A 144,179-nucleotide genomic window follows, 5' to 3' on the forward strand; every position below is an offset into this window, starting at 1 on the left:
ATACGTAGTTTAACAATTACATAGGAATATATATTCTGAACTTAAAATCCAAAGCAATTTAGGACTATTTTCTATATGTATATTGCAAATCATGCACCATTATGTGGAGCCCTTAGTATGCTCAGGGAGGGAAGCAGAGAATACAAATATGGGAATGAAATGCGGGGAAGCACAACTGTGTAAATGAAATCTTGACTGTTTCTGGGAACATAATTTCATGAATAAAGATGATCTAGCATCTCTGCACTATGTATTTTAAGATTAATATTTTTCAATAGTACTTGTCAAAGTGAGTGGCAGTAGAATTCATAATAAGTACTTTATTGAATTACATTCAGTTTAAATATAAATGTAAAAAGGCACCATGAATTCTCATGTCAGATTATGCCACCCTAAAGTTAATTAGTTTTGCTATGATTCAAAAAAATTCTTTTTAATTTGGCAAAATACAGATTTGTGTTTCTAACAATTCGACCATTACTTAATACAATTTCCTTTTTAGAGCAGTTTAAAGTTCATAGAAAAATTAAGCAGAAGGTACAGAGAGTTCCCATATAGTCCCTATCCCCACACATGTGCAGCCTCTCCTACTATCAACATCCCTCACCACCGTGGTGCATTTGGGGGAAAACATTGACATGTTATTATCAACCGAAATCCATCGTTTACACTATGGTTCACTCTTGATGTACATTCAATGGATTTTGACAAATAAAAATCTATTTATGTATATGTATATACGTATATATAGCTCCATTATTGTAGTATCATACAGAGTAGTTTCACTGCCCTAAAAATCCTCTGTGCACTGTCTGTTCATCTCTCTCTCCCTTGCAACCACTGGCAACCATTGTTATTTTTATTATCTCTGTTTTTCTGTCTTTTTCAGAATGTCATAAAGTTGGAATTATACCATATATAGTCTTTTCAGACTGGCTTTTTTCACTTAATAATATGTATTTAAGTTTCCTTCATATTGTTTCATGACTTGATAGCTCATTTCTTTTTATCAGCGAATAAGAGTCCATCATCTGGATGTACCACAGTTTTATATCCGTTCACATGCGGAAAGGCATCCTGGTTCCATCCAAGTTTTGGCGATTATGAATAAAGCTTCTATAAACATCTTTGTGCAGGTTTTTGTGTGAACACAAGTTCTTAGTTCATTTGAGTAAAAACCAAGCTCATTGCATACTAGGCCGGAAACTGAAAGGCCTCCAAGGCACTATTTTTAAAGTTCTAGTGAACTTAAGTACAGTGGTCAACAGCCCAGTTGGTTATATTGTTCAGCCTCTTCATCTCAAATTGAAACCAGAACAGACAAGCTCATCTTCGGGGGACATATTTTTCTTTCCTTTTCTGAGTTTCTTTTTAGCATTTACTGAATATTATTTTAGGCAAGGCAAGAATGTATACTTTTGCCTCTGATTCTGGAATCAAGAATCTACTTAGCTATTTTAAAAGATCATTTTTCAAGGAAAAAAACTAAAAGGAATCAGCAGGTTGTGTTTGTACATTTCCATTTCTCCTTTCCTTTTATGTCTATTTCAAATCCAAGTCCATCAACTCAGAATATAAAATAACCCAAAGATTTTTTCAAAATTATTTTTTGTCCCTATTCTCTATGGGAAAAATAAACTCCCCCTTCTTAGAAAATATAACCTGTTAAGAATCAAATGATAGGTTTTGTATTAGTGGGTGATAGAGGTGGTATCAATGGACAATAAGTACGTTGATGATTTCAGTCAACATACTTATCACCTTCGTTGCAATTGTTTGTTTATTGGCTGTCTTTTCTGTGAGACTTTTAGCTCCCCAAGGTCAGGGACAAGGCCTGTCTGATTACCCACTGACACATAGTCAGTATTTTAATATATATTTGTTTAATGTCATTGTAGCAAGCTGTCAGGTCTGTATCCCCTCAGCCTTCCCCTCCTCCCACTCTGGTCGGTTCCCCTAGGGACTATGTGGTCTAGTCTCTTTCCACATGAAGGCATTCTTTAGCCTGGGAGCAGCTCAGCAGTTGAAGGCAGATGGGAAGTGTTAGAGAATTAACATCTTTAGTAAAACTTGCATCCAATGAGGGTGGCAGTCTTTTACCCTTCAGTGGGATACTTTTCGTCATGTGCCACTCAGACTCTCAGGGGGTCTCCAGTAGGGGGCCTGAGCTGCAGTTGCTCACCAGAATAAACTGCTCATTAAAACAGTATCATTAGCTTTTCTTTTTCTTAGTCTCACCCCCTACTCCCTTAAAGTGCTTCCTGGGATCCCTTCCCGAGTAACTTCTTATACTCAACTCTCTTACTCTGGGTCTCATTTTAGAAGAAGGATGGACTAGAGTACGATAAGAGAGAGATGAAGAGGAATGCCCAAGGGGAGGGGATTAATTCCAGCTGGCAATATCTTGCACTGTTTGAATGGGGTCTGGGTGGATGCAGTGAGTGCACCTAGGAAGGAAGGGTTGCTTCATGCAGAGAAAACAAAGGCAGAGGTGCTGAAGAACACAGACTGCTCAAGGAATTTGTAGACAGTCCAGTCGGCAGGGAATGTGATTAGAAGAACATTCTCAGGCGGTCCTGGAAAGTACCCCAGAGCTGTCGCAGTGAAACCAGAAAAGTCAGTGTTTGTGCTGCCTGTCACTACATGAACCAATAAGTAGACACAAGCATGGAGTCTTTATAAGAGCTTTATTCAGAGAGCCAATGATCTGAGGAGATGGCAGTTACATACCTCGGAAACTGTCCTATATCTCTTCTCAAGCCAAACTTCTTATAAGCAGAAGAAAAATGTAGGTAACAAGTTTGGAATTTAAGAAGTAGGAAAGGGTTTTGGACTTCGGGGAAAAAGATTAATGAAATAAAAGCTGTAGTCTTGTCATTTTCCTAACATCCCTTCATCTGCTGACCAACAATTCTTTACTTGCCTGCTGGTCGATGGACTTTTCCCTCCCTGGAGCATAATGGGCCAGATACCACGTGGATTGTGCAGCAGTCCTGCTGGGTCACAAAGGCTGAATTGCTTGCAGTTCTCCATGGAGTCTGGGTGGGTCCATCCATGCATTTCAGCTTCTGGGACAACAGCTTTTTACATGCATTAATTACTAAGCCTATAAACCATAACTTTAGGCTAAAAAACATGTTCAACTATTGAGTTCCCCAATACCCAACAAGGAGGCAGGTCTCTCCTGCCCCTTTCATCCTAAACTTCAGCTCCAGCTACTCGCCCTTCTTATACTGGTGCTTTGAAATGTCCAGACATTAGTTTTTTGGTAGGATCATCCAAATATAGAAACATATAATCTGCAAAAGCACCTATACGGTAACCACTGATGAACCCATTGGCGTATGGCTCATTCTTTCTGCCTGTAGATTTTATTTTATATTTTTTAATATTTTATTGATTGTGGTTTACAGTTGTCCCAATTTTTCCCCCTTTGCCCCCCTCCACCCAACATCCCCATTCCCTCAGGCAAACCTCACACTGTTGTTCATGTCTATGGGTCATACGTGTAAGTTCTTTGGCTATTCCATTTTCTATACTGTACCTACCTCTTTTTATTTTTTAATACCCCCACCTCTTCACGTAGTCCCTCACAACCGCTTCCCAACATGGCAACCATCAACATGCTCTCGATATCCACGATTCTGTCTGTTTTCTTGTTTGCTTAGTTTGGTTTTTTTAGATTCAGTTGTTGATGGGTATGTATTTATTGCCATTTTATTGTTCCTAGTTTTGACCTTCTTTTTCTTAAATAAGTCCCTTTAACACTTTATATAATAATGATTTGGTGATGATGGACTCCTTTAGTTTTTTTCTTGTCTAGGAAGCTCTTTGCCCTTTGATTCTAAATGGTAGCTTTGCTGGGTAGAACAGTCTTGGTGGTAGGTCCCTGCGTTTCATGACCTTGAATATTTCTTAGAAGGCCAAGTACCTTCTAGGCTGCAAAGTTTCTTGAGAAATTTGAGAAATCAGCTGACAGTCTTATGGGAACTCCTCTGTAGGTAACTAACTGCTTTCCTCTTTCTGCCTATATACTTTAATGCATGTTTTCTGAGTTCCATGATATAGTGAGCATTAATGTTTTGCATTATGAGAGTTCACCGTCTAAACACTGTGTCTGTGTCTCAATCCAGGCAGAGAACTTTTATGCTTTCTGTTAGAGGCTAATATCAAACTTAAAAATGGGTGGGGGGACTAGTGTGTCATGGAGTCAAAGAAAATGACTCCAGTTAACTCCACTTTGGAATCTACTTTATTAGTTTCCAAGAAAGTACAATGAATATGTATAGTCCTGTTCATTCTTTCTCCCTGTGTCCTAGAAGTGGTTTCCCGCTAATGAAATATTCTTCCAAGTCACTCCATCTCCACTACTGACTCCATTATAGCCTTTTGCCATGATCAACAACTGCTAAATTGGTTATAAACCCAAAATGGGGCTGAAAACCAAAACAATAGAGGTGTGGCAGAGGGATGGAAGCAGAATAATTGGGTCATTTTCCCAGCATAGGAAAGCCAGTTTAAGAAAGATAAAATGAGTACTTCTGGAGCAGCTATACAATATGGAAAATAACAGAAAAATTAAAGTTATTAGAGCTCGTAAGAGAATTTGTTAAGAGAACACTACTCATTTCAGCTCAGCATGAGCTAGTTTGCATTATTATGTTTTGCTCTATACTTAGCTTTGAAGGAAACCACAAATTACAATGACTAAATAGAGCTTCTTAAAATGGAAAAGAGCAATATTGCAAATACAAAACAGTACTGGGGTGCAGCATCCTCCCTACCATCTCCCAACTGGGATGGTTGTGAATAACTCCCTCCCTCTTTCACCCCCAGGAATTTCAGCCATGTCCTTCATGAATCCCCATTACTATGATATTGTTTGTATAATAAATACAGCTTTGTTTTGTTTTTAAACTGGGAGGTTCAACCAAAGGCTGGGATAGAAAGAAAGCTGCTGGGGTACTTAAACCAGGTGAAGTAGTTTGAAAAGAGATTAATTTCAGACATATCTGGATGCAGAAGGGAATAATGATAATCACATTTATTGAGTTCTTTATATGACCAAGGACTGCTCTATAGCCATTATGTGTATTAACAAATTTATTCTCATAAAAACTGTATGGAATCGATAGTGTAACCCATTTTATAGACCGGGAGAATGGGACAGAGAAAGGCTAAATAATTTGCCCAGGGTCACATGGCTGGTAAATGGCAGAATCAAGATTTCATTTGGTCTCAGAGCCTGTATTCCTGAGGACCACACTGTAATGCTTCAGAGACCATGTTATGGACTGAATGTTTGTATCTCCCTCAAATTCATATGTTGAAGCCCTAACTCCCAAAGTGATGAGTTTGAAGGGGGACCTTTGGGAGATAATGAAGTTAAGATGTGTTCATGAGGGTGGAGCCCCCAGGATGGAATTATTACAATTAGAAGTAGAGGGAAAGACTAGAGCTTCCTCTCTCTACCACGAGAGACAAATAAAAAGAATAAAAAGAACTGAGGATGCAGTGAGACGGCAGCTGTCTGCCACCCAAGAAGAGGGCTCTGAATCCTCTGGTACCTGGATCCTAAACCTCCAGTCTCCATAATAGTGAGAAATAAATGTCTGTTTAAGCCAACCAGTCTTTGGTGTTTTGTTATAGCAACCCCAGAAGACTAAGATAAACCACCAAATTGTTTCAAACAAGCTGTTACCCAGGGAGTCAGGGCATCACAGGCAGAAGAGTTTCTGCTCAGACCAGGGATTTATTTCAGTGAGGACCATGCTTCCTGCAGGAGAAGGCTGAGTCACAGAGCCTGCTTGGCTCAAAGGTGATGTAGGGTAGGGCCCAGACCAGGAGTCAGGTTTCTGTAGAAAGCTGGGTAAACTAACTGTTGGTACCTTTCTGATTATCAATGATCACTTCATTCCTAAGTGAAGCAGCAATTAAAGGGTAAAAATGCAGAAATTTCCATGTGGTAAAACCCCTCCCCCTCTCATTCTCTGGGAGATGATACAAATCAAGATTTGTGTTAAATATGAAGAGTGCCCTGGCACTGTGGGTCAGCTGGTTAGGGAGTCATCCTGATATGCAAGGTTGAGGGTTTGATCCCCGGTCAGGGTACATACAAGAGTCAACCAATGAATGCTTAAGTGCATATAGATCTCTCTCTCCTTCTCAAATCAATAAATAAAAAAAATTTAAATATGAGGAGAGCTATTTGAGTTGACCCAGAATATTCCTCACAGCCTTTCAGAGAGTCCCAGTCCAAACTTCCTTGTCTTTCAGTTCTTTTTATTGGCTGCATATTTAATGAAGTAAATGTAGTAAGTCTTTCCCGACATTCACTGAGAATTAAAAGACATTCGTTTTATTAGCAAATTTTTGCCACAAAGAATAATGGTACTACAGTATCCCATGCTGTATCTCATACAGCACATATGCTCTCATGTATGGTTAATTTTTCTTCTACACAATAGATTCTGAGAAGCAAGGTTTTTCAGAGGAAGAGTTGCTTTCGGACTAGGCTCTAACAAATCACTTTTCACTGGTACTATAGGATGTATCTGTCTTCCTTCCTTAAACATCTTCCAGATACTCACTTTCCCAACACACCTTGCAGTTTGAGAACAGACATGTGAGGTAGGCCCTGCCTGTTAGATACCACAAAGACTACGGTAACAAGACAGACACAAACCCTGCACAGAATCCAATCTGGTGACGTGTCAGCAGATACTTTCAGCTTCTAGATATTCCTCATTCTGGAAACTTTGCTGCATTAAGAGAGGGATTTCTTATCAACCCCTCAGTAGCAGGAATTGATTGATCTTCTCTTAAATGCATTCACTTCTGTTTATCCCATTGCCTCTACCCCAATGGAGGCCACCATGACCTCTTCCTGGGACAGCAATGAACTTCTATCTGGCCTCCCAGTCCCTAGAGTGATTAGAAATCATTTTTCCACCTTGCAGCCTGAATGATCTTTCTAAAACTCAAATCTGACCATGTCACCCCATTGCTTTTCAAAACTTTAATTATTTTCCCTCTGCCCCAGGCTAAAGTTTCTATTTCTTAGCCAGGCCCACCAAACCCTCAGGGAGCGGACCTCAGCTTCCATCCCCCATGCACCTCTGTCCTCCTTTCTTTTTCTACAGTCTAGTCACACTGCACAGTTTTCAGTCCCTTGATTGTCCAGCATCACTTCTGGGCTTTGCTAACACTGTTTCCTCTACTATTTTCTCTTCTCCTTTGCCTGCCCAACTTCTTGAACCCCACATGTGAGTTTAGATATTGCTTCTCTGACTGCTCAAGACTGGATTAGGTGTCCTTTCTCTAGGTTACCATAGTATCTCATAATTCTACAGTGGAACCTCAGTTCTTGAATTTAATTCACTCCAGAAAACTGTTCAAAAAGCGATTTGTTCAAAACCTGAATCTCCTTTGTTTGTTACTTGAGAGATGCATGACTGATCATACAGGTATCAGCATGAAAGGGTTTTTGGGTAGATAATCCAGACCTGAAATTTTGTTAGACAATCAAGACATTTTTCTATGAACAACTTGGTCAAGAACTGAATTGTTCTAAAACTAAGACCTTTGAGAACTGAGGTTTGACTGTTTTTATCCTATCTCTGTTTCCCATTAAGTTACTCGAAGGTAGGGCCAATGCCTGCTTTGTTCCCTGTTACATAATCAGTGTCTAACACAATGCCTGGCACATAGTAAGTAATAAATGAAAATTTGATGAATCAATAAATAAATAGATAAGACAGACACTATTATCACCCATTACTCATAGGGTTATTGAAGTTTAGAGTGTTTATTTTCATAATGCTATGAGACTAGTTACCGGTGGACCTGGGACTAGAACAGAGATCTTCTGATTTGATGTATTTTCAAGTATCCCTCACTGTCCCCTTCAAATGCAATTTCTCACTCTTCTAGGCTTAAGAAACACCATTATGATATGCAAACACTCTGTAAGCCATGATTCTCAGCCTCAGCGCTATGGACATTTTGGGTGATATAAGTCCTTGTTGTGGGGTTATACTGTGCATTGGAAGATGTTTATCAGTATCCTTGACTTGTACTCACTAGGTTTTATTAGTATCTGCCTCCTTCCAGCTGCCTGCAGACTTTGTCAAACATCACCTGGGGGGCAAAACTAGAAGGCACTAGCCTTCTAGTGTGAACCAATGCTCTCAGAATACCAGGTACCATTTGTTCCACTTCTACAGCTTTGGGTTGAGAGTATAAGTCTCACCACAGATATCCTTAGGTTGAAAGACGGAAGGCTAGGATAGGTTTGTGTCTAAGTAGAGACCCTGCCCCATTTAAGCCACAGGTCTACACCTCGCTAAGCCTATTCTCTTATCTGCAAAACAGGGATAATAATGCTCAAAACTCGAGGAAAGAATAGAGAGAATGCATGTAAAGTACTCTGTAAGTTATGATTACACACCCAACATTGGATTTGGTGGGAGAAGGGCTGTGAGTTTAATATCTGCAATGGAATCAGGTAAATTGGCAGTTGCTCACTTCTCCTTTACGAAATATATTGCATTTTTATTTAGAATTTGACGTATTTTGTTGGTCTACAAGATTCCTTCAAGTTTGAATAGCAAGTCTAGAAAAAAAATTTTTTTAAGCATCTATCTTTTTCTTGCTGACTTCCTACTTTGACAGAACAATGCTGCTCCAGAAAATGCTCTTTAGGGAATTCCACCCAGTATCATTGCCTGAGGGCTCAAGGACCAAACTAAAGGGACGATGGAATTCCTGCTAGGAAGGTAGAGCTCAGCAGCACTCACTCTAGCTTTCTCTTTCCCTCCTCCCTCCCTCCCTTCTTCTGTGACTCCCTCCACTCTCCCTTCCTGGGACTGCAGGACTGTGTGTTTTCCTTAATCCCTAGGGAGATGCTCCAAGATGCAATTTTTTGCCACAGAGCTGGATCCTCCTTCTAAGGTCTAAGAAAGTCTACCTTCTGAAACCTAAATCTGAAAATGTAAGGAAACAATATCAACAAAAGGCATGCATTAAAACGTCCAGTGTTAATAATAGCTCAAACCTGGAAACGTCCCAGTGTCCCTCACAGTGGAATGGATGGGTTTTTGTGAGTTCAGGTAGTAGAATACTACAGAGCAAGGAGAATGAGCAAACTGCAACTTCATGCAAATATATGGATGAATCTACTGATAAATGAAAGAGGGAAGGCCCAGTACTGGCCAGTGTGCCGGGGCTAGTTGGAGCATTGTCCAGTAACCAAAAGATTGTGGGTTTGAGTCCCAGTCAGGGCACATACCTAGGCTGTGTAGGGTCCCTTGTCTGGTTGTGTCCAGGAGGCCACCAACAGATGTTTCTCTCTCACATCTGTGTTTCTCTTTTTCCCTTCTGCTCCCCTCTCCTCTCTCTCTAAAAGCAATGAAAAAGAAAAGGGGGGAAGGAACAAAAGAGTACCCGAGGAACTTTAATGAAGTTAAAAATCAGTAATATTAACCACTACTGTTAGAAGTTAGCCTAGTGAAAGGAAAGATGGTCGTAACCCCATGTCAAGGGGTAGAGACAGGGAGGGTTTCTGAGTGCTGGATACAGATGTGTGTTCATTTCATGAAAGAAAATTCCTTGATCTCTTCTCTTAGGACTTGTATATTTTTCCATATATGAATTATATTTTAATCAAACACTCACTGAAAAAAATACAAAGAAAAAACAAAACCCTCAAATTTAAAATACTTTAATTTTTTTAAAAACTCTCTTTCTTTTACTTTAGGCCTCTCTCTCACAAAAAGATATAGACTTATAACAAAATTGCTTTAAGCTTTAGTGACACTTTTCAGGAACTAGAAGAGCCAAAAGACTTGAGTTCTAGGTTCTGCTTAATATTCCCACTGATTTCCGTGAACTACACATTAAGCACAGAATGCTATTGCTTTAATTTCTTCCCGCTGTAATTTCATCCTTCCCCACAGTAAGGAAACTGAAGCCTAGAAAAGTGAAGTGACAGGGCAACATCTTCTTTTATAATAGAAGTGGCATTAAAAAGATCTCAAAGTGAAAATGGCAATGGCAGTTTGTGGCCCAAAAGCCCCCGTGATTTCTCCTTCTATTTAATAATGAAGATATCACAGAGAAAAAAGCAAGTGGGTCAATCTTTATATAAATACAGAACTTTAATTAATTTGTTCCATTTAGATAAAATATGATGCTCTTATTTGGTTATTGTGACTCCTAAAACAAATTGCCTTTTAATTGGCACTTGTAATAATTTTTCTCCTTCAGTCTTAGAAAAAAAGATGTAATAAGAGAGTGTAGGTTATGCTCCTCTAACACAGAGCCCCCAAATCTTAGTAGTTTAAAACAGCTAAGGTTTATAATTATGCCATGTGTCTAACCAATGTCAGTAGGAGCTTTGTTCCACTTCTTTATGATTCTCTGTCTGGGAGCCAGGCTGAAGGAAAAGTCACTCTCTGGATTGTGGCTGGTCTAGATGGCAGTGGGAAAAGAGAATGTGGTAAAGCACCCACTGGCTCTTACACCTTGTATCTGGAAGTGATACACAGAGCTCCTCCTTCAGAGCAAGTCTCACGACCACGCCCAACCTCCAGTCAGCAGGGAAGGGCGGTCCTGCCTTGAGTATGGAAGGAGGGAGAGCTGGAAACAGTTTTGTCCTCACTTAAGTAATAGGTTCTGCAACCATAAGCAAAATGATGTATAACAAAAGCAGTTTTACCATAGGCCAATTCAGAAAAATGAAAGTGAAATTCTTACAGCATTTCATCAATGCTATATTGAACGGATGTTATTGGGGAATCTGCTGTATTGGGAACAGCTCTAGTGGCTACCTGAAAAAGAAACTGAAGCTGAATCCCATGGGAGTCCCTGTTTCCTCATGCATTTGACTACCATCACTATGACCTACATTAGTTAAAGATGTGAAGGAGTGAAGATCAACTCTGCAGAAAATAAAACATAGGCATAAAAGGCCACACTGGCAGGTGTAAATAAAACTCTTTCAACTATAATTGAAAGGACTTTTACAAAAGGCATGAAGTGGTTTTATTTGCCTTTCTGCAAATAGTTTAGTGGGCTGAATGATCAATACTCCTCTCAAATGCCCAGGAACCATTTTGACCAAAGGCAAATACATAAATGAATTGCCCTCCAGGGCTATAACATTGAACCCTTTAAAGAAGGAAGCTTCCAAAGATGCAAACAGAACACATCCCTTGTGGGTGTGTAAGCGCTAAAACATCAATAAGGACAGAGTGCTTTTAAGTAGGAAGGGAAAGAAACCGATTTTGTTGGGGCTATACTCTCTAATGTTAAATTTAAAAGAAAAGAAAGAAATAGTTTGACAGGTAACAGTTTGTTTTGCATGACTTTCTCCATTTATTTTCTCTGCACACAAACCTAACCATAAAATCATCAGAGCTGATAAGCTGTCACTTTCTTCACTGTGTTTCAAAGAATATTGTCTTTGTCAAGTAGCAAATAATTATTTTATAAAATAGTGTCTAGTTAAAACATGTATTTAAGTGAACACTGGTCAAAAAGCAAAACTTGAATAAAAGTAACAGTCTATTAAAAACACACATATACAACACAACTTGGCTAGTTAGCAGGTGCCAGTCCATGGGTTTTCTCTGAAATGAAGTATCCTGTTTATGTGCTCACACTTTAAATGATGCCAGGCTCAGAGCTCTGTGACTTGAAATAATGTGGCTATGTATGATACATCCTCCTGATACCTCTGTAGTAGGAATATTGTTGATGCATGACTGCCATATAATTTGTTAGTTTCAATGTCCTAGTGTTTTTGTGTATTATGGTACAAGATCATTTATGGACGACAGTTGCAATAAGGAATACAACTGATCTAGATTAGGAGCTATCTTCGTATTCTTTAAATTTTTAAAGCAAAAATTTCTGATGAAACTATTAATTTCAGGGTAGAATGTAAAAGTGAAAAAGTGACATTCAGATATGATCCTGGAATATTGAATAAAGTTTCAATGTTAATGGCTTATAATAAAGAAATAAATTTTGAGGATACACCAGGCATGTGAGCTCCTGGAGTAAAACCTGGGTTAGGCAGACAGTCAAGGGCAGAGAGTGGTTCAGTGAGACTAGGCAAAGGTGGGGGATGGCATGAGGCATGGTGGGGGCAGGAGGGCAAGGAAAGGAAATAAAACGTGAGACAGACTGGCCTGTTAGAGGCAGTACAGGTACATGAGAGCACTCCATGAGAAAAATTACTCTGACACCCTTTGAAGGACCTTTATCCTTCCAATCATACTTGTGTGTCATGTCCCCCAATAGAAATCTTGCCTTTCTGGAATTTATGTCAGCTTCATTCTAAGAGCTCACTAGTTGCCGAAAAAGGGTGGCCTTCTGGTCTACCTTGGACCTCCACAGGGAATCCCTACATTCACATCTGTTACCTCAGTGCCCTAGCTTGGCACATATAGGTGCTTAATAAATACTTGTTGAATAAATGAATGTTGAATAAAAAATGTGAGCAGGATGGATAGTGGAGCAAATGGTAGTGGCACATTCTTTTCCATCTGATGGCCCATCTTCAACAAATCACTCACTCCTTGTCCAGCACCAGGGTCATTATGGCAACCTCCTTAGCAAAGTGGACACCTGTCAGAACGGCAGAAGGTTCGTTTAACCCTGTGCCTGGGTTTTGTCCATGTTGTGGGCCTTCATTTGCATTTCACTTTTAGTTTTGTAGAAATAATTTTCTAGGCCCAAGATAAAGTTTCTCCTGATAGAGTGCCAAGTCAGCAAACTGAAACTTAGGTAACTTTCATGAACTTCTAATGCCCTGCTTGACCAGAAGCACCATCTGCCAATCTCCAAGCACCAAGCTGACTCTGGCCTTCTCATTCCAAACAAGGTTAACTATATGGCCATAGTTAATCAGATATTTTCTAGTTTTCTTTCTTTTTCTTTATTCTTTATCACATAAACCTTCTTACCTTCTGCCCCATTTTGTAGTTCTATGAAAGGGAATTCGCCACTTCATGAAGTGTTAAGTAAAGTTTGCTTGCACCACGTAAATTGTCTTCCTTATTCATTTTTTTTAAATAGTTCTTACAAAGGAACACAAAACACTTCTGTTAACATTCATTTGTAGTTGGATTAAAAATGTCAGCACTCTCATGACAAAGAAGGAAGATACAAGGTACAAGTATAATTTCATGGGGAGGAAGTGTGGAAGTAGGTTAGCAACCTCCTAAATCACACTGATCTTACTATTGACTAGTGAAGAGTGAGGAACCTAATTTTGTAAATGCCATAAGCAGCAGAAAAGCACACATGTATGACCTTTCAAATAAATTTGACAATGATTACATGTTGATACTGTAATAACTCTGGTCTCTCAGCAACTGTGCTCATCTTTAAATACCTAGCTAAAACCTGGAGTACATGAACATTGCAGTTTGGAGTTGAACACCCTTAGGTTAATAATTTTTTTGTTACCAGGAATATAATTTCAGAACAGACATTGATTTTTTAAAAATAGTTTTCAAATACTCCAGGCCCTAATACATGCCTTTTTTCCCAAAGCACACATTGGAGACATCACAATCTAACATTAACATCTTCTTGCATTTATAAGCATCTTTTCAAGTTTATTGTGAGAACACTACTTGAGAAGCAGTATTTTCAAAATGTGTTTTATTCACCTCAAATAAAGCTCTTGTCCCCTTGCTCTCTGGCCAACAGTGTAATCTTTATATTCTTCTTGACTGGAATAATAGTGGATACAAACATAACACAAGATATTTCTGGGAAGGAGACAGCCTGGCAATGGGGTCAAACCAAACACCTTGCTCTAAAATTTCAATTTCAAAAGGATTCTCCAAAGTTCTCAGCAGCTGTTCTCACTTTGGCTGTACATTAGAATAGTCTGTGAAGTTTTTTAAAAATATGGATACCCAGACCCCACAGAAGACCATTTGTAATTTTAGAGGGGTGGGACCCTAGCATTTGCTTTATCAAAACTCCCATGTGATTCTAATCTAGTGCTATGGTCTAAATGTCTGTGTCCCCTACAAATTCATGCATTGAAATCCTAATGCCCAACATGACGGTATTAGAAGGTGGGCCTCTGGGAGGCGATTCGTTCATGATGGCAGAGATCCTCATGACTTGAGATTAATGCCCTTATAAGAGAGGCCCAAGAGAAGGACCTTGCCCCTGCTAGCAAGTCAGGACACAATGAAAATTCTGCAACATGGAAGAGGACGCTCACCCGACTCTGCTGGCACCCGCTCTTGAACTTCCAGCCTTCAGAATTGTGAGAAATTTCTGTTGTAGCTGATGATGTCTCTTAGATCTAACCTTCTATATTTAGAAGGCCCAAATATCTGTTAGCCACAAATTAATAGCTTAATGTATTTCTCAAACTTCTCATTTTCTCATCACCTACCTATTTTTTCCACATTCATGTATCATATATTCTAGTCCTTAATTTTTTCCTCTAAATTAAATTTTAAACTGAAATATAAGTAATTAAAAACAAAATTTCTAATTACAATATTGAGTAGAAAATCTGTACAATTTACCATTAAGAGAAGGCAATTTAAAAACAAACAAACAAAAAAAATACCTCTCATAGTCTTCAAATCAAGCCAGGCACTGTTATTTGCCTGAAGGCATCCAACGAAAGGCCTTCTGTCTTTTTGTTAACAGGGCAATGAAGAGAGTCTTTCTTGTTTTAACCACCCAATGCACATCCCCATGCCAGGGACCCAGATCTAATGTTTAGGGCTGCTCTTGGCTACTGGGATTTTCAGAAAAGGCCATGTGAGCCAACTTGTGCTGGTAAAAATGAGGGAAATTTCCTGGAGGCTTTTGGGAAAGAAAGATTTTCTCTCTTTTGGGAGCTCCTGGGAGAGAATGCATCTTTTCCTCTGGGTGTTGACTGGGACCAATGCTGGTTACAAATGCAGGGCCTGGAGATGTCCCAGCCATCAGAAGAGCCACTTCCAGCCCATGTTGGAGGCCAGCATGCTAGGGGCCCCAGAGCCAGCGGAACAAACCAGCCAGATCTCCACTCCCCCCACCATCAAGCCGCTTTCCATTAGTCACTGAGAACATTTTGAGTTGGGCTTTATCTTGTTAGCAACAAGTCAAATCCTAATACAGGGAAAGAAGAAAGTGTTCATAGACAAACTAGCACCCAACAAAGACTTCCTCACTGATATAATCAGGGAGTAGTATCTTTATTGATTCAAGGTCATTCAACTCTATGTATATCCATTACATGAAATCACCTTAGTGGCATACAGCCCTCACTTGGGAAATGGTTTTCTTAGGTTGGGAGAGACAATGGATCAACAGAAACAAAGCTTCAGTGGGCTATGATTAGCTTATGTTCACATCTTCATAACTCTTCTCAGTAGAAAAATCCAAAGTGCACCTTCCAGCTGCCCTTGAACTTCTGTAGGAATCTTTGAAAATGTGGGCTAGTAAAGGGGGAGAATAAGTTCTTGAAGTAGTGTCTATGCCCTGGAATTAAGCAGGGTGCTCTCTGAGCATTTCTGAATTCACTGGGACTCAAAGTGTGACCCATTCATGGTGTCCTCTATGAGTTTGTTAAAAGTGTAGTCTCAGGTCCCACCGAGAACTACTGAATCAGAATCTGCATTTTAACCAAATGCGCTTTGATTCATATGCACATTAAGTTTTGAGAAGCACTGTCCTAGATGCACATCACCAGCTTAGAGCTACTTAAACCCTAAACAGCTGATCTGTGTAGAGCCTGGATTCATAGACGCCGGCTTTCGCCTGTGGAATGTCAACACCAACTTCCAGCCCATGACTGTCTGCTTTGTTTTCTTCCTGTTTCCTCCACAACTCATTGCTCATCTCCACAAAAACACCAGTTTCCACCAATTCCCTGGGGTTTCATTTAATACTAACATATCTCAGTCCATCGCTAGAACTCTCACCTTATAGTTGTAGAAGTCATAGGTACTGAGCCAGATGAATGAATACCTTTAAGGTTTTTTCTCTTTGCCATTATATTTCTTATAGCCCATAATTCATTTATTCATTAACTCAAACACAGATTAAACCCCTTCTTTATGTCATTTCTCAACCACATCTCTCAGACTTTTTAAATCAAAGTTATAGTAGTGATTAACAGTTCTCCAAGGTGTTTAATAATTAGTAAATCCTAAGCTATCCTTAAGGAATGTTCAATCAAGATCTCTCCTGCTTCTATGAAATTTAAGAAATTAATTTTTTCTTCATATAACAGTCAATAGTCAGGTAAGTTACATACCAACAGCCACTAAGGGTAAGCGAATGCAGATATTTTTTTTTTTTAAAAAGAAAGAAAAAATATGTCCCTGTACTTCTAGCAGGAACCTCTGTACTTCATTTGCACTTGCTCTTCAGGGATGATATATGTAGTACCTTAGTGACTTGGAAACACATCTGTGCCTCTATGAAATAGGATCAGTGGTCCGGAGGATTCCATGTGAGATGACATAGAAAGGGAAGATGGTGCCAAATCCATTTTCTCACCCAAGAGAAATATAAGAAACCAGTGATGAGAAAGGGACAATTGAAGGGAAGACTGAGGTTAAGAAGCCTATGGTTGCTGGGAAAGAAGAATGGGCTCAGGGCCAAATGTTCTGGGGAGAAGGGGCTTTGTTCCTGGGCTCTTGGGATTAAATTAGAAGTGCATGAGGGGAGGGCGCTGGGGAGAGGGAGCATCTATGGAAAACAAAGAGGGAGGATTGGGCACAGGGACAGGGAAGAAGAAGGGTGGGAACAAAGTCTCTGCCAGCCCAAGGGGATTTGTGGAGCAAAGGTTGCCCCTTAGAGGAGTCCTGTGTGGTGCACAGAAGGCAAGTCCTGAGTATCCCATGGTGCTCAGTTATTGGCTGCTAGGAAGAGTGTGGCCTCAGCTCAAAGGCTGAGAAAAGGTCTGAAGGAGCACAAGGCTGGGCCTGTCAGCTAATTACATTCCTGCATCTGAATGGCAAGTTTCTTTCTCTAAGGGAAATCCAAGCTTCATACTCTATGACTGGACAAGCTGGGATAATAGAAATCTGCCCCCTCCTTCCCACCCACAGCCAGATAAATTTAGAAAGATCCCAGAGCAGCAGATACCATTGCGTGGTTTCCAGGAGTGGTTGTGCCTACAACATGGTATGTGGAGGTTGGCGCGGCAATGGCTGTGAGGTGTTGAGGAAAATGAACCTGTGGTAGCTTTGCAGCATCCTGGCTGGTTTGGAGAAAACAGCTAAAAGTTTCTGAGCTTTAGGGAAGGGGACAACAGTGCAGACAAAGATGGAAGACTGGCAGAGACCTCCTGGTTGGGCTAGGAGGAGGCAAAGTGTGTGGACCGACCGCCTGAGGTCATGGGCAGTGGGTGCAGCAGGAACAGAGTGATGCCCAAGAGCTGGTGGCAGCAAGTTATGTCGAAGTGGAGGGCAGCTAGGTCAGCAGATAACTGTGGACCAAATTTGTACCACCCTGGGAGTTCACCTGGTCTCAGAAGCTATTCACAAGAGCCACAGGGAGGAACAAATATCTTAAACTGATGGAATGGTTACTAAGAACAATATGGAATTTTGAACTAGAGAGACTAACTTACCTTGGAATGGTGTAATCAAGTTTTCTACTTATGAATAGAAAGAGAGAAGTGGAGGCTAGGTAAGGTCAATTATAGAAAGTAATTTATAAATTACATTTCTGAGTTATGTAGTTTATTAAATTTCATCTCTGTTACACATGTAAATTTTCATATCACTTAATATAATCATTTCGCTTTTGGGAATCAAACCTTAAAAGTGGAAAAAATTATGCAAAATTTTAAAATTTTCATATTATTTATAATAATAAAGTGACCTAGATGCCCAGCAGTAGGAGAAAAGTTAGGTAAATTATAGTACAACCACTTGATGGCATATTAAACTACTAATTAACAATGACATTTCCATGAATATGCAATAGCCTATAACCATTTTTTTTATTAAATTGGTCAGCAGAACAAGCAGAAAGAGGTATTCTACAGTATTTTTGAAACTTGTCAATCATAACCCATTGTAAGCCATTCATTTTGCATCTTGATCCAGGACACCCATACATATCTTTATTACTGACACAAAGTTTTCGTGGAGCAGTGCTTGCCTATGCTGGGTGCAATGCCCTTTGACATTGTATATGATCTTCGATTTGGTCTTTTTCAAAGCTAGTTAGACCCGCCACATGGGTTTCATTCCAATGACGGAAAAGAACAAAAAATAAAAACATAGGTCTAGAAAATGTGCTTGGGGACAGTGTGCCAGAATTATCAACAGGACTGGAATCTCAGGAGAATCAGTGTTTCTAATTTGTCTCTCATAAACATTTACTACTTTTTATAACAGAAATAAAATTGCCATACTAAGTTTTAAATTGTTTCCAAGGTTTCTCGAGGGTATTTCAGTTCTTCCTTATCTGGTGAATTCGCTTTTTATCTCTGGACAAACTTGTGAGCCCCAGTCTGAAGTAGTTCTGCAGCTTTAACACCTCCCCGGCCTATTGCTTCACATGGCCACTGCTGAGTTATGCACATTTTAATGAGGAGATGGATGTCACAGTTACCAGTATTCTTGACTTCTTTTACTCCTTCCTTCCTCCCTCTCCACACAATTTTACTGAGAGCCTGTTATGTTCCAATAGTACTGTAAAAGCTATATAAAAATTCTTTTAATATATTCTAATTTTTCTATGAGCATGTATTTCTCTCATAATCAGGAAAAACATACATGTTGTTTTAAAAGAAGACCTTAAGATATAGATCTTGCCTTCAAGATGCCCATATCCTAGGAAAGAAGCAGTCACACAAACAAATATGTCAGTGTCAGACTTCCTTTCAGTCCCTCACGCCGCCTCCTGCCTAGCCCGGAAGTGGATCCTTTAAGGAGTTTTTAATTGTCAGGGATGAGGTATTCGTCTCTCTCCTTTCCTAGGACACCATAAAACTTGTCTGACTGCCATCTCTGCCCCCTCCTCCTTAAATCTCCATTTCCATTTGTTGGTTGAGAAGAAGAGAGAGACAGAGAGACAGAGACAGAGAGAGACGTGGGAGGTGGGGTATAGGAGAGGATAGCGGGAGACTGAATGGCATTTAGTCCAGCAGAGGCCCGGAGGTTCTTGGCATGGAGGTAGATAGGTCCCTTGGCCGTAAATGCTTGACTGTGAACTTGACTGGGGTTAGTGTTGGGGTCCTCTGGTGCTCAGAACACCTTGTTACTCGACACCTTCCTGGGCTTGAGCGCTGTAATAGGACTAGGTGACCCAGCAGTGTTTGTGTCCCTGGCGTCCCAGGTGTGTCCTGAACAGCCCGGTCTGTGACCTCTGGAGGAACAGGACGACAAGATCAGTGCTTGTCTGGCACCAATGGCTGCAGCCAGATCCTGCTGATTATTTTCAGGCTTTCTTAGTTAATGAGTAATGTCTGTTGGTAGCTTCTATTCAGGACATTAACTTCTGATTCTGGGATTTCCCCAAAGAGGTTCAAAAATCAAGTGGCAGGCAGCAAGCTGGATAAATCGCTGGAGAAAACTGCGTAATACTCCTAAATCCGTGCTTCAGTGACCACTGCTGCTGGAGAACCATTGATTTATCACCATCTTGTTGAAGGAGGTCTCTATTTTTTTCCAGTCATGGGTGGCCTGTCAAAATTTCATATAATGCTAGGGGCAACCATCAGTCAGGGTTGTTTTAACTCAGCAGTTCCTTGACCTCTTGGATTCTTGTCTCCTGCTATAATCAGAAAAATTTTCCCTCAGCATATTATTTTAATAATCCCTTGGACAGAGTGTGGCAGATTTTGACACGCCCAACCATCCTAGACGCACCCGCCTGAGTTTCCACTCAGCCTGTGTCAGCTCTCCAGGACCCCTGTTCCCCCGAAATGCACTCTTGGGCTATGCAGGATAACAAGACAAGTCAGAGGCCTGGGAGGCAAGTTCCCGGTGCCGACAAACCTGCTGAAAAACATTCCTCTCTGGTGCCTCTTTTGTTTGCACCTCGTGACAAATGTTCTTTTGGCAGTTTTATAAACAGACTGCTAAAATGTCACCTTTTTAGAAGTGTGAGCGGCATGTTAGAGAGGACTGCAGGGAGTCAGGCAGACCAGGTGCAGTCATGGCCTTAGCCTGAGCTGGCGATTTGACAACAAGCAGGTCATCTGTCTGCAGAGCTGGTCTGGACTGGAAAATTTCAAGGTGCTGTCTTTCATGCAGACAAAAAATAAAAATGACATTGTTAACCCTCTCAAAATCAAACATGGGGTTTCCGTGGGCATTTCAGCCTTTGTGAACGCCTCTCGGGCCTATTTGTGAATAACAGGGAAGATGGCTCAGCACAGGGTGCAAATATAATCTTAGAACTTGGAAACAGGAGGAGCCAGCTGGGCTAGAGTGGGAGTAATCTTCACCCTCCTGCCTCCAGCCATGTCTCTCTTAGGAGCAACAAGCTCTAGCTCGTGTAGTGAAGCAGACTCAGATAAAATTGGATATTTACCAACCAAAGCAACCCCTCTGCAGAGTGAGAATGAAATACATATTTTGCCATGTATAATGTGCACTTTTTTTGCCCGAATTTTTGAGGGAAAAATAAGTATGCACATTATACATGGGTAGTACTAATTCTCTATCTATGTAAATGCTTTTAATTCTTTTATTTATGCTTATACATTAAAAGTGTAACTCTAGAAAGCAATAAGGATATCCATATGCAAAATAACACCCTGGAATATGATAATCGGTTTTGTTTCTAAATATAAATAAATAAATGAATGAATTAAATAATTAAAATGAGAAATTTTTTTTCCTGTTAGTTTGGCCAAAAACGTGGGAATGCAATATAAACCGGGGTGCATTTTACATGGCAAAATACAGTAACTCTTCCTGATCATGCAGTTGGGATCCAAAAAAGCCTAATGTAATATGAAGCAATGGAAGACATTATTTGAATGCATGCTCATTCAATTAATATAGATATTAGTTTTAACTGGGTTTAGGTCCATCCACCTCAGAGAGCAGATGGAGTCCACTCTGCTTTGCTCATCATCACACCACCAATGGAATTCCATCTGAATTCCAGAAATTTCAAGGCTCATACTATATCTTAGTTGCTACGTAGGACATGTTGGAAAGTGGTAAAATTAAAGCCTTAATTTGTTAAATGAGGAAAAACCCTAGATGCCTAGGGAAAGGACAATGCCCAGGACTCATAGCTAATGGGAGCTGGTCTTTCTGGTGGAAAGCCTATTTTCATTCAGTAGCTCCCAAAGCCTATGTAAAGCAGGCCCAGAGTTTTCTCAGCTAAATGAAACAATCCTCGTTGATAAACCTACCTGCTTTGTATTTGAGTGGTTCAGGTAAGCCCATTTTTAACCTGAAGCTTACAGATTACTGTCACAACTCTTTGCTTGCTTTTGGTGGTGAAATATTTGAGAGCTGTGTTGTCTAATACAGTTGCCACTGGCACATCAGGCACTTGAAATGTGGCTACTCTCAGTTGACATGTGCCGGGAGAATACAGTACACACTGTGTTTCAAAGACTTAGAACACCCACAGAAACGTCACGTATCACGTATGTTTTTTTAATATGGATTACATGTTGAAATAATCATATTTTGGATCCAGTGAATTAAATATATTATTTAAATTACTTTCACTTATTTCTTTTTTATCCTTTTTAATGAGACCACAAGAAAATTTAAAGTTACATATGCATATTTACAGACAGCGCTGTGTTAGAGGTTTCATTTCAAGCGTGAAAAGAGTCTCCAGTTTCCTTCCCACACCCCCTCAAACATCTTCTTTTGGTTTAATTCCAATGTCTTAGTGAGACACCAAGTTTTATTTTGTTGCTGTTATGTTGTTGCCACAATTAGGGACAACTTACAAAATCCAATAATTATTTAAATGGTCAATGGCTTCCCAGTAGCTTTGCACCAAAGCAGCCAGGTAAGACACATTGGTCAAAGGGACAGTCTCAAAAAGATACTTTTAGTTCAAACATTACATTTTCTTCCCCAGCTTCTTCCCATTTTTTCCACCTCCCATCAGCCCAACAATGTAGAAAATGGAGGCCTCTCCAATGCGCAGGCCTGACACAAAGAAATCATTGTCTAGGAGTCATGTTACCTAATTTTACCTACCAGTGGGGCTGGATTCCTAGCAAACATAAACTACTGTGGACCAAAGGAACAGAGAATTAGTGAAGACTCCGAACCTGGAGGCAATGGGATGGACATGAAGCTCATCGTGCCAGTGTCCAGCCACTCACAGCCATCTCTCCCTGAGAAGATCTTGTCTGCACCTAAGAAAGGCCAGATTACAAATTTTCTTCCCAGATAAGTTTATTTCAATGCTCTTCACACATTAGACATGATTATGATTGCTATTAGGTTTCTCTGGCACTTGCTCTCTGCCATTTATTTTGTTAATATTCTTCGACATTGGTATCATTCCTTATACTCAGCTACACTGACTGACTTTCGAGCCTATCTTGAGATCAGGATTTTTTCCCCCTCTTCTTTCACAATTGTTTGACTAATGTATGCAACCAAAATGTCATAAAAACATTAAAGTACATCTTAAAAATAATACCACCACCACCACCCTATAACAGCTTTTAGTTTCTTTGTTTCTTTTGCCAAGATTATAACTAGCATGAGTAACTAGGCAGAAGGTAGTGTCCCTTGCTGAGAAAGAGAACAATGGAAAATAACTAAATATATGGGATGGGGAAGCACCAGTTGGCTTAATTTTGAACATACTGCATTTGAGACATGCAGGTGGAGACGGTGAGCAGGCAGGGATATATTAGGTATGTGGGTCTGGAGCTCAGAAGAGAAGACGAGGCTGAAGGTATCGAGTAGGAGGTGGTGTGGGGATTAGACAGTAAATGATGCTGCTGGCATTACCTGGGGAGAAAATGCAATGTGAGAAGAGAATAGGGCCTGGAAACAATTACTGAGGAGTGACAAAACGTCATGGTGAGAGAATGAGAAAGCATCTGGCAAAGGAAATTGGAAAGAGGAGCTTGGAGTAGTGGAAAGAAAAGTTGGAGAGAGTGAGAGTGTGGCCTCATGGAAACCAGAAGCATTCTGACCATGTGCCGTTCCCTAATATGGAGTGGATCCCCCGTTTTATTAAAATTAGTTTCACCTGTTTTTTTATCCTTTTTAAAGCTCTTTTCCATGCTCTACTTTCCTTTATGTGCTATGAGCATTTATATAATTGAGTGATGCATATGTTAACTGAATAAAGATTTAATGAGCACCTACTAAGTGCCGGAACTGTTCTAGGATGCAGATACAGCAGGTACAAGACAGGCAAGGCTTTTGTTTTCATGACATTTATCACCTAGTGGGAATTAACAGGTGGGGATAATAAAGCAAGAGGTGGAGAAAGGATTGATTAAGTGTGAAATGCTTCTGAGAAGTTAATGATAATGAGGCTGGATTTAACCGCCTGCAGCCCACTGGAGACAGTGGTGTGGTGGGGACACACACCACGTCAGAAATGACTAAGGAACAAATGATGCACCAATTGAGAGAGGAAATATAGACAACTCTTGTAGGGAAAATGGGCAAGAAGGGTAGGAATAGAACAATGACTATATATATCTTCATTCATGGAATAATTCAGTTAAGAATGATTGGAACACAGTCATTCTTAAAATGAAACTGAAAAAGTAGAAGAATATAAGGGTTGATACTGAGCAGCATGAGGTTTCTTAGATGAAGGGTGGAGGGAGACACCCGAACACGTTTTGTGAGATTTGCCTTTGAGAGCAAAGGGACTTCCTCCTCATATTATGGTGGCAGGAATTTGAGAAGAACGATGAAATTTAAATAGCAGTGACAGGAAGTTGAGATATGAAATGTGTGTTTTTTTATTCCCTGCCATGGACTGAGGGGCATTCATTTTCCCAGGAGGAGCAACAAAGGAAGAAAATAAGGAGTCAGTAGGTGGGGGGAGGGGGCAGGTGAGACCAAACAGGAGCACTCAAACAAAGACACTAGAAGGAGAGGAGACTCAGCGCCAGATACAGGATGAGTGAATTAGTAAATTTAAAAGATTTGTGAGCAGGAATGGGTGAGGTTGAATATAGGGGAAGGCCATTGGAATGAAGAACATCATGAAATACATGGCCAGGGAACGAGATGGTCCTCCAGCGTGATGCTTGTGTTGCCAGGAAGATAAGAAGATGGAGTAAAGGAGATGGCTTTTTTCCCACAGGGACTGATGGGGGAGAGGTGGATCCCTGAACAAAAGCCTTGGCAGTCAGAAGCAAGCGTAATATGTGCTGGGAGGCAAACTGCAAAGTAGGCCGTGTGTCGTTTACAGTGGTCCCAGCAGATGTTGTGTACGAGACCAGCCTGCCTCATATGACCAGGGACTGCTGTTGTTCCCTTCTACCTTGGAGCCCCACAGTTTCTAGTTCCATAGTACTCTGCAGTTGACCTTAAAGCCAGAAGCCTGGGTGTTGTCAATAGTGACTTCTGTCTTTAGGCAAATCCCATGTCTCAAGCAGTGTTTGGAGCAGGTCGGGCATGTGTTCCTTTAAGCTGCAGGTGGAGGGATACGGTCCTTTTATGTAGAGAAGTGCTTCTCAGTGTGCTGTGGCATATACCCGAATCGCCTGGAGAACTTGTGAAAATACCTTGCTAGGTCTTACCCCCAGGACTTCTGATTCACAGGGGCTGGGGTGGGATTGGAAAGTTTGCATTTCTAAAAAGTTCCCAGGCGATGGTGGTGCTATTGGTCTAGCACCACATTTTGAAAACCACTGTTTAGAGCAGTTTCTTAATTCTAGCCCCACATCATAATGTGGGGGGATCTCAACCCGTAAAGCTCCCTGGAGCTGCAGATGAAATAAATATACCAACACAGGATCTGCATGGGGAGAAGAGGCTGGCCAATCCCTCAGAGAAGGGGCCTGATCTCCTTTTTCCCTAGGCTTTTATTGAGTTCAGCAAGTAAGGGAGCACACAGCATGCATGTATAGCTCCTCGATCAATGTCACATAGTGTTGACCAAATGTGAATAGATATTGTTCAGAAGTAACACTTGTAAGAACATAGGGGTCACTTGAAATCAGGGTCTGTTAGACAGCATGATGCTAGGTGGTTGGAACAACCTTGTGCTTGGAAACTAAACATCCAGTGTATGTTAACTCAATTAAATGAAGACATTATTCTTAGCAGGACAGGCTTCAAAGGAAATAAGGCATTATTTTTCTTCAGGCCTGATTTTCCTGTGGGGCCGCCTGTGCCCGCATTGGTTCATGCCTACTGGCCAGCATTCCTGGTTTTCCAGTTGAGACTTACAGGTCAGCCCTTGCTCACACGGGGCTACAGTCCCCAATACCAGGCAGGGCGGTTCACCATCTTAGAATCTGGGGAATTTAAATATCCCACCTGATATGGTGGTGGAGGGGGAGTGAGGCTTGAACATCAGACGATTGTACAGTGAGGGCTGAGAGCCTCTGATTTACAGTATTAGGCCCCTATTGAGACAAGTAGGAGAAACAATTAATTTTTTTTCATTTTCAAGCAGCAGTGGACATTTACTTAATCCATGTAGACATTCAGTTCCCAAGAGATAGTTAATTTTATCTGTTATACCCATGATATCTATGATACATTCCCTTATTTGACTTTGTACTTATTTTTCCAGGTTATCATAGAGTGTGCTTTTCTAGTCCAGAAGGAATTGTGGCATTTGTTTATCCGAAAAGACCCATTTGGGCAAATTTGCAATTTAAAGGGACATTTTGAAATGTGGTGTATTTCATGTCATTAATGGAATGACATGGGTCATTAAGCCCCACCAGTAAGTTTCCACTTGAAAAGCTTTATTACTTCCTGGTTGGTCTTGCGGGGGTTAGGTGGTGAGGGGTGTCTTTGTGTATCTGAAAAACATTTGACTTTGTAAGAGTTTATATTTTGGAACCCATAGAATTTGCTTGTAGTTGTCTATCTACATTAAGGACCTAATAGCAACCAAGACAGAAGTGCTATGCAGCAATTTTTGCACTCAGGAAACCATAGTTTATCTTTTCTATCTCAGTTGATTTATACTTTGCTAATTACTGCTCTGCTGTTGACCTGTTTTAGCTCCCTCTATGTATTTTTTCTTTTTTTAGTCATTTTACTTGTTTGTTTGTTTGTTTGTTTGTTTATTTTCAGAGGAAGAGAAGAGAGGCTCTCCTCTCTAACATGAGAAACATCCATCTGTTGCCTTCCGTACACCCATTGTGCCCCACACTAGCCAGGGCTATAATTTTGCTCTTAGCTATTCTTATAACCAGATTACATTAAAAATCCTTCAAGGGCCATGCCCATATTTTCCTCGCCACTTTTCCTTTCTTTCTTTTCTCTCTTTCAAAAAACTTTCCAGTGTAGCATAGTAAAACCTGTTTGTAGTGCTATTTAAGAGTATGGATTTTGGAGTCCTAATTCCTAACTAAAGCACTTTACTTTTAGGGCAAATTATATAACTTCCCTGAGTTTTCATTTCCTCATCTGTAAAGATGGCAGTATTAAATCACGGGGTTTAACTACTTCATAAATTGTGTCAAAAGACACAATGTGTGTGAACGCATTCTGTAAACTGTTAAATAAAGTACCAATGTTAATTGCTTGATTGATATCGCAGTGCTTACAGATGTAAAATTCTGGAAAGTGGATTTTTACAGATAATTGAGGTTCATGCAAATGTTTTCATTTTGGTTAGAATGGAAACACAGTTACTTTCCTCCTGTGTTTAACAACCCTGGGACCAGACTTGCTCCAGGAAATACTTCCATCTTGAGGATAAATTAAGAACAAGTTAAAATGACTTGTCAAGAACAAGAGTCACAGCTTGCACCCAAGACTAGCTTTAAGACCCTCTCCTCTGCAAGCCAAATGAGCGACAGCTACTGTATTGTAAACTCTGCCTAATCCAAGCCTTGCCTTCAAGTCATTCATCCCAGGCCCTAAAATCCTTTGAATATACTCCTTCAATTTACCCCTTTTGAGACACAACCTGGATATCAAGGTGATGTCCTCTCCTGCTATAATAAGGCTAAAAAGATTAGTTTTTCTTTACTAACAAGTTTTTCTAGTGGTCTTTTGGGAAATTGACACAATCCTCTTAAAAATCTTTCTAAAATACAGTATTCCAACTTTCTTCCATGACTGGAATGGCTTGGCATAAAGAACTTAAAGGAATCTTATCTATTTCTACATATAATCCAAAGTCTTATGTAATCATTTAGGTCCTTAGAAAAATATTTTATTAATTTTCCATCGAGACACATAGCCCACTAAATAATTACAATTGACTCTTGAACAACGCCAGGGTAATGGGCGCCCACCCTAATGCAGTTGACAGTTCCAGTATAACTTTTGACAGTGGATTCCTAGGAGGGACTGACTCCTGCCTATATCAAAATCCACTGATGATTGAGTCCTTTATATAAAACAACGTAGAAAAACGTACACAGTTAGCCATCCACATCCGAGGGTTCCTAACTGCAGATTGAAAATAGCTACTGTTTTTGATCCGTGGTTGGTTAAATCCTCAGATGTGAAACCATGGATATGGAGTGCTGACTGTATATTTATTGAAAAAATGCACTTATGTGGACCTGAGCAGTTCAAACCTGTGTTGTTCATGGGCCAAATGTATTCCAGACCTCTGGAAAGGTAAGCCTTCGTTAACTGAGAATAGAATGCAGTAGTCTTCAAAGCTACTGCCTCAGAATCTCTCAGGATGAGGGCTTCTGACGTTTAGCCAGGGCTGAGATCTTCTAATTTAGTGTATCATTAATTATGGACAGTTGATGTTCTCAAACTTTAATGTGCATAAAAATCTTCTGAAGAGCTCGTTAAAAATGCATATTCCAGAGCCCCATCCCCAGGAACTCTAGTTCATAGGCATAGGGTGGAGCCCCAGAATCCACATGTTAATGTAGCATCTGTAGTCTTCTACAGACCACATATTGAGAAGTGTTGACTAATAAAGAAGTAAATCCTCATAGCTGAAGGAAACTGGTTATGATTGAAATCTTTAGACTGCATCAAGTAATGAGGTACCATTTCCTGAAATAATACTCTTTTTATTCTGGGCTTTAGTTTCCTCATTTGCAAAATGGAATTACTAACGTTAATTAACCATTAGAGATGTCTCATTGTGCTCTGTGTCAGGACCCTGCCTGGAATGTGCATAATAAAAGACAAATTGGCAATTTTATTAATTCATAACCGGTTTTCAATTCTATTATTAAAGTTAGTAAACTTCTTTAAATTCTGTATGTTGCCTTGAATACAAATCCATTCTCCACTAACAAGTCAAAGTATATAGAGGTTTCTCGAATATCATATTTGATTTTTGTTCATCTTGGAATTTGAACTTAACCAATATTTTTATGTTTACAAATATAATCAGCACACCAAATCTTAAATGACAAATAACCAATTGGGCTTTTTAAAATGCCAAGTACTATAGAATATTAGTAGAGGAAATATGAGAGGTACATAATAATTATAAAGGCCAACTGTAATAAAAAAGGATAGGTGACAAATCTATTAGAAGATGGCAGTTTTAAAAGGTGAAATTTATGATATGTAAATTATATCTCAATAAATCTGTTCTTAAAAATGCATATTTTGAGAACAATCCCCCTAATGGATATTTATCTAAAAGAATTGAAATCAGGATTTGAAGAGATCTGTATTCCCATGTTCACTGCAGCACTACTCACAAGATAACAAAATAACCCCAATATCCTCAACACGTGAATGGATAAAGAAAAACGGTATATTCATACAATGAAATATTACTCAGCCTTTAAAAAAAAAGAAAGAAATCCTGTCACATGTGACAATATAGATAAACCTAGAAGATATGCCACACGATATAAGCCAGAAAGACAAATACTACATGATTTCACTTAAATGAGGTATCTAAAATAACCAAATTTATAGGAGAGGGAATAGAATGGTGTTTGTTTGGGATTGGGGGGTGGAATGGGGAGTTGTTCAGCTGGTAGAAAGTTTTAGTGATGCAAGATAAATACGTTGTAAAGATCTGCTGTACAACAAAGCGGCTATAGTTAACAATACCATATTGTACACTTAAAATTTGTTGAGAATGGATCTCATGCTAAGAACAACAAGTCAAAAGGAGACGTTTCGAAATGATGGACATGGCTATTACCTTGATAGCAACGATGGTTTCACAAGTGTATGCCTATGTATATATTAAATATGTACAGTTTTGTGTATATCAATTATATCTCAGTAAAGCTGTTAAAATGTGTATTAAGAAGAGTACAGTAAAACAAAACAATAAAGACAGAAGTTTATTTCTTCATACATAAAAGCCGTCCCAAGATAGTCAATTCAGGACTGACATCCTCCACAGGTCAGGGAACCAGGCTCTGTCAGCCTCAGCGTGTAGCTTTCATCTATTTTGCAATACGGCTACTTGAGTTTCAACCATCACATCTGCATCCCAGCCAGCAGGAAGAGAGAGAGGAGGGCAAAAACGTGGATCTTTTCCCTAAGGTACTTCTCTGGAGTTGCATGAATTACTTCTTACACCTCAATGGCAGAATTAAGTCACATGGTCACATCTAACTAAGAGGGAGGCTGGGAAACGTAGTCCTAATTCAGAGCAGCCATATGTCTGGCTAACATTCAGTAGGAAAAGAGTTATTTTTCCTCATATTAAGGAGGAAGGAGAGGAAAAACTAGCAGTGTCTGCTACATGGGCATTTTGCTTAGGGCTTGAAAATGTTAGAATAGTTTGTATTTAACTCATCAAGCAATTTGTAGACAGCAGATTCTTAGGCAAAATGTGACATTAGTTTAGGAATATAATCAATCTTTGTCCGTGATAGGTTGAAATGAGGGAAAACTAGAATTGGAGACCATATAGGTGATTACAATAGACAAAGCAAAAGGTAATGTAACGTAGAGAATGTTCAGGGCAGCAGCAGCAGGACTAGGGAGGACACACCTATTTAAAAGAATAGAACCAAAGAATTTGGCAACTAAATTTAGTGTGTGGATGTGCCAGGAAATGAAAGAGACTTGCCACGATTTCATCATGACTTCCCAGAATTGGGGTTCACAAGGAGCCCAGTAGAAAAGTAATTAAGTTAAATGGGCTCCCACCTTTCGAACAATAAAGCAAGGTGGGGGGTGCTTTTCTGGGTGCCTGGTATCAGGGAGCTGCTCAGGCCCCCGGACACATGCAGCTCGGACTCTGAACACCACTGAGAGAGACTGAGGGAAAAATACCACTCCTTCTTTTGAATCTCCTCCAGTAGAAGATAATAAACATTTATCAATATCTCACATTTTAAAACTCTCAAACTACTCTGTATGTAATCAGATCTATCCTCAGCTCCCAAGATGGGTAATGATTATATAATAAACCCAGCATTTCTAAGTGCCCTAACAATAACTAACGTTATGGACTATTTAGTGGTTTTTTTCCCCCCTTTCGGATAGTATTTTTTTTAATTTTTAATTTTTTTTTTTTTGTCAGCTGCTAGCCATACCGGGGCTCCCTTGTATATTACTACCTGTTTCTCCCTTGCTTCCTTTAGGATTCTCTGTTTGTCTTTGATATTTGCCATTTTAATAATGATGTGTCTTGGAGGGGGCCTCACTGGGTTCCTCTTGAATGGGACTCTCTGTGCTTCCTGGATTTGTGTACCTTTTTCTCTCCTCCAATTAGGGAAGTTCTCCTTCATTACTTTTTCAAACAGATTCTCTATCCTTTCCTCCTCTTCTTCTCCTTCTGGTATCCCTATTATATGGATATTATTACATTTCAGGTTGTCCTGCATTTCCCTAAATGCCTCTTCATTCTTTTTCAGTCTTTTTTCATTTTCTTACTCTTTCTGGGAGCTTTTTTTTACCTTGTCCTCCAACTTGCTGATTCGATCCTCAGCTTCATCTAGTCTGCTTTTGATTCCTTCTACTGTGTTCTTCAATTCAGAAATTGTACTCTTCATTTCCTCTTGTCTCTTATTGATAATCTCTATGTCCTTTTACATGCTGATATAGTTTGCAGTTAGTTCCTCATAGTTTCCCTGTAGTTTTTTGTAATTCTCTCTGAGCTCACTGAGCTCATTGAGCTTCCTTAGAACCATTGTTTGGAATTCAATATCTGATAGTTTACTTGCCTCTATTTCATTTAGTTCTCTTTCTGGGGATTCCCCCTTTTCCTTTGAGTGGGGCATATTTCTTTGTCTTCCCATTATTTGTGAGACTCTTCTCTTTTGCTTCTGATTCTTAAGTTGATCTGTCTTATTTCCTGACTTTGTGGTTTGAACTTCTATGGTTGGAGACTGCTGTTTTTACTTTCTGAATCTGCCTCTGATGATGTCAGATGTTGACCCTATCTGACCTTAGACAGTCTGTTCGAGACTTCCAGGAATCTACTGTTTGTGGCTGTCTCCTTCAGCTATTAATCTAGTCACTCTGCACTCAGCAGGCCACCTTAGACAGCTCAGGGTGGGGCAGATTCCCTCCTGGGGGCAGGGTTATTGGGTCCACTCATGCTGCTGCCGTATGGGGGAGGAGTCCACACCAGGATCCCGCCGGCTACTCTCTCCGTCCCCAGTCTCTCCTCAAGTGTTGCCAGACATCTCTACGCCCCCTTTAGCCAGGGATCTACTTACTGTCTGTGGCTGTCACTTTGCACTCAGCAGACAGCTTAGACAACACAGGGTGCGGTGGAATCCCACCTCGGGGCAGGACTATTGGATCCTTTGATGCTGGTGCTGCTCAGGGGGAGTGGTCTCTGCCTAAGTAAGATGGCTGCTGCCGCATGGGGGACGAGTCAGCACCGACATCCCACCGGCCACCCTCCCAATTCTCTCCCCAAAGCCCCCTCCCCAGTCTCCCCCCAGGCGTCTCCAGCCCACTCCCCCTGACCTCTGCCAGAGACCAGGGCAAGTGGCTGCAAATAAAAATTTATGCGTTGGCCCTTTAAACAGTTCTTTGAGTCTCCAGCTGCCTGTCTCTGGCAGAGAGCAACCCTGCGGCTTTCACAGCTGGCTGTTTTCTGTGTACCTTTTGGGCTCTGGTGCTGTGGGCTAGAGATCCCCACTTTTGGTTTAGACCCCGCTCTTCTCAGGGGGATCCAGCTGGCTGTTTCAATATCCTTCTGGTGCTACCGCCTGTGGGCGCCCCGCCCACCTTCTCAGGTCTGTACCGCACTCCTTACCAGTTAGGTTGCACTAAAGCCAATTCTTCTGTCTCCGAGGCTACAAGGCTCCCCCCTCGCTACCACCCAGCTGCCTGCCTCAGGTGACCCCCCCGCCCACCTCCCCGCTGCATTCCAGCTGCAACCCCAGGTTGGTCCTGGGAGGAGGCCAGTGCGACCCCCACCCGCTTCTCCACCATCTTGATTTTCCCTAATTTTTAATTTTTAAATCATGTTTATTCTATTACAGTTATCTCAATTTCCCCCCTTTGTCCTCCTCCACCCATTCTACCCCGACCCCCCACCCCGCTCCCCGCTCCCACAGTCAATTGCTGTGGGTGGCGGGGGGCAATGCATTATGGGGAGCACGGGGCATGGGCACTCCTGGGTCTGAGGGTTACTGTCTGGAGCCAGCTGAAGAGGGAGCGGTGCTTTGAATCCCAAAGAGCCGGTCCCAGGGTTGTCATGGATGGGAGGAATAAAAAATGAATTGTCGCAAACACTTCTCTGTTTGTCAGGAGAGGGACATGGCTTTCCCCTCTAGGGGAGAAGGCCCTGAACACCCATGTCCAAAGACTTTTATTGAGAACCATATGCACAGGGGTATGGATGCAAAGCTCATCAATCAATTCCAAAGACTATGTTTACAGAAAACAGACAGAGATCATGGATAACAATTGGAGGAACACAAAGATCTGCCTCAGGTCAGGATCTATGAATAATGTAAATCTCCTTCCCAGTATGAGCCGGTTATCACCACTTTTGAGGGAAGAACAAAGCAGGCTTAGAGGAACTTACTTCTAGACCTGATTGTCCCCGGGAACAGCGCGATCCAGTTTAGGGCTGTACCTGCCTTTAATATTGTTTCAAGCCTGAGCCAGGCAGGCAAGGCAGAGCCACCAAGAGATAAGGAGACTTCTTTCAGAGAGAATGAGGACTCTGGCCAAGTCGAAGCTGAGCTGAGGGGTGTGGGCCTTTTTGCCCTTTCTCCGTGTCCCCCCCACCCCAAGCCTTTCTCCTGCTGTCCATAATGGCCGATGTCTGTCTTAGGTTGTCTCTCCTCATGAGAGAACTTAACTGTCATCAACAACTGACCATCACAGGGCCAAGCAGGGTGATGTGAGGGAGGCAGGAGCTGTGCCCCTACCAGAGGGACAGGTTTCGTCTCCTCAGTGGCCTGTTTTCCCAAGGCCTCCTTGATTAGCTCCAGCCTTGGGGCCCTCTTGCCTATCGGTGAGGCTGCAGTTCCTGAAACCAGACAGGGCATTTCCCAACAGTCAATTCCAACTCTGTTGTCCATGTCCATGGGTCATTCATACATGTTCTTTGTTTAGTCCCATCTCCTTCTTTCCACCATTGTCCTTCTTCCCCATGCCCTATAGTCACTTTCAGTCTGCTCCATGTTTCCTTGCCTGTGGCTTATTTTGTTAGTTAATTTATTTTGTTGAATAGATTCCACTTATAGGAGAGATTGTATGGTAGTTGCCTTTCACCATCTGACTTGTTTCACTTAGCAAAATGTTCTTCAGTTCCACCCATATTGTCGCAAAAGGTAGGAATTCCTTTCTTCTTTTTTTAAAAATGCAGATCGATGTTATTTATTTATTTATTTTAAATGTCAAAATCCATTATAAAATATTTAAATATTTAAATCCATTATAAAGTCTTAGCAATCAAGACAACATGACGTCAGCAGAAAAATAATAAAGTAGATAATGAAATAAAGTGAGCATTCTAGAAACAGGTATATAAACCTGTCTAACAATGTAATATATGATTAAATTGATATTTCAAGTCAGTAGGAAAAATAAGGTTTATTCAACAAATAAGGTGCATGGACTACTACTACTTGAAATAAAACAAATAGAGAGCCCTATTTCACATATTATACAACAAATATTCTGGTGAGTTAAAATCAATATGTAAAATCTAAGGAGTTTAAGGAGAAAATACAAAATAATAATTTTCTTCCCCTGAAGTAAAATCTTCAAACCCAGAAGGTGTAAAGTAAAATATTGACAATATGACTATATTAAACATTTAAGACTATACAGTAATATACATATAAAAAAAGTTAAAGGACAAGTAGTAGAATAGGAAAGTATTTGTAAGACATCTAAAAAAGGGCTAGTAGTTTTGTTTTATTTTTTAGGGAAAAAGTTCTACAAACATTTAATCAAAAAATGGATAAAGAGTACCAAAAAGTTATTTAAAGCTTTTTAAAAATAATAGAAATAGGCAAGAAATATACAAAAACAGGTTTCATTTGAACAAATAATAAAGTAACAATTAAAAGAACGCATCATTGTCATAAAAAGATTAATAAGTATTAAAAATATTGGTAATATCAAGTATTGGTGACTGTGAAAGGAACTGGGTATCAGTACACTCTTTTTCTTCAACTTCTTAAAGCAGTCCCTTTAGCAAATCTTGCAATACTGGTTTGTTGGAGGTGTACTCTTTCACCCTTCTTTTGCCTGGGAAACTCTTTATTTCCCCTTCCATTTTAACTGAGAGCCTTGCTGGGTAGAGCAGTCTTGGTTACAGGCCTTTGCTTTTCACTACTTGGAATATTTCTTGCCATTCCCTTCTGGTTTGTAGTGTTTCTGTTGAGAAGTCAGCTGCTAGCTGTACCGGGTCTACCTTGTATGTTACTACCTGTTTCTCCCTTGCTTCCTTTAGGATTCTCTGTTTGTCTTTGATATTTGCCATTTTAATAATGATGTGTCTTGGAGGGGGCCTCACTGGGTTCCTCTTGAATGGGACCCTCTGTGCTTCCTGGATTTGTGTACCTTTTTCTCTCCTCCAATTAGGGAAGTTTTCCATCATTTCTTTTCAAACAGGTTCTCTATCCCTTCCTCCTCTTCTCCTTCTGCTATCCCTATTATATGGATATTATTACATTTCAGGTTGTCCTGCATTTCCCTAAATGCCTCTTCATTCTTTCTGAGTCTTTTTTCATTTTCTTGTTCTTTCTGGGAGCTTTTTTCTAACTTGTCCTCCAGCTCACTGATTCGTTCCTCAGCTTCATCTAGTCTGCTTTTGATTCCTTCTACTGTGTTCTTCAGTTCAGAACTTGTATTCTTCATTTCCTCTTGTCTCTTACTGATATTTTCTATGCCCTTTTTCTCGCTGACATAGTTTGCAGTAAGTTTCTCGTAGTTTCCCTGTAGATTTTTATAATTCTCTCTGAGCTCACTGAACTCATTGAGCTTCCTTAGAACAGTTGTTTTGAACTCACTGTCTGATAGTTTACTTGCCGCTACTTCATTTAGTTCTCTTTCTGGGGATTCCTCCTTTCCCTTCAACTGGGGGGTGTTTCTTTGTCTACCAATTTGTGAGACTCTTTTTTGTTGCTTCTACTTCTTCAATTGATCTGTCTTGATTTCCTGACTCTGTTGTGTGAACGTCTATGGTAGGAGACTGCTGTGTTTTCTTTCTAGATCTGCCTCTGATGATGTCAGATGCTACCCTGTCTGACCTTAAGCAGTCTTTGAGAATTCCAAGAATCTATTGTCTATGGCTGTCTCCTTCAACTGTTAATCTAGTCACTCTGCACTCAGCAATCAGGCTTAGACACCACATTGTGGGGCAGAGTCCATCCTGGGAGAGGGGTTATTGTGTCTTCTCATGCTGCTGCCACTCAGGGGACTCATCTGCCTGAGCCAGATGGCTACTGCCATATGGGGGATGAGTCAGAACCAGCATTCTGCCAGCTACTCTCTCAGTTCTCTCCCCAAAGCCTCCTTCCCCAGTTTCTTTTCAGGTGTCTCTAGTCCATTCTGCCCCTGCCTTTGCCAGATACCAGGGTAAGTTGCTGCAAATAAAAATTTATGCATTGGCCCTTTAAATGGCTCTTTGGGTCTCCAGCCACCTGTCTCTGGCAGAGAGCAACCCTGCTGCTTTTCACAGCTGGCTGTTATCTGTGTACTTTTTGGGCTCTGGTGCTGTAGGCTGGAGATCCCTGCTTATGGTTTAGGCCCCACTTTTCTCAGGAGGATCCAACTGGCCATTTCAATATCCTTCTGGCACCACCACCCATGGGCACCCCCCCCCACCTTCTTGAGTCTCCACTGCACTCCTTACCACTTAGGTTGTGCTAAAGCTGATTCTTCTGTCTGACCAAGGTTATAAGGCTCCTCTCTTGCTATTGTTTAGTTGTTTGTTCCAGGTGATTTCTCCACAATTTAATTGGAATTCCAGATTGGTCCTTGGAGGAAGTCAGTGTGACTTCCACTCACTTCTCTGCCATCTTGATTCTCTCTTTAGTGGTTTTTAAAGTATATTTTAAAAATCCACTTAAGCACTGACTGGTGTGGCTCAGTTGGTTGGGTGTTGTTCTGCGAAGTGAAAGGTCGCCGGTTTGATTCCTGGTCAGGATGCCTGGGTTCTGGGCTCAGTTCCAGTTGGGGTGACATTTCTCTCCCTTTCTTTCTCCCTCCCTTCCCCTCTCTCTAAAAATAAATAAATAAGAATCTTTAAAAACTAAAAGAAATCTATTTAATTATTTCCTTAAATGCCATTCCCATTTCCCATGTGAGAAGACTGAGAAATAATCATGCTGAGTAACAGGCTTATTGGTGAGGAGGAATGATGCTGAGATCTTAGCTGAAGACTTACTGACTCCTAATCCCAAGGTCTCTCACCTTTGCTACATGAATGAGCAGGAAAATGGTCATTTCAGGATTGTGGGTATATGCATGTGTGCTATGCATTTTGGTTTCTGTAAAAGGTGTGAGAATGCCCCAAGTGATTTGGGAATCGTGATTAAACTTGTCATCTTCAGAAAAAACTGCTCCTATGGGGATGGCTAGTCTGTTTCCTGTGAAAAGAGAGTTATCTTTCCAGATGAAATATTGAGAAGGCTGGTGATGTTTCCAGCCTTCCTAAATCACTTGTACATATTCCTTTGGTTGGTGTGGCAACTCGCTTTTGCTACTGATCTATGCAGGCCTTTCATGTCATTCCCTGAACTTACTGAGACTTCTGGGCTGACTCATGGCCCATCCACATTTCCTTAAACTCTTCCTATCTAAACTCACAATAATTTAAACCATGCTTTGAACCTTCTTAAGGTAATTCAAACTTTGCTAAACTAGAATAAACTATATCTGGTAAGTAAAGATGCAATATATTGCACCTACTGATAACATGAGAAATTTGGGAATAGTCCAAATATCTCATAATAAAGCTTTATATACTCTACTTATTTATCATCATGAGGAAACTATGACAGAGATCTACTGAATGAAATGTTATTTATTCATTGGAAAATGGTAGTTATAAGGACTATATAGCCATACCACACTATCTCTCCCTCTCTCTCTCTCCCCCTCTCCCTCTCTCTCTCTCTCTACACACACACACACACACACACACACACACACACACACACACACACATATATGGGGAGCGGGGAGGAAGCAGTTAAGAACTTGAATGTACCCTTATCATGTGAAGGGGACCCAAATACACCACCCCAAATGTACCATGTTGGTATAATAATTGTTTTGAGCTGAAGACATTTAAGAAGCAGCAAACATAGAAAGAGTGCTCTGCTCTCCCTCTATCTGTCTATAAGCAAGATATAAATTTTCCTTTGTGAAGGATTTCCACCTCCCCTCTCTTGGACCAGGAGCAGAACAGCCATTATTGCTGGAGGCAGAAATGGCACCAAGATGAGTCTACACAAACAAATCTTACTGAAACTGCTATTATATCCATTAGTTTCCCTATAAATTTACCTTCTCATAATTTACCACCCCCAGGAGCCCAAACCCCTTTTCCCTTTTTTACACTTCTCTATAAATTTATCTGATTCTATGTTAAGATGGTATATAAGCCCCAAATCTTAGCTACTCCTTTACGTTGCTTATTACTAATTTCTTCACACATTGCGCGCATAAAGAAACCCTTATATTCTCCTGTTAATCTGTGCTTTATTAGTCTAAATGGCCAAGCCTCTGACACTAAACCTAGGAAAATAGAAGATACAGTTTTTCTTCCTCTACATATGTCAAAAAAATGGCAGAAAGGAAATACGCCAACATATTAACGTTGGTTATGTACCATGTAGCACATTCAAACAAAAAATAAGTTGTGTCAAAGCAGCATTTTGTAAAAATACTGCAAAATAATTAAACACCAGCATCTCAACAGTCAAAAACAGATTTGGTTCAAGTGTTGCTCAGTAATAATAATTAAGGAATACTTTAGTTTAGTACTTGATAAAGAGATTAGAACTTGATAATGGCTGAACCCATGCTATGAAGGAAGAAATATACACAGTTTTACAAAAGAGTTAACAAAAGCATGATGAAGAATCAAGTTCTGGAGTCAGATTATTTTCTATTTGTAAGGTTTTGGGCAAGTTTACGTAACATTTTGTGCCTCGATTTTCTCTTCTTAAAAATGGGAATAATGGTAACTACCTAGTGTTGTTGTTGAGGATTAAGTAATACTGCCTGCATACAATAAGCACTCAATAAAATCATGACTCATCCTAATAATAATTCTCTTTTTCTTCTTGCTAAGAAAATGTTGATAATCATTAGGTAGATGTAGCAAAGGAATGGCTATATCAAGTGTTTGGCAACTTTATTGGTCCTTCCATTTGACTACCTAAAGCTTCTCCCTGGGTGGTGTAGCCCTGGTCTAGGAGTGCTGTAGGCTCTCCTTTGGGTGGAAAATTAACTCCACATATGGGATCCAAAACAAAATTGATTTTATTTTGGAATAAAATCCAAAATAAAAATGGGCAGAAAAACAAACGCCATGATATTGGCTATGAAACTCTGCCATAGATCCTCTTTCCCACTTCGTAGCATACCGGGCGTTTCATGACTTCATCAGGCACAAAGGGTAGGTTGGAAGGGCTATGGGTGAGTCAGGGGCAAGAGGCAGGAAGTGTCATCACGAGGGCAACAGACTAGAACACTGGACTAGCTGTCATCCTCTGTCCCAAATGAGCTTTGTGACCATGGGAAAATGTACTCACTCTGACCCTTAGTCCCTCCCCAGGTAAAATGAAGGGGCACTACGGGGTAGATTCCTTCTACCACTAACATTCTACGAGCCGGTGCTCCCTCTCTCAGCTACCACTTCCTCTGAAAAGATAGAAGAAACTGCTGATCCTCATACCAGCTACTGACTCCCTTGATCCCAGGCAGATTACAATGTCCCCCAAACCCTTTTTTCAGCAATAAGGCCTGACTAATGCGCAAGGCTGAATTTGGCTGGATGCTGGGGTGGAGGAGCTGAGTGCCCTGCTCGTGCAGCGTGGGGCTCTGTGTGTGCTGGTTGTCATCGTTGCTCAGGGATGCCTTGTTTCTGAGGCCCTTTTGTGCTGTTTACTCTGCCTCACTCTTCCTCCCAGCACCCTTCTGAATGGTGCTGGCTGATGTCTCCCTTTCCTTTTCAGAATTTCGGTTTACTTTTGGTTCTAACTTAGAGCTTTGGTGATGAAAGAAAGGAGATCATATTTCTTATAGTCAGAGCTGTATTTTCAGGGCACAGCTGCCTAGATCTATTAGAAATAAAACAGGAGGAGATATGAGGACGTGGGCAAGTCTCCCTCCTGGTGGGAGAAGAACCCAATGAGAATTTAGTCTCTGGAAAGCTAAGCCCAAACAGGCTTGTGGGGTCGACGCTGCATGCTGGTATCTTATCAGCTAATGGGTAAAGGGGGAGCTCTTTTCTGGGTGCTGGAGGGAGCTGCCTCTAACCCTTGCACTACTCCTAAGCTCTTGTGACTATCTGAGGCTGGAGGGGGGTCTCATGGAATATTGGAACTAGAGGGTCCCCGAGAGCTGTTGCACAGTGGTGACAGCAAAGCCCTGTTTTGTGCTGCCCTGGAAAGCTCTAACACAAATGGCTGTGCAGAACACTCTGCAGGAGGCCTTCTAGGGGCTTTGTCACTTAATATTCATGTGTGACCCATACACACGTACAGACTCACATGCAGAGCAGGTGACTAGAGAATGACTGTTCTGTTTTCCAAGGCGTTTGAAATATTCACTCCAGTACAGAAGAAAGCAATAAGTACCAGTCTTCTGATCTGGCAATAATAGCTTTGTGTATATAGTATTTATTGAGCTCTTATGGTATGCCAGGCAATGAGGATTCTGTCATGTAATGTTCACTGTAATCTTATCAGGAAGGAGCAACTTTTATCTACATTTTATGAATAGGGAAATAGAAGCTTAGAAAATTTAAATAAATTTCCAAACTCACAAAGCTACTAACTGATGAAATAGAATTTAAAAAGAAGTAGTTAGTCTGTGGAGCTTGTGTATCTATCAAGAAAACCAAAGTACTTCCCCACATGGTCTCTGTTCCAATGACATGGTTAACACCATTTATTCTTCAATGAGTTTTATTCATTATAAACTAAGGACACGGATTTTGGAGACTTCCTGCCTGGGTTCAAGTCCCAGTTTTACCACCTATTGATTGTTGTATTCCTGGGCAAGTTGCTTAACCTCTGAGCTTTAATTTTCTTGTCCATGAAAGGAGGATAATAATAGTACCAAGTTCATGGATTGTTGTAAGGATTAAGTGAGATAACTTATGTACAGCTCTTAGAACATAGTAAATGCCAGCCCTTCTTATCGTATGTTAGCTATTACTGATGACAAACATTTATTGGTTGCCTACTGTATGCCAGCTACTAGGTTCTTGGACGTAGGCAGAAGAAAGAGACAGAATCTTGTGGTCAAAAAAATAAGTTATGGGGAGGAGAAGAGAGGTATTTAGCCAGTTGTAAAGTGTTACATCCATAGTGCATCACGAAGGAGGGAGTGACAGGCAGTAGTAAAGCTACAGAGGAATGTTTGGGGCCAGAGTCAGCAGGACAAGAAAATCATATGTGCTAAGGGGTTGGGACTTCATCCAGTGTAAGCAACCGAGGAGCTGGGGCATTTTAAAAATAATGGATGGCACAATCGCTTCCGAACTTTATAGCCTCTGCTCAAGTCTTGTTTAACCAGAGGTGAATGTAAGAAAAGATTCAACAGGAGAGGAATCATTCTTACAAAACTTATTTTTTGCCATATTAAAAAAAATTCTGTTTGGAAGCTGATCTGTAGATTTTATGTAATATAAGAAGATTCATTGTACAAAAAAAGTACATTTCAAATCATCATATATTCTTATTCCATATGCATCTTGCAAGTTACTCGCATTGACAATACATTTGGCACCCTCTAGAATGTACAAAAGATGTTATATAAATAGTAACATGGCCCGTGCTGCCAGGGGCTCCTCTTGACTCAGGCAAAGATGACAATGTATTCTGTTAAGAGTAGGAGATAATGCATGAGGCAGTAGCCTCATTATGCATGTCAGAGAATGTCTGAGCTGGGGGCATAATCTCCAGGGAACAGGAATAATTTTAAGAGTCAAAGCTAGGGTTGGCTTATTATTACGTCAGTAAACCCAACCTGTTCCACCAGTTCCGATCTGCATGGCTGATTAAATGACTGGCATGATCAGCCAGGTGTTCTCTGCTATGCATGCCCAGCTCCAACAAAGAAAACTAAAGGAAGTGGAAAATACCAGGGTAATAATAAAATAGCCAAGGATGTGGGCAAAGATTTAGCATAAAGTGTTTATCACAGTGTAGATTATGGTAGCGAGAATGCCTAACAATTGGTAGTGTTTGAAAAATATTATAGTACATCTGTAACACTCACTACCTCATAGTTATTGAAAATGATAATGTAGAAGAGTATGTAATGACAACCCAAGTGGGTTGTACCATATCATTATGCTTTTAAAAAAAAAACAAACAACTTCAAAATGATGTGCACAATCAAATCTTGTTTTTGTAGCAGAAATAAAAGTCTCATATATTAATAGTTCTTTTCCCTAGGTGGCAAGACTATAGGTGATTTTATTTTGCTCTTGCTTATGTGTACTATGTAATTTTTCTATAGTGAAGGTCTATTAATTTTGTATCCTTGGTTATTTAAAACACACAAGAAAATCACCCTCCTCTTCCTCTTCTTGGGTGTGACCTCCAGAAGTGGCAGCCATCTCCTATTTGGTGCCACAGCGGCCCTCTGACCCCTCCTGAAATTCAAGATTGTCCAAAATGGACCAGAAAGTTCATCCAGCACCATAAGACTGACTTATCAACATTAAGTTTATAATACATAACATTGGTTATAGGAACAACCAGAAAACAAAGCATAGTCTGCCCAGTGGCTTCCAGAAGTTCCTGGTCCACAGCATCAAGGAGCTCTTAAAGTGCTAATGTGCAACAGATCTCACGGTACTGAGACTATCACAACATCTCCTCGAAGAACTGCAAAGCCATCGCAGAAAGAGCAGCTCAGCTGGCCATCAGAGTCACTGTCCCCAACACCAGGCTGTGCAGTGAAGAAAATGAATAGACACTTCACGTGCATGTTTCCTTTGTGGTAACTAAAACTGTGACAACTCTTCCATCTGGCATTGTCCTCTCTTAAAGCAGAAACAAAAACCAAGATGATTTTCATAAAATGGAATAAAAATAATATTTGTAGGGGCTAAATACATGTTGCTCCTTAGTCCTCACACCAATTCTAAGAGATGGTTGTGGTTGAAACCAGGGGTATTCTACCAAATACATCATTTCCCAGCCTCCCTTGGAGTCAAATTGGTCATTTCTGGCAGATGGAATACGGGCAGAAGTTATATGCCCCCTGCCAGCCTCCCACAGTTCTTTTTTGCTCTCTTCACCTACACGACTGCCAGCAAAAGACTCCAAGTTGTACCCAAAGAAAGGAGCCCAGATGTTCAGAGAACTGCTCAGGAGAGCCATCCATTTCCACCCACCCACAGAACAAGAAATAGGCTTTTACTTCTTCTTCCAGAAAACAGCAAATGGCGGATGACGCCGGTGCTGTGGGAGAACACAGAGGCCCCGGGAGCCCTGGAATGGGAGGCTGTGTTGGCCTCTGTGGACGGCTGACAGCAGCATCGGGGCCAGAGTCAGGGCTGGGGCTGGAGCAAGGCCCTGGTCGCAGAGCTCAAAGCCGAGGGCAAGGAATGGATGCCCATCACCATGCTGGGCCGCCTGGTCATGGACATGAAGCTCCAGTCCCTGGAGGAGCTCTATCTCTTCTTCCTGTTCATCCAGGAATTTGAGATCATTGACTTTTTCTTGGGGACATTTCTCAAGGATGAGGTTTTGAAGGCTATGCCAGGGCAAAAGCAGACCCAAGCTGGCCAGAGGACCCAGTTCAAGGAATTCATTGCCATTGGTGACTACAATGGACATGTTACTCTGGGGGTTAAGTGCTCCAAGGAGGTAGCAACTGCCATCTGTGGGGCCACCATCCTGGACAAGCTCTCTATTGTCCTTGTGCATGAGGCTACAGGAGGAAACAAGATTGGCAAGCCCACACCATCCCATGCAAAGTGACTGGCTGCTGTGGCTCTGTGCTGGTGTCCCTCATCCCTGCCCTCAGAGGTACTGGCATTGTCTCAGCCCCTGTGCCCAAGTAGCTGCTGCTGATGGCTGGCATCGACGACTGCTACATCTTGGCCAGGGGCTGCACTGCTACCCTGGACAACTTCACCAAGGCCACCGTTAGTGCCATCTCCAAAGCCTACAGCTCTCTCACCTCCAACCTCTGGCAAGAGACTGTGTTCACCAAGTCTATCAAGAATTCACTGACCATCATGTAAAGACCCATAGCAAGGTTTCTGTGCAGAGCACCCAGTCTCTAGCTGTGATCACTACGTAATTTTATACCAGAAAAACAAAATGAATTAAGCTTGTTTTTTTAAAGGAGAAATAAACTTTTACTACAGTAAGCCATCAAGATTTTTGGGCTTTTCATAACAACAGCACAGCCAGTCCTACCTCAAATAACACAGGTTCATACTATTGTTATCCTGTTTTACAGATGAAGCAAGTAAGTCTCAGAAGGCTGAAGTAACTTTTTAAATCACAGAGCTATACAGGGTAGAACGGGGATTCAAACCAATGTTTGTTACACTCTAAAGTCATAGACTGGACAACTTCCTTATAGAGAGTTACACCTTTTCCCTTCGCTACCTGGGTGGGAAGGCAAAAATGCTTCCAATACGTGCTGATTTTTAGAATGATTATCAGGCATACATCTGGACTGATGGGAGTATATATTTAAGCTTCAAGTAAAAAAAAAAAAAATCACTTGAGATGCTGGTTTTTAAAATGCCAGTTCAAGTACCTCATCCTCATGATTCTGATTCAGTAGCTCAGAGGAAGTGATATGCAATCTGCATTTTTAACAAGCACTAAAGAATAAACCTAGTGCCACAGCCCAGGCTCATGATGCAGTCGCTCCCAGTGGTAGACAAGTGCCATCCTTCTGGCTCCCCACCTCTGCTCTCCTCTAATGTCTGGAGAAGTTCCTCCTCCCTTTGGGTCAATATGTCAGAGCAAGTCCCCCACTCACCATAGAAGCTTAAATGACAATTTTACACATTCCCAGATCTCAGGTGCATGACCTGGTCTCAACCTCTTAGACACACCCAGCCCAGATTTGGAATAAAAGTTAGTGAAGACAAGGGGAACTGAGGTGAACAGTGCGGCAAAGATTATAAGAAGACCTGTGGTGAGGTTTTAGGACCATTCTAAACACATAGCCCTAAGCCCAAATCTCCTGCTTCCTAGCAATTTCCGTGAATCCTTTTAATAAGTGTCATTTCAGCCTAAGTCCACCAGAGTGGATGGCTTGCTAGGTCTTACTATTAAGAACTCTGGTTGCTATATCACTGTGATCCAGCAGTGGTACAATCTCAACCATCTCAAAGTAATTTCAAAATATCTGCAGTTTTTACTATTTAAACACAATAGAAGCTATATAGCTAGACTACGGCAATAATTTGTAAAGCTAACTTTTCCTCTACATCCACTTGCTTCACACCTTGCACACCTGCTGACACTCCACCATCACCACCACCACCACCCACTGTCCTTCCCCCGGACTCCAGTGAGATCCGCTCCTTCCTCTACTTTCCCCTTTGCCTCTCAATTCTGCCACAGGAAAGCCTCTGGAGAGCCTCTCTGGCAAAAGCAGATCTCTCAGAGGGCACTGAAGGATTAATGCCGACCAAGGAAGGGCAGAGTCCACTTTAATGAACTTGGGAGAGAAAACCTGGGAATTCTTATATGTTTATACTTTGTTATTGCCACATATCCTAAAAGTGAACAAAGTTACCTCGCCCATTCCTCAGTTCTTTACAGTGTCTTAGAGTGGGATTTTGCACAGGGAAACCCAGTTTCCGGATTAACTTTTGCTGCGCTGTTTATGACAGTCTGATAAGCAGAGCATTGGAATGCACCAAAACCAAATGCTTGCCCTCTAGAGAAGCATAAGGTGTACAGACCTCCGGACATATACCCACTCGTGTAAGAAATGTAACTTTTTTTTCTTTAACTGTATTCGTATTTTAGCGTTCATCCTGTCTGGTGGCAGAAGCTTCATCTCAATTAATTCAGAGTCTCCCTTCTCTCTGACTTCGAGTCTCAGTTCCAGGAGGCTTTGGGAAGGGACACCTGGTTCTTGGTGACCATGCACAAGGCTGCATCGGCTTAGATGCACAGCATCCCTCATCCTCCCTGTTCCACACGTGTGCTGTTATCTCAGTTCCTTTTCTGAGCTCTAGGCCTCTCCAAATGCGCTCTTTTTGCTTCTCTCAGCCCACTCTTGGGTCCAATTTTGGTACCTCTCCATTTTTCTGCTTGGAAGCACGTGGAAATTCTATGAGACTGCTGCAGGCTCATCAGCCCAGACACCCCATGTAACCGTTTTCAGTTGTTGTTCCTGCTTCCTGCTCAGTGCAGGACACATGGGGGAGGCTTCTAACTCCTCAGATTCCATTGGAAAGTAAGACTAGACACCTTCTGCCCTTGGACTCCTCAAACCTGTCTTCACTTCCTACCATTTTCCCCAACTCCACTGCCCCCTCCCCCGCATCGCCCCCCACTGCAGGATGCAGCCCAATGAGGTAAGGCTCAGGGTGCCTCTTTGGAGGCCCGGCTTGTCCTACTTCTCTCCAGTCCTCTGTTCCTATCAATCTAGGGAATTGTGTGAAAGCTTGTTTTGTGGGTGGGAAAAACTGGCTCTGAGTCATTATGTATTTTTTGGAATCATTTGTCCTAAGCCCTGTGTTCTCTCTGGCCCCTCCGTGGGTGAGGCTTTTAGAACTACAAAGGCTTCTTTTCCTCTCGCTGCGTCACTCCTGCTGGAGGCAAAGTACACTGAGCTTGAGTGGGAGGAAGGACCTTGGGAAAATCCTGGGACCCAGTAGGGGCCTGGTGGTTAATATTTTTAAAATATTATTCTACCATGCAGATCTGATATATAATGTTTCCTGAGTGTTGAGGTCTTTTTTTTTTCCTGGCATTTTATGAATTTCTAAGAACACCACGCTCCTATTCAGCCTCCCCCATTAGATAGTGATTAGACTATAAGACATTGCGTTCAGATGGTGAGTATAACTGATACCTTTGATCATGTTCATTTATTTAAGGAACAGAGATTATATTATCTTTATGTACCATACAAGTCCAACTTTTGTGTCTATTGAGATTAATTGCTATAAAATGAAGTACACCATTTTTTCCTTGAATTTCACATAAATGGAATCACACGGTGTATACTTTCTGTATGTCTGTGTACTTTCACTCAGCTAATATTTGTGAGAGTCACTCATATTGCTCTGTGTATTGCAGCTCACTTGTTTGAATATTCTGCACTTTTTTATCCAGTCATCCGTTGGTGGACACTTGGTTTGTTCCCACTTCTTGGCTACTATGAATAATGCAGCTATAAGCAGTTGTGTAAAGGCTTATTTGTGGACATATGTTTTCATTTCTCTTGTTTATATACTTAAATGTAGAATTGCTGGGTTATAAGGTAACTCTATGGTTAACATTCCGAGGAACTGCTGGCCTGTTTCCAAAGTGGCTGCACCATTTTATACTATCACCAGCAATGCATGAGGGCTACAATTTCTCCACACCAACACTTGATATTCTCTTTATTATAGCCATCCTAAGGTATATAAAATAATATCTCACTGTTGTTTTGATTTGTATTTTCATAGTTACCTTTGGTGTTGAGCATCTTTTTAATTTCATTGTTGAACTGTAAGAGTTCCTTATATATTCTATGTATAACGCTTTCCCCTCCCTTACCTCCAGAAGGTAGGCTTTTGCAGCTAACTTATCAATTATGGGAAAGAGCAAGAAGAAGATGTGAATGCTAGCAGGCCGAAGGGTTAACTTGCCTGCTAAGATCTGCAGGTAGTCTAGCCTACTTAAGCTAGGCTGGGCTGAGGTGGTTAACAAAAAGCATTTTGGGTCTATGCAAATGCTTGGAAAGGAATTCAGTTTAAGCCTCAGGCATCTGCACCAGCAATACTGGAAGAGATGATACTGTCAGGGAGAGTCTCAGTTCAGGGATCCCCAGTTACCACCTGCTACCATAAAAGTCTTGTCAAACTTTGCTATTCAAAGTGTGGAACTTTGACCAGCAGCATATATATCATCTGGGAGCTTGTTAAAAATACAGAATTTTCTTGCCCCACTGCAGACCTCCTGAATCAGAACCATTTTAATAAGAATTCCAGTGATTTGAATGCAGTTTAGAGTTTGAGACTCACCACTGCAGGACACTTAAAATCGATTTTAGAACTGCATCGCTGAAGGCCTGCCTGGGTACCTGTGTCGGATGGGCTGGCTGTTACTTGGGACTGGATTGGGGGCAATAACCCAGGCAAGTTTCTCTTCAGTGTCCTGAAACCAATCCCCTTGATTCCAATTTTTCCTTTTATATTTAGGATCCCCTCTTTTTTTCAGTTGTATAACCAGTGCCTTCTCCTTATTTTACTCCTCTCCTCCATGACAGCATCAATGTGCAACACTCCCAACACCATCACACCACAGAGAACAGCAGGATCAGTGTGGTACCCACAATATCCCCAATTAAGAAATGAGAAAGCCTAAACCCTATGGAGGAAAATGAATAAACTGGGCTGCCCAAGGACTTTTCCAGATCCAGATGTAATACCAGAGATTATCGTTATTATTTATATCCTATATCTTGCATTGTGTCAAAAAGAATTGAAAAATTGAAATAAAGGTGGAAAAATATGAAAAAAACACCAAGAGTACAGTTTGTGTACCCCAAATATGCCATATTGAACAATATACTTTGCTAAAAACAGGTTGCAAATCTGGTCCCAAACTTCCTAGCAGCCAATGAGAAGAGAAAAATACTAAGAATTACATGCTCAATGTCCAAAAGATAAAAACCCAATCAGCTACTTAGAGCTGCCTGGCCATTCTTGGTGATGAGATGAAAAGAATTTTCTTCTTTAGCCTTCAAATTTCTAATTAAGAGCAAACAGACTCAAACTCATAAACCCTCAGTGAGCTGACATACTCTTAGGAAAAGGACTCTATCTAACAAAAGCACCTTGGATGAACCAAAGCAGGCAGGGCCTGACACTGGGGAATACTTTTGTTGCCAGTGGATGTGGGGTTTCTTGCGGTGTCTCAAGGAAGGAGTTCCAGGAGAGTCACAAGGGAGGGTGAGGTGTGGCAAGATTTATTTGGGTGGAAATAGAAGGCTGCCCCTGTGTTTCTCCTCCTCCACCCCGCCATGAAAAAGCCCAGCCACGGCTTCTGCAAGGCCAAAACAAAGGCCAGTGTCCGGAGTTTTTGTTTCATATTAAAATTTGGTCCTTTGGCACCTGCAGGCAGTTGCAAAGAAGTCTCTGTCCCCATCCAGGTGGCAACACCCTAACATACACACAAGCAGTTAGCTGAGGCCTGAAAGGCTTATGCCACAGAGAAATTGTGCCTTGTAGGTGGCCACCTGGACTGGGCCAGTCTAGTAAGCTATCTTGTTTCCCTCTTGGTGGTGGTTTTTTTTTTCTTCCACTACTATTATCCTACTGTAGAAAACCTTACTAAAGTATCTTATTTGGGTTTAGACCACTGGGTCAAAAGATTCATTTTCTTTTACCTAATAGGGAAACCTGTCTTTACTTTCTTAGCTCAAATTCTCTGAGAACATTCGGAGTGGCAGGGAGCTTGGAGACCATCTAGGTTATTATCCAAATGTCACCAAAACAAAAAGCCCTTGGTAATGGGCTGCTTCCATGGCACAGGCATTGCACACTTTGACAATGGAAAAGTGCTGATGCCAGCAGTTGGCTGCCAAGTGGTTATGATGAAGGTCGGCGGCAGGCGAATTGCCAGCATGTGGGAAGGTGGAAGGGGAGCACAATGTGACAAATGCAAGAGAGGTTTGGTATAATGGAAAGAGTGCTAGGCTGGTATTAGCTGTGTGCCCTCAGACATGCCATTAATCTCCCCAAACTTTCCTTATCTGTAATAAATAATCAAAATAGTTAAAACTTGCAGGGTTCTTACTACTTTGCAGGAACTATTCATGTCAACTTTTTACAACAATCCATAAGAAAGATCCTGCTAAATCTCTCATTTTACAGATGAGAAAACCGAGGCACAAAGAAAGGTGACTTGCCCAATGCCGCTCACTTGAATCCAGGCAGACTGGCTCTAGAGTCTGCACTCTGACGATGAAGAGGGTCAGATTAGATGAATGTTAAAAACTTTTCCCATCGCTATTAATTTTCTCTCTTGCTAAATTGGGACAATAGAGTTGGGAAGATTATGAGATGACATACATTAAGTACTTAGCACAGTGCCTGAATCATAAGTGCTCAATAACTGTCAGCTATTACTATTGTTCATACTTTTACTATCACCATTGCCATTTTATGAAACAGATCACTTCTGTCATCCCTCAACAGCTGCCTGTGTGAACAGTTAGCCCAACAGAACCGATTAATAAATTCAAACAATGGTCAATTCAGTCATAAAATCAAGAAAGCCTAAATGATCTGAAGTGAATCGTCTAGTTAAACAGTCTTAAACGGTGCTGTCCAACAGAACTTTCTGTGATGATGGACATGCTCTATATCTGTGCTGTCTGGTGTGGCTGCCACTAGTGGTGTATGCCTATTGAGCACTTGAAATGTGGCTAGTCTGAGTGCTGAGGTCTTAACTCAATGAAATATTCTGAGGGATGGAATATTTCATTGATTTAATTTTAATTGCTTTAAATATTTTATCTCAATGGCCACATATGATGAGGGGTTACTATGTTGGACACCTCAAGCGAAAGCCTATCTGGCAGCCAAGAACCCTTGATGAGAGGACACTGAAGTGTCAGGCACAAGAAAGAAACTTAAGATGCAACATGGCCACAACTCTGTTGTGTTACAGGTGCTTTAAAGAATCATGGGTATTAGAATGTTCAGGCTTTAGAGGGATTTCTCTATCTGGAGAGCGGGGTTATATATTTTAGCAGGAGTGAGCAGGGTAGTGGAAGGAAACGAGACAATTCCACTTTCCTCGCTGGAATGCCCCCAATTGATTCTTTGTGGAATTGAATTCTTTATTGTTGATAAAAATTATCTGGAGCTGTGAATAGTTTGTACCGATGCTTGTGACAGCACTACGGCATTCCAGTTTTCAATTGTTCTGCTTTTCTTTGTGCACAAACTAAAGAGCAATTTCAAGTTGTAGTTTGAATGTATAATTAGGAAAAAGATGATCAAAATGGATAATTGAAGAATCATAGACTTGGGGACGTCTCATAAATGTGTCCATTACAAATTGACATCTTAGGAAAGCCACACATACATTTCCAGGACACAAGTGTGACATTGTGCCTTGTTGTCTGGACTGACTGGCTCTGGATCGAGAGAAGAGGGGCAGTCTGCCAGGTGGAGATGGTGCCACCCTGATCCTCCAAGGATCCTTCCTATTTTTTTTTTTTAATGAAAGAATTTCCTGATGATGTGAGGATATTAGTGAACTCATTTCAATACAGGCATGTAAGCATGTGACTGCTACCCCAGTGCAAATTACTAGGCCTGGTATCATGTTCTGTTTCTAACTGTTCTGAACAATAAAGAAGCCTCCCAACCCCAGGCTCCCCACACCTCCCAACAAGTATTGACAGGGAGAATAATTCAGTGGCTGCCAAAATTTGCAGAAAATGAAATTGAAATCTAAGGAGCCTTGCTTGTGTTAAACCAATTTTCAATGATAGTAATTAAGAGAGTTTTCCTATAGGAAAGGCTTTGTGTAGACTGAAATGTTAAAAGCTACCACCAGAGACACAAGGGTCTTAAGCATAAAGAACTCTTTTTTTGCTGCCTGGAAATCATGCCGGCCAGTGTTTGAGCAGTGAATGCTAGCACGGCAGCCTGTCCTGGCATTTGCCCTCACTCCACCACTGCGCTGTTGAGTTCACCTCCAAGAGTGCCTTGCACCAGGGCTGCGGCCTCTCAGGCTGTCTGCAAACAGACACCGGGCCATCTGCCCTCTCGCCTTCCACCCAAACACAGCTGCTGGGCCCCATCCCAGCTCTAGCCATCTGGAGGAGGAACAAAGGCCTCCCTTTCCTCAACCTCCTCCTGGATGCTCAGGGAGACTGAGGAGTCTTGGCACTCTCTAGGCCTCAATGAGGAAGGGAAAATAGAAGCAGCAGCCAGACCCTTTACTCATGGCAGGCAGCTCCTTCCTTCTGGTCATCCTGGTCAATGAAAACCTTCATTTATGCCTCAAACATGTGTTGAGCTTGTACAAGTGCCACATCCTGGACCCACTTCTGGGGACTCACGTATGAGACCCAGCACTGGCCTCTAGGAGTTCACACTCTGGTGAGGAGGATGGATTGGTGCACAGCCAAGTTTACTGTCGGCAGAGTGAAGGGGTTGTAGGAACCCAGCAGAAGGATGCTTGACTCGGGCCGGGGGCATCAGAGAAGTCTTCCCCTGAGAGGTGACCTCCAGTCTGACGTCTGGAAACAAGTCCACAGTGGGTGCCAAAAATCCAAATGGGAAAGGTTGGCCCCAGTAGAAAATCTATGAAGCCCTGCATGGTGTGGGAGGGAGTATGAAGTGGAAGGTGATGAGAATCAGGACAGGGAGAGCCAGATTCTAGGCCTTGATACTCATCAGAGAATGAAGGGTAGGCAGTGAAGGGCTGGGAGTGTGGGAGTGTCACAGTCAGCTTTGGGATTTGGGAAAATTCTTTGGCTGGTAGGGGAGAGAAAGGAGTTGAGGCAACAAGACATAGAGGAGCCACAGTAATCCAGAGGAGAAATAATAGTGGCTGTATGAAGTGATAGTGGAAATGAAGAAATTTGAGGGAGAAATCCTTACTAAAAATATTAGCTCTAAACTCTCCAAACCAGTTCCCAAATAATTCTTAAGTTCCTAGTATGCTCGGCAAAATGGAACTCAAAACTGCTCTTCAGTCTATCTGGACCTTTTCTCAGATAGGAAAGAACTTGACCTTATAGAGACAGCTATTGCCTAAATGGTCCCAAGAGTCACCCAGCAGCCATAAATGGTAGAAGAAGGCATGTCAGGCTACCCTCAAAAAGGATATTTACCAAGAGGCATCTGACTTGCTGAAATGGCTGAAATCCCCACCACAGCATTTACCTGTAAACCACATTTCAGTTAGGTCCTCAAAGGCACCAGGAGAGATCTCCTTTCTGAAGGCAATGTGTTACCTAGCTACAGGCAGCTCTAGGATGCCTTTGGCCTGATAGGGAGCAAACCAGGGCAGTGGAGGGTAAGCTCAAGGAAAGGTGGTGTGTGGGCCATGGCTCTTTTCCCTCCTGCCCTCTCCACAGGTGCAGATGCTGCACATCAAAGGCCAATGGGCCTTCAGTTTCTTCCTTTCCTTCCCTTCCCTTCCCTTCCCTTCCCTTCCCTTCCCTTCCCTTCCCTTCCCTTCCCTTCCCTTTCCTTTCCCTCTTTTTTAATTAAAGGGAAAGAAGGCAAAGACCCTTTCTATTACAATGTCCTTCATTCTTGGCCTCCTTAAAGTACACAGAGTAGATTTTTAAGAGCATGCACAAGGAATCAGACACCAAAAAGGAAGGATCGAAATCAACTCCTTTTAGAAAAGCAGAGATCAGATATTAGTGACAATCTGAATTATGATAAAAGAGGAAAGAAAAGATGCCCTGTCTCTATCCCTTAGACCTATGCAATAGACTCAATTCTGGTTCTAAGAGAGAGAGCCTGAGTCCTGGCTCACTGCTTAAAACTTCAGTTTCTAATAAAAAAAAAAAAAATTCCGAACATTTTATTATGGCCAGATAATACCATTAAAAAAAAAATACCATTTAAAAAAATTGTCAGATAATATAGTAGGTCATCGATCTGGCAGCTAGAATAAAACTCACTTGAAGAAAGTTAAATCTGTTTAAGTCACTGAAAGCTCATACCATTATTTTTCTTTCTCAGTGATGAATCTTAATTTTAATTTTAAGGAGTTCTTTTTTACTTTTAACCCATAAAAATTTTAAAATTACAACTGCTAAAAATAACCATGGGTAGATTTTCTATCCCTTTATTTAGGCTCTCAGCCCCTGTATCACTGCTGCTTTCCTTTAAGAAGAGTTGTTTGGGTTTGTTTGGTAGGTTTAAAAAATATATATTTTCTAATCTTTTAATTTTTGCATTTCAGAGCATCTTTTTTTATAGATGTTACCATAAATTAGACATTATAAACAATAGTAGATAAGCTTATTAATTCAGTTGATTCATGATTTCTTACATAAAAAGTTTATCAGCAGCTTTAGAAAATGTGGTAAGTTAATATTATAACCTTCCAAAAAGACTGCTGAAGGGCCCAAGGATTACCACTTAATGCCTTAATTGGGAAAGTTTTTTTTTTATGGTGTTATTCTCTTATTTTAAGGGAATAAGAGAGTATTTTTTGAATATCAATCTTGTTTTTAAAATTCATGCTGCTCTCAATCTTCTATGCATTAATTCCAAGAACGCTGATCTTTGTAAAGTCCCCTCACTTTCCCGGGTCTCAGTGTGTTTATTGAGAGAGAAAGAAGTAAATGATAAGTTCTCAAGGGTCTTAGCTCTATAGTTTCCTCATATAAATGCTCTTTCCTCATTCTGTTTAACAGAACCCATACTCTGCTCTAATGCAGTTTCTGAACATCCCAGTGCCTGGATTCCTGTGTCCACCTCCCCCTTGCTGGGGGCTGTCTATTACCGTGGTTCTTGAATCACATTCCTTCAGCCAGGGAACCCTCCACACAGTTTGTCATCCAAGAACCCACATACTTTTGTTGGCCCAGAAGGGCAAGTCACATGACTTCCCTCAGCTTGTCTGAAATTGCTCAGTCAAAAGATTTTTCAGCATTTCTTTCACTTCATTTATTCCAGATCCTTCAAATCCCACTTTGTTCTCATGCTCAGAAGCTCAGCAGATGGTCTTCTAAAAGAAAAAACATGTTGTGGTGTTCAGTTCCCCTTTCTTACATCTCTCACTTAACCTATCCTTGACGTCTTTTTCACATCCTACCCGCTTCTAAGCATATATATATATGCTTTTGAATATATATATTTCTTTTGAAGTAGTGACCCTCTCAGCCACAATTTCTTTTTTTTTTTCTTGAAATATAAACTCCCAAGACAAATTCTGCAAGCAACACAGTTCTGCACCTTCAGACAATGCTGAGGGTTTTGTTATAGTAGCCATACTTGTTTTTCATTAAAAACAAGACAAAAAGAAAATGCTTTAGGAACTCCAAAATCCAGTTTTCTAGGAACAAAACATAGAAGCACAAAATCAAGTTATTTTAGAGGAAGAAGAGTCCTTTGAGACGCTGTGTTCTAGTATCCCCATTTTCAGGTGAGAAACTGCCAGTCTGCACCTGGGAGGCTGAAGACTGTTACCGGTTGTAGCAGCGTCAAAACCAGAGGCAGAAGGACAGCTGCCTCCCAGACCAGAGTCATCTCCACCTCAGTTTCTTCAGCTGCAAAGTGCAAAGAGTGACACAACTATAAATGAAGGACTAGCATACAAGAGGATGTTGAAAGGTAAATGACTTAATATATGTAAGTACTTGAAAGAGTACCGAACACAGAGTTAATGCTCTATAAATGTTCATTCTCATTAACAGTACTAAAGATCAACATTGTAGGGAAAGAACGCCCTAGAGTCTCATAGAGTTTCCCTAGTGTGCCCTAGAGTTTCTGAATTTTGTCAAAACTATTGCATTTTTTTATCTTATGGAGATTCTATTAAAATAATGAAGGATAGGATTTGGCCCCAAATGATGGTACTGGTAAATAAATTCACCAACATAAAATATAATAATAATAATAATAATAATAATTTTAAAATAAAAATATCTAGTATTACAATGTGTTTTATAAGGTAGATGTCATTACTAAGGGCATAAAGAAATCCTTCATAATCTTTTGTTTTTTTAAACTGTATCTATCAACTTTAGGTTTTGTGACAGTGTGTGAGTATGTGTGTGTGTGTGTGTGTGTGTGTGTGTGTGTGTATTCGTTCATTCCTTTATTTATGTTCCTTAGTATTTTTTTCCTTTTTTATTTCCCATCCTAATTATTCTCTACTGAGAAACAAATTTAGGGCCTTCTAGACTTATAAAATGTCCATGTATTTGAAAGAATTAGTCTGTTCTTTCTATATCCAATAATACTATCTGTTGATCAAACATGAAACTCTGTTTTTAGTTATATTATCTGCTCCTTTATTCTTCTGATATTTTTATTCTTAAGCAAGAACAGGCTGGATGGTGGTGATAAATCTTCAAAGAGGAATGGCTTAAAATGAAAAGTTCTAAAATGTCAGTATGTCAATACCCTTACAATGTAATGTTCATGGGATATAAATAGGAGGAGACTGGAGAGATGAAAATAACTAAGTTATCTGCAAAGTGGTTGAAAATGTGGTATACATTTAGAATTCCCTTTCAAATGTCAAGTCTGTGAGAATACGTTAAAACATATTTAAGAACATCAGATTAATTCTGAGTAAGTTTGGTCGTGATTAAAGTACTGTGCTGTGTATGTGTGTTTATTTTCCACTTGGTTATATAACCTTGTCATTTCTTTTGAATTAACAGAAAATCCATATACACTCAAGGACAGATACACACACAGTTTTTATTTTGGGTCATATTCAAGATTGAGCTCTCTTGGAAGTATTCTCTGAGATGAAGTTTAGTGTGCAAGATATTCATTCAGTAGTGCTCTTGGGATCAACGTTTCTGAAAGGGGAAAGAAAGCCTAGGAAGAAAGCAGGCCCACTGGCCACCTGACAAGCATCAGCCAACCCTATGTGCCGCTCTGGAGCTAACATGGTCATTCCGAGTGTCCCACGTGAGGACCAAAGGCTGAGCTTTTCTACTTCCACTTCGATCAATCAGTGGACATGGGCTACCCCTTTAAGGGCCTGTTCCTGGGTGAGACTACTTTGATACTGATGGGAATCCTAAAGAAGCTGACCTCTAAAGGCTGTTTGCCAAGCCAACTGCCCTCCTAGCAGCAGAGGCAACAAATCCTTCCTTTAGGAGACATCTGGAGGGCCTATCACTGAAACCTCTGTGGATCTGGTCCTAACTGCGTGCACTTTTGGCAGGTCACTTTGCCTCTCTGGTTTTAACTTTATCTCCTGTCAAAGGGCTATTTGGCTTAGATAATCTCTAGAATTTCTTTTAGGTATAAAATTCTAAATTTTAAGTAATCAAAATAAATTTTCATAGCCTTTCTTCTACCTTGTTTTTAGCAAACTTTGAAAATAATTCTGTTTTATAGATACACATATATACGCATATACAAGGTCTGTCCAGAAAGTATTCAGCCATGTAACATGAACAATAGAGACATTTATTGAAGAAGATACAAGATATAAGAAACATTGTACATAGGACAATGACACTTCAGTCCCCTTCAAAGTAGGTACCTTGGAACTTCACACAGTTGTCCCAATTGCTATCTGCTGCCCTGTTGTATTTTCTTGAATCTCATCAATGGTCTGAAAACTCTTTCCTTTATTTTTTTTTTAAGTCTTTATTTATTTTTAGAGAGAGAGGAAAGGAGAGAGAAAGAGAAGGAGAGAAACATCAGTTGGCTGCCTCCCACACACCCCCAACCGTGGACCTGGCCTACAACCCAGGCATATGCCCCAATCCAGACCCAAACCAGTGACCCTTTAGTTCACAGGCTGGTGCTCAACCCACTGAGCCATGCCAGACGGGGCTGAAATCTTTTTCCTTTTAAAGGTGATTTTAGTTTGGGGAAAAGCCAGAAATCTCAGGGTACTAAATCTGGGCTGTATGGGGGACTGAGTCACCTGGGTGATTTGATGTTTTGCCAAAAAACCCTGCATGAGACGTGATGCATAAGTGGGCATGTTGTCATGATAAAGCTGCCAATCACCAGTTGCCCATAGCTGCAGCCTTCTGAATCATCTGAATAGTCTATGCAGAAGAATGTTCAAGTTTAACACAAAATATGATGCAGATTCATTGTTCTATTCACTCATTCATTTTGAATGTGATGACCACATAGTACATAGACTCACTCAACAGTGTCTACCATCCCCACTGACCAGTACAGTGAAGTTGTCATTGTTCACACATGTGCTTTCTAGTCCACTCTCCTTGGCTGCCAGGTTACATTGATGTTGCACAAACCATTCTTGTTATATTAACAATGGTTGGACTTTTTCCAGACAGAATTTGTATACACATATAATATAAAGATACATGTGCATACATATGGATGAAAAGTCTTCTTGTTCTTTTTGTCATGACAGGAGTTTGGGCAGAAAGTAGAAGGAAGAGGAACAGTGGGAGTGATTAGGAAAAAAACTCCACTCTTGGGCAATACTGAAGAGCTACCAAGATGGTCATATAATGTGTGCCTTGAATATAGAAAACAAAAATAAGGTTGTTTTCTTAAGTTTTTAAATCTCTCTACCTAAGAGTGATGAGTTCTCTCTCCTCCTCTCAAATTATGGTGATTAGACCCAACTGTAGGAACATTAAGGGGAAAAAAGTATCCTTCTTATTTCTTCCTTTATCAGCCAGCCCACAGGATCTTCCACCTCCTCCCCAGCTAGATTTTTCAAGGCTCGTGTGGGCATCTGCAGTGTGGAAACCAGATGGCAGTTTTCTTGAATCTGCCTGTTCTGCTTTAACAGCCTCTCTGCAAAAAGCTCCCCAAAAGAGTATGCTGCAGGTAAGGTCAACATGAGAAAATAGTGAATTCAGGTCATCTGAGAACATGGGACCCCCAACTACCAGGTAGATGTGAAGACTGTGTAATGATAAAACTCAGTGAGGAGACTTTCAAGGGTCCATTGTCAGGTAAAATATGCAACATAGTGAAATATATCCAGGAACTAGGTCTCTGGTTTCTTTATTTGATGTCTAGTAGAGCTTATCATTCTCTAGACTTTGGGGCATATCTTTGTCTCATACTGAGAATCTCAGGATAGATCAATTTGGTTGCTAATTTTTGGTTGCTAAGAGAAAATGGTTAGGGCAGAATGTGTGGTGAAAGGAAGGGGCAATATAGGATTCTGAGGTGAAAAAAGAGTGCTCCACGGGTTTTCAAATGCTAGTCTGCAGTTTAGGATCAGCTAGCTGCTTCAGAATTACTTGGGAGGCTTGTTAAAAATAGAGATTTCTGAAACCCATTCTCAAAAGTGTTGATATAGTAACAAATTCTCCTGTCTGATTCTGATACGCAGTTAAGTTTAGGAACTACAGGAGTAGTTAGAATGTAACTAACACATTAATTATTAGAATTTGTCTATTATTCAAATATATGATTGTTAAGCATCTTCCATGGAAAAGTTGCTCAGTTAAGTTCTGTGGTGTCTATAAATATGTACAAGACATAGGCTGCCTCAAATCCCTTGAATAAAAGGAGAGGGCTAGACAGGTAGGCAGGTAGGTGACAGACAGAGTTGTTCTCAGACATCAGTTTCCAGTCCAGGAGGATGGAAGGAATAGAATGGAACTCTATTCCTGGGGGAAAATAAGCAGATGTTTTAAACCAAGTAATGAAAGAAGAGTCAAACAGTTTGAATTTCCCAGGCATGGTCCCTAGTTCAGATGTTCAAAGGTTAGCGAAGACAAATATTAATATCAATTTCATAAGTTTGTAGAAAAATTCAATGAAAGCATGTATGTAGAACTTAGCATAGTGTGTGATGATTAGTAAATGGAAGATATTAATAATTGCAGGAGATTTAAATGGCTATGGGCAAGTACCTTTTTTCAAAAGTATCTCTTCCTCTCTGCCTGTTACAGTGCCTGCAATTCTTTTACTGAGTTTATTGGGAAAGACTTTTACTGAAGAAATTATTTGAAAGCCTCATACTTTAAACTTTTAATAGTCTAGGAAAAAGAAGAAAAACAGAGGACACACGAGAGGACAAAAGCCAGAAAGGAATTGAGGTGATGTCAGAGGCTAAATTTCATATACTTAGCATTATTATTGTAGAAAACATCCTCCTGAAAGTGGGTGAGCAGCCCAAGGCAGGTTGTGTGGCCTATGTGATCGTTCAGAGCCTGGGCCCTCTCCACTTGATGGCTCTTTCTCTCAGCAGCCGGCAGTTGGGGAAAGAGACTATAGAGAAAGTTCTTCTGTTTCTTAACTACTTGGGTTTTTACAACACTCTTGTGCTCACATTCCTTTGGTGAGAATCACCATTTGGCCCATCTAGACATAAATGGATGGGTAAATGAGGGAGGCTGAGAAATGTAGCCCCTGGCTGGGCAGGAGGACTCCGGACTGAGTCCTGAGGGCTCCTGAGCATGTGACAACACATTCATGAAGAGGAGTCAGAAACAGAGACACACAGGCTTGGTGAGCAAGAGAAAGGCTAAAGTCAAGAAACAGGTTACGGTATAGATGTCCTTCAAGTAAACAAACTCCTTCAGAGAGGAGGAAGGTATTAAGTGATGGACAGAAGAGAAGGGAAAGCATTTGGGGAGCTTATAAGGAATTGAATGAGAGCAGGAACCTTGGCTGAAAGGATGAGAAATTATGCCAAAAGAAGGTAGGGAGGCCAAGTACAGAAGACAATATCTAGATAGAGATTTGGTCTTCAGAGCTATGACAAACATGGCTAGTTAATCACCAAATATGGCCAGTTCTTCCCCTGGCTAGCCAAGGCCATATTTCACTGCCTCCATACCCCTTACATGTAGATGGGCTGTGTGATTGGTTCTTACCAATAGAATGTGAGCAGAAGACTTTTGTAAAAGCTCAAGTGAGCCAAAGGGCCAAGAAGCACATGTATCTCCCTAGAGTTTTGTTCACCATCTGTCAGCCACTAAGACGATAAAGCAGAAGAAGAAGCCACAAGGTGAAAGTGGTCTGGTCTCTGAATGATCACGTGAAAGGCCATGCAACCTACAATGGTTCTCAGTATGAATGGGAAAGAAACTTTGTTTTAAGTCTCTGATATTTCAAATTTCATCTGTGTCAGCAACAAATTTTACTGAACATACAGTAAAGGTCAGAGGAGGCCTATGGGGAGCAGAGTCAATTTAAGAATCAAGGTGATGAGAACTTGAACTTCTCCCTTCCACAAATAAAAGATTGAAAGCTGACAAATACAGTTATGCCACATGCCTCTTGTAGCAATCGCCAAGACCAAGTAAAGGAAAACTTCCCTACTCTCCACGCTCCCCCACCCCCAACTTTTACAATAGGTTTCAGACTCTACTTTGGAAGGATTTATTTCTCTCCCTTAAGATCTCCATCTGTCATCTTCTAAACCACTTTTATTCTAGATAAAATTGTTGAAAGATAGAAAGAATACTGGATGTTTAGCTTTACTTTTTGGGGAGAGAGGTGAAGTAACAGAATCAAATAAACAGGTTAAAATCTTAGTTGTAAAGAAGAGAGCAGTGCGACCATAATAGAACACTATAGTATCTCTGACCTTTGGGCATGCAAAGAGAGGTGGACTAATCATTCTTTAGTTGGACTAATCATTGATAAGCTTTAAGTGGGCAAAGCTGGGCTTAGAATTCAATTTGGAAGGAGGAACTAGAGAAGTATTATGATACTCTGCATAAAGTGTGAAGAATAGAGTTGACAAAAGGAAGAAAGGTGGAAAGGAATGACCGCAAAATTCTGAGATGCCAGAAAGGTTTGTGGATGAGAACACTAAGGATGTTCTCAGTTATGGAGAAGGAGATGCCATTGCTACATCCATGAAATACTATTGTTCAATGTGAAACTATCTAGTTTCTATGTAAGTTTGTCTTCCCAAATCATTAGTGAAGGCTTTCCCACCAAAGACACCTTCTGTGGGAGATTTTTCAGGGCACCCGAAGAAGGGCTAGAGTTCACAATAAGGTAACAAATTGTGGAACAGGGAAAACATTATGCAGGTGGAGAAGACCTATAAACAAAACTGATGCAGATGGAGCTTGAAATCAGAGATGACCTTCCATTCCACTCTCACTGAGCACCTAATATGTACCAAGTACATATTCTAGGACATGAGGACAATGTCTTGAACAAAATGGACAAGGTCTCTGGGAACTCATAACCTCGGGGCGTGAGAAACAAGTAACTGAACAGCTAAATGAGAAGAAACAGGATATGATGGTGAATGGAGGCTCAATGTTTGAGAATGGATGGCCACCTTGCAGGGCAGTACTGAGGCTGAGACTGTTCCCATCAGGAATCTGCAAATATCTCAGAAGGTGGAGGTCTAGGTCTCCCAAGAGCAAAGTGCCTGCAGGACATGCAGGTTACAGACCAATCCTTTACTCATTGTCCTGCTAATCCTCTCCTTCTGCAAAAAAATGTAATATTATTTTTCAATGGACAATAAATATGTACTGAGCCTTTTTTTCTGTATGCTATGGAGAAATATTTGCTACTCCGAAGGATAAAATCAAGGTTGTTGCTGAAGGAGTTCATGGTTTCTTCTTCCCTGGGAAAAAGGAAGTGAACAGCCAGATTTAAGTTATTTGATTTCATGCTTGCTTAGAGGCAGAGAATAAAGCTGACTAGAAGACCCCTTAAGCTCCTTAGCAGTCCTGAAGGAAAGAGGCACTCCACCCTCCCCCAGAGTGAAGACATCTGGGTTTTCTTCCCAGTGGGCAGGAGGTGACGTTTCTGTAAAGCTGGCAGTGCAAAGGCACCAGCTCTGGTTCTGAGAAACTGCTGAGCCCCGCTGGCTGCCGACTAGCTGCCTGGAGAGTCAAGAGGGAAGGAAAAGAAGGAGCTCCATCTAGTGTTGTTACAAAATCAGACCTATGGCATCCCCGAAAGACTGAGCAGGTGAACAAACACACTTTACTCACAGATACAGAGAGTAGAATAGTGGTTACCAGAGGGGCATGTGGTGGGAGGAGAGCAAAATGGGTGAAAGGAGACAAATGTATTGGAAAAGAAGTAAACTAGATTTTGGTGGTGAGCACACAATAGAATACATAGGCATTGAATTACAGTGTCGTGCACCTGAAATTTATATAACGTTATTAACCAGTGTTACTTCAATAATATATATATATAATATATTCAAATATATATAACCAAAAAATATATAACCAAAACAAGCCAGAGCTGCTGGATTGTGGTATTTGACCACAAAGTGGAAGCTGAACTTCATCTTTGGCTGGAAATAGATGGAGGAATGGAAAGAAGACTAAGTTGTTTTAAAATCTTGCTTCTCAGTGACTGCAAAACATTTCCTCCTAGAAGGGCAAATCCCACCACTACACACAGGCTCAGTTCTTACAAAATCAACATCTGAGGACTTAACAACATGCAGAGAAATTTGGAGAGACACATAAACTGGGCCCTGAACATGTTTGACTTCTGGAGTATTTGTACATATATTTATAATTGATTTCAACTTTAGAAAATAATAACAAACTATTTTCCAAAGTGGGCTATAGTGATTTACTATTTCACAACACTATTTGAGGGTTCCTTTTGCTCCTATAGCCTCGGAATCTTGGTGGTGTCAGCCATTTTCATTTTTATCTTAGATGGATGTGGGTGTGATATTTTGTAGTGTTTTAATTTACACTTTTCTAGTTAGTAGTGTGGAAGAGAAGGAGCCACATATTAACCTGACAAGCTCAGGGGGAGGTCTGCAAGGCAGCCTTACAAACTCAGACCTAAGGTAACCACAAAGGATGGTCTGAAATTAAACCTTATTAACTGAAAACAGTTCGTGGTGGGTAGTCCTGTCCTAAGCCGGTATTTTTCCCTAACAAAGGTCAACCGTCACCTTAACTATGCCTTTCTTTTGTCTTTTTGCCTCTATGATAAAATACCTTTGGAATGTCAAGGTAACTTCCCTTTTTTCCAAACACCTTGGGCAAAAACTGAGACCACAAATCCCCTCATTGTTATTGCTATCATGTTAATTGTTGACTGTTAACTATCCTTACACCCCTACGTAAAAGATGTGTCTATCATTTTACCTTTTATCCAGTCCCAGAGGTTCCCAGGCTTTGCTTTCTCCTGCCTCCCCTAATCTATCACCAAGGGACTTCTTGTAACCCCCTTAAAGCTCCTCCTTTGATTCTAATGCATAAAACAAGGTGCTACACTGCCATTCTCCAGAGCATTTCTCAATCCATGGAAATATTGCTCCTCCCTCCCCGCACCGCCCCCAGCAATTGTCATCAGTTTGGCTCAAATAAACTCACCAAAAATTCTTTACAGATTTGAATGTTTCTTACATTGACACTAGGGAAGTCGCATACTTTCCATATATATCTTGGCTATTCGGATAGCCTCCTATGTAAATTATGTGTTCAAGTCTGTTGGCCATTTTTCCATGATCTTTTTCTTAATTATTTGTACTAGTTAGGAGGCCTTTATTAGTTACATATGTTGAGATATATCCCCTTTTCACGGCTTGCTTTTTCATTCTCTTAATGGTCTCTCTGGATTTACAGAGGTTCTTAATTTTGATGAAATCCAATTTGTATATCTTTTTTTTTATGGTTTATGTTTTTTCTTCCCTATTTTAAAAATACTTCCCTACCTTTTCCTGGCCAGATGGCTCTGTTCGTTGGACCATCGTTCTGTGCACCAAAAGGCTGGCTCCCTGTCAGGGCACAAACCTGGGTTTCAGGTTTGATTCCCAGTTGGGGCACTTACAGAAGGCAACTGATCGATGTTCCTCTCTGACATGGATGTATCTCTCCTTCTCTTTATTTCTCCCTCTCTTGTTCCCTCCCTTCCTTTCTCTAAAATCAATGAACCTACCCTCTGGTGAGGATTGAAAAAAAATACTTCCCTATCCTGATGACAAGGGGATATTGTCCTATATATATATTTCAAAGCTTTACTGTTTTGCCTTTTGCATTTAAGTCTGCAGTCACCTGAAACTGAAATTCTGTTGTTGGAGGTAGCACCCAGTTTTGTTTTCTTTCATGTAGATTTCTAATTATCCCAGTTACTGAGAAGGACATCCTCTTCCCACTATTCTGTAGGGTCATCCTTGTCAAAAATCAAGTGCTTATTTATCCATGTTTTGGAATGACTTGTTTTGTTCCATTGTTTTACCTTGCCTCAATATCAAACTGTCCTAATAACTAGAACTTTATAACATATTTTTATATCCTGGAGAGAGGTCCTCTCACCTTATTCTTCAGGTATCTTGGCCATTGTTAAGCCTTTGTATTTCCACATAAAATTTAGAACAAGGGGATTACTTTAAACCTGTAGGCTTCTGGTATGCAATCAATGAACATGGCGTATCTTTCTATTTATATAGGTTTTCTTTAATTTCTCTCGATTATACTTTGTAATTTTCCATAAGAGGCTTTGGACATATTTTGTTAGATTTATTTCTTATTCTGTTGATTCTTTAGGCTTCTGTAAATGTTCTTTTTTAAAAGTACATTTTTTGTTAGAGCAGTTTCCATTTCATAGCAAAATTGAGCAGACAGTACAGAGAGTTCTCATAAACCCTCTGCCTATGCATAGTCCCCCCACCAGAGAGGTACATTTCTTACAATCAATGGACACACATTGACACACCATTATCACCCAAAGTCCATAATTTACAGTAGGGTTCAGTCTTGATGTACATTGTGCGGATTTTGACAAATGTATAATGACTCGCATCTGTACCTACCACTGCAGTATCATACAGAGTATTTTCTGCCCTAAAAGTCCACTGTGCTCCCCCCTAACCCCTGGCAATCACTCATCGTTTTTCTGTCTCTATGTTTTTTTCTTTTGCAGAGTGTCATATAGTTTGAATCATGCAACAGGTAACCTTTTCAGATTGGCTTTTTCCAATTAACAACACTTATTTAAAATTTCTCTATATCTTTCTATGGCTTGATAGCTCATGTCCTTTCAGCTATGAATAATATTCCATTCCCTAAATACACCACATTCTATTTGTCCACTAGCCTACTGAAGAACATTTCGGTTGCTTCCATGTTTTGGCAACTTTGCGTAAAGCTGATACAAACATCCATGTGCAGGTTTTTGTGTGGACATGTTTTCAACTCCTTTGGGTAAATACCAAGGAGTACAGTGGGTTCTATTATGGTAAGTTTTGTAAGAAAACACAAAATTTTCCTGAAAAGTGGCTATACCATTTTGCAATCCCGTCGACAATAAATGAGAAGTCCTGCATTTGGTGTTGTCAGTGTTCCAGATTTTGGCCATTCTAATAGGTGTGTAGTGTATCTCACTGTTGTTTGAGTTTGTAATTCTGTAATGACATGATGTTGAGCACTTTTTCATATGCTTCTTTGCCACCTTATATCTTTATTTTGGTGAGGTGTCTCTTCAGGTCTTTTGCTCATTGTTTATTTTCTCATTTTGAGTTTTAAGAGTACTTTGTATATTTTAGATAACATCCCTTTATCAGATGTGTCTTTAGCAAATATTTTCTCCCAGTCTGGGATTTTTTCTTCTCATTCTCTTGATAGTGCCTTTAGAAGAGGAGAAATTTTTAATTTTAATGAAGCACAGATATCAATTATTTATTTTATGGATCATGCCTTTGGTGTTACATCTAAGAAGTTATCATCAAACCCAAAGTCATCTAGCTTTCCTCTTACGTTATCTTTTAGGAGTTTTATGGTTTTCATTTTACATTCCAGTCTACACTCCATTTTGAGTTAATTTTTGTGGAGGGTATAAGATCCATGTCTAGATTCATTTTTTGTTTTGGGTTTTTGTTTTTCTGTTTTGTACATGGATTTCTAGTTATTCTAGCACCATTTGTTGAAAGGACTAAAATATTGCTCCATTAATTATATTGCCTTAGCTCCTTTGTCAAAAACCACTTGATTATACTTATGTGGGTCAATTTCTGGGCTCTTTGTTCTGTTCATCTATTTGTCTGTTCTTTCACCAATGCCACGCTGCCTTGATTACTATTGTTTTTATAGTAACTATTGATGTTGGGTAATGTTAGTTCTCCAATTTTGTTCTTCTTCTTAACCTTATGCTGGCTATTTTAGGTCTTTTACGTTTCCCTGTAAACTTTATAATCAGTTTGTCAATATCCACAAAATAATTTGCTGGGATTTTGTGTGGGATTGTGTTGAATCTTTAGATCAAGTTGAAAAGAAATGGTATCTTGGCAATATTGAGTCTTCTATTCATGAACATAAAATATCTCTTCATTTATTTAGTTTTTCTTTGATTTTATTCATCAGTTTTCTAGTTTTACTTATATAGATCTTTTACATAGTTTGTTAGATTTAAGTATAAGTATTTCATTTTGGGGGGTAATAATATAAATGGTATTGCACTTTCAATTTGAAATTCTACTTGTTTATTGCTGGTATATAAGAAAACACTAGACTTTTGTATATTAATCTTGCAATCATTGTATAATTGCTTATTTTGGGGGGGAGGTTTTTGGTCAATTCTTTCAGATTTTTTACATAGATGATCATGTCATTTGTGAGCAAAGACAGTTTTTTTTCTTCCTTCCCAGTTTGTATACCTTTCTCTTCCTTTTTTTTGTCTTACTATATTAGCTGAGATTTCCAGTACAATTTTGAAAAGGAGTGATTACATGGGAAAATCATTGCCTTGTATCTAATATTACTGGCAAAACTTCAGGTTTCCCTCCATTAAGTGTGATATTAGCTGTAGATTTTTTATAGATATTCTGTGTCAAGTTGAGGAAGACCTCTTTTATTCCTAGTTTACTGAGAATTTTTATAGTGAATGTATGTTAGGTTTTTGTCAAATGTGTTTTCTGCATCTATTGATATAATCATGTGATCTTTCTTTTTTAACCTGTTAATGTAAAGGATTACATATAACTGATTTTCAAATAGTGAACCAGCCTTGAATGCATGGGAAAAAATCTATTTGGTTATATGTATAATTCTTTTTATATGTCATTAGATTCAATTTACTAATATTTTGTTGAGGATTTCTTTACCTATATTCATGAGAGAGATTGATCTGTAGTAATTTTTTTCTCGTAATGTCTTTGTCTCGTTTTCTTATTTCAATAATGTTGGCCACATAGAATTAGTTAGAAAGTATTCCCTCTGCTTCGATCCTCTGAAAAAGATTGTAGAGAATTGGTATATCTTGTTCTTTAAATATTTGGTAGAATTCACAAGTGAATCTATTTAAGCCTGGTGCTCTCTCTTTTGGAAGATTACTTATTATTGATTTGATTTATTTAATACAGTCTTTTTCAGGTTGTCTGTTTATTCTTGTGTGACTTTTGACAGCTTGTATTTCAAGGAATCGGCCCATTTCAGCTAGGTTATCAAAGCACAGTTGTTCATAGTATTTCTTTATTATCCTTTAAATATCCCTGGGATCTATAGCAATGTTCCCTCCTTCAGTTCTAATGTAAGTCATTTGTGTCCATTCTCTCTCTTTTTATTTTTTCATTTTATTTTTATTTTTTAAAAAAAATTTAATTATATTTTACTGGTTATACTTTTACAGTTATACCAATTTTTCTGCTTTTGCCTCTCTCCACCAACCACCTTGGGTGCACAAAGGGCGCACATTAAGTATCCAGCATGGGTAATGGTGAAGGCTGTGCCACTGGACCCTACAGGACACTTACTACATTAGGCCACACTACCAAGGCAGAGAGGCATAGCAGCTCTACCTAATATATAGAAACAAACACAGGAAGGCTGTCAAAATGAGCAGACAAAGAAACATGGCCCAAATAGAAGAAAATTCCAGAAAAAGAACTAAACAAAATGGAGACAAACAACTTATCAGCAGAGTTCAAAACACTGGTTATAAGGATACCCAAGGAATTTAGTGAGTACCTCAACAGCATAAGAAAGATCCAGTCAGAAACAAAGGACACACTAATTGAAATAAAGAACAATTTTCAGGGAAACAACAATGGAGTAGATGAAGCCGAGAATCAAATCAATTATTTGGAACATAAGGAAGCCAAAAACAACCAATCAGTACAACAGGAAGAAATAAGGACCCAAGAAAGCAAGGATTGTGTAAGCAGCCTCTGGGGCAGCATTCGCATCATAAGGGTGCCAGAAGGAGAAGATAAAGAGCAAGAAGTTGGAAACTTGTTCAAAAAAACAATGAAAGAAAATTTCCCTAATTTGGTGAAGGAAATAGACACACAAGTCCAGGAAGCACAGAGAATCCCAAACAAGATGGATGCAAAGAGGCCCACTCCAAGACACATCATAATTAAAATGCCAAAGGTTATAGATAAAGAGAGACTATTAAAAGCAGTGAGGGAAAAGAAGTTACTTACCAACAGGGGAGTTCCCATAAGACTGTCAGCTGATTTCTCAAAAGAAACTTTGTAGGCTAGAAGGGATTGGCAAGAAATACTGAAAGTCATGAAAAACAGTGACCTACAGCCTACATTGCTCTACCCAATACAGATATCATACAGAATTGAAGGGCAAATAAAGAGCTTCCTAGATAAGAAAAATCTAAAGGGCTTCATCATCACTAAATCATTATTACATGATATGTTAAAGGGACATATTTAAGAAAAAGAAGATCAAAACTAGGAACAATAAAATGTCAATAAATACATATCTATCAACAACTGAATCTAAAAACAAACTAACCAAACAAGAAGAACAGAGACAGAATTATGGATACAGAGAGCAGAGAGTGTTTTGATGGTTGCCAGACAGGAGGGGGGTGTAGGAGAATGGTGAAGAGTCAAGGGGATTAAGAAGTATGAATTGGTAGTTATTGAATAGCCATGGGGGTATAAAGTACAGTATAGGAAATGGAGTAGCCAAAGAATTTATACGCATGACCCATGGACATGAACAATGATGTGGGGATTGCCTGAGGGAGTGGGGGGTGGTTGGTGGAGGGAGGCAAAGGCAGAAAAATTGGGATAACTATAATAGCATAGTCAATAAAATACAATTTTATAAAAGGATAAAACTTTTTGAACAATTTACAGGGAGGAAAACAAAGGAAAAAATCTTCAGAATCTAGAGCTAGGTGGAGTTTTTAGATATGATATCAAAGCATGATCCATCAAAGAAAAAAGTGACCAACTGGACTTCTTAAAAATTAAGAACCTTGTTCTGTAAATGATTCTGCTAAGAAAATGAATAAACTAGGTACAGACTGCGAGAAAATATCTGCAAACCCATATCTGACCAAGGACATATCTAGAACCCATACATATTTAAGAAGTCAACATTAAAAAAACCAAATTACATAATTAGAAAATGGGCAAAGGACACCAATAGATTTTTCACCAAAAAAAGATCTCAGTGGAGTTATGCTGAGTGAAAAAAGCCAGGCTCAAAGGTAGTGTATTAGCATTAATGCAACATTCTCAAAATGAGAAAATTATATGAAGAGGCAAGAGAACTGGAATAGCTAAACCAATTTTGAGGTAGAGAATAGCTGGCTGGTTGACAAGGGTTAGAAGATATGGAGAGGAGATGGTTGTGACTATAAATGGGTCACAACCCATTTTGGGAATCTTTGTGGTAATGAAATAGTTCCATACCTTGATTGTGGTTGTAGGATGTCAATCTATGCATGTGATAAACTATTAGAATATGCCCTCCCACCACAAAGACACACAAAGCATGCATTTAAAACTGATGAAACCTGAATAGGGCCTGTAGGTTGTACCAATGTCAGTTTCCTAGTTTTGACACTGTGCTGTATTTATGATAGCTGTTATCATTGGGGAAAACTGTGTGAAGTATACAAAGAACTTCCCTGTACTACTTCTGTAACTTCCTGCAAATTTGTAATTATTTCTAAATAAAAAGTTTAAAAAAAAACCCTAAATTTTTGCCAATGGCTTTATTTTCCTTTCTTCAAAATCTTTTCAGAAGATACCAGTAAGCAGCTGATTAGTGTGATTTATGTTTGTATCACCTACTCTTTATAACTTGGTGACAAGGGTCCTGAATTGAAATGAATATCTGCAAAGTCACTTAGCAGAGGAAAAGGAAGAAAATTAAGAATTTGAACGAGGACAGGGAAGTAGCATGTACAGTCATTACTGAAAGTGATGTTTTTCTCAAGGTGCTTATTTTTTTTTAAGATTTTATTTATTTTTAGAGAATGGGGAAGAGAAAGAGGGAGAGAAACATCAGTGTGTGTTTGCCTTTCATGTGCCCCACACTGGAGACTTGGCCTACAACCCAGGCATGTGCCCTGACTGGGAATCGAACCAGCGACCCTTTGGTTCTCAGGCTGGTGCTCAATTCACTGAGCCACACCAGCCAGGGATAGGTGCTTATTTTTTTTAATTATATTTTATTTATTATGCTCTTAGAGTTGTCCTGATTTTTCCCCCTTTGCCTCCCTTCAACCAGTGCCACCCATGCATTGTTCACATCCATGGATCATGCATGTAAATTCTTTGGCTACTTCATTTTCTACAATGTACTTCATATCCCCATGGCTACTCTGTAACTACCTATTTGTACTGCTTAATCTCCTCACCTCTTCACCCATTCTCCCCCTCCCTCCTTCCATCTGGCAGCCATCTGATAACTAACTTCTTTTCTCTTGCTGCTTTTAAGAGTCTCTCTTTATCTTTAACCTTTGGCCTGTTAATTATGACATGTCTTGGAGTGGGCCTCTTTGCATCCATCTTGTTTGGGACTCTGTGCTTCCTGGGCTTGCATGCCTATTTTCAAGGTGCTTATTTTTAATAATCTTGCATAAACAGGAGTCATACAATCTTGGCTGATGGTGAAGGTAGGGTGTTTGAAGGTGACTGGGCAGAAAGAGAGGCCCTGGGGACAATAAAGAAAAGTGGAAATAACAAAGAGATTTAGAAGAGAAGAATTTATTCAAAAGACAAGGTGAGTGGAAGAGGCTATAAATTCAAAAATAAAAATGATCCATCAATACTACCTGATAGAATTGAGGCATTTTAACTTCTCACCTACCAGACAGTCATAACTAGTCTCTGTGGTAGTTTCCAGCAACCTCTGAATAACATTTCTTGAAGTAAAAGAGATCACCATAGAATCCAGAACTACTTGACAAAGGGTATTTACTACATAAATCTTAAAGGGGAAATATCCTGTTTCAACAATGTAATCGCTGCCAGATTGTCTTATCTTTTGTCACCAAGTGAGAAAAATCAGATTACTTGTTTGCAACTGTTCTAGGTGTTCTAACAATTTTCACATCACCTCCCAAAGGGATAGTCCAATAAAGACAAAAATGGAAAAAGCCTGGACCTTGGCAACAGACATGGCAGGGTTGGAATTCCAGCCCCACCGCTCACCAGTGAGAAGACTCAACTTCACTCTTTTCAGGTGGAGAACATAATATCTTCCAGGCTATTGTGAGGATTATAAATAATGTGTGGAGAAAATTCTAGCACTATGTCTGACACATTGTTGACATATAATCATTGATAAATATCCTGATCATTACATTACTATCACTGAGTGAATCTTCAGTATAACACTATCTAGTGTCAGTTTGTGTGCATTGAATCTTTCTTGGGGCAACCCAAAGGAGACTAGTTGCTGATGAGTCATGGAGGCCTCTGTACTAAGCAGTCTTTATAATAGGCTGTCTCCTGGAATGGATCCCAAGGATGGAGTTACAGGAAGTTCTTACACCTTATTTATTTTCCAAAACAGATTACAAACCTTACGTAGTACAGTGTGTTACTGTAATATTAGAAAACACATACTACAGACAGCATTTTTCTTTTTGTAGAAACCCAAATAACATATTCATAACATAATCATAAAGTAATTAATAGATTTACCCAGGATACTGCAGGGAGTCCAAGCAAAAGTTATACATATTTTGTTCCCTCAGAAACCCAGGTTTTTTTGCCTCTTGACAAATATTTTGTGCTTGACCAAACTTTATTCAGGCTCCTGAACCTTCTCCTAGGCCCATCTGTGCATTTCCTTAAAAAATCCAGTTTCAGCATGAACCCTGCTAAGTCATTTTACCAAAAATCCCACATCTTCCATGTCTGATCACTCTGAATATCTAATCAGGTTCTCCATCCTCCATTTTTCCCCAGGTGATGTTTAATCACTCTGGTCTGTTTTCAGCAAGAATCATTTTAGGTCCCTTTTACCAGAACCCCTTTAACCCCTGCTGCTTTCTCTTAGTAATTTTCCATCCACTGACTCCTACTCTGTTTCGTAGCTATAAATTCCCACTTGCCCATGATGTATTCCACATTGAGGTCTCTTTTCCTCTATTCCAGTAACACTGAATAAAGTCAATTTTTACTGTTTTAACTACTATCTGGCTTTGGTTTTTCTTTGACACTCTCAAATCCCTGAGATTCATCATAGTGCTCTGAGGCACTTAGGTACTTCATAAGCTCATTAAACATCCCCAAATTTCTGTGGGCTTAACTTACATATTATTATTACCAATCTTTAGGGTGGAAAGAAAAAAATAAATTCCCTGAAAAAAAGTAACTACGGTGGTTTCATGCTACCAAGTTCAGTGTTACACTTAACAGACATTTATCTGTCAGTCATGTAGGGCTCCCTATCCTTAACTGAACTTCAAGTTACTCCCTCTGAGACTCTTGTTCATTCACTTTGTTATTAAGACTTCTCAAGTTCCTTGTGGTTCAGGAACCCAGTGAACCCTGGAACATGTGGCCACATTGAGTCAGCTGTCATGTTCCAGTGATGATGGAAACATTTTATAATTTTAAAAAGAGAACATCAGGGAAAATTTTGAAAGGACAAGTTCTCAGGGAAAGTTGGAAAAAAATCAAATTAGCTGGGGAGGGTTAATTTTCACGAACATATTGCCTTTACACCAAGTTTCCTCTAAGGTCTGTTCCATAAATGAATGAGATCGGTAGAAGAAAAAAGGACAGTGGTGTCAGCATAGGTACATAGTTATAAATAAAGAAAGGAAGCAAAAGGAGTCAGATTTTTAAGCCTAATCGGCTAGGGAGATGAATCAGACATTAAGCCTGATTTACTAGGAAGCTATAACATTCATAGCTTCCCCAGGGAATCCTGCATCCTCTGCCCTCGGGACCTAATCCCTGAAGCAGGCAGGACGAATTGGTTACTGGCCATTAGCCATGATTACAGAGGGGGAGGGATGAAACAGCAGAAGAAATTCCTCTGCTGGGAGCATGCACAGTAGGGGCCAAGATGGCGACCATAAGGGTGAGGAATTTAGCCTGGGAAAAGGATCCAGATTGGACAGGGGGAGGACCCAACCCAAGCCTGTGAAGGACTGGGAAAGAGGCTGGTTAATCTGAAAAATAGCTGATTCCTTCCCAGGCCTGAGGTAATATTAACAAAAGCCTCTCCTTGAAGCATGTGTTTGCCCGTTTGAGAGCACATTCTCTCTCTGTAGCAGCCATGTGGGCCTAGCAGCGGGGCAGCTCCAGCGCGGGCTCTGAGCATGGCTCCAAGCTTTGGCCCAAATGCAAGCCTGGGTACAGCTACAAAGCATCTGCAGGAGTGCATCCAGGAACAGAGACTAAGCTAGCCAGATGGGGGGCTCTGGCCCTTCTTTTGGGCTCGATGAAGACAAGGCTGGACTTCTTTCACAGAGGGACAGAGCGGAACCACCAGGCTGTGCATGAGACACAGACTCTGGGCATCTGGGGACAGTCCTTTGTGTTTGCTTCAGCTTTAATAAATCTTACCACTACACCTCATTCTCCCATATGCAAGTCCCCAAAATCCTTTTCTGGTGACTCCTTGGAATGATCCCATGTCCACCAGTGACAGTGGAATTTGATAAAAGAAAAAGCATGTTATTTTTAAAAATTAAAGAAAAGAAGTCATGACTCCAGCTCTTTTCATAACCATAAATAGTGATTGCTTGGATCCATAAAATTTTATAAGGCGAGAGACCTCAGAGATTATAAAATTCCAGTTCCTTCATTTTACTGATGATAAAACTGAAATCTGAAGGCATTCCTGGACTTTCTCATAGTTACACAAATCAGACCAAGCTGAAGAAACCTCAAGACATCACATCTATGGGCCAGAATATTTATATTATCATAGTAGCCAGTTGAGGTCACTGGGTTAGTCAGGATTCTCCAAAGAAACAAAACCAATAGGAGATATATAAATATACAGAAAGAAAGTTATTATGAGGAATTGGCTCATGTGATTTTGGAGGCTGAGAAGTTCCACTATCTGCTGTCTGCAAGCAGGAGGCCAAGGAAGAAACTGGTGGTGTGGTTCCAGGTCATGACTGAAGGCCCAGAAACTGAAGGACTGAAAGCGTAAGTCCTGGTCCAAGTCCAAAAGCCCAAGAACCAGGAGCGCCCCTGTCTAAGGGCAGATGTCCCAGCTGAAGCAGAGAGAGCAAATTTATGCTTCCTTCATTCTTTTTGTTTTATTTAGACCCTCAGCAGATTGGACACATCCACCCGCATTGTTGAGGGCCATCTTCTGTACACAGTCTGCCAATTCAAATGCTAATTTCTTCTGAAAACATCTCACAGACACACCCCAAAACAATGTGTTTACCAGCTATCTGGGCACCTCTTAGCCCAGTCAAATTGACTCAGAAAATTTACCACCACAGTCACCATATATTTTCAAATATGTCTTAATACTAATCTCTTGTATGTCTAATGAGAATCTCAAAACTGACAGAAGGTGACCTTGTGGTTGTGTTTATCAACATATTCTAGTGCCTAGACTACTTTCTGATACCTAGTAGACACTCAGGATAGCTGGCAGACATCTCAGGGAATGAATATTATGCTTATTCTCCAAGGCATACCTGTTTATTTTGGGCCTTTAGCTCAAACTTTGTCAAAGTAATCTTGTAGCACATTGCCTCTGTGGTGGATGAAAACGGGTCACAAATTCTTCACTCTCGTTGGGAGGTACACCTAAGTCCCCTTGGTCCAGAATCTACATAAACTCTGGAACTGCTTTGACCAATATAATACGTTGGAAGTGACACATTACTTATTTCCAGGACCAGGTTTGAGAAACTGAAAACTTCTATCTTTTTGGAACAACTTCTGGGTTCCCTGAGCTACCATAGAATGTCTGACCAGCCTGAAGCGTTCAGATTGGAGAAGCCACATGTAAGTTGAGAGACCCCACTGGGCCCTGATTTGCAGGCTTCTCTGCTGAGCACCAGACACGTGAGTGAAGCTGTCTTGGAGCCTCCAAACCAGCCCACCCACCAGCTGAGTACTACCCAGTGACCTCAGTCAATGCCACATGGAGCACAAAAATTGCTCAGCTAGCACTGCTTGAATTCCTGACCCACAAAACCAAGTTGGATAATAAACCAGTTGTTGCTTTAAGCCTAAGTATCGGAGTAGCTTGTTATGCAGCAATAGATAATGAGAATAAACCCCAACCAACACCCCCCCAAAACAAAAAACTGTCTCTCTGCCCTAATGGATTGTCTCCATTAAGAATATGTTTGACTATAAATAACAGAAAACCCTGTTTAGTGGCTTAAACAAGATAACAGAAGTCCAGAGCTCGGCACCCTGGGTTGGTACAGCCTCTCCAGGCTGCCCTCAGGGACCCAGGCTTCCCCTGTCTTCCCACTTCATATCCACACAGGATGGCTACTGTCCCCTCAGCCCAGCAGAAGTGTTCAAGACAGCAAAAGTGCCTAGGGCAAAGTGGTAAAGGGACAGATGCCTATGAGATTGCCAGGCGAACCTGCTTCTTTGGAAAAGTTTTTCTGGAGATTTCACTCAATGACTTTCCCTTACATTTCATGGGCAAGATTTAGGTCACATGGGGCACCTCTAGTTGCAAAGGAAATCTGAGAAGGCAAGTTCTTTTTGCACAGCACATTGTCACTCTCATACTAACTAGAGTTCTGTGAGCAAGGAAGAAAGGGCATTGGATAAGCAATGAATGTTGAATATATGCCACAAGGAATCCTCCCTTTCCTGGGACCGCAAGCTGAGAAGGGACTTCTTGCAGCCGTAGCTCCTTAATCCCTTCAGAGAAATGGTTCAGAGCATAAATCTCTTTAGAAGGGTAGGTGAGGGAACTTTTCTTCGAGCTAAACTTTTATGACAAATTCACTGTTTTCTGCTTAAACTGCACACTTCTTCGGGGTAGCTTGGGGAAGCCTATAATTTTTTTAGGGGCACACCTCCCCTTCCCCCACCAAGCACCCATTGGAACTGACACAGTCTTCTTAGGCGGTGAAGCACCAATAGACCTAGCTACTCTAAGGAATGGTTTGAAATTTGCTCTTCACAAATATAAAAGGCCCTAATAACTAGGTCAACCCATAACAATCATTTCTGTACGTCTTTGCATAGCAAATGAACAATGATGCAAATCCACTTTCAATAGGACCCATATACACAAAAACTCATTACAAAAATGGAGGCTTGTCATGTTTGGAACAATATTTTTTTTTTAAAAAAAAACAACTTCATCTGAAAACCAAATACCTCACAAACACTTGAACATGTAGAATGGCCTAAATGTTAATGAAGCAATTCAGCTCACTCAGCAGGGCGAGTAACAAAAAGAAACCCTTTTCAAGACACAGCTGTCAACAATTACACTTAGTGGGGTGGAGCTGGCTGATATTCAGCATCTTAAAACTCATGGAAATGTGGAGGCTGTTTGACCAAAACCATTCCAGACTCCAGGAAAGGCAGTAAACCCCCGTTTATTTGGCAGACCAGAGAATGGAATATTTTGGTTAGATGGATATCCCCACCCAAACCAGGAATAAATGACAAATTTTCGTAAAGACTTCAGGATGATACATAAAGCTCTTAATTTAAGAATGACATCTGATCTAATCTACCGCTCATTTGATGTGGTGATTCAGATGGTATTCAGGGCCTGTCAGGATTTTGGTGATTTCATATTGTCAGGGGGAAGTTTTTCAAATTTGGATTTCTAATTATCTGTATTTTTATAAACTGAAGTTCATTTTACTGTGTTATGGTCACTACAGGAGACAGCTCCCATTCTGGCTGAGGAGTGCTCCTTTGAGAATCACTCCTTCTTACCCAATACACACACAGACACACACACACACACTTGGACCTAGCAGACATGTTGGTAGTATGTGGCCTTTTGACCACAGACAACTGAGCCAGCAGTAACCCCTTAACCACAGGGAGATAACGGGAAATTATCTCTTTCCTGGCAAAGATGGAAGTCAGAATTCAGAGACAGCTGTGCAGTTTCCTTAAGGAAAAGATCTGAGAATTTGGGAGCTAGGAGTGACCATCATCTGCCTTGTTCGTAGAGACAGGAAGAGCTGGATGGGAGAGAAATAAAAGTAGGAGGTAATTATGCTGAGTGAAGAACAGACTACACACCACATAGCCCCAGAAATAGACCCGAGAGTGGTCTCCTGGGTTCCCAATAGCTTACAGTTCCTGGTTCCTACCTCCTACCCCCATGAGGCCTGACTACATTTCCTGCCCTCGGTTTCCTTGGGTCTTCCCCAGATCTTTCCTTTTTGACATAGGCAGAATACCAAGTACTTTGGTTGAGGCTGTCAGTTGCCTCTCCAATATTTATTCTCCTCTTCTTCCTCATTAACTGGAACCGGTTTTATTCAGAGCAACTAAAAATACCACAATTCTCAGCCTCTCTTACAACTAGGGTAGTTAATGAGAGGTAACTGGAAGTCATTGAGTGGGGCTTTCGGGAAGTTTTCTAACCTTTCTTCTGTTTCCCTTTTCTTCTTAATGCATGGAAAGCAGATATGATCGCTGAAGTTCCAGTAGCCACCTGTGATCACATCTGAGTGTAAGGATGGAAGCCAGTACTAAGGATGGTGTAGTAGAGACAGAGAAGGAGCTAGGTTCCTGGCGACAAGGTGAAGCCTTAGTACAAACCCAAGACTGTGGCCCTTTAGGTTACTGTGGCCCTTTAGGTTTTACGTTAAGTGCAAAAAACGAACTTCTAACTTGTTTAGGGCACTGTCATTTTGGTTTTCAATCAGTCACCGCAAATGAAATTCTAAGTGACACAAGAGGGTGTTACATTGTATGCAGTCTGTCTTGAAAACAAATCTTATTACCAATTTTACTCAAGGTTCCCATAGGTATTATGGGCAATGGCTGCATTATTTACTGTGTGTATGAAACACTCTACAAAGGGCCAAAAGAAGATAATGCAGAAAACACAGTTCCTGTATGACCAGTTCAGAGCTGGTGGATGGGACCCACACAGCTTATGAAAGAGTTAGGCGTCCTTTTGTCTCTTCCATCCTGGACAGATTCAAGAGAAAAAGTGTTTTCTTTTTCTCTGGAGTCATTGGGGGCAGGAGGGTAGATTCAAATGGCTAGTGGTAAGTAAGGTTAACTCCTTAGTGACCTTCAGTATCTAGAGAAGCAAAACTTTTACCTCGAAGCATCTGATAATAACATTTATATAGGATTTATAGAACACAAATTAATTTTGTTTATGTAGCACACAGGCATTATTTTGTCTGCTCCCCTTGGGCCTGACCCCTGTCTGCCCCTCCACTCCTATCTACATGCACAACCAGAACGATCGTAACTGCACCTAGTGACCCCTGCCTTGGCCACAGCTTACTGGCCCAGGTTGGGGACAGGAGCAGTTCCTCCTACTCCTAAGCACCCCTCATCCTCAGATGGCAGCTTTGTTTGGCTCAGGGGTTGGGTACTTAATCCAGGCTGCCCCCGTCAAGTCCCTTTTCCAGCAACTTGGAATTTATACTAAGAATTCACGGCTTCAGTGGGATGACTTATGGACTAGTCCCAATCCAGAGAGAACAATTTTAAGGACGATGCGTGGAACATCTACTCTAGAGATATGAAGGTTGTGTTCAAGTAGTATTAATCATGAGAGCTTCCATCACTTCCTTTCAATCGACTAATTATTTAGGCAACAGAAGCCACATTATTATTCTAGCTTTCCATTTAAAAAAATTGAGCTATAATTCATATACAGGGTGGGGCAAAAGTAGTTTTACAATTGTGAACCCACAAACACAATTTATTCTCGTATTATTATTTACTAATTATTGTATCATTTTCTATACCTACTTTTCTCCATCCTGTACTATAACATTCACCATTTTAAAATGTGTAGTTCCATGGGTTTTAGTATATTCATAGAACTGTGAAACCATCACCTTTATCTAATTCTAGAACTTTTCATCATCCCAAAGAGAAACCCCAAACCATTGGTGCTCACTCCCATTGCTCCGTCGTCTGAGGCTCTGACAATCATTAATTTATTTTTGTTCTCTATGAATTTTCCAAATCTCTACATTTCATACAAATGAAATTATGTAATACATGGCCTTTTGTGTCTAGCTTCTTTCACTTACTATGTTTTCAAGATTCATCCATGTTATAACATGTATCAGTACTTCATTTCTTTGTATTGCCAAATAATATTCCATTGTATTATATACCACATTTTGTTTACCCATCAATGTTTATCCACCTTTTAGCTACTGTGAAGAATGCTGGTAGGAACATCTGTGTGCCAATATCTGTTAGAGTTCCTGCTTTCAATTCTTTGGGTATATCTCCAGGAGTGAATTGCTGTACTTGTATGTTTAATTATTCTGAGGAATAGTCATATAATTTTTGTCATGATTTTTGACACTATTCTTAATATAACAGTTTTTAAATTTTATTTTCAGATTGTTCATTGCTTGTGCATAGAATATGGTTTGTTTTTATATTGATTTTATTGCAAATTCCTTTTTAAATATCAAAGTTCCAGTTTTGGGTGTAGGATTGCAAGGTCATCCCTTTCCTCCTTTGTCCGTGTGTGGCCTGGAGTGGCATCCCCCCATAACTGACTGCCTTCTTTATCCCTCCCACGCTGAAATCTAAGCTTTGTGGACTGAAAGGGGAACTGAATATATTCAAAATCCCCAGTGAAAGTCACAGTGTCCCAGAAGTCAGGAGTCAAGGTCTAAACACCCCGTAAAACTCCTTTGCTGGCATAGCCAAGAGATACCAGAGACTGCAGATTTTGGGGTGAATTCGGGACCGGTGGGCCTTTCGGCATCCTCAGATTCAGGGCTGGCCCAGAAGACTTTGCTTTGTGCTTTGGGATAAGAAAATATAACATGATGACCAGAGTCTTAGACCTTGGAGACCTTCTGGAATCATGACTCTTAAAACTACTATCCTTACCCAATCTTACCCAAGGCCCCATCCTTTAATCTCTCACCTCCCATTGAAAGACCCATCTAAAACCAGACTTCAGAGTCTCAGCAGATATCCCAATGCCTTCCTCCTCTGTGATGCCATCAGACTCCATCAAGGTGTCACTTGCCCCTACCACCGTAAGCGATCAGCTGAGCTTTGTCCATCAACACTTGTTTCGGTAATGTTATGGGGAAGAACATTCAACAAGATAAAAACTGAAAAGGAATAGGCAAAAATTAAATCCATTATTGAATGTCAATAATGCAACTTTTCTACAAAAAGCATCAATTTGGTACAATAGGGAAAATTGATATTAAATAATTTTATGGAATTTTAATTTTCAAGTGCAGTTATGGTATTTGAAGATACGTGATGAAGCATTTAAGGGTGAAGTGTCATGATTATCTGTAACTTTCAAATCAAAGAGAATAAAAATATATAAATAATGTTTCCATGCATAAACATAGAGAAAGAAGTTAAATATGACACATGCATAAACAGAGAGAGGAAGAAGGAATATATGGCATATATGGCAATATGTTAACAATCGTGAAAAATTAGATGGAATGTATATAATTGTTTATTGTACTAGTCCACTTTTTCCATATGTGTGAAAACGTTGAGGGACTACAATAGCTCAGAGAATTAATGGTTGAGGGGAAAAATCTGGCCTCATTCTTCAAAAGGAGACCAAGTAATTTTGTTATTTATTTTTAGACCCAAAACAGATTGACCTTTTCTCCAAATAACTTTGTTTTTTGTTTCTCTACTTCTTTCTCATCTGGGGGGAGGGGGGCATTTGGATTTAACCACTGAGAATACAGGCTGTCCACAATGATTTTAATTTTAACCAGAGAGATTTTCTAAAATAACTCTACAAGACTATGTTTTGCACAAGGGGGCGCCATCCACATAAACAACTTCGTGAAAGATCACCCCTGGAACTGTGTAAGCAGGACGACCAGTTCATGCCTGTTTTGCCCTGGATGCTCTCCGTTTTAGCCCTGAAAGCCTCATCTCTGTGGTTGGTTACTCCGAGCAGTGCAGTAAGCCTGGCTGTGCTTAACAGTGTTGAACAATGAGGAGGAGGGCCGCACTCATCCTTGACACTTTACCAGCCTGAATTAAGATGTTCTGTTAATGGATGGTTTTAGCTCCTTGCATAATCCCACTAGGCCACAACTTTATTTGTCACCAGGTGTTTCCCACCCACAAAGTCTAGCCCAAAGAGGTGGCATCCATGGCAGGGACACTTCAGAAACTACGACATAGACGTTTGGGGACGTAAATGGAAAGTTCCTCAAAGTCCTCGATAAAGGCGGAACAAAAGGCCAACACTGCCAGCTTGCCATATGAAACTTACTTTTTTTTTTTTTTAATTGCTTTAGCGAGCAGAAGGAGGAGAGAGAGAGATGGGGCCGGGGGAGAAAGAGAGAGACATCGATTGGTTGCTTCCTGTACACACCCCGACTGGGATCAAACCTGCAATGTAGGTATGTGCACTAACCAGGGATCGAACCCGCAACTTTTTGACATACAGGATGACGCTCCAACCGAACCACACTGGCCAGGGAGTGAAACTTTATTCTGACACATTGCCATTCTGTGTTATTTCCCCTTTTAGTACTTAAAAACCATTCCGCGCTTCCGTCATCCCCTGTCTGCCTCCAACCCTTGTAATCATGTAATAATTATTACTTTGCCAAAAAGGAAAATGAGACCTGGAGAAGTTAAGCAATTCATCCGATGCCCCACAGCTTGTAAGGGCAGGGGCAGGACTTGAGATCAGAGTTCCTGCCCCTAATCATTTCATTCCAACTAAAGCTTGCCTGTGTCATCCCTAAATTTTTATGTTGAAATCCTAACTTCGGATATGATGGTATTAGGAGGCAGAGCCTTTGGGGGCGATTAGGTCATGATAGCGGAGTCCTCATGAATGGTATTGATGTTTTTATAAAAGGCCCAGGGAGCCCGCGCTCTCTCTGCCCTGTGGGACGCAACAAGAAGTCTATCGTCTGCAACCCCAAATAGGGCCCTAGCCACAACCCGACTATGCTGGCACCCTGATCTCAGACTTTCAGCCTCCAAGAACCATGAGATATAAATTTCTGTTGTTTATAAGTTACCCAGTCTATGGTAATTTGTGATAGCAGTCTGAACAAACCAATACATCACATTCACAAGCAGTGAATTCATCTTTCTGGTTCTGCCCTTTGAGGAAGGATTTGTATTTATACAGGAATGAATAAAGACAGAAATCCCTGTGGGACCCCAAGAAAGGAATGTGCACATATAGGGGTGGTATTTCCAATATCACAGAGCAATAGAAGCCCCTATGCCACTGTCAAATGGGCATCTCACCCACAGCGGGGGATTTACAGCCTCCTAGCACAGTTTGGATGAGCAGTTGAGAGGCCCACCATGGAAGGAAACAGAACTGGGATCAAGACCTGGCTCTGCCCCCAAAAGCAGTGACCTTATATTCCTCTGAAAGACTCAAATAAAAACCAGATTTTGAAAACCCAGGGCTTTTTTGTATTTAAATATCAAAAATATGACTATTCTCAGTTTGAGCCATCTGGGACTTGGCTCCATTGAGGTACATTAAATGAGTTAGTTTATCTTATAAGGAAAGTGGAACACATGATTTTCACTCAATATTTAAGTTATCTTAGAAAGTGTGTTTGTTAAGATTCCATCACAACGGGCCAGGCACTGCTCTGAGGACTTCACATGAACCGTCTTTTTAAATTCCCAACAAATTTATGACATACGGGACATTACCACCCCCATGTTACAGATGAAACGCAGAGTCCCCCAGCCTCTCAGCCAGCTCACCAAACCCTCCTCCTCATGCCCCATCCAGCAGCTCTTACTCAGAAGATTTTGACAAATCCTTCCCTTCTCCTCCTCTGCCCTCCCTTCCTCCCACGGCCTGTCTCCCCCACCCAGCTGTTTTTCTTCCGCTCTATCCTTCACTGTCCATCCTCTGATTTTACATACATATTGAGGAACACATTACAGTATGGGGGACTGAAATAACATGATGTTTGAGATCTGTTTGACAATACTTCAGAAAAGAAAAAAATACAGGAAATAATATGGCAAAATCTTAACAATTGGTATTCCGAGCATTGGGAATATAGGTGTTTTTTTGTTTTTAATTTTTCTCTTTTCTTCTGTGAAGGTTATAAATTTCTCACAATTAAAACTAAATTAAGTCTTGGGTCAGAGTGGCAAAAAAACTTTACAAAGTGGAAGAGAGAATTGGGGAGAAGCAAGAGGGAGAGCATGTGACTTCTCCAGTGCAAATTCCCTTCAAGAAGCCAGGAGAGGGAGGACGTTTGTGACATTTCTGACATGAATCCATTTCACCCGAGGGGGCCTGGGAAATCTCTCCATTACCTGTGGTTACCTCTAGGGAGTGAATTGGGGTAAAGGGGAGAAGCTCTGACTTTTTACCTCATATCCTAATGCAGTCTTAGATTTTTTAAAAAAGAGCAACTGAAAAAAAAACTTTCAATGTAGCCTGAAATCTACTTCTCTGTGACTTTCATGCCTTTGCTCTATACCATCTTCAGTCAAGAGCTCTGCAAAGAATTGAAGGTTATTAAAGAACCTGATGTTGAATGAGGAGCATTTAATGGAAACTTGAGACCCAAGGATTCTGCTTATAAATGCTCCTCATCAGCATGCTCTGCGCGTTCAATAAATGCCGTAATGTAATCATTGCCCTTCTGAGGGACTATTTCTCTAGCTTGACTGTTATCTTCTATTGTGATTCCAAAAATTGAATATAATTCTTTAGTCAGTGGTTCTCAAGTAGGGGTGATATCTGTCTTCCTGAGGACATTTGGCAATGTCTGAAGACATTTCTTTTTTAAAGACATTTTTGATGGTCATGACTTGGGGGCCATTTAGGAGGTAGGTGGCTGCTACTGGCATCTAGTGGGTAGAGGCCAGGGATGCTGCTAAATGTCCTACAATGCACACAATGACCCCTACAACAAAGAATTATCTGGCCCAAAGTGTCAAAAGTGCCAAGGCTGAAAAACTGCTTTATATGAATGTTTCCAGAGTTCATAGAACCATGATATTTTAAAGTCAGGAGACTCTCTAAAATCCAATTCATTTTACCACCCATTTTCATGATGTTCCATGTCAAACTTGATATTGAATAAAACCTCCCTCCACAAGAAATGATCTTCTCCCCCCGCCCCATCTTATACATAAGTCGTTGATTCTTTGAAACCAAATGAAAGCGTCCTTCACTTTTTGTTAAATTTCCCTTTGCTGATTTCATTCAGCAAGAATTGTTTTCCACATGGGATATAAGTTCTCAATCCTTGCCTTGAGCCAGATATAAATAACTAGATAAAGCAACCGTATGATGTCTTCATTAAAATTACTGATAGAAGATTATTGACCAGGAAAGGGCCAAGTCTGCGTGCTTTGTGGCAGGTCAAAATGACCTTCAGCTGAACACAGGTATGAATCACTGTGTCATATGCGCAATGTTCAACCAGAATGACTTAGGAAAACTGTCATCCGAATAATCACACCGTCTCACGGGCAGTGGTATCGGCTATGGACTGGATTGTATCTCTCCCCTCCCCCAATTTACACGTTAAAGCCCTAAACCCAATTTGATGATATTTGGAAATGAAGTCTTCGGAAAGTGCTATGACTTGGATGTTTGTGTCCCCCAAAATTCATACACTGAAATCCTGATCCCCAAGGTTAGGAGTATTAGAAGGTGATGCCTTTGGGAGGTAATCCTTATGAATGGGATTAGGGCACTTGTAAAAGAGGCCCCAGGCAGCTGCCATCATGTGAGGACACAACAAGAAATGAACAATCTACAGCTTAGAAGAGCACTCTCACCAGACCCTCAGCATGCTGGCACCCTGATCTTGGCCTTCCAGCCTCCAGAACTGTGAGCTGTTAACCCAGTTAATGGTACTTTTGTTATAGCAGCTGAAACAGATTAAGAAAGGAGGTAATTAGGTTCCGATAAGGCCATAATAGGCTGGGGCCCTCACAATGGGATTAATACCCTTATAAGAACAGACCAGAACTACTTCCTCCCTTCTCTCTCTCTCACTCACTCACTGTGAGGACACAGTGAGAAGGTGGCCATCTGTAAGCCAGAAAAAGAGCCCTCACCAAGAACCAAATCTGCTGGCACCTTGATCTTGAATTTCCCAGGCTCCAGAGCTGTGAGAAATAAATGTCTGTTGTTTAAGCTAACCACTTTATGGTATTTTGTCAAAGAAGCCCAAATTGACTAAAGCAGTATACTTTGACACACTGGAAATAGTTTAGTATTTCCGTTATTTCTGACCTGATAATCCCATCAAAATGTACAACCCAAGATTTCTTCACAGTGCATTTCCCAATGATCTGAATTTCAGGAAAGATTCTCTCTTTTTATTGTATCTCATAGAATCCATGACACTATTAGTTATAAGAAACAACATTATTTTATGTAATGTGAAAGAAAAAAAACATACTTCCCTGTGTCATAATGTTAACAGATGTACAAGACACATCCCAATCTTAAGGATGATAAAATGTTGAGAAACGCATGTTTTGGAATGGAGGCCCGTAGTGGCCCTGGAGGCAAGGTGTGGCTCCAGGGGGGAGATGAACCAAACATTTTCAGACATGGTGTGGGACCTACAGCTGAAAGCCCCAGGCTTCCTCTGTGCCCCTTTTCCAAGATCCCTGATTAGAATGTTTCTCTTTCCTCAGCAGTGATGATAGGAGCAGAGATTCCTATGCTATCTTCACCTGCTAGAGAAAAGATCGTTGCTCAGCAATCAAAGTATTGTTCAAGGAAGTTTCAACAAGGTGCTATTTTTGCTCTCTGAGCAAAACGATATAATGAGTTCTGTCTGTGTCTGATCAGAGACTTGAAATGAATTAGGGCCCTTCCCATTCCTAGCTTGAAGCAGAAATGATTCTTTGCAGGTAGATGACAAAAGAATAGGTCTGGAAATAAGGGAGAGAGGTGATTCCTGTTGAAAGGGTCCAGCAGAGGACCTGAACATACTGCACACACTCCCCAGAGCAGGCCGACACCAGAACTTAGTTCTGAAGCAGCGTTACCCCCAGATTCTCTTAGGCAGACTCGCACTCTAAACTCCAGCATCCGAATCAACAGAACGTCACAGGCTGTCGTCTTCGGGGGAAGTACGTCCACAGAGTGCACTCAATCTGGTGGTACTGGGAAGCAGTGAGGTTTTCCGCACTGTGTTCCTCCAAGACCTCATTAAAAGCCACTCAAGATTCTGAGGTCCCAAGGCGCCCAGGGAGCCTCTGGATTTGCTGGCGAGCAGTTCTGTTCTCAGTTTCCCTGCAGAGGCCCTTGCACCTGAGATTCCCAGGAGGAAAACCTCCTGCGGCAGTATTAGTGTCGCTGGTCTCGGAGGCGCAAGGCAAGTGACCTCTGGGCATTTCTCCTTCCAGAGCCTCTCACAGAAGGATCAAGTTTTGTGCTGCTGTTTTGCAGCGCCCAGGTTGAACCCAGGGACCTTCCTTCCCCATGCTCAGGCTCCCTCAGGTGGGGTGAGGAAGGTCTTCCTGCTGGCAGCAGGTTGGGGCAGCCACCCTCTGGGGAAGGGGGATGGGGGGGCGGGACTTAGTTCCAGTTGGCTGTGAAACAAGCTGTCTTTCACCATTTCACCCTGGAGGGCAGCAGAAATGAGCATCAGTGACCCCTTTCACACAGAGCCTCCAATCCTGTGAACTAACCAGAGCAGCCTGTCGCCAACATCTGGCGGCTGCAGAGCCTGCCAGGCGGCTCCATTTGCTTCCTCTGGCTCCCAGAGCACAGGCACACACCCCACTGGATCTCACAGCTTTGTCTCCAAGCACATGTCTCTGCTGGGAAGTTGCCCCTGGTACCAGGTGGGGGGACACACTGCAGTGGCTTGTTTCTTGGTTATTGCCACTTGGGGGATTTGTATTTTTAATTTCAATATTGTCATCTTGTTAAACAAGCAAAAAGAAAAAACAAAACCCACCTTATACCCAAAGTGTTTTAAATGTTTATCAATGTCCCTTTTCTCAGCATGACAACCCCAAAAGACAAATCCTGAAGAGCCTGGGTGGGGGGTTCCCACAGAGTAGTAATAGCCCTTAAACATTAATACCTCAGCGGCAGCAGCATCCTCCTGAGGTGCATTTTGGAAATTTGGGGGGGGGTGTTGGATTTTACTGTGACAGAGGAAGGGGTTCTCCCTGCCTTTAGTGAATGAGTTCCTGTCCCAACTGAGCAGAATCTTTCTGCATCCTAGAATGACTTACAAATGTCTCACTGAACAGCCGTGTGAATGAGAGATGTGTCTACATAGTCATATGTGCATTAAACCTAACTTGATCACAAGGTATTTTTTATAAGGTTTTAATATACACTCACATTTTGGGGAATGTAACCAGTATACAAATAGACAGAAGATTGTACTTTGTTTTGTACAGAATATTACCAAGGATTGTTCATTATTTAAAAAAAAAACTCCCATGCAGTGTTTGAGACACTGAGTCAGTCTGCATGTATACCTGTGACATTCTTCGTGATTCTAGGTACAGGTGTAAACCTCTGGTTCCTCTTTCATATATCTTCTAGAATGATTGCGGCTGGGCAATCACTGAAATAGATATATAAAATTCTCTACAAAATACCTTCTTTTTACTTCTTATAATATAGTTATGTCATTACATTGAATACTAGGATGTTACATTAAATACACATGAATTTTTTAAATTCTATGTATAAATAGACTATATTATCTGTGAATTTTATAACAAGGTGGAAAAGGGGTAAGTATTATTTTCCATTACTGCATAACAAATTACCACAAACTTAGTGGCTTAAAACCACATCAGTTTCTTCTTTCCAGTCTTGTGGGCAAGGGTCTAGGACACCTTCACCTGGGTCCTCTGCTCAGGATCTCACAAGGATGACATCAAACTAGGTGTCCTCACCTGGAGGGTCAGCTAGGAGAAAATCTGTTCCAAACTCACTTGGGTTGTTGATGAAATTCAGTCCCCTCCCTGTGCTTGTAGGATGAAGGCCCAATTCCCTGGTTGGCCATTGGCTAGGGTCACTCTTAGCATCTGGAAGCTGCTGCCCTCAGATCCATGCCAGGTGGCTCCTTCTGCAGACCTCCTCAGCACGCGGAAGTTCGTCCCAGGCAGAAGGACAGCATCCAATAGTTCGTGTTCTTCTAAAGGTTACACCTCCTTGGGACCATATTCTTTTTTATTAATTCACAATCAATTGCTTAGTAACCTAATCATAGAAGTGACATCGCATCATATTCAGAGGCCCTGCCCACACTCCAGGTGAAGGGCTTATAGAGGATGTACGCCTCAGGGATTAGGAATCTGCCTGCCACTGTCTGTAAACAAATATCTATTATAAAAAGGACATCAGGTCTCCTGGGACTGAAAAACATTAGGTGCCAGGATGGGGCTTTTCACATACATTTATCTTACGTAAACCTCAGAACCACTTCTTGAGGTAGATATTATTTTTCTGGCAATTCTCTCCACAGCCAGTGTGAATGACCACCGAGGCTGACTGAAAAAATGCTTAGGGTACCAGCACAGTGGATCAAAACAGAAAGACAAGGAAAAGTTACGCTTCAATAAACTTTTCTGAAATTTGCAAAATCTAAACACTTAGGAGGAATAAAGCTTTCACAGTGCTAGTGTAAATTTTTGTTTTAGTAGTTTACTCCTTTTATTTTTAATTTTGAAGTCATGTCATTGCTTAGACCTCTAAATTAATCCAACACCACTCCACTCTGCTTTCACTTAACAGATAATATTTATTAATTGTTCCTCATGGGCCAAGCCTATTTTAAAGAACTTTACACAAACTATCTCACCCAATTGTAACAAAACCCCAGTGAGGGAGGTAGTATTATCTCCATTTTACAGACAGGGTAAACAGATCCAAGGCAGCTGGAGCCAGGCAGGTGGAGTCAGAGACCCTGCTCCTATGCACTTCCCTCTGCTGCCTCCCAGGTGAGAAAACACAGGCTCCAGGAGGATTAGTTCAGGGCGGCAGGACCTGCTCGTGGCCACACTCTTAGTAAATGGTCCACACATCAGCCCCCAGCCCCTCCACCTCCAGAGCCTTTGTTCGTATACCTGTCCATTGGCGTGCTCTGTCTTTTCTTTTTGTTTTGAATTTTTTTATTGTGGTAAAATATATACAACAAAATTTGCCATTTTTAAGTGTATAACTTAGTGATGTAAGTCATATTTACAATGTTGTAAAATTGTTACCACTATCTATTTCTAAAAATGTTTTATTAACCCAAGCAGAAACACTGTACCCATTAAGCAATAAGTCCCTATCTTACCTTTCCCCAGCCATATCAGAACTTCGTTCCTTTTTATGATTGAATAGTATTCTATTGTATTGGGTTTTACCATATTTTGTTTATCCATTCATCTGTTAATAAACTCTTGGGCTATTTCCACCTTTTGGCTGTTGTGAATAATGCTGCAAGTAACATTGGCAAACAAGGATCTGTTTAAATTCCCTGTTTCAATTCTTTGAGGTATATACCTAGAAGTGGAATTGCTGGGCTATATGGTAATTGTATGTGTACCTTTCTGAGGAATTGCCAAACTGTTTTCTACAACATCTGTTCAATTTTACATTCCCACTAGCAATGTACTAGGGCTCTGATTTCTCCATACTCTTGCCCCCATTATTTTTCATTGTTTTAATTCTAGCCATCCTAGTAGACATAAAGGGCTCATTGCAGTTTGGATTTTCACTTCCTTAGTGAGTGATGTTATTGCGCATGGTTAGATGTGCCTATTGGCCATTTGTATATCCTCTTTGGAGAGATGTCTACTCAAGTCCTTTTTCCATTTTTAATTGGGTGCTTTTTTGTTGTTCAGTTGTAGGAATTCTTTATATATTCTGGAGATTGCCTGACTGATAATTGCTAACCCTCAATCACTCACTTGTCAGACTGTATTAGAGATCCAGGTGGAGACAAACATGCCTTAATGGGAGACATGAACCTGGATGTAGGGGAGAGTGGGAAATGGGAAGGAAACAGAGGAGTCACCTACCACTCCTTACCCACCTACCTTGCTCTCAAGCTAGTCACCAGCTACCGTTAAGAGAAAAACAAACAAACAAACAAACAAACAAAACCAGTGCTTTCTGCTTCTCAGTGCTTGTTACTCTTATCTGCAGAAGTTCTATCAACCTGCCTGACACAAGGATGGAGGGACACCCTATCCATGTTCTCTCCGTCCCCAACCACAGTTTCAGCAGAGGTTCAGGGATTAGAGAGGGAGGACGGGTATGTAGGTGGGAAAGGAAGACCAGAGGACCTGAGAAATGGGAGGGTGTGTCCTTTCAGTTGGAAGATCCAAAACTGAAAGTGGAACCTTCCAGAAGGAGATGAGCTTCCAGGAGAAATGATGGGAGAGGAGTGAGGGGGTGAGAAAACAAGAAAAAAGAATCATGGGAGGCTGAAGTGCACATATCAGAAAGGGGAAGGCAGCTGTAGCCAGATCAGGGGAGAAAGACTTCCCTGAAGCCCACCATTGAGGAGAGAGCTGCAGAACTGTATATTTTAAAGACAACACTTCTAATTCACCCCAGACCATCTCAAATGTGCTCCCTCCTCTCTGGCTGTGGTAATCTTAGCTTGTGGTGAGCAACAGGCATTCCTACTTCCTTAATTGTTTATTCATCAGCCCACAGATGGGAGGCTATGATGAGAAGGCAAACACTTATTTCTACCACAAGAAGTGAGCCAGGCCTCTGGAACCCAGTTCTTGGCAGCCAGTGCCATGGCTGGCTCAGCATGACAGAGAGGGCAAGTTTCAATCTACTCAGGCCTCACCTGCTTTGTGGCTGGGAAACAGCTGACTGACCATGAAGCCACCTAAGTTTAGATGCTTGTGCCATCTAAGCCAAGACTCAGGGAACGTGGGGTGGGGGTGGGGCTCACCAGTTCTTTCTGGGCACTTCTTCCTTCCTTAAAGCTCAATAACTCAAGGAGGGGGACCCCAGCTTCAATACTATCTCTGGCTCCTGTGTGACTTTTCCAAATAGCTAGTGTGCAATTTACCATGTGGCCTCTATGGACAGCCTACGCCAGTGAGTTGGAAAAAAAAGTCCTGGCCTCTCACTTCTGACAGCACCCTGCAGCCCCAGGGTGCCAGGCCACCGGAGTGGGCCAGGGGCGTGGGCCAGGGGAGCGGGGCAGCTGACCACTTAGTCACCCATCAGCCTTTACACTGAGCCCAGGAACGGAGGCAGTACAGGAACTTCTGAGAGAAAAACAAAACAAAATAAAAAAGAAGCAGTGTTGGTGAGAAGCTCAGATTTCATCAGGTATGTTTTTAAGAAAAGAGCTTCAAAGTGATGGTTAAGTTGGAGAAAACAATAGAGCCTTTTTATTGAGGTTACCATTCACACGATCACATGGGTATGGTTTTGTGGCAGTGTGACTAATTTTGTAGCTGCCTGAACAGGTGTACAGAAAAATAACAACACTGGGAAGAATATAGTGTAGATGTTTACTATTGCCAGCCACTCAGTACTCAGTACTGTTATCGCAGTTTACTATAAAGGTCATTATCCTGTGAGGAACTGGGTTCCTGAAGAGGTTCCATCGATACGGTATAATGAGCTGAACTTGAAAGGGTCAGGACAGAGAAACAAATTCTGGCTGCTGTAAAGAGGGGAAGGTGACTAGGCTGGTGCCCCAGCAGGGAAGCAGCATCAGGAGAAAGCCCTGTCTGCAGATAGGTGACAGAGCCTCTCTGACCTGGCCAATCCATGTGGGTCATCTAGGCACCTGTCTACCTCTGAGAGGATTGCAATGGGACACAGGGTTCTAGGCAAGAGACCCAAAGGAAAGAAACTCTGTGCATGTTGATGGTGCCTCTCTCCCACTGGCCCTCCAGTAGACAGCATGGAATACGGCACAGGGTAGGCCTTAACACGTGCTTGTTGAATGAAGGAGTGAAAGAATGAATATAAGGAAACACTAAAAAGAATCATGAAATGCTCCTACTCCAAAAGGATGAAGAAAGCAGTGTAAAATCCAGAGAGAGCCTCAGAGAGGGGAGCAAGTGTAGACGTTTGGGGGAGTGTGGCGGGTAGCTTCTATGATGTCCAACACTGATTTCTGCCAACTGTTATTCATGCTCTGTGTAATTCCCTCTCTTTAAGTATGGGCTGGACTAATGGAAGCAGATTATGGCTGAAGTAATGGGATATCCTTCCCAAGGTTAGGTTACAAATCAAATGGCTTCTATTTTGGGACTTTTTTTCTCTCTTGCTTGCTAACTCTGAGGGAAGCCAGTTGCCATGTTGTAAAAGCTGCCCATAGAAAGACCCAGGCGACAAGGAACTGGGGGAAGTCTCTAGCCAAAAGCCAGCTAGGAATCGAGGTCCTCAGTCCCACATCTCACAGGGAACTAAACCCTGTCAACAGCCATGTAATGAGCTTAGAAGCTGATCTGCCCCATCAAGTCTTCAGATGAGACCACAGCCCCAGCTGAAAGGCGACTGCAGCCCTGTGAGGAGCCTTAAACCAGAGGCCCCAGCTAGGCCCCTGTGGTTCCTGATACACAGGACTATGATAGAGTAAATGTTTGTTGTTTCAAGCTGCTAAGTTTGGGAGTAGTTTGTTACTTAGTGAGAGGAGAGGTGATATAAAAAGAGGCTATATAAAGAGGAGAGGTACAAAGCTACCCCTAATTAAAATGAGAAGAAGCCCACTTACAAATCTAGTTTCACGCTGATTCACGTGAGCATTAAACAGGTTGCCTCTAAAATGCAGTTAAATTCTTGATCTGTACATAAAAGAGAACTACATATATAGCACAGGAAGTAGAAGGTTGTTCCAACATGAGATGCTTAATAGCCAAATAAGTGCTGTTTTTTAAAAGTAATCACCCTGGGTGACTGTGCACTTACTTGAATAACACCCTTGTTCCAACCACATCTGCAACAACTTTTAGATATTCCATTTTGAAAAGCAAAGACATTTTTGGTCACATCTCAATAGTAACAGATACCCAAACACGGGAATCATAAAACTTCTTCTTCATGTGCCTGCGGCTAACCCCTGTGACCTCCAAGGAAGCTTGGCCCTGGGTGCAAAGTCACTGAGGGCATGAGATCCCCTTCTGCTCCCCTCCCTGAGGATCTGGCTGATCAGGGTGTGAGTAGAGAAGACTCCTTGAGTCCACTGTTGAAGAGTGCTTCCCTACAGTGGTTTGTAGTGGGGGTACTAGTGTGCCCCAAGACCCTGTATTCCTGAGGCCTCCAGGCTAGAGAGCCTGGCGCATCGTCAAGGGACATCTGTGTTGGTTGTTGCGTAGGGTGAGCTGTAAAGAAGGTGCTCTCCCCCTGGGCAGCTGTAGCCTCTGTAGAGGGCAATGGCACCTGCCTGGGCGAGGGGCCTCTTTAGCTCCAGGAACCTAAGAAGCGAGAATGAAGCCCAGGTGTGGCCAATAGAGAATGAGGTGGTAGGAAGCCCCATTAGGAATTCTGGGCTTCAATCTCCCTGATCTGTCCTCCTGTGCCAGGGGTAATTCTGGCTACCCGCTGCAATGTCAGCACTCTGATGATGCAGGCAAACTAGGGTCTCTTATTGTGAAATACAGATCTGAAAACATTCCACTGAACTCAAAATCTTTTCTCATTATCACAGGAAATGGACAACATTCCTTTTGTCAGTGAAAGAAGAGGAAGAACCGTTAGGTTCTCTTTTGCTATAATTTCAAATGTTGTAAATGTTTGAATGATTGTAAAACTGGTCATAAAATTTTTACCACTTTCTGCAAACAAAGTCATTGATGGTGACTTTCAAAACTCTAAAGAGCTTATTTTAAAGAGTCTAGAAGAATTGTTTCAAGGAGCCATTTTAAGCATAAATCCTGATTTAAAAAAATTAGGTTGATGGAAGGAAATTCAAGCTTGTCACTAAAAATGTTAGATGGTTTTATGTGGACATTTCATACAAATTCAATATTTACCGTTACCAATCCCCATACAGCTGTCTCTAGATGCCCTGTAGTTCTAGCATTTTGTTCAGTTTTTTTATACAAATATTAGCCCTGTCTACGTATTTGTGATATGCAAATAGTGAGGAAGCACTGGGACCATATAAGCCCCAGTTCACCGGGGCCAGCTCCAGGTCAGACCCACCTTCGGAGGTGTGCACCATGAGCAGAGGCTGCCCCCAGACTTCTCACAGTTGTGTGGGAGCCAGAGAGAGGCTCCAGAGGGCTTTTCTCAAAGACAGCTGAGACAGTCAACCTTCTCTCCCTTACAGGCCAAGAACTTCAGCCCCAACACGAAGGCCAGATATTATTTGTTCCTCTCACCTTCTTCTGGTACTGTAGCCTCTAATAGAGGTGATAAGTCTTATCCTCCAACGGTAGATTAATTTCCAGAAAAGCTTTGAGTCCCAAAGAGGCCAGCATAAATTTATTTTATTTTATTTTTCCTAAATGGACTCAGAGGGCAATTTCCCAAGCCAAAAGCTTTAATCATACTGTGGTTTGCAGGAAAAGTGTCAATTAGCTACATAAGGTCTAAGATGTTTAATTAAAATCATTCTCATTGCTTTACAGCTGTGCCTCGTAGGATACACAAAACAAATTTTCTAAATGAAGGCTTCCAAGAGGAAACTGAAATAGTTTTACTATGGTTTTTAGTGATATTCTAATAATTAAGTTTAAAGCTCATTAATAGCATCAGTCATGTATGGATTTATATTCACAAAGGAAATGATAATAGCTTCAGTTAAGAATCATTGTAAAACATTGATACTATCTGCTATTTATTCACTTCTATTGAATTTCAGGCTAGAGCGAGTGTTCTCAGAAGGCAATTCCAATTCATAAGAGAATGGGTGAAGAGAAAGGAGGCAGCGAACACTAGTGTAGATGTGGAGGCGTGAGGGCGTGTCTCATAACCACCCAAAGAATCAAGGATCTAGATTTTTTTTTTCCCCCCAGAATGCCAGAGTAACTTTGGAATTTTGTTCGCTGCCTGTTTCATTTTTCCCATTTGTTTTAAATTTATGTTTACTCACTCTTAATTATAAAAATAATCTATGTTTGTCCCCTCCAAAAAAATTAGAATAGTGCTTAGTAAAGAGATGAAAGTTGTCTACCCATTTATTTTTTATGTAAGTTATGGTCAATTAAAATTTTACCCTTTTCTCTATGTTTCACTTCACAGTTCTGTTTTTTCTCACATTCTCTCTGTTCTGCTTTCCCAGTCCACCTCCTTCCTCTACTTCCGCTGTCTGTCCAGATTCCCTTTGTGGGTTCAGCGAGCCTCTGCGGGGGGGAGCGAGGAGGGGTGCATTGCTGCTGGAGGCTGCTCTTTTAAACCAGGCTCCCAGCATCACTGGTTCCCTCTTGTGGCTCTGGAAGGTCACTGCATGCCAACTGAACTGCTGGCCCTTCCCAGGAGGCCTGACCCAAGAAAGCAGATTTCAGTTAGGGAGCTGAACCATTCTTAACGTTGTCCGGACTCAGTCAGGGTTCTACCAGCCAACTCTAAAGACATTCCCCAGGGGCAGTTTGGTCTCCTAATACATGTGAGGGCTCCTCTGAAGCCCCTGTTGTTTCTTAGATTTCTGAGGTTCTACGGTGTGTGAGGGTTTCCAAGATGCATCAAAAGAGCATAGCTTTCAGGAGTGAGGTGTGGGTGTCTGTTTGTGTGTCATTGTGTTGTGTGTAAGTCTACCTGGGAGGCTAGACAAAGAAAGGGAGCTGACAAAGGCTGCTATATCCCTTTACAAGTCTTTGGAGGGATTTTAGAATGTGTTTGCTGAACACTCAGAATATGCGAGCACTAGGGTTGCCAAAACAAACCAGACCTTTCTGCTACCAAGGCACTCTTCCGCAGCTAATGGGAGAGACAACTATGGGGAGCGCAAGTGTTGGAACAGCACCAAATGACACAGAATCCAAATATGGGAGATTACACTTCTGCTCCACCACTACCCAGCTTTGTGACAGTCAAGCTAGTCACTCAACCCCACTAAGTCTCAATTTTCTCATGTATAAAATGGGGATAAAAATATCTGCCCTCATTTGTCTTCATTAAGTTGTTATGAGATTCAACCAAATTACTATGTGAAAGTATCCATGCCAATGCAGGTCGACGCTTTTAGTATTTTCAGTGTAATTGAGGGGCCCTACAAAAAACTGTGTACCTCAAAATAACTTTCCCACAACCTGTGCCTGAAATTCTCGCCCAAGAGAACCTCACTCTTCAAGGGGTCTTCTTACCTGGGGCCAGGCAGTGCTACCTGGAGGGCACAGTGTTAACTTGGAGCAGGAGTCTGTCAGACTAATCCAGCCATGGATCACATCTCCTGGCACCAGTGGGAAGTCTCATGGGAGAAGTGGCCTGGCTAGTCACCCCACACACTAGGGCAGCATTCTAGCTCCCCAGCTGGAACTGTGTCACCCAGTGACTCCAGCACTGGGATCACCTAGCCTCTACCTGTCTCTTTCCCAAAGCGTTTCCAGCACCATCCCTTTTGGTCTGGGATTTTTATTTTTTTGGCATTGTTTTCCAGGGTAGGGTGACCCTGCTACCAGGTTAGCAGAGGCTGACATGCCCGGCCCACAGATCTAGGGCCTTGCCTCTAAATGCCATCAGCTACTTTGTAAACACCTGATTTTTCTCTGCTGAGGGCTGTTTTGGGAGGCCAGGGAGTTAATGTCCCAGAAGCAGCCCTCAAGCAATGACAACCGAGGTGTGGATGGATAAATACATCAACTTCCTCATCCCTCAGGGAAGGTGGGGTAACTCTGAGGAATGTTCCAGAGTGTCCCCCAGGGCGTTCCTGCTGCACAGCTCGTTTACTGGTTTCCTGCCCCTCCATCTCTACTGGTGCTTCCTGGGGGTCCCCTCACAGATAAACTGTGTGCACTGAAATCCCGGTGTCAATGCTTGATTCTGGAGCACTCAGCCTGAGATGGCTGGTGCTGGTCCTGGGAAACAGACCCTCGAGAAGGAATGCTGGAATTGGATCACTTACCAGCCCCCTGGTACCAAGACCCAACTGCTGGTGTTATGTAGAGTTTTAAAGGTTCTGTAAGGTTCTATCTCACTCACCTTGTAGATATGTTCTGTAAGATTCTCACCTGAAGTGAATCGAGATGGAGTCTGCTGGAAGATGTGTCGGCATAAGCAATAACTCTGGCAGGTTAGAAATATGGCAGCCAAAGATCATAGAGTTGGTTAGTTGTTAACTGCAATTGGAACCCTGAAAGAAGAAAACGATAGGCTCAGATTAGCCAGCCGTCCACTTAGAACACAGTGTGAAACCTGAAAGTTTTCTGAGGCAGCAGTTAAAAACCCCTCATCTCCTGCAGCCACAGGGCTGCTTATGGGATCTAGGAGCAGAATGTCTGAGTGTTGGAGTAACAAAGGAAAATAGTCAGCCTTGATGGGTCTCCCATGGGGGGGAGGGGAGGCTCTGATTAGAAAGGAATGGAACCCTGAAATCTGAGATGGGAACCAGGGTGGATGCACCTGGGAACCTTCAATCCTCAGATTCCCTAGAACGTGTGGGCTGGCAGAAATTGTCCCCTGCCACTTGCTAGAGGGCAGCCTTCCCCACCTAAAGATTAGACAAAGGCTTCCCACAAGCCAGACACCTTGCTAGGCAATGTATGCTGTCCTGAAGATCTGCTCCTGCATCTCCTTGTTGAGGGTAGGCCAACAATTATGGTCAAGTCTCAGTAAGGCTCAGGTGGTGAGTAGTGTCCCTGCTACAGGAGGGAAGGGATCAGTCACCAAAACAGCCTCAGGACCTGGCCTGAGTTCTAATGGTCTCTCAGATGAGTTCTGCCACAGTTCAATACATCCATCCTGTTTAAACATGCTTTCCCAACTTCATGGTATATAGTGGCTTGAAACTGGCCAGTGTGGGAGTATATACAACATAAGAATTATCAAATGCCACATATCCAGATCAGGACTTTTTTTCTTTTCTTCTCTTTCTCTCCCCTCCTCCCCCTCCTTTTCCCTTCTTCCCTCCGTCCCCTAACTCTCCCCTTTCCTCTTCTTCTTCTCCTCCCCCTCCCCTCCCCTCCTCTGCCCTCCCCTCCCTTTTCCCTCTTCTCCCTCCTCCCCCTTCCCCTTCTCCTCCTCCTCCTCCTCCTCCTCCTCCTCCTCCTTCTTCTTCTTCTACTTCTTCTTCTTTCTGGAGAGTTGGTTTGCCAGCATACCATTTGAATGGGAGAATGAACCCATTGGGACCCATTTTGAGACTGACCTGGGCCATTTATCTAACTCCTCTCTAAAGAGGCCATGGTGGTATTTTGGGTCTTTTGTTATCAATACCAATTCAGATCCTTGAAAGATCTAGGTATCCTTTCCCCACTGTAGAATTACTGGGGTAAGTGGCTGTGGGAATCCATGGGGGACAATTAGGGGAAAGGTACCAAATATACTTGACATGGTATATTGCAGGATCTTTCCTGAAAGGAACCTGGCCTTCCTTTCAATGAGCTCTGGGTCTGAGAACTGACTCACTTCTAGAAACTGAGTGAAGGATTGTGATTTTTCACTGTGGCGGCTGACTCCAGCCTCTGTTTACTTGTTTCTGACACTTTTGGTCACATAGGTCAAGCAGCACCCACATTGGATGCCCATGACCTTACCCCTAGGCACACCATAGTCTATTAGTCGTCACCAGTGGCCCTTGCAGGTCAGGGTCCCTGGGTTGTCTTCCTGCTTTGCTTCCACTTGGCCCCTGATGGTTAAGTGCCTCAATATGGCCTTTGGTGTTTCAGAATAGCATCATCCCCACTGAGTGTGCAGCCCAGTTCTAACATCCCCTATAGTCAGTCTTAGCCCGCAGAAGACTGCTGCTTCCCCACGCCCGCCACCGCCACTACCACTAACAGATGCTTCATTACTTCAGTAAAGAGAGTGTCCTGTGTGCCCTCACCAGGAGAGAAGTCCTTAATCATGAGTGCCCCCATATCAATAAGATTTACTTTATTTTTTCCCCACACGTATTCTCCCAGTCCCTTGGTATATAAACCGCATGGATGCATTGATCAGCTGGCCGAACTCACCTGGGAGTTCGTTAGAAATGCAGAATCTCAGGCTCATCCCAGACTTACTGAATCAGAGCCTGTGTTTTAATGAGATCCCAGATGACTCACACACATTTAAGGATTAGAAGCACTGCTTCAGAACGACCCCAACACCCTCAACAGAAAGAGCCTCCAGTTTCTTAGGCCTGAATAAAATAACTGTGACTTTCTCCAACACTATCATTGCTATCGCTGTCATTCTCATTGTACTTTACTGTCATCATTATTACCATTGAGCATTATCCACTTAATGAGGGACCATTTTTATAATAGCACATACTGAGCAGACAATGCCGTACCCAGGCTGACCCCATTTCCACAGATATTTTTATAAAATAATCAAGGTTCCACAACTTATTTGCTCTCATTTACAGTTTTAAATCACCTTCTCTGACAATCCCCACTTTCCCTGACTCCATGTTTCACTGTCCCAGCTACCCCATGTGACCAGTTCCTCCCTCCCCTTGCCTTTCCACCTTTGTCTACTTACTCAAAGGTTTCTGCTATTGTCAGAACTGCCAAAGATAACAATCCTTCAACTGGCAGGAAACAGTCTTCACACTCTCAGGATTTCCTATTATGTGATGTGCAGCCTTTTCCAGAAACACAATTGCATCCAAAAATAGAAACTGCCTGGATTTACCTTCATCTCAACACAATGACTCCATGGCCAATGGGACTGGCCTTGAATTAGGGCCAAACACTTTGAAACACAGAGACTCTCTATCAATGGAGGTGAAGGAAGCCACTTCCAGAGACTTCCAAGAGAGGGCAGGCAGCTGTTTACTTATTCTCCTTTCTTTTGTTATTTGTGTTTGATTTTGCCAGTAAAACTTGGGTCGGAGGAAGGAAAGAAAGGAAGAGAGGGGGCCGTGGACCAAAAGGAAGGAATGGAGGGGAGGGGGCTAAGATCGGCCAGGGGGTGGGAATGATAGCTATGGGGTAGAGGAGATGACTCAAAAGAAAAGGAAAAGTGGCGGGCGAGTTGCTGAAGGAGGAAGTATGAACTGGAGGAGAAAGAGAGGAAAAGAGAGGTTTAAATTGATGTGCAACACTCTCTATAAAGTTGTTATGGTCAGGACTTCACAGCGAGCTCGTGGTTTCCTGAGAGGGGAGAATGAAGAGAGCCGCTTTTTATGTCAGTGCCAGCTCGGGCATGGTGCATTTCCTCCTTTACAATACCCCGAGTAGCATAACCGTCTCTGGGAAAAGAAGTGTTCACCTCTTTCCTCATTCCCTTCTATGTGTATGTTGCAAGGGGGTGAGGTAGGGGAAGTAAAAACAGCATCTTCAAAACTAGAGGGGGTTTGGATGTCTGTCCCCAAAACCTGAGACCAGAGAAAATGAACTGCAATTAAATTGTGTGGAGTTAAATGCAATTAAATGGTATTAGGCTACTGTTCTAAAAGAAACACCAGCCTGGAAATAAAGACCTGTATTAGGTAGTATTGGAGAAGGTGATCCTGGAAGAGTGTTTGTAATAATGATTCTGGGAGAACATTTTTAATGACCTGGAAATTCAGAAGAAAATAGAGAACTGGTGAGAAGCCAGGAGACAAGTGAGCTTGAAGTTAGCTGAAGAGAAGGAAGCAGAAGGCTTTGAGTTCTAGGCTGGCAAGCTGTCATGATTCACAGTTAAGCAGACCAGAGTTCAATTCCCAGCTCTCCCATTACCCGCTGGAGACCTGGAAGTGCTTGCTTCACATCTCTAAGCCTCAGGTTCCCCATGTAAAACCAGGACAGTGGCATTCATTTCATAAGGTGTTTGTGAGGATTACATAATTTGTAAATAAAAATTTCATTTCCCATACATTATGTTTAGGGGATTTATGGGCAGAGTCAAGATTCAGGAGGTGGTTAAAAAAAAAAAAAAGCTTTGATCTGAAGTCCAACATTGGACCAGAGAAAGAAGGAGATTCCAGGGCCAAAAGTACAGAGTTCAGATCAGACCTGGTGAATGAGCAAAAGTTACTGGGACCCTAGGGACCTAAAATATGTGAGGAGTGAAAAAAAACAGTAGCAGTGGAGAAAGAGCCAGGTTCTTGTGCACACTGTGTCTCAGGGGTAACCAAAGAGATGCAGGAAGTTTCTTTCTCTAAAAGCATTTCAGCTATTACATGAAGATTGCTAGAATTGGAATATAACCATTTTACAAGACTAATGAAATAATGAACCTAGCCACTGATGATTGTGTCAGTTATCAATTTATTGTCTCCCAGCCCCGCAAGCCACCCTTCAATACCTGCTTTTTGATAATGAATTGGACTCCAACCATTTCTGTTACTAAGAGCGCAATATTAAACTTGTCAGTAGAGGGCGCCGGAGGGACATTTCTGGAGGAAGGGGACTTTTTTTTGTCCCAGTGCATTGAGCTTTCTTTTCTCTTGTTCCAGCTGCATGGCCTGTCAACAGCGTGTGCTCTGCCCCAGACTCATGCTTAGAATATGCAGTCCCTCAGAGACCTCAGAGCCACATCCTGGGCCCAGAGACCACTTTGCCTCAGCACTTGGGATGTGGACACTGTGCGCTCCAAGCTTCACCCGCCGTGGAGACCTAACTCCTCCTGTGCACTCTTCTCCAGTGGCAGCTGGCCTGGGCCCCAGGATGCTGTTACCACATCCACCCTCCCCCGGCCCCAGCTCTCCCAGTGTCAATGATGCACACCAGGACTTCCATCCTTGGAAGAACCCACCAGCCCCAGCCTGCCTGCACCCATGGGTTCTTTCTTCCTTGCCTGGTCACTGTGGAGCCCTTCTGGCCCAGCAGCCCAGTGAACCTAACTGCTACCTACTGTGCTACACCACACCTTCACCCACCAAGTTGGAGCCCCAGCCTTGGCAGGAGCCCTCCTTTCCAAGGTTGTTTTCCCCTGAGTATTCTCCCTGAGACATAGAATACTCTTTAGAAGTCTTTTTTTATATCTTCATAGTTACTCTCCCGTCATAGTTAATTCTTGATATTAAATGTCATCTATTTGAGTTACCATGTGGTTTGTGCTTCCTGAGTAGACCTAGACCAACACAATCATGAATGGTTGCTGACCTCACAAAGGGACACCCAGAATTGTGTAACCTTGTTACAAATCATAGCTCTGCAACACTCTTGTCAGAACATTAGTCCTCAGTCTGATTAAACCTTAGCTCAAACTACAAGTACATATTTAAGAAATACACAGGACACAGGGACATGTTAAATGACATCCTCAGATTCGATCAGCAAAATTCAGGTTGTGGGAAACTCCAAAGAAAAAAATAATCAGAATAATTCTTCAACAAATGAGAGAAAGAAACCATAAATTAAGAGACTTAAAGGGTACATTAACCAGTTAAATTCATAGACCTTCTTTGAATCTGAATTCAAACTAATTGTTAACAAAGATTTATGAGACAATGGAGGAAATTTAAACACTTACTGGACATTTTTTAAAATGTAAGGGCTAACAGGAAATATGAACATCAGGTATTTAATAATATAAGAGAATTATTTTTCTTTTTAGATGTGATGATAATATTGTGGATATTTTTAAAAGCTTTGATCTTTTAGACTTACCTACTAAAATATTAACAAATGAAATAGTATGGTGTTAGGGATTTGCTTCAAAATAATCCTTGCATTGGGTAGCAGTAAATGGGAAAATACACTGGCCAGGAGTTGATAATATTGAAGTTAGGTGATGAGTATATCAGTTCAAAAAAAGTTAAAAAATATTTTTCTAACACTCTTACAAATTGATAAGAAAAAAAGGCAACTTAACTAAAAAATGAGCAAACAGTATAAATAGACAGTCCACAAAAGAAATATACATGGCCAAAAGTATGTAATTGTGCTCAACTTTGCCAGTAATGAAGAAAATGCAAATATTTTTTTAAAAGGATGATCGATGAGAATACAGGGAAATGAGCGTTCCCACTGGTACTGCCATCTTAATGAACAACTTGGCAGAATTTTTTAAAATGTAAAATGTGCATTTTTGTAAGCCCAACAGTTTTGCTTCTAAATATATTTATCTTAGAGAAATGATCAAATATGCACCAGCAAGTACAATGGTTTATTGCAACATTTTTTTAAATAACAATACCCTAGAAGCAAACTAAATCTCCATCAATGGAGAAGTGGTTAACAAAAAGGAATAGTTAAACAAAACATGATATATCCATGCAATGGATCCTCTGCTGACAGTTAAAAAGAAAGACTACAGGCGCTGACGTGGTAAAGAACTCCAAGATATTGTTAAGTGAAAAAAGGTATGTTACAGGGTAATGTATTTTATTTGATTCCATTTTCATACAAATAAAACTAAGCTAAAACTAGTTAAACCAAAACTAAGCTAGAATAGGCCCCCCTAAAAATGATATATTCATAAATGCTTATAGAATTTTATGTGATTTCATATTTATACATATTTTGCTTCGTTGGTTTTTCATAAGAACATATTCTGGGTGCCTTTGTAATTTGCTTTCATTTTACTTTATAAGTGTTCACTGAATTTGGCAACAAAAAATCATTAGTGACCTGAGCAGGAGCAGTTTGCCCAGTGCGGTGGGAGAGGGACTGCGGCGGCGGCCGAGGAGCCGGGTGGGTCCCTCCGCAGACGCCGCGCCTCCTGCCAGCCCGGCCCCGCCCTTCCTCCCTGCCTGGTCCCATTAGTATATCCAGAAAACTCAAATAATTTTTCCTATTTAAAAGAATTTCCTCAAGTATGTCTTATCATAGGATTTTAGGGCCAAAAGGGATCTTTGAGACCAGCTAGTACAATTTTCCTGGCAAGAGGGTTGCCAGGCCCCAGTCTATTTAACATTTTGAAAGGGTCTCTTGCTAAGTACCAAAAGGGCAGGCAGAGAAGCATGCCCAGGAAACCTCTGAACATTTGGGAACCACGAGGAAGTAAGTAGGGAATTATGTGTTCGAGACAAGCATCCAGATAAGAATTCCTGCAAAGTTGCTGACAGCCATGTATGAGTGACCAGCATCCAGCGATAAATCACCACCAGGATCAGAAGAATGAATCACCCCAGGCTTTGTTCTTTGTAGGACAGCACATTTTTCTTGGCTCTCTCTGTTCTATATCAGGGGATTGTTTCCACTGGGGTCACTAGGCTGAAGGACCCACTAAATTTGGCCTCATTCCTGTCTTGGCAAACTGCCATGGCCAGCGTGATGGAGGAGTGTTTACATGTGTTCTATCCCAGGAACATATTCTCTGTTCTGTGTGATAAAGCACAGAGTCAGATAGGCAGAGTGGTTGAAAAAGCACTGGCCAGAGTCAGCTAGCAGGATACTGGTCTCCGTTCCGTCATGAACTCAGCTGTCTGAGCTTGAGCCTTGAGCCAATCATTTCAGGTTTTCTAAGCATGCAAAACAAATGGGTTAGACATGATTCCCTCTCCTCTTGTGTTCTGGGAACCTGTTTGGGCATGAAAGTAGCTTCCATCCTGAGTTCCTTGTCTCGAGCCTAGTGAGAAAGAAGTGCAAGGTTGTAGCCATGATTAGTAAAGAAACAAGGCAGATACTAAGGGAAAAATAGGATCGGTATTCACATCACGACTTTATCCAGGGAGACCAAGAAGATTCATCCTTGGAACCAACTATTTGTAGTGATAGTCTGAACACTGTGTTGGGAAGGCTCTGAATAAAAGCTGAGCTTGGGGAAGAGTGTTCTCTATTCTATTAATGATGTCTGCCACGGATGGGGAGCAGGCATAGAACAGCGTGAGTGTACACCAAGTTCTTGCTAACTCTGCACCAATTATTACATTTATGTCCCTATAGCTGTGAACCCATGAACCCAATGCAAAGTAACAAAATACACATAAGGAAATCTCTTCAGAAAGAAGATTTCAGAAAGCTAGCTCATTTGGAATATAATTAGCAGAAAAGAGTACAAGGAATCAGGAAGCCTGGTCTGTTCTTTGGTCTGTCACTAAATAATTAATAATCTTGGAGGAAATCAGTAACAGGCTGGGATCGGCTGGAATCCCTATGTTCTGGCTCTGTTGTGGGCAAGGCATGAGAAGAAAGGCCGCTACAGGGTCCTTGGAAGTAGGGGTGACATATGGACCAGCCCTGACGGCCCTGCAGACACAGGAAGCGTTTCTTATGGGACGTTTGGCCCAGTTTTGTCTTTTGTTAATTAGTGCAGTAATTATACAGAATTTTTTAAAAATAAGGTGAATGATATATTTTTCCATTGTGATATATTTTAAAAGGCAGTAAAAAAGAGCTCAAAAGAAAGTTGTCTCTTTCTGTTCCTCAAATTTGACATTTGAATCTTTAATTTCCTTGATAGGAAGAGAATTTGATGTAAATGTGTTCTTTAATAATTAATAGACTGACTTCTTTTTACTGATGTTTAGCAAAATAAACAACCCAGGAGAATGGAATACATTAAATTTATTAAATAATGATTAATACAATTAAATTATAATTACTTAATACAAGTAATACAATTAATATGATAATGTGATATTATTATCATCATTATTGTTATTACTGACTGACTAACCAGGGCCAGGTAAGGGTAACATTCTTTATGCCATCATCACTTCTAAACAAACATGAGACAATTTAGAGCCCTTTTTAAAATTACATGTAATGACCATGTAAGAAGGGAAGGAGGAGGAGTATAACCAGGGAAAGAAAGGGAAGGGACAAGTCAAGAAACAAGAGTGGACGACACATGGGCACATACAACAGGGTTGGGATTGACTGGCGGAGCGGGGGGGCGGGGCATGGTGGGCCGGGGGAGAGCAATGGGGAAATTTTATTTGATTTTGCTATTTATCTTATTCAGTAAAATAAAATCAAAATCACTTGCAAATGCAAAGGGAAGCCCCAGGATTGTTTTCCAAGGCAGGGTGGAGCAGTGTAGTACATACACTGTCCTTGTTAAAACTACTGGCTCTGAAGTCAGACTGGCTAAAATCCTGGCTCCCCCTAATAATGAAGATAATAGCACTGCCAACCTCACAGGGTTGTTGTGAGGATGCATTGAATTAACACATGTCGGATGATTAATTTTAAGTGTCGACTTGACTGGGCCTTGGAGTGCCCAGATATTTGGACAACTATTATTTCTGAGTGTGTCTGTGAGGGTGTGTCTGGATGAGATTAACATTGGAATGAGTAGACTGAGTAAAACAGATTGTCTTCCCCTATGTGGGTGGGCCTCATCCAATTCATTAAAGGCCTGAATAGAAGAAAAAAGTTGAGTAAGGAAGAATCCCTTCCCCCAGCGCGCGTGCGCTCTCTCTCTCTCTCTCTCTCTCTCTCTCTCTCTCCCCCCTGCTCTCCCTCCCCACACCCCTAACCTCACTATCTTCAAGCTGGGATATTAGTCGTCTCCTGCCTTCAGACTTGGACTTGGACTTGGACTTGGACTAGAGCCATACCCTCAGCTCTCCTGGATCTCCAGCTTGCCAACTGCAGATCTGGGATTTCTGAGCCTCCATAATCATCTGAGCCAATTCTTTTTAATAAACCTATTTACATATATGTATGTATGTCTCCTATTGTTTCTGATTCTCTGGAGAACCTTAAGACATGCCATTTTTCTTAGGACAGTATATAGCACATATTAAACAGTGAATAAATCTTGGTATTAAGACACATCATGTTGAACCAAACATGATGAATCTAATTACTGCTGTATGGAAGGCTCCCTCAGAAGTTACCTGATGGTAAGTACAAGTGCAGAAACTGTTGCTAAGATTGAGAAGAAGGATGTCCTCACTGGCGAAAACTAAAACATGCCCACAACAAATCCCAGGAATTTCTCAAGTTCAGATGCTATTGAAGCTCTAGTTCTGAGCCACACCCTTTGTAATCCATACAGAACACCATTGCCAGGACACTCTTAAATGTTTTTTAAATGCTATCCATGGGAGATCCAAGATGGCCACAGAGTAGGTGAAAGTTATACTCACCTCCTCCCAGGACAAAACTGGAACTACAACTACAATATAAAACAACCAACCTGAACAACCAATTGAAGACTAGCTGAAGAGAAGTCTTATCACCAAGGATTTACAGAAGAAGCCACATCAAGACTAGTAGGGAGGACAAAGATGCAAAAAGGGCTGGCCCCACCCACTTCCATGGGCAGTGGCTGAGATTCTGGAGAGATATCTCAGCTGCAAATGTTCCCCTGAAAAGTAAGAGGTCTCAACCCAAACTGGGTTTCCCAGCCCAGAGCACCAGAGCCACATAACATTTTGTTGCGAAAAGCAGTGGAATTTCTGTATATTAGGGAGAAACAAGAGTCTGCTAGAGACATAGGTGCCCTCTGAAAGGGCTAGCACACAAAATTTTGTTCACAACCACTCACCCTGGGCTTCAGAAGAAGGAGCTCAAAAAGGACTAGAGTTGCATGAAGAATCTTGGGTTTGTTGCTCTGGAGAGAGATCTGAAGAGACACCCAGTGTTGACTCCCTCTCCCATATTGCAGACACCGTCTTTCCTGAGTGGGGCACTCCCTTCCACGTGGCATCAGGCAGGAGAAATGCAACAGGCCCACCCTCTGGACTCCTTCTTGCCTCATCCTGTGAAGCTTATGCCCTGATGTGGAGTAAGCTGTCTTGGCCAGGGTGTACAGGTCTGGGCGGACTCAGGGGGTGTCAGTGACTGAGTTGTGTGACACTGGGGCAGGGTCACTTTCCCTACTTTCCTGTGAACATGACTGGTGCTTCCCCCTGATAAGGGATCTGCTGGTCCCACCCTCCAGGTTCGGGCAGACCCACCTTCGAAACTCCTGATGGCTCTGCCCTGTGGATGTCAGGACAGAATCTGGGACAGACTGAGTTGTATGGCTCTGGGGCGGGAGCCAGACCCCCCACCTTCACTGAAGCCTGACTGATACCTCCTCCTCAAGGGAGAGCCACTAGGCACATCCTTCTGACTGCTGGCAGCCTCACCCTGCTGAGCGGTGTTTCCTCCCTGCAGAATCTGGGACAGATTGAGTTGTATGTCTCTAGGACAGAAGCCATTTGTCCCATGCATGCTTGGGCAGAGCAAACCCCACCCTTCACATGGTCAAATCTTGGTCTCTTTGAGTAAACTCTGATGGCCTCACCCTGATGAGGCTCTAACACAAATGTATGCAAGCACCAGTGAGTGGCCACCAGATTTGGCATACCCTGAGATAATTGTTGAGTGGCCTCAGACCCAGCACTGGCACTAAGTGTGAATTTGTATCAGTCTCGTGTACACCACTTGTCCCTACCTAGTGACTTACTGAGAAACTACCTTATGCAACTAGAGTATCACCAGAGGCTGTTTCAGTGACTGAGCTTCATAGGCTGCAGGCAGGGGAAGAATGGTGGGATTCCTTGAGGCTCCTTGGGACTTTTGCTGACCTACCTCCAGATCCAGTGTTAGCAAAAGCTGACTTTGTTGTACAGTTTGGTCCTTTCCATGTACACCCAGACCCAGCAGAAGCAGCCACAAACTGTGGATCACTTCCAGCTCCAAACAGTTTGCCCAGAGCCAGTCATAGGCAGCGTTTCACATTGACCTGTACCCACTCGAGTCCTTACCAGGAAGCTCAGAACAAACACAGCCAGTGGTCACCTTCGAACAACACCAGAACAGGATCCAATAAGCTTCACAAGTGGTAAAGTCTAAAGAGAGACTTTGGCAGACACCAGACCCTCCTGAATGAGGCAAATGAGGTGAATTCCATTTCGTGTGTTAAGCACCTGCACAACAGCTTGTACACCATGGTCAGAGATGAGCTTTGCAGTCAGCCAGCCTAAGGGTTGATCTCATGTACAAATGGGCCAATAGCAATTAAGAGTCCAACAGGAGGACCCACACACCCACACAAGGGACATCCCTGGCACACCTGGCTCAGGTGATCAAGGAGACTGTAACAAGATGAAGCTAAAGAGGCCCACAACAAAGACACATCATAATGAAAATGGCAAAGGTTAAAAACAGAGAATCTTAAAAGCAGCAAGAGAAAGACAGTTACCTACAAGAGAGCTCCCATAAGACTGTCTGCTTATTTCTCAACAGATACATTTCAGGCCATAAGGGACTGGCATAAAATATTCAAAGTAATGAAAAGCAAGGACCTACAATCAAGATTACACAGTAGGATATCATTTAAAACTGAAGGAGAAATAAAGAGCTTCCCAGACAAGAAAAAGCTGAACGAGTTTGTTACCACTAACCCAGTATTACAAGAAATGTTAAAGGGTCTTCTTGAAGAAGAGAAAGAGAAGAAGGAGGGGAATCTAGTTAAAAGAATAAAATAGCAATAAATACATACCTATCAATAATCACTTTAAATTTAAATGACTTAAATGCTCCAATCAAGAGACTAAGGGTAGCTGAGTGGATATATATATTAAAAAAAAGAAGACCATACATACACTATCTATAGAAGACCCAACTCAGAACAAAAAATATAAACAGACTAAAACTAAAGGGATGGAAAAAGATGTATCTTGTAAATGGAAAAGAAAAAAAGTGGAGTAGCAATACTTAGAGCTGACAAAATAGACTTTAAAACAAAGGCTATAGTAGAGACAAAGAAGGACACTACATAATGATAAGGGAACAATAAGATATAACCCTTGCAAACATTTATGTACCCAACTTAGAAGCACCTAAATATGTAAAGTAAATCTTGATGGAAATAAAGGGAAAGATTGACAGTAATACACTCATAGTAGGGGATTTTAACATCCCATTGACATCAATGGATAGCTCTTCCAGACAGAAAATCAGCAAGAAAATGGCAGCCTTAAGTGACACACTAGGTCAGACAGGTTTAATTGGCATCTTCAGAGCATTTCACCCCAAAAAAGCAGAATATACTTTTTTTTCCAAGTGCACATGGAACGTTTTCTGGATAGACTTCATGTTAAGACACAAAACAAGTGCCAATAAATTTAAGAAGACCAAAATCGTAAAAACCATTTTCTCTGATCAGAATGGTATAAAACTAGAGCTCAATCACAAGAAAAAAACTGAAACACACACAAAAACATGAAGGCTAAATAACATGTTACTAAACAGTGAATAGATAACAATGAGATCAAGGAAGAAGTCAAAGGATACCTTGAAACAAATGAAAATAAGAACACAACCCAAAATCTGTGGGTCACAGACAAGCAGTAAAAGAGGGAAATTTGTAGCATTATAGGCCTACCTCAAGAAAAAAGACAAATCTCAATAAACAATCTAACTTTACACTTAAAGGAACTGGAAAAAGAAACACAAGTAAAGCCCAAAGTGAGAAGAAGCAAAGAAATAATAAAAGATCAGAACAGAAATAAATAAAATAGAGTCTAAAAAAATACAAAAGGTCAATGAAAACAAAGAGCTGGTACTTTGTGCAGGTTTTCTGTGGTACCAAATTACTTTATTTGAAGGGATGTTACAAACGAAATACATAAGTGGATGATTTGGTGCAAGTTATAGAAAAGGTAAGGGTAATTGTAACATGAGTGTACTGCTTTGCTGACCAGGGAAGTCACTCCTGCGGCTGTGGGAAGGCAACCTAAGGCACAGCTCTCTTCACTGTTTCCCAGGGTGTGCTTGTCAAAGAGATTCTCTGCCATGCTAGAATCAGGGACCCCCAACCTGCACAAGTTGGTTACGTGATCACCCAATTCTTTGATGGATTTTACCTGCTCATCCAGGTAGTGAGTCTTAATGAAGTCATATAAATGAGGGTCATTTTTTTCAGAGGCCAGTCTGTGCAAGTCCAGTAGTGACTGATTCACACTTTTTTTCCAAGTGTAATGCACAATCCATTGCACTCAGTCCATGCTCCCAGTCATTGTCCGGTTTCTTAATATCTTGAAGGAAGATTCAGCCACCCTGTTGCTTCTATAGCCTCATCAGGTTCTCAGCATGTTTCCTATCCTCATGAGATTGGTGAAAAAAAATCTGGCAAAATTCTTCAAAGTCACATCATCACGGCCAAAGTAGTAAGACATGGACAGGTAGATGTAGAAAGTATAGAGCTCCAGGTTGATCTGGCAGTTGATGGTGGCCTCTAAGTCCTGGTGGTAGTTCTGGTGCACCTGCAAGGTGGCTGTGGTCATCATGATGGGCAGCTGAAGACAGGTGGCTTTGTGGGGCTGGAGTGGTGGCAGGGGCCTTAGGGTGGTCCCAGTTCACTATGAGGAGATGGCAGAAGGGTGGATCTGGGCAGCTGGCTGGGATGGGGGTTGAGTGCCAGGTTCTGTTCAAGCACTGTTGAAGCAGGAAACCACATGAGTCGGTGAAGGCTGTCAAGAGCTGGTACTTTGAAAAAATGAACAAGATTGAGAAAACTGTCATCAGGCTCATCAAGGAAAAAAAGAGAGAGGACATAAATAAATAAAATCAGAAATGAAAGAGGAGAAGTAATAATTAACATTAAAATACAAAGGATTGTAAGAAAATATTACAAATTACTGTATGCCACCAAATTGAACAGTCTGGATGAAATGGATACATTCCTAGAAAAATGCAGTCTTCCAAAACTGAATCAAAATGATTTAGAGGATCTGGATGAACAGGTTACAACTAGTGAAACTGAAAAGTAATCAAAAAATTCCCAGGAAACAAAAGTCCTGAACCAGATGGCTTCACAGGTGAATTTTGCCAAACATTCAAAGAAGAACTAATACCTATTTTTCTCAACCTATTCAAACAATTCAAGAGGAGGGTAGCTCATTATATGATGCCAGCATTATCCTAATTCCAAAGCCAGGTGAAGAAATTACAGAAAGAAAATTGTAAGCCATATCACTGATGAACATAGATGTTAAAATCCTCAACAAAATATTAGCAAACCAAACCCAGAAATACATTAAAAAAATAATACACCATGATCCAATGAAATTTATTCTGGGATGTAATGTTGGTACAATATCCACAAATCAATAAATGTGATACACCACATAAACAAAATGAAAGATAAAAATCACATGACCATATTAATAGATGCACTAAAAGCGTAGGAAAAAATCCAGCACCCATTTCTGATAAAAGTTCTCATCAAAGTGGGAATAGAGGGATCATATGTCAACATAGTAAAAGTCATAGATGAAAAACCCACAGGTAACTCAATAGGCAAAATCTACAAGTGTTTCCCTTAAAATCAGGAACAAGACATGGATGTCTGCTTTCACCACTCTTATTCATTATACTACCAGGAGTCCTAGGCACAGCAATCAGACAAAAAGAAATAAAAGGCATCCAAATTGGAAAGGCATAAGCAAAACTGTCATTATTTGCAGATGACTTGATACTGTACATAGAGAACCCTAAATATTCCACATAAAAACTACTAGAACTGATAAAATCAGTAAAGCATCACAATACAAAATAACTATCAGAAATCAGTCACATTTTATATACCAATAATTAACTACCAGAAAATAAAACTAAGAAAATAATCCCATTTATAACTGCATCAAAAAATACCTAGGAGTTAATTTAACCAAGGATGTAAAAGACCGTACTTGGAAAATTATAAGACACTGAAGAAAGAATTGAATAAGATACCAGTAAGTGGAAGCATATACTGTATTCATGGATAAGAAGAATTAACATCATTAAAATGTCCATACTGTCAAAAGCAATCTATAGATTTTATAAAATTCCTTCAAGATACCAATGTTGTATTTCACAAAACTAGAAAAAAATATTCCAAAAACTTATATGGGACCACAATAGACTTTGCATAGCCACAGTAATCTTGAGAGAGAACGAAGTTGGAGGGATCATTCCACCTGATATCAAACTATATGACAAGACCAAAACAGCATGATATCAGAATAAAAAACATATAAACAAATGAAACAGAATAGAGAGCCCAGAAATAAACTCTCAACTTTATAGTCAATTAATACTTGGCAGACAAAGCAAGCATATACAATGGGCTGAAGACAGTTTATTCAATAAATGGCGTTGGGAAAATTGGACAGATACATGTAGAAAAATGAAACTAGACCACCTTCTTATGCCACAGACCAGAATAAATTCAAAATGGATTAAAGACTTAAATGTTACTCTCAAAACCATGAAAACCCTAGATGAAAATATAGGGAGTAAAATCTTGGACATTTCTCATAGCAATACTTCTGATATATTGCCTGGGGCAAGAGAAACAAACAAAAAAAATGAACTAATGGGATTACATCAAACTAAAAAGTTTTTGCACAGCAAAGGAAACCATCAACACAGTGGAAAGACAACCCATTGAATGGAAGAACACATTCACCAATGATATACCTGATAAGGGCTAAATATCTAAATTTATAAAGAACTCAACATCACAAAAACAAACAATCCAACTTAAAAATAGAGAAAAGACCTGAATAGACATTTCTCCAAAGAGAACATTCAGATGGTGAATAGACATTTGAAAAAATGCTCAATGTCACTAATTGTCAGAGAAATACAAATTAAAACCATAAGGACCTGGTAGTATTCCATTGTGTAAATGAAGCATAGCTGTTTTATCCATTCATTTACTGATAGACACTTGGGCTGTTTCCAAATCTTGGCTATTGTAAACAATGCTGCAGTGAATATAGGAGTGCTTATGTTCTTTTGAATTAGTGTTTTGGGTTTCTTCAGATAAATTCCCAGATATGGAAGAAGAAATTCTACCCTTTGCAGAAGTATGGATGGACCAGGAGAACTTATTTCACTGATGTTAAATGAAATAAGGCAGTCAGAGAAAAACAAACACCATATGATTTCACTCATATGTAGAACTTAATGAACAAACACAACTAACAAGCAGAATAGAGACAGGCTTATAGATATAGAGCAGATGTCAGCTCTCGACAGGGGGTTAGGGGATGGAGGGATTGAGCAAAAAGGAAAAAGAACTCATGGACATGGACAACAGTGTGGTGATTGCAGGGTGGGTTGGAGGTAGAAGAGAATATAAGGGGGATAAACGATAATAGAAAAAATACAATAAAAATAAATAAATAAAATTTATTTTAAAAAAACCACAATATCACTTCACACCTGACAGGATGGCTATCATCAATACATCAACAAGCAACAAGTGTTGACAAAAATGTGGATAAAAGGGAATCCTTGTGCACTGTCAGTGAAAATGCAGACTGGTGGCAGCCACTATGAAAAGCAGTACGTAGTTACCTCAAAAATTAAATATAAAACTGCCTTATGACCAGTGATTTCACTTCTGGGAATATATCAGTAGATGAGTGTATAAAAAAGCTTTGGTACAGTTATACAATTGAATACTATTTAGCTATAAAAAAGAAGGAAATCTTGCCCTTTGTGACAGCATGGCTGGACCTGGAGAGCATTATGCTAAATGAAATAAGCCAGTTAGAGAAAGACCAGTACCATATGATTTCACTCATATGTGGAATCTAATAAACAAAATAAACAAACAAACAAAATAGAAACACACTCATAGATACAGATAACAGATTGATACCTGCTAGAGGGGAGGGGGATTGGAGACTGGGTGAAATGTGAAGGAATTAAGTAAAAAAAACAAACAAACAACAACAAAGAGAACATGACTCATAGACATAGAACACAATATGGTGATTACCAAAGGGAAAGAGTGGTGGAGGGAGATAGAAGAGGGTATTGGGGGAATAAATTGTGATGGAAAGAGGCTTAACTTGGGTTCATGAACACACAATACAATATATGGAGAATGTATTATAGATTTGTACACCTGAAACTTATATTATTTTATTAACCAGTGTCACCCCAATAAATTCAATGAAAACTAAAAACATAATAAAAATAATAAATAAAATAAAATAAAGTGCTACCCATTCATTGAGGGTGAATTCATTCATTTACCTTAATCATAGTTGTTGAGGCACTAGGCTGGACCCTGGGGACCCAACAGTGAATGCAAATACCATGTCCCTGCCCTGGGAGCATGATGCTTACCCATACATACACCTCCCCAGGCCTCAACTGAGACAGGGCAACAATAGCAAAAAAGGACCTGCACTGTGGGGAAAATGCTGGGGCGACCTAATTCAGAAAGCCTTCCCCAAACTGCCTGTACCTTGTACCCTGCTCATTGCTGGGTACCACTTTGATTTAGGTTCGATGAATTTAGCACAATTTCATTTATTTGTTTTACAGATACTATGGGTAGTCACTCACAAAAGGCTTTTGAGGGAGGTCTTTGGGAATAAAGCAATCAGAAGCTCCCAGATGTAACATTGTTTCCTCCATATTACCAAGCTCAAGAGTGGAGGGACCTGGACTTGAACTTGATCCTTCTTTCTCCTCCCTGCTCCCCTATTCTCTCCCATTCTCCTTCTTCACCAGCATCACTGGGGCACACTCCATCTGCCTTTTTCTAAGCTGATACCGAGATGTTCTCCTTCTCCCTGCTGCTCATCTCAATACGTCTTTGTGGTCTGAAACTAAGTGCAATAGGAGAGGAGAGAGAGGAGCCATCATCACAGGCTGAAGTCATTAAGGAACTACAGGCATTCATACTGAACCTTGAAGGATGTGTGGGTAGGAATTAGCTAAGTAAAATGTGGAGGAAAAGGGCCTGGACTTAGAGAGCACTGGGGAGAGGTGATGGCTATCATTAGTGACCAAAAACAGGCCATTTTAAGGGGCCTGGGACAACTATAGAAGGTGGGACATAAATTTAGTTAGACAAGTTGGGGTTTTATTATGGAAAAACAAGTGATGTGTCTGTCTCAAGGAATTCTCCATTAAGTGGGGATACAGAATCAAACAAAAAAAAAATCATTTCTCTTGAATAATTCTTCATACCCAGGCACAATACTGGGCACAGCGTAGTTTCCAAAGTTTAATACCAGACTGACTGACTGGCTGAAATTCTTTTGAACTCAGTTGGGAGCCAACTCCAAACCTTTCCATGTGCTGACTCCTTCTTTGTACACAAAGACCACATTTTCCATTTGCCTTAAAACAGCTTAACATTTTTGCTGCATTACTGAGGTCACTTTAATTTATCACTTTGTTTTAAAGAACCACACCATCCAAAAATAGCACGGAATTACTCATTCTATTTGAGGGTAGATGGTACTGCAGCCTTTATATGAAATGTGTGATCTTTCGCTGATTGGGCCAGTGTAAATATAGTCTCGATTTCTGTGAGTTCTCATAGTCACAAATGGGAGCCCCTTGTCTTTTTGAAGCAAGTAATAAGTTCTCTTTTTTTTTCCTTTTCTTTTTACCCCCAGAGCCACTGAAGAATATCTGAGTAGCCACAGAAAGAGCTGCTGAATTCTAAATTTCTCCCTTGTCTAGCTCCAGGCAGGCTGAAATATCTTACAAAGAGTTGACTTACCAAACCTTCTTTTTCCTGGCTTTCCACGTCATTTCATGTATCTAATTTGAAAATGTTTAGTTTTACATTGGATTTCATGTTTTAAGAATAAAAAGAACTTAGTTTAGGATTGTATTGGAGCCTGGCAGATAATTTAAAGGGAGAATTTCTTTGAGAAATAGAAATCAGGATTTGTTTTTCCAGAAGTTCTGTTGGGGTTATTTGCGATTGCTCTTGTTTTTATAATGATCACAGTCCCTCCTCCCATCACTCTGCCTCTCCCCCCCCTGTCTTCTACATAAGGCAGCTTGGTTTTAGTGGTCTGTCTTGAAAAATCACCATAATGGAATATATATGAGGATTAGGCATAGGAATGTCAGGCCTTATTAAATCTCAGTAGTCAACCTTGCTCTTGTGTTTCCCATTACCGTTCCCGTCCTCGACTTTCCAGAGAGGAAGAATTCCTCATGTCCCAGAGGAAACGCAGCCCCCTCCTCCAGGTTTCGCAGAACCTCAACTGGGGTCAGTCATTATTGGAAGACGGCAGTGTTTTCCACTTTTGTTGACTTGTAGGAAATTTTATTTCAGAGATGACCTTTGGGAAATTCATGTAATCAAATTCTGTCAAAGAGGGGAAAGTCTAACTGTGAGTGGCATTATTAAATGCCCTGTATAAACCACAGAGTCTGGGCATTCATAATCCTTCTCCCCAAGGAGCTCAGAAAGCTTTGGATACATTACTTTCTTTTATTCATCCTCACAAGGGACACGAAGAGAAAGAGGGGTCAGACGGCTTTAAACAGCCTTCCCAGCATGCTCGGTGGCTGTAGTGCCACGTTCCCTGTTTCCCTTTCTGGGATCCTCCAACCAAGTACGAATGTGGAGACTTGACAAGGTTTAGAAGGAAGCTAAAATGGCTATTGAAGAAAGAGCCAGCAGAACAGTCAGTTTTCAGGGTTTGGAGGCACCCCTGTTTTGGGAGCTAGGTAATGACCCTGGAAATCTACCTGTGAGGGGAAACAGGGGCTCCTTGTTTGATGCATGGAAGAAGCCATTGGCCCAGGATACACCTTGCCGGAAAGACAAGCTCTCCCATCTTCTGCCACCAAGGACAGCTGCTGACATGTCTTGCTGGCAGCCTTCCACATTAAAGAACTAATCTGATGATCAGCATGAATCACCTTCCTGTGGGCTGCCAAGAAGAATCTGGGTCAGGGAGTTTCCGGTTGCAGGAGTAGCCAGTTCAGGACTCTGAACTATGGTGACTCCATATCTCATTTTGTGACCAGAGTGACCATGAACACTTTCAAGGGGAAAGTCCCTGATGTTAGAACAGTCCCAAGGCAAACAAGCAAATCCAGAGCCATCTCTTCCCTTTTGGCATCTATACTCCCTCTGGAACATTGGAAACTTTAGCACACACCCTGCTCTTCCCCAGGCCCTTCTTTGCTCAAGCTGTTTTACAGAAAAGATTTCATAAAATTGGTCCCAGTGAGTTTGTGTTGACTCTCCCAGGAATATTTGCATTGGAAAAGAACCTAACTTGGGGTCAAAAAACAAAACTAATATTTAGGAATTGGCAAGTCAGGCAGAGGGGATATTTTAACCATAGTATATTCCTCCCCTAGGCAGAGAATACGCCAGAAGGCAGCAGACACCTGTTCTACCTACTCAAAATGCAGGACAAAGACAAGTGCGAGACTGGCATAGAGGAGCTCTGAATTTCCCATGGAGGTCTTCACTGATTGGCCGGCTGAGTGACTTGGGCCTGACCCTTCACCTTTCTGAGTGTGAGTTTGCTTCTTTGTAGAATGAAGGAGGGGAAGAAGAGCCAGTCCACATCATCCCTTCCACCATCTCCTCTCTTCCTGCCCTTCCTTTTCCCTCACAACTGGGGACACTATAGATATGAGAGTTTACCGGTCACCTGTATAAGCCAGAGTGGGAAATTGTGGTTTATTTCCAGTATACCCCTGAACTTCTACACGGGTTGAACAGCAGTCTAGTGAGAGGATGGAATTAGCATGTATTATGCTTTACATAAGATGGAGTCCATCTCCCCCAGGCCACTCTTTGGCTTCAATATTGACTGGCTGATCCCAAAACTACCTTAGAGTTTAAGGTTTCAGGATTCAAAATGTTGGCCTCAACCTTGGGGTCTGGCCCACTGGCTGCTTCGGGTGGACTCTCTCTCTCCAGCCCTGTCTGTGCCCTTTGCCTTCTTCTCTCCTTTCCTGCTCTGCCCTCTGTGGTCAAGCAGGCTGGAGAAATACAATCCCTTCTGGGCCCCAGCTATGAGTCATCAATAGGAGGGATTGTGAAGGCTTTGGGAAGACCTTCAGCTCCCGCCAGCCCTAGCAAAGACACTGGGCTGGGCAGAGCTGCAGTCAGAAAAGGGCATAACTGACCCGGTTGTCTCAGAGCCACCTGCCTGAGAGAGGTCAGGCAGGGCACAACTAAAAATTTTAATGAAAATTAAAAATAGAATCTGCTGGGGCCTGCTGCCAAGATCAGAGTGATCCCTATAGACGTGAAGTGTGTGGGTGGGAAAGGCCAGAGCAGGGACTGGCCAAGGCCAGTAGGATTTGTGTTATTTTAACCTTTGTGCAATACTATTCTTACAGTCTGTACACCTTCTCCCAGGCTCAGATGCTATCCAGATGATTCACAATTTAATGTTGTTGGCTTTAATACAGATTTCAAGGTAACTAGATCAAGTGTACACCATGCCAGGAGCTCCTCACCTGGAAGTCTTTCAGTCCAGGTCACTAGTTGCGTCACTGGGCCCCTGTTACCTGCTAATGGTGGAACAAGGTACTGATGATACATTCTGAACACGGTGAGCTCCTTTCCACCCCTGAGGGACCATAAGTAGAGACAGGTAACTTGAAAATAATATGGGATGCAGAAAGGGCCAGGCACATGGAAGAGGGGCCCTCTACCTGCCATGGGTGGTGGAGCGGGACCTTGGGGAGATAAAATGTGAATGTGACTTGCAGGATGAAAAGTTAGTCAGGTGAGAGGGAAGAAGGGAAGAGCATTCCCAGCAGAGGGAGCCCTCCTTTTGTCTATTATGCAGGGAACTCCAGTGGGAGATGGGAAGAAAGTGATCAGCAGGAAGAAAAAGGGTTGCATATTCTCCCTTTGTTATTCTCCCCCCCCCCCACTCCCTACCCCTGTCCCCACTTGTGCCTTCAGAGAGAAAGAAAAATCACACTGAGGATGGTTTTTAGCAGTTTAAAGGAAGTAGAATAATAATGGAGTATTGTTTTTAATAGCAACTAAACAAACCAACAAAAAACCAACCCAAAAACAACCTGAAAGTCCATGTACAGGGAAATGGCTAAACAAATAAGGTATGTCCATATACATTATAGAATAGCATGTAGTCATCAGAAAGAATAAGATAGATCTAAGAAACAGTGTTAAAAAAACAAATCACAGAGAAATATGTATAATTATATTTTCATTTATTTAAAGAAATATGTGTTATATGCATTTATGTATTTTCTATGCATTTACATAGATATGCATATATAAACACCCAGGAAAAATACTGGAAAAATACTCAGCTTTCGCCCAGGGGAGCGGGATTGGAGGTTGGCAAAGGAAGGGGGACTCTCAATTTTTATTCACTTCGCTGCTGTACTATTTGCATTTTTATCTGACATATGCTACTTTGGTAACTTATTTTCTAGTAGTGAAAAAGCAATCAAATAAAAAGTCAAAGTTCTTTTAAAGAATCCTATATAGTCATCTTTGTTTATGCCTTTCATGCCCCAAATTTCTGCATTCCTAAATCCAGGAAAACCCAAGATGGCCCAGAAACTCAATTCTGCAATTGTCATTATGAATAAAGCCAAAATGAGAGAACCAAAGTTAAGTTAGTATTCTAGGAATAATGGACTTATTTTCAGGCTTCCATATTATTAGAAAAGGGTGATTAATTTAATTCACTCTCAGGAGTTATTTTTCTAATAGTAAGTAATTTTAGGGAATCTTTATGTTCACCTAAGAATAAATATAGCAATAAAATTGCAATTAAAATAAATCATCAATCAACTTTAATGCTGTCATAAAAAACAATCTAAATTCTAATATGAATTTAAATTATAATGTGTCAGAGGCTATCATACCCAAGGGCAATATTTTCAAAATTGATTCCTCTTACCCAGCTCCCACCCCCACCAACACATCCATGATTTCTCTTGTTCTAGTATAAAATCAGCCACAAAACAGAAATATCTGGCACTAACAATGCTTCAATAATACATTGTTAGAGCAGTTTCTGCCAACACCAGATGGTCTTGGGGGTTCATCGAGCTCCTGTCTCCCCTGCAGAAGCCTGCGGAAATGTTCCAGGTTAGGGGCTGTGTCAAACCAGCCCCACTAGGCCAGGAGGAGTCTCTGATTATTTGAGATTCCTTTCCTGGGCCTCTGGTTAAGTCACATGCAGAAAGAACTTTGAGCCTTCTTAATCCTTCAACTTGCCAGGGAAAGAAAATGACCATAAGGGGCAGAAATTAATCCCCACTGCAGGATTTGACGGCCTTGCCCACAGTTTAGTTCTGTAGGTCAGGCTACTTCACGTGCTCAGCCTCCCATTTCCTCACATCTGCAATGAGCCGCACCGTTCCTATGCCAGAGAATATGTTGAAGTCGCATGTGACCCTCAAGGGAAAAGCTCTGAAAGTCAAGAAGATCCCTTTTTTTGAAGAGAAGACCCTGACAGTCTCTCACAAAGCAAAGCAATCCATATAGGACCATTTTTGTTTGTTTGTATAAGGTATTCTCTAAATGAAGTACTAGAAGCAGGAATGTCGCCCCTCATAGCCCAGTGACCCCCCATGCCCAAAGCTGTCTAAGTCCGAGGTTTGTGCCTCGGATCCCTGGACATGATTCAGAGGATGTGAGAACTAGTTGGATGTAGGAAAAAAAAAAAAAAAATCCATCTTTATTTTTAGTAATCTCTTTCTGGTATTTTGCAACTTCTCTATTTTAAATGCGATCACAAAGACAGAGTATCATTAGTCAGAACTTGTCACTTTGTCACAAAGCAAAATCACAGATAATTTTATAGAACATTACAGTTGTCCCAGATATCTCAAAATATTTGCCCTCCTCTATTCATTATAGTAGTTATCTGACCTGCAGTTAGAGCTTGTTATTTAAAGCTTAATAAAAAGCACATATATTACTACATCGCAGATTTTTTAAAGTATTCCAATAACTTATTTTAATATAATCAAGATTTCTTTATAACCCAGTATGGTTTTTTTTTTATTGTCTTATTTAAAGACAATATTCTGAGAGGGGTAGTTCACAAACTTCACCAGACTGCTGAAGGAGTCCATTCCCAATAAAGATTAAGAACCTCTGCTGTAAGTGGGGTTAGAATGGGGTCCCAAATGTCCTAAAGGTCTGTGTCAATGTCACTTTATTTACACATTCCTGAGATTCAGCCCCCACCCAGCTCATTGAGCTTCTAACCAAATATGCTGAGGAAGAGGTGCATCTGTATAAACATCATCCAGCTCAAGTGTCAGGTTTCCTCTTTTCCTTCACAGTTGTTTGAAGCCTACAGCTAATGGCATTAGGAAGATCAAATATCCTGTGTGGCTGGAAGAAGAGAGAGGAACTTCTATGGCATTACAACCCAGGCATTTTCGTTTAACTCTGCTACCCTGTTTGCTTTGCTTTGAGTTAATTTCAACCAATCAGTATTCTGAAATGAAAGAATAAGTCACAAACCTTTAAGTGGCTGGTTTAATTTTCTCAGTAGGGTATCACCTAATAGAGTCAGGCTTATAATCAGGGCCTAGGCCAGTCATGACAAATAGATTTCGGCCTGATCCAATGAAGTTACCACTGTGTTGGGAAGGGTTCTGACGCAGCCATCTCCAGGCAGAAGGAGGGGAAAGGTGCTATGATTGATTGCTGATGTCTACCATGGCAGAAAGAGTTTAACTGTATGAATGCCAGTGACTATCCTGAGTCCAGTCCTAACTGGTACCAGTTGCCACCTTTATTGAGACCCAGATAGAAAGACATTCTTGAACATTTCTCCCATGTCCGTCTCTGTGCTGAAGAGAAGGGGAAACCTCAGTTACTTTAGCATTTTGCCAATTCATTGTTTGAAATTGATTAAGGAGCATTTAACATAAAATGACATTGTATAAAACTTCCTGAGATGCCCAGGAACATTAGGGAACAATCCGTGTGGGTAGAAAGGGGAAATTACTCAAAATAACATTTTTTGATTAAAGAAAATGCGATTCCTGTACTTCCCTCCTGCTTCTTATAATCATAAAATTTGATCTGATAACTTATGCTCAGAAACACTTCAGTTTCCCTGGCTTTGTTTCTTCTGGAGCCCGGATAAGCAGGATTAATGCTTTCTCGCTTTTGGCTTTGGCTTTTCTAGAGCTGTGTCTGAAACACTGTCTCATGTGGTATATCTCAGCAGGCAGGGAAGGCTGAGTGGTTACCATAATTTCCATTTTACAGATGAAGAAGACTGGGGCTCCAAGAAGTCAGGTAAGTCACCCAGACTTCTATTTTTGGTTCAATGTTCTTTCAAGCACAGGATGTTGCCTCCCAAGATACTGCTTGTTTATATCGTGGTCTCCTAAAGAAAGTCTTTGAAAAAGGAAAAAGAAAACAAGCCAACATTCCTCTATCCATTCAAAATATACTGTCATCTACCTATCAACACTTTCCACACTGGCCAAAATGGAGGTGACATTTCTGATTTTCTTATCTTTCCTCCGATCTAAGCAGAATTTAAGGAATCTGCTTAAGCATTTGCACTTGGTCCTTCCACCAGTCCAGTTTCAATTAATGGACTCCCAAGCTGAGACTCTCATTTGACTGTAATTTTCCTTAGCTGTTTTTTGGGGGGGAGCAGTTTATGAGGGGGTGTGTTTCTTGTTTAGATATGATGAAATAGATGATTTGTCTGACATGTATTGACTGAGTGAGCAGGGCTATTAATTTCTTCCAGTTAAAATATGCAAGAAAGGAAGATGGATGGGTTTGCTAAATTGCCTTAACCGAAACTGATTGAGGTGGTAGTTTACCAAGTAATTCATGGTTACACCAGTGGTTGGGACCCTGGCCATATTTTGTTCCAGCTACTCATCCAATTCTGTTATCTCTCTTTACCCATACCATAACCTTGGACTTTGGCTATAAGAGGAGGGTACCATTGTTTCTTCTAATCTTGTGCACTCATTTGTGCATCAGCTATGTGCCAGTCATCCTCAAGGAACATCCAGCTACATTAGAGACAGAGAAGTTAAAGGGTGTTCTAATTAAAATAAGGGATTCTACGAAGTGCATGATTGTGCATCCTGGTCTTTGGGGCTCAGGAAAAATCTCCTGAAGGAAGAGACATGTAAGCCAAATGTCCCTTCTTAAAGTAGAGTAGAAGACAGTAAGGGAGGCAGGTGAGGAAACTCATTGTAAAAGGGGAGAAGGCAAAAGAGTGAGTTTAGGGAAGAGGGTGTGGCTCTGGAGGAGAGAATGCAAGCCATAGGATGGATGTGGGGAAAGGCAGGGAGAACAATACTGAAGAAGTAAGCAAGGGCCAAGATCATAAACAATCTTAAATGTGTACTAAGAATTTGGGGGCATATCCTGAGAGCAATGGGTAGCCACTCTAATATCAATTTTGTAATGTTTGCTTTGCTGGCTCTGTGGTGAATAGAGTTGAGTGGAACAAGATTGCATGCAGGGAGGCCAGCCTCAATCCAGGTGAAGGCTGAAATATAATTCCAGTAGCCTGAAATATAGTAAAGAGAGAGGAGATGAAGAAAAAAAAATTAAGACTCACCAGGTTAGTATTCTGATGTTGTAGGCAGTTCTTGCTAGGTCCCTTCACTGGGTTACCATTTTGATGTTGCTGGTAGTTTATTTACGGCTGAGCTGCAGGCAATGAGCACAGGGAAGCTCCATAGTTATTGAAAACAATAGTTGGTGAAGCACAGAGGGCTGGCAGAAGGGTTCCGTTTACAGTCTCAAGCTAAGTGACCAAGGGTTTGTAAACATGCTTCATTCCAGGCACCAGTTCTGATAGTAGGAGAGACAGGTGTTGGAAGTTTATTTTAGGACACACAGGGAAGTAAGGAAACAGAGGAAGCCATCTTGACGGTGAGAACGTTAAGCTTCATGGAGCACTGAAATATTCAAGACACCCAGTAACCCAACAAGCTCAGAGCAGTTTGGCAGCAAGCATTTCTCTGCTTCTACTTAAAAAAAAAAAAAGCTACCATCAACTCCCAGCTCCTTGGATACTTCATAGCTGCAACTGCCTCATGGCTTCTATGGCTTCTGCTTACTGCCTTTTATGTGTTGGCTCCAGTCCCCAATGCTGCAGAAAATTTTTCCCCACGCCTTGGCAGCCCTAAGCTTATATCTTTCCACGATCCCCAAAGATCAGAGATCATCTTCCCTGATAGTTCAAGCAAAAAACTCTTGATTATGATTTGTCCTTGGTTCTCAATCTTTCTATTGGAGGATTATTATTAGATTTTGGGGGAGGTTGCATGCCTGTCCCTGAATGAGTCACTGAGGTTAGGGGGTGGGGATAAAATATGTGGAAAGGGGTTTGGGATCCTACCTCAACCACATGTTGTGGGGAAAAGTTTGCCAAGAAAGTGGTCATCCATTAGCAACCCAAAGCAACTTTTCTGGAAAGCAAAAAGTGTCATTGGCAGGTACTTTGGGCTTTGTAGCTTGTCCTGAAGATAATATTTTCCTGAATATGGGAACTGCTTTCACAACTTCAAGTTTCAAAATCTCTCTATAGAAAATAAAAATTTGTCAGATTGGGTATTTGTTGATTTTTCAGTAGATCTCAAACAATGAGACTCATGAGATCAAAGTATGTACAGAAAGGAACAAAACAAAATATACACTGTCTTTTTCTCTATCAAGAGTCTTTTACTAACAGACTATACAGTGTGTTTCTTTGGTTATAAGCAACAGAAATCAGTACTCGCAAACCTAAGCAAAAGAAAATGTTTGGGGAGAATCGTAAAAGGAAACAGACAGGGCATGTCTGGGGGTTGTGACACAGGAGTCATAGGATTCTAGGCCTTACAGCACAGGACACTCTGGAGCATGGAGCTCTGGGCAACTGCTCAGGTCGCATACCTGTGAAGACATCCCTAAGTGAGAGAGAGGCTTTCGATGGGTGAGGGGCACACAGGAGCCTTTAGGAGATTAATAATCTTGCCAGCGATGCTACATGGGCACTTGCAATGATTTTTAAATATTTCATGTAGTTTAATGCATTCTTCCTTAAATGTTGTTATATTTCACAGTTTCCAACCATTACTTGAAATAATCCAACCATTACTTGAAATTAAAAAAATAGAGAGCCCTATTTCACACATGATACAAAAAATTATTCAGGTGAGTTAAAAATCAATATGTAAAGTCTAAAGAGTTTTAGGAGAAAATACAAAATAATATTTTCCTTACCCTGAAGTAAAATATTCAAACCCAGAAGCTATAAAGTAAAATGTTGACAATAGGACTATATTAAACATTTAAGACTGTATAATAATATACATATAAAAAAATTAAAGGACAAGTAATAGGATAGGAAAGTATTTGCAACACATCTAAAAAAAGGTTAATAGTTTTTTCAAAGGAAAAAATTCTACATTTAATCAAAAAATGGATAAAGAATACCAAAAAGTCATTTAAAGCTTTTTAAAAATAATAGAAATAGGCAAGAAATATACAAAAACAAGTTTAGTTTCAACAAAAAATAAAGTAACAATTAAAATAACACATCATTGTCAGAATCAGATTAATAAGTATTAAAAAATATTAGTAATACTTCATTTGTTGAATAAGCCTTATTTTCCCCATTGGTTTGAAATATCAATTTAATCATATATTACATTGTTAGGCAGATATATGTTTGTTTCTGGAATGCTCATTTTATTTCATTGATCTACTTCATTATTTCTGCCCTAGTGTCATGTTGTTTCAATTGCTGAGACTTTATAATGGATTTAAATTTTTAATATTTTATAATGGACTTTGACATTTAAAAAATAAAAATCAATCTGCTTTTTTTGAAAAAAAGAAGGAACTCCTACTTTTGTGACAACATGGATGGAACTAGAGAATATTACGTTAAGTGAAATAAGCCAGACGGTGAAAGACAAATCCCACATGATCTCACCTATGAGTGGAATCTATTCAACAAAATATAATAAACTAACGAACAAAATAAACCACAGGCATTGAAACATGGAGCAGACTAAGTGACCAGAGGGGATGAGGAAGGAGGACAATGGTGGAAAGAAGGAGAAGAGACTATACAAAGAACATGTGTGAATGACCCATGCACATGGACAAGAGTGGGAATTGACTGTGGGAGAGGGGGGCGGGATGGGATGGGTGGAGGAGGGCAAAGGGGGAAAAATTGAGACAACTGTAATAGAATAAACATGATTTAAAAGTAAAAAATTTAAAATAATCCAACCATATCTTCATTCCTATAGCAAGCATACAATATTTAATATGTCGGGAGAGAGAGTGTTAGTGGCCAAGTTCAGGTAAAATGCCCTGATCCTGGCTGCCATAGAGAGATAACAATCAAATAATAATAACAAAAATGAGAAGGGAAATGAGAACATGATGAAGAAAAGCAATAACAAAAATAGTAGAACTAATACTTAGCAGTTACTATGTTTTTCAGGTACCATTCTAAATTAACACATTAAACGCCCTGTCCGGGTGGCTCAATTAGTTGGAGCATTGTCTCGTACACCAGAAGGTTGCTGTTTTGATCCCTGGTCAGGGCACATACCTAGGCTGCTGGTTTGATTCCCAGTCAGGGCACATACGACAGGCAACTGATAGATGTTTCTCTCCCTCTCTCTCTCTCTCTCCCTCTTCCCATTCCATTTTCTCTCTCTCTAAAATCAATAAAAATATTCCCAGGTGAGGATTTTAAAAAATTAAATTAACTCATTAAACATACATTACAACCCTATAAGATAGGGACTTTCCCCTCCAGTTTCCAGAGTAGTTTCTTGGACTTATTAACTAAGATCTCACCATAAAGGAGATAATTTTCTAAAAGGGAAGTATGTAGGTTGGGATATAGAATAATTGTGGGTAACTAAGAAATGCAAAAGGCTACTGCACAAGTCATATAAGAAAAGAAGGTGTTACTTTCTCAATCCTTTTACCTTTTTCACTATATATATATTTTGACATCTATGCTAGGTATAATAGAGAGAAAAATGAATTTGAATACAATAATGACCTTCAAGTTACAGTATGTCACTTAAGAAAAAGGGGGAAAAAGGAAAAGTACCTCTAAGGAAACTCACTTACAAAGAAATAATATATGAAGCGTTTAGAAACTAAAGATAAGTGTTGGACATGTCCATGGTCATCATTAGCACATTGCATGCTGCATCCTCAAGGTAGCTTCAGCCCTGTGGAGACGGGCTTAGAAATGTAGACCCTGCTGAGAGGGCCATTTTTTCCACAGTAAGCTTGTCCTCAGGGTTAACCTGACCACAGACATCATCGCTCTTTTGCCAAACTGGAACAGCTGAGGAGCACGACTCATGCATTTGATTCACAGATATGTAAGGTTGCCAAGTGGGGGCTGACAAAGAGGCAGAAATCTGGAAATCCCATTAGTGACAGATGCAGCCCAGCATGCATGTCTGGGAAAGAACTGGCTGTAGCCCTTGGGACAAAGGCAGATTCATTGCAAATCATGACAGTCACTCCAGACCAACCTGAGACCAACGTGAAGAGGAACCATGTCAAAAGGAGAGAGCAGATAAAGCCAGACAGGTAGCAGCCATTCCTTTGTCCCAGAGTAGAGCAAAGAGGTCTTGGAGGTTCTCTAACCTGATATTTGAGTTAGGAACCTGAGTACCTGAATTTGAAACTCTACCACTTCACCTTGGGCAAATTACTTCACATGTCTATGCCTCCGTTTCCTACCTGTAAAATGGGGATTACACATTCTAGGTTGTTGGGATTAAAAGAAATAATACATACACCCTGGAAATGGTAATTATTGTTAATTGTGTCCCATATAAAATGAGAGATTAAATGAAAGGGTTTCTAAGTCTCTTTCTAATGCTAACATTCTATGATAATCTTAAAGCACAAATATTTATGATTTTGAATTTCTGTTAATAGGTCTAGCTATTCAATTGAAGGCATTGTCTGTGCACATATTTTCACTTGTTTTTATGCCTATTAAAATCTCTGATGATATTCATGCACTGGCTCATGTAAAGGACAATTATTTTAACATAACCACTGTAACACTTATAATCAATAGAGCCAAATGTTGAATAAGGAGGGAAACTTGGAGACCTGATTTGCCTATTTTTCATCAGTTCTAGTTTTCACAGAGAGTTCATTCAGGAAGGACATAACTGAGGCTGAAAGGGGCACACAGAAATGTGAAAAGGGTCACATGACAGGCAAATTCTAGATTTAGAAGTTCAACGTGGAGATTATACTTGCTGAAAATATTCTTAATGTATATTTTAGTGGTAAATTGTTAGCATTCTTTCCATATTTCCTGACCTCAGCTATTCCCTTTCCTCCCCTGTGGTTAAGGGTAAAATTCAGGAATGGATAACTTTTAGAGAACCAAGGAGACAAGACTTTGCTTGTGGTCAGGAAAAAAAAAGAAAGAAAGGAAGAAAATTTCAGTTGCTTGGGAGCTGGTTTGTGAGAAGTCAGGGGTGGGGAGCCAGCGGGAAGAGGCCTCTCTGGGGCCCAGCTGAGGCTCCAACTCCCCATTTGTCTTAATTTGGCTTGTGGTTCTGCAGGCCCATGGAAAACACAAACTTGCACTAATGCTGCTCAGGCAAAATATTGGAAAAAAGCTACAGAAAATAAAATAAGTTGCAAAAGCAAATGAGGCTTTTCTGAGGAAGGGACTATGATTTCTCAAAGCCAATAAAAGAGTCCTCAAGTACATCCTCAAGGAACTTGACTTTATTGTGGTGTCACATTTATGACTCACATGGTAGCAGTCAACTAATATTGTTGTAAAACTCTGATTTATAAGCACTTATATTGGATTTTCCCCCTACCAGGACCTCAAATTTGACAGGACTAAGAATTTGCATGAGGAATTTCTGTTGTTTTGGGGGAATATGGGTGTCCAGTGGCCAAGATGGTCACTGTTGATGACAGTTTTACATATTCCATTTTTAGGGGGCAAAGGTCACATGCATGTGATTGAAACTTTGTTAGGGGCTCTAGCAGTTTCCATTAGTTTATCAGATACAAAGAATTTCCCTGGAAAAAGATCTCAATAAAATTATGAGTAAATCACTTGGACTGATCCCAGATGAAGAAACAAACCCATGTGCTTTTCAGAAGTTGAAACCTTTAAATTCTTCAGCCATATTTTAATAAATTCATTTTTTAAAAATGGCAGCAAACCACAAATTGGTCTTTTGAATCACAGAGATCACCAGATTTGTGAGGCAAGGGGGCTGGAAAAGATGACGACAGTAATCCAGCAAATGTTTGATTTCTGACACCCACCCTCCCTTCCCCCCAAAGGAACAACTACTCTTTCAGAGCCAAGTCCTGACTCCAGGGCTGCCCACAGCCCTGCTCTCTGAAAGCCCTGCAGAAAACCAGGCGGGGTGCAGGATGGGGGTGGGGTGGGGGGTGGAAAGCAATCATTTAAAAGAGATCACATTCACTTTTATTAAAAAACCAAAACAGCTGGGGCATTGATTTGCTAGCTCTGTAATGCCATTGGTATGCTTGACCTGGCCAAGATATTAAACAGATATTTAAGGAAATGTCATAAGTGTCTCAGGCACAAGCTTCGGCATATTCAAACAGCATTATTGTGCTTTGGGTAATTGTCTCCTTTATGTTTCGCTATGCGGAAAGAAGGGGAGGGAACATATACTTGATTTACTGTAACACATCCCTTCTAATGAAAGCACGTGCAGCTTGCCAGCACTCCTGGCTGATCTGTCCCCTCCCAGATGCTCAGCCATATGTCCCATGCTTGGTGTGAGCAACAATTGTGTTGGTGGAAGATGATTCTTGGGATGTGGGTGTTTTTAACAGAAATCCCAGATAGCTCTGAGGTTGCTGGCTCAGGTAAGAAAGGCAGGAGGAAGAGGCCCATCAGTTTCAGTCTAAGTGTTTTTAAAGGTGCTTTCGTGGTATAACCACAGGCTGGAGTGAGATCTACAGTCTCTTCGGGGCCAGGAGGATTGCTGAGAGTTCAGGCTTCATGTGTGCAGCTTTGCACCGTGCTGGCCTCCCGGCTCAGGTTCTCCTCTTCCTGCCTGGCCCCCCAGCTGGCTGCTCGCTGACATCCGGCAGCAGCGCATTCCTCAGTTGCCTGGACTTTGCATCCTAGCTCTTTCTCAGCTGCACACATATACTGCTCCGTTCTTAGAAGCAGCTGCTTCTTTGACTGTGTGCATTTTAGCCCCTGCCTATTGCAACACTAGCTTAATTGGCTCTGCCTCTTGGAATGAAATCAACATTTACTCAACACCGACTATATTATATGTAAGACATAATTTTAGGCCCTGTGAAAGATAGAAAGAAATTTGATATACAGTGGGACCTTGCTCCAAAAAGTCTACAATCTAGTTGTGAGTTAATGCTCCCATCTTATGTCCTGGTAAACTGTGGGCAAGTTTCTTAACTTTTCCATCTGTAAAACAGAGAGAATACTAATACGTAAGATTGCTGTAAATCATTGTGTGCAAAATGCTCAAAATAATACATGACATATAATAAGCACTTAATAAATGTTAGCCAGTTTTGAGCCCTAGTTGAAGGGAAGAGGGGAAAAAAAGAAAAGCAAAATAATAGTTATCTGTCATATCCTGTAATGAGTTTTATATATGTTAATTTAATCCTCACGATACCATGTAAGATAATTATTATTACCCTTTCATTTTTTAAAAAGACTTAATTTATTTATTTATTTTTACAGAGAGGGGAGAGGAGAGAAAAAGAGAGAGAAATACCAATCAGTTGCTTGACACCTGCGACCTTTCAGTCCACAGGCCAGTGCTCAATCCGCTGAGCTATACCAGTCAGGGTCCTACCCTTTCTTTTTTGAGTGAAGGGACATCTGCCAGGTTAATAACTTGGGCAAGTTTCTGAATGTTGACAGAGTTTACAGTCAAGGTCAAAAGTACTCTGTGCCAGAGCCTATGATTTTGAAAAGCAAATAATTTATAATTAAAATAATGTTTCCGAAACACTAGAGGATGTATGGCAAGCGGGCATCTGATGTATTTCCCAAACAATTGCATAGGACGACATTCCACATGGGACATCAGGGCAAGAAGGCTGACTGGAAGGGTAGGGCTTGAGGAGCACACCTGGAGGTGGCTTGCACAGAGCGCTAGCTGTGTGAGCATTCATGTGAAGCAGAAAACTGCCTACCTGTCCGAGAGATGGAGCACAAGCTGCTTGATCGAAGTTAAGATCTCAAGAAAGTCTGAATCTGGCAGGTTTGAATACTTTCCTGTGGGCAGTGGGGGTCGATTCAGTGTCTTAGCAGTGCTTTAGAAAGATTTGTTTTGCAATATTGCTTTAAATAAGCTGGAAAGTAAGAATCAATTAGAGGGCTATTGTAATCTTAACAAGAACCGTAAGTGGGCTCCTTGAGGGTGGTAGCAGAAGTAACAGGTAAGCAGGTAACCAAAGTGGCGGTGGAAGAGGGTTAGTAAAGATGCTCTTCGCAGAGACCCGGGTAGGACTGTAGCCAGCCATCAGGGATACAGTCATCCTCTGGAACTAGAAATAGCAGGCAGCTCTTACCACTCGAGACCTGAGGGGGCAGAGGGTGAGGAGCAATTTCTGGACTCGGGGAGGGGAGCTGGACGGGAGGACCATCTGGCCGGAGCTCTGACTCTGGGTGGAGGGACACAGCCAGCCTGTCATAAGCAGCCAGGAAAATGAATACCCATCTTTCCCTCCTCCCCACTCTCTTCTGCCAGTGCCCTTGGGCAAGAGAGCCCTTTGTCTCTCTCCATACAGGACATTGTTTCTGGGCAGGGAACAGGATGGAGAAGAGTAGAGGGCAGGCGGGGGTGGGAGGGGTGGGGTGCAAATGGAAATCCAACACAAGAGGTGTGCTATGAGAGTAGATCATTTACATGTCATGGTGGCTGGCATACTGAAGATACTGAACACTGGATGGTAATTATTACCTTTTATTGTTTTCCCTCCTTTGGTTGGCTCACTGCCCTTGTGTCCAGCTCCGCTCCCTGGCCTCATGGCAAACAAAAAAATTTTCAAATCCCTGCAGTAGCATGAGAATTGACTCACTAAAAACTCAATTGAGTTTTTTGCCTGAAATCTTTGGCCTCTATTTTTTTTAAGGAAGTTTAAAAAAAAAAAAAAGAAGGCTTGGAAATCATCTTTTTAAAACACAGCCTTTGTGATTTGTTTTATTGGAAAGTTCTTAACAGAGGAAAGGGGCTTGTTTGTTTAGATTGCTATGCAACAGAAGGAGTTGAGTAAATGGTTTCTCAGCTTTTATTATTTTAAACTTCACACAGAAGAAAATCGATCCAAGTTTAAGAAAAAAGAAGGACTGGACGATAGACTTCAGTGTTTTCAAAATTCAAAAAGGCATTGCAAATAATAGAACCTTCAAACAAACTTTCACATATAAAAAACTATCTTCACAATTCCCACTTTCAAGGTAAAATCAATAAAAAAAAAATGTCTTCACTACCCAAACAGATTTTTTCAGACAATTTATACACAACATGCTAAATAATCATCACTTTTAAAGAAATATCAGCAAAAAAAAAAAGTGTTAAGTGGCTCTGGAAGGATTATTTTTCATCCCCCTTCCTGGCCCTCAAAAGGCACAAAGCACAAGTAGTCAGAGGTGGAGACAAGGGGGAAGATGCCTCCTCAAATTCTCACTGTATTTTAAGATCAATCATCAGCTTTGTTTACAAAGCTTCAAATTCCCCCATTAAATTATTTTTCCTTATGCCAAGAGGTGTCTGGTTGACATTCACATTGGTGTCGACTCTATCAGATTGGTAGCTTTGATGTAATTTCTGAATTTTCTATCCAAGCTCTAGGGGCTATTACACATGGGTAAAGTGCCCTGAACTTGGTTGAATCACACATCCAGAAGCCAATAAGGGAGATGGAGCGCAAAGGTTAGGAGAACAATAACATCCAGTAGCAACCAGCAAAACAAGCTTTTGTCTGGAGCAAGAAAGCACTGCAAACAGCCATCAGCTTGTGTGGCACCAGCTCATCACTTACTGAACAATGTCTTAAGGTTTTATCTAATGTCAGAATATACAAAAAAGTATAAAAATATAAATAAAAATAATTAAAATACAGCTACCCAAAGACTACCAATACTTTGACATATTTTCTTTCAGTATTTTTTAACACATACATAGGCTACATGTATATGCATATAAGATTGCAAAGAAACACAGTGAATGTTTTCCATGCTAAAAAACAGGATTATTTCACACATCCAGATTTATGTCTTGCATTTTAAGCCTCATTTTATATTTATGTATTTTCCCATATCATTAAATATTCTCGGTATGGCTATTTTAAAAAATTAGCTACATAATAATTAGTCCTCCATATTTGGCATAATTTATTTAAATAGCCTCATATTTTTAGCATTCATGTTGTTTCCAGTTTTTACTGTTACAAAAAAATACTATGGTGAATATTCTTGAAACAATATCTTTGTAATTCTCTCTGTAGCATAAATTCCTAGAAGTGAAATTATTGGGTGAAAAGCACATAAATGTAGAGCCCAAACTGCCATCCAGAAAGTTATGCCAACTCTTGGTCTCATGGGCAGCTTATGAAAATATTTCACTACACTTCACCAATCTTGAGAATTATCATTTTTAAAACCCTTTGCCCATTTGAGAGATAGAAAATGGGCCTTGATATTTAAAATTTTTATTTTATTTTTCTGAACATTTATTTGCCATGCCAAATCAGCTTTGCCATCTTTGAGAAAACTGATTTCCTTTCTAGTGGATTATGGAGTGCCAACTCCCTTAGGAGAGTTCACTTCTGTGGAACATGTGAACACGACCTTCTAACTACAAATGTCACAAAATTCCTATCAGCCTTCATTTTAATAATAATGCCAAACAATGGATTCTTTCCCATCACATTTTGCAATATAATCATACCAGCTTTCAAAGCTTGGCACACCCTGGAATTACCAGCACAGTCTGTGGCAAGAAACACTGGCAGTTCTCCAACCCAGAATGACAAGTGAGCATCTCTGTTACCCTCGGCCCACAGGGTGATGGAACAGGGGCATGGGACTGAGTGACATGAGTATCCATCAGCAACCTGACACTCATTCTTCCCTCACACTTCAGGGATGCCTCATATTCACGCGAGAACTCCTTTGAAAGCCAGGTAAAGTCTACAGATTCCCCTCTCAGAATAGTGCCTTTAACAGTGTAAAATAGAATACATAGACTTATAAAGGAATCTAATTTTATTGAAACTTTGTTATCAAAATATTTATAAACATCCATGGCATAATAATATTTGTGCTTATTTATTAAACATGGAATAAAAGATCTATTGGCAGACATAAAAAACTATCATAATTACAAAATGGTAATGAGGGTAAAGATATTTCAAGATATCAACCACAATTAATATAATATTAGGATATTTATTATTTCTATTGGTGACAAAGTCCATGTGCTTGCAAATACTATTGTGACTTCATAATGAAGGAAATGCTGCCTTTCAGTGGGAGGTTAATAAAAGATGTAATTTATTTTCCCATCATGGCATGCCTAAGTTTTCTCCATGGACCCAAGGTCACATGAAGCCCTGAAAGCAGGAAATTATATAAATGCATTATCTCCACCTCCTCCCATTTCTAGAAATGTGACATTTTTTCTGGGCCCTATCCATTACTTTTTTTGCTCTAATTACTACCATTCTGGGAAGCTGTTGGAACAGGGCAGTAGGGTTGGCCAGAGTGGAAGATCTTAGTCAAAGGGTTGAAGCCACTGTGTTAAAAATATTGTACTTGATGAAGTTGCAGACCTGCTCATGAGCCATATCTAGGACCGCTCCGCTCCACCATGTCTGAGAGCCGAGCGCTCAGGGTTCTAGCTACAGCTTTGCCACTAACCAACTGTGTGACCTTGAAAAAGCCCTGTGAGAGCCCTGGGCCTCTATTTTCTTAACTCAAAAAAATAATTTGAAAAAGATAATCTCTAAGTTCTTCCTTCCAGCTCTCACAATATTTGACTTTAGAACTTTAAAAAACATCTATTGTCTTTGAATGATTAATACATCTTTTCAAGTTCTTTAGCATCCAGCATGGAAAACCTTACCTGTTTTTAATTTTTATTTATTTATTTATTTATTTAAATTTTCGCTGTGTGTGTACATTATACTTAAAATCAAAATACTAGTTTTTAAAAAAATCTTTTTTTATTGTTGTTCAGTTACAGTTGTCTCCATTACTCTTTCCTGCCCTACATGCCCCCTCCTTATCTGTTTTTTAAAATAAAGTTTATTTCTATGTCCCTGTCAGTCCCGTTTTCTATTTTTTCCTCATTCTCCTTCTGAAGCTAGAACTTCCCTTTCCTTAAAGTAAAAGAATTGTTGTGTTGATTCTGAACCTTATTAGGCTCGAAGTTTCCTTGGAGCTTCAAGCTGACACACCACCTCGCATCAGCTCTGAATGCTGAGGACAGCTGCTCTCCTTTCCAGCCTTGGTTCTAAAGTTCCCCAGCCTCTGTTCATGGAGCATCCTTCCTTCCTCAACACCTAAGTTTTTCTGCTTCTGCTATTTTCCCTGAGGCCTTCGGCATGGATCTTAACTCTCTGTGTGGTTGCACTGAACAAATGGAGTATTCTGTTCTCCTACTCAAACATAATTCACAGAGTAAATGTTTCTCATGGATTTCCCTTCCTAATCACCCAACATTTTTAAGCACTTGGCATTCTGCTCTGTTCAAGTGGTCGAGGCCAGATTCGGGGACAGCCTAAGTAAGCTTCAGGTGTCAGAGTGAACAGGCGTGCTGGGTGAATGAGGGGGCCTGGCAGAGCACCGTGAGCTCCTTGGGCCCCAAGAACACTAACAAGACTGAAGAGAGAGGTGCAGAGGCAGCCCTGCCCTTGGCAAGCCCAGGCACGGTTCCCTTTGATGTGAAGTCTTGCTTGATATTGCTTTGTGTGTCTGCATTTGTCCTTGGCAGGCAGAAGGCAGTTCCTTTCCAACAATGAGGTGCCCTTGTGTATTGCTGCCATCCACTGATGCATGCAAGCAGCTTCCAGGGTGACGGGAGGCGGGGTGAGGCTGGGACTGGCCGTGGGGGTGGGGAGGAGTCTCAAGGAGAGCCCAAGTGCCAAGGATGTTAGCAAAGAAGCTGAGACTGGCCTGGGAGTTCACACTAGGGTTCTCAAAACATTTTACCTTGAAGTAGAATGATTTGAGGGGGCTACAGAGTAATGAGGGGCAAAATATTGAGTGATTTCCTTTGAATAAAACACAAAAAGGTTTAGAAATATGGATGGCAACTGCCTCCAGTTAGCCTGGGTCAAAGAGTGACTTGTTAACAACCACAGTTGGCTAGGCTTTTCTTAGGTTCTATGAAAATTATTAACACTGCTCTTTAAATATATTCAGTTCTTTGCCCTTTCATGCACAAGGTGGATAGCACTTCCTTGTCTCCTTTGGTTTGATAGGACCATGTGACTAGAGCTAGCCAGTGAGTAGAAGTGGTGTGGGTCTGTTCCTGCTTGGGCGAGTGAATTACTGATAGAAAACTGTGTCCCCCCTCCACCCCGAGCTCTCTTTCTTCTCTGAACTTGAGACTACCAGTGTTTGAGATAAAGCTTCTCCATCAACCCAAGTTTTTAAATATCTATAATGTCAGGGTACCCTTGCCAACCCACAGGGGACAAGAAGCATGAGCAAGAAAGCAACCTTTTTGGTTTAAAACCAGTGAGCTTTGAAATCTGTTACAACAGCATAAACTAGACTATTGTTATTGCTGAAGGCCCTCTTCTTCTTTCCATGATTCTTCTTTCCATGATTCTCGCACTCACAGAGAATAGATGTTGAATCATATTGAACTGATATAACTCCCCTTCCTTGGGAAGTCATCTCCACCTTATTAGGCAGCCCTGGGATTTATCTAGGGAGTAGCATTGTAAGTCGACTGTCTATGGCTGCATCTCAAAGCTGTAAGCTTCAGAAAGCCCAAAATTATGTAGATAAGAGCTCAAGTCTCAGAAGATGCGAGATGTTCATTGATTCTTGCTTAGCCTAAAGGGAGTAAAGAGAGAAATTTCATCAACAGGATGCATGAATTCAATGTCTATTTTCATATATTTCTGTGGTCAGAGGGCTTTAGTCCCTGAAAAAGTATTAATATAAAAGCAGAAAAAGTAGAGAAGGAAAAGGAAAAATACGGTTGGAGAAAACTCACAAACTGAAAATGACCCTGGAAGAATACTGGCTGGAAACTGAAAGTGATGCAGTTTAGACAACAAGAGATGACCTACAGCCCTGGTCAGGCACAGAGGAAGGGACACTGATCAGAGAGCTTCATGTCAAATGCACAAAGGTCCTCAGTGGGTCCAGAAAACTTTAAAGAAAAGGTTGTTTCTAATAACTACTGACAAGAGAAGGGCAGTACAGACTGAAGCCCTCTTGGAAAAGTATCTATAATTCAGGTCAAGGTGCCTTTACAAGAGGCAGTATAGAAGCTTGGCCTGAGGCGTCCAGTGAGGTGTTAAATTTTCAGGTAGACACATAAGATGAGAGGGGAAAAAGTCAGGTGGTCCAGGGTAGGCTGATAGAGAAAGATTTTTAAAAGTGAAATAATTAATGTTCAAAGAAGTACTCCAAGCAAAATGCTCCAGGCAGGAAAAAAAGGGTAAAGTGACCAAAAATGACATCAGCAGTACATTACTGGGTTGAGGGCGGTGTTGGAACCTGAGAGCCCAAGAAAAGGTAAACTGCAAGCTTCCGCACGACGGGGACCGATGGTTACAGTGATGTAACAGAGCAAGGACTGTCTTCCAGTCCTCTTCCTGTCTGCTCTTTGGGATGAAACCTGCCGTTTTCAGCTGAGTACACAGCTATGCAGACTACAGATTGCATTTCTCACCTTCCTCTTCAAATAGATGTGACCATTGGCAACAAAGGAACATACGTGAAGTGTCACATGTGATTTCCTTAAAGAGAGGGGGCAAACTTTTTTCCTCTTTTTCTCTTCCTACTGGCCGGAATGCAGACATGATAGAATGAGCTAGAGCAGCCATCTTGGACACTGCAGTGGAAGCACATACCAAAAATAGCAGAGCTACGAGAGAGAAGGAGCCTGAGTTCCTGATGGGCACGAAACCATCATGCCGTTTCTGGCTTGCTTTCCCATAGGTTTCGTTTATGTGAAAGAAAGGTATGTCCACTTCACGTAAGTGACTGCTGGAGTGAGTTTTCTGTCATTTATAGATGAACCTCATCCTTACTGATTCAAGAAGTTCTCTCTGAGTGGCAGAATTATAGGTGATTTTTATTTTCTTCTTTATAATTTTCTGTACAGTAGTTCTCTCTTATCCACAGGTTCACTTTCTGTGATTTCAGTTACCCATGGTCAACTACCTTCTGAAAATATGGAAAATTACATATTTTCCATTAAGTTTTAAATTACATGCTATTCCGAGTAGCGTTATGAAATTTCATTTGGTCCTGCTTCACATGCTCCTGCCCCCTTCCACTGGGGGCCCTGAAACATCCCTTTGTGCTGTGTATCCACATCGTATATGTTCCCCACCCATTAGTTACCTAGTGGCTGTCTAAGTTATCAGATCAATGGTCACAATAGCATAGTGCTTGTGTTCAAGTAACCCTTACTTAATAATGGTTCCAAAGCCACTTATCACTTAACTTTTACTACAGTATATTGTTATAAATGTTTTATTTTATTATTAGATATTGTTGTTAATCTCTTATAGTGCTTCATTTGTAAATTAAACTTTATCATAGGGATGTATATATAGGTTTTGGTACTATCTGTAGTTTCAGGCATCCTCCGGGGGTCCTGGAACAGATCCCCCAGAGGAGTTTTCTACAATGAATATATATTATTTTTGTAATTGGAAAAAAAGTATTTTTAAGGTGGAGGAAAGAGAGGACTGAGAACAAGTCCTGCACTGAGACAGACTGAAAGACATATTGATGTCCTTGGTGGTGCAGAAGTACCTCTGGCTTGAATTTCTTTTCTTTAATCCCATAATAACTGGTCCTCGAATAACTTTCACCCTCCTTTATGCAGGTTTCCTTGTCTCTTGTTCCTGTCAGTGTTCATCAGGAGAAACAGAAACCTATTTAGGCACCTCAAGTAAAAAAGAATTTAATACAGGGAATTGGGTGCTACCAAACTATTGAAAGAGCTGGAGACATGTAAGTGAGGATGCCTGTTAGAAATATCATGCCACTTGTAGTTTTTGAAGTTATAACTCTGTAGCATGGAATGAGAGGTCAGAATCACTGTCCACACCCAGAGGTCAGAAAACTGTTGCCAATTTCACAGTTGTCTCACATTTATGAAGCTGGTCACTTGACAATCGGAGGAAGTTTGTCCACAGCAAAAATTCATTTCTGCCAGAATGTGCCACTGCTGTGGAAACAAAAGTGGTCTCTACCTGCATTTCACCTTCCAAATCTCAAGGGAGCATCTCAAACCCTGGCAGGAAGGGAACCTGAGAAATGTGGTTCTTAGTTTCCCACCCCTGTGGCACAGTGAACATGCAGAACTGGGTGGGTATGAGTGCTGAGTGCCAACAGAGCATCTGGTCCCTTGTCTGTTCCCTGTAACATATCAGACATTCTCAATAATTTTCTTAGAGGGCTTCCCTGCTCATGTATTTCTCTATCGCCAATGAAAATATTGTCGTTCATTTATGTAAGTAACACCATGTTAGGCACTTCAGAGAGTTCAGAGTAGTAGCCTGGTTCAGATCAGCTGACGCCTCATCCGCTCATAAAACACATGTTCAGCGTCTATCAGGTACTCAAAAAAAAAAAAAAAAAAAAAACATTGATAGCTCCTCATTATCTACCAAATAAAGTCCAAGTGCCTTCATTTAAAACCTAACAAACTCTCCAAAATCTGACCTCAACTTAATTTTTCTACTTAATAAGCTTATGAACCAGGAAAACTGGATTTTTTTCTATTCTCTAGACACATGTCTCTCTTTTCTGCCACCAGCCCTTTAGCTACACTAGAATTGTCCTTCTTTCCATCTCCCTGTGTCAAAATGTTGCTGATCCCCTAGTATCCAGCTCAAGTGTCACCTCTTCTACAAAGCCTTTCTCAATGCCATACAGCTGGAGATAATCCTTCATATCAGAATCCCCAGCACTTGATCTATATTTCTGCCACGGAATTTAAAACAGTCCACCTTCTATGACAGCTTTTTGTGTAAACATCATTTCCCCTCTCATAGACCATGGTCTATAGCAGAGCAAGGATTATTTCTTATTTATTTTTGGTCCTCCATACTACCATAGTGTTTATTGAATGGATAAATGTACACTTGGAAGACAGTTATATGCTCAAAGATTTTATAACTAATAGGGGAAATATTTGAAAAAGCAAATCATTCTCTGTTTCTTAGCATATGGAATCTGAAATTCTTTGCTCAGAATTTCATACTCCCAGCGAACTGATATTCCATCTCTTAATTCTTTAATGTTCTGTGACAATAAATAAGCTTTTTTGTTCTCACATCTTGTTCGTCTTTCATTTTCTATTATCCTTGCAACAAAGTATGTAATTTGTATGATGTTATTTCATTTGTTACTAAACCCTAAATAAGATGGGAATGCCTCCTTAATAACCATAAAAATAAAAAACAATTTGCAAATTGTTTTTTGTGTTTCTTTCTAATTGTGTTTCTGTTTCTAATCTAAACCAACAATTAATGCAAGTTATGTAGCTTGATTATAAATTATGAAGAATATATTTCACACATATATTTTAAAATTTTACGTCAGGAAGCCTGATTCACTAACTTGTTTTATTTAGTAACACCTCCAATTATAAACAAGTTATAGACCTTAGTCCTTTTTATCAAGCAAAAGACCTTAACCATGCAATTAGACACAAAGCACTATAATTAAATTCTGCTTTTTTCCTGCCCAGTGCAGAATGTTCCCTTTATTAAAACAACAATGATGTAAGTGCTCTGGTTTCCTTTCTCAGATGCATGTTTTATGGTCCCCTCATCCTGGCTGGTTCACAGGATCTTCAAGGGAAAGTACATCTTCCCTCCCTTGAGCTTTTACCCTCTAGTGTCTCACCCATTTCACCTAGATTCCTGTCTTCAAGCAGAAAGAATTCAAATAGTGCTTATTTCAACAAATTACTACTGAAAATAGCATGTAATAAGTTGTGATTGATTTCTTTGTGTAAAGCTGTTGTCCAAATATTACCTAAGCAAAGACCATTCACTGTTCAATAAAAAAATATTTTTTTCCTAAATTTTTCTAAAAATATACCTAAGTCTATTATGAACAACAACATGGTCTGGGGCTACAAAATGAGTAGGTTCATAGCCAGCAACAGAGTTACATAAATTTGGGCTGTACACACTATCATTGAAATAGAGACAAAGTGCTAGGGGAATATAGTAGAAAGAATGATTACTCCTTCCTGGGGCTCATCTTCTCCAAGCATATGTATTGGTTATGCTTTGAAATTTGTAGAAGGAGCACTTAGCCCTCCTTTCTCACTAGTTGATTGTTGAAGCATGCATATATATATATATATATATATATATATATATATATATATATATATATATCTGCCCTTATCAGCAATGCAGGCTTTTGTGCTCCAGGTAGGATTGAGCTGGAGATTACTGCCTTCAACTCCCTGTGGTCCCATTCTTATTCAAAGTTCAATTGTGAGATGTAATATTTATGAAGGAGTGGTGTAAGGGTATTGCTGTCCATATATTACCCTAGATAGGCTAAGGGTTACCCTTGGATTAAACCAAATCATAACAGGGCTGTGAACTTGATGTATTGTTTTGATTCTTTATATAGACTTGGATTCTCCAAATCGGTGTGTTAGCCTAAGCATCAGCCCATGGAGAGAAACATGAAGTTCTGTGGAATATGATGGAACTTGCTGCAGCATTTACTGTGGGGCCAGTGTTTAGGACACAGTCTGAGTGTCACACAATACCCTCATTTTGAAGACACCCAGGAATAGGTTGTGCAACATCAGGAAAACTGTTTATATCATGTGTGGAAGATGCTAACCCAAAGCTATTCCCAAGGCCTTTCTTGCTCTCCTTTCTTTACAAAGACCAAAAGGACACATGCTTACTTTCCAGCCTCTTTTATAAGGAAGGGTGTTCACAGGATCCATTCCTGGCCATGAAATATAGAAGGAAGTCTGCAAGGAAGCTTCTTGGATGGCAATTACTTTCCTAATGAAAACTCCATATGGAAGAGAGAGCTCTGTCCTTACCCCTTCTCTCTGCCTTGGTCAGGATATGATGTCGAGGTGCAGCAGCTCACTTAAGACAATGAGGGTACAAGAGTGATGAAAAGCAAGTAGAGAAGACAGGTAGAAAAAGCCCAGGTCTTTGATAGCATGAATGAACAACTGCCCACCTCTGCATTTCTTAAGTGAGAAAAATAACCAATTCATATAAATCATTGTTAGTTTGTGTTACCTGCAGCCTAATATACCCTAACCATTAATTCAACAACTAGATTAATTTTTATTTTATGGATTATTATAAGTCTTATAATTAAGCATGCTTCTATCTTAGCTTTGGTAACCAGGAGAGTTATAAAATTGTAACTTATGTCTGCCATGAGACTATTTTATCTGCTAATTTTTATCTCTGGATTTCATCTTTTTATCCACATTTTCCTCTCACTCTGACTCCTCCAAGTATTTATTTTATTATTTTGTATTACATGCATTTCAAAAGTCAACATTTTTTTTCTAGTATGCATAAACAAACCAAAAAGTCAAACTCTGCTGGGAA

The 144,179-nt window shown here is 40.9% G+C and overlaps 1 pseudogene; it reads left to right on the top strand.

Moving 5' to 3' along the window:
• The first annotated feature begins 43,104 nt into the window (after positions 1-43,104).
• Positions 43,105-43,970, top strand: LOC129080009 (40S ribosomal protein S2-like; annotated as a pseudogene).
• The last annotated feature ends 100,209 nt before the right edge of the window (positions 43,971-144,179 follow it).

Source organism: Pteronotus mesoamericanus, unplaced genomic scaffold, assembly GCF_021234165.1.
Source record: "Pteronotus mesoamericanus isolate MK-2021 breed Mesoamerican mustached bat unplaced genomic scaffold, CSHL_Meso_final contig_82, whole genome shotgun sequence".
NCBI classification, from domain to species: Eukaryota; Metazoa; Chordata; class Mammalia; order Chiroptera; family Mormoopidae; genus Pteronotus; species Pteronotus mesoamericanus.